Below are 137,290 nucleotides of genomic sequence, written 5' to 3' on the forward strand. Positions count from 1 at the left end.
AGAAAAGCCAGTGGAGAAAACTGGTCAGCGATCACAATGTCACCGTGAATTGCAAATGGGGGCTTGAGGGGGATAGAGGAGACACTATCACCAGCATTTGTTTATGTTACACAAGCCATTCACCCAACTCCCAAACATGCATACAGCCTATTTTCTAGTCCGTTCTTGGCTTATTGCCTCTCGGTTTTCTGCTTCTTGTAGAGACCGCGTTTTTCCCTCCTGCCCTCGGTCCTCCGAAAGAGAGAAAGGTCTAGCACTTCTCAACATGGTCACCTAGGCGACCCGGAGTCACCCAGGAGGAGGCGGGAAAGGGGGAAAAGGAGGAAAATAACTTTAAAGAAAAGAAAAAGTCCGCGACGACCTCTAATGATTAAAGTTCCACCTCCCTATATCCTGCCACGCCGCTCTCCAGCCGCCCTACTCGGGCGCCAGGCCGCCAAGTAGGACGGGAAATGTAGTCCCTCGGGCCTACCAGGGTGGCAGGCTGAAAAACTCGGTTTCCCAACTGGCTCTCCAGGCGCGTGCGCAGATGGCTGCTCTGGCGAGTGGTAAACAGAGACGTCAGGCGGGGGCTGCTGCTCGGAGCAAAACAAAAAGGGAACCCGGGGGTGGGGGGGTTGATAGGGAAATTAGTGCGGGAAACAGAGACGCGGGGGCCACCGGGACGTGGGCCCTAATAAGAGTGGAGGGCAGGGAAGAGGCGGGGGGAGGGGCAGCTAGGGGAGGGGCAAGTGACGCGGGGAGCGGGGCGTGGGGGAGGGCAGTGATCCGGGTGGAGGAAATTTGGGAGGAGTGTCCGGGGGGCAGCAACTTAAAAGGGGGAGGGAACTGCGGCTAAGGAGACGTTCCGTGATGGGAGCGCAATGTATGAGGGGATACCATGCCTCAGGTTTAAAAGAGCAGGAAGCTGAGAGGTTGGAGAAAAAGTGTCTTCGCTAGGCGGAGGTTACAGGTGGTGTCTCAGAGAGAGCTCCGAGGCTGTCCGCTTGCAGTCGAGAAGAGTATCAGAGAACTGTGAAGAAGGGACAGCTTGGGGGCTAGCGTCCTGGGTCTAGGGGGAAGTTCGAGACTTTCTGAGGACTGGCAGGAATGTGCCTCCTGGCCCTCGGTGCTTCCCCCCTGGGGGGAGGCATCGCAAGGGACGGTGGCAGGCTCCTCTGAACGCTGAGCGGCGGCGGTCCAACTCCACGTATGGATCCGAGGAATGAGAATTCAGCCACAGAGGCTGCCGCGATCATAGACCTCGATCCCGACTTCGAACCCCAGAGCCGTCCCCGCTCCTGTACCTGGCCCCTTCCCCGACCAGAGCTCACTACTGAGCCGTCTGAGCCACTCGAGCCGCCCGAGGTGGAGCCAGGTTTGGGGGAGAAGGTACACCCGGAGGGGCGCTCAGAGCCGACCCTGTTGCCCTCCCAGCTCCCAGAGCCGGCAGGGGGCCCCCAGCCCGGGATCCTGGGGGCTGTAACAGGTCCTCGGAAGGGAGGCTCCCGCCGGAATGCCTGGGGAAATCAGTCATATGCAGAACTCATCAGCCAGGCCATTGAAAGCGCCCCAGAGAAGCGGCTGACACTCGCCCAGATCTATGAGTGGATGGTCCGCACTGTGCCCTACTTCAAGGACAAGGGTGACAGCAACAGCTCAGCAGGATGGAAGGTAACTATGACCCCCTTACCTCTGTCCCAATACCTTCTGCCCCCTGGGCCCCCTAGCCTCCTTACTGCCATTCTGGGGGGGCCTTTTCCGCACCCACCCCAGAGATCCACCTTTAATCATCAATTACACAAACATTTACTTAAGACATAGTATATGCCATGCTCAGAGCTTGATGTTGGAGGATTGTAGATGAATAAGACACTGTCCTTGCCTTGGAGAAAATCGAATTCTCTGCTCACTGCTCAACACTCCCAGCACTTTGGCTTGGGCTGCCCCAGACACTTATTCCCACAGAGAAGTCTTTATCCTATGTACAGCAGGAACTGTGTGGATTCCCCACATGAACCTAGCCTTCCCTCCTCCCCCACCTCCCATCCCAACACCTTTTCTCCGATTCCTGTGGGATTACTTGGATTCCCCGCTTGCCTCTCAATACCTCAGCATAGAGGTACTGTTCTAGAATGCCTCTACCCAAGAAAAGAGGGTAAAGTGGCATAGATGAAAAAGGTGATATTCATGGGGTAAGGTAGCTGCTCTTATGGACCAGGAGGGGGAAAAAGGACCAGGAGCTGCTACCTACCTCAGTTTACCCTGTAGTGCTAGGAAACTCTCCTGAGTAAGGGGCTATCTAAGTCTGGGGGGGGAGTTTTCATTTACTGATGAGAAACATTAGTTATGAAAGAAAGATAGGGCTCTGGCTTTATTTTTTTAAGGTTTTATTTATTTGAGAGAGAAAGCAAGAGAGAGCATGAGCTGGGGGAGGAGCTGAGGGAGAGGGAGAAGCAGACTCCCTGCTGAGTGGGGAGCCCGATGTGGGGCTCAAACCCAGCACCCTGGGATCATGACCCAAGGCCAAGCGGAAGGCAGACGCTCAACGTGCTGTGCCACCCAGGCACACCACGGGCTCTGACTCTAGAGCACAAGCTTGGGAGGTCCCTTGGGTTTCCATGAAGAAACTGTGAGGAAAGATTTGCTAGAAATTTATCCTGAGGAATATAGGACTCTACTTATGAAATGGGGAGCTTCAACCCCTGGACACCTTGAACCTCCATAGGTGGTGAGATCAGCATACAAGGAAGTACAGAGGGTTGAAGGAGCAGAGGGTCCCCTCCTAGGTATAGGAGATTGAGGTATCAGATCTGCACTCTCCCTAGGAGTTGGGCAGGACAGAAAAGAGGACAGCTGACTGAGACCCTTGGCACTATTTCTGGGTAGACTGCCATGCCACAGTCTCAGCTCATAAAGAGCTCCCCTCCTTGGACCCAGCCTACACAGCTGTTTTTTTATTTTTCCTTAGGTTCATTTTCCAGGGTAGAAGAAATAATCATGAGCTGTTTGTTATGCTGTGGGAGTATAGTCCCTCCTTATAATTTACACTTATTTGAGGATTTTTAGTTTATGAAGTAGTTTTTTTTTTAATTTTTATTTATTTATGATAGTCTCACAGAGAGAGAGAGAGAGGCAGAGACACAGGCAGAGGGAGAAGCAGGCTCCATGCACTGGGAGCCCGACGTGGGATTTGTTCCCGGGTCTCCAGGATCGAGCCCTGGGCCAAAGGCAGGCGCCAAACCGCTGCGCCACCCAGGGATCCCGAAGTAGTTTTTAAATTTTTTGTTTTATGGCTCTTCACAGCAATCCTGCGACTCCACATTTTACATAGTGGGAAACTAAGTTATCAAAAACTCAGGAAACTCACTTTAAAACAGTAAAGCAAGGACTTGAACTCAGGTCTAAGTATAAGTCATATACGCTTTCTGCTAGTCCATGACACCAAATTTTCTTCATTGGAATGATGACGAAGCCGGATCAGACTGAGCTTGGGGCCTCCTGGCCTCTTCATCCCCCTACTCGCACTCCCACCCCACCCCACCCTTATACCCACCCCACTGCAAGGGGTAAGCCTCAGGGTCTGAACTGGCTCCTCTTGTGAATTACCAAGACTACTCCCACCCCACCAGGGGGTGGCACTCACTTAGAATAAGAAAGCTTTGTTAAGGTTGTTTGGGGGAACAATTAGCAGTCACCCCCCCAATACACACACACACACACACACACACACACACACACACACACACACACACTTCCAACAGGGAAGAGAATTATAGGCTTCTAGGGAACTGACCTCTCCAGGTATAAGGTTGTACTATGTACTAGTTCTGAGGTCTAAAGAAGAGGGGATAAACAAATGGGCCCCATGGGAATTGAGTGTAGAGAAAGGAATGGACCTTTTCAGTAGACCCAGAGCTAAAAGACGGAAAGGGAGGAAGTAAGTCACAGTACCAAAAGTTACTAAGGCCGGACAGTCACTGTCTAGATGGGCATATGTCCTTCCTTGAAGGAACGAGGAGTTCCAATGCAGCCAGGGTTAGTAGCTGTTACTGAAGGGTCCGAGGGAGACAAGGAGTTCTTTGGCTAAAGAGCTCTGGAACAAGAAGCTACTTAAGCATCTTTCCCCAGGCAGAGGGTCTCCTTATCTGGAGCACCAGTCAGAGCCTCAGCCTCCTAGTAGCTCCAAGCCCTTCTGGGCTCCTCCCAAGATTCTAAACACTAAAGAGCTCCTGGGAAGTCAAATGCCCCTAAGGTTGGAGATCTTAGGCATAAATTCCGGAGGAGAAGTAGGGGAAAGGAGGTAGGACAGAGAAGGAGGTGGGGGGGGGGGCACAAAAGGATGATGTAACTATCCTGAGGCAAACCAGTAAAAAGAAGCTGCTCTGGGGGCTCAAGAAGCTGCCAATCTCAGCTCCCTGGGCCCCTGGGCTGGGGGGGAATTTATCTCTAACAGAATATCAGCTGTGAGGGAGAAAGGGAGAATAGAGGGAGGAAAAGAGGGAAGCACAACACAGAGCTTCCAATGCCCAAAGTACTCCACAGCTGATAGAACCTCAGGGGGAGGCTCACTGTTGTCACAAGGGGGCCACCCACCAATAAAACAAGAGGTAATTGATCAAGTACTGGGAGTGTGGCACTCTGAGGGGGCACCATTGGGGGCTGCCTGACTGGACAACACGGTCTGCCACCATGGGCACTTATACTTGATGAGACTAATTGCATGAAATTGTAAAGAATACAATAGAAGTTGGGGGACACCTGGGTGGCTCAGAGGTTGAGCATGAGCATCTGCCTTGGCTCAGGGCATGACCCCCCAGGATCGAGTCCTACATCAGGCTCCTTGCAGGGAGCCTGCTTCTCCCTCTCCCTCTGTCTCTGCCTCTCTCTTTCTGTGTCTCTCATGAATAAATAAATGAAATCTTTTTTTAAAAAAAAAGAATACAATAAAGGTTGGGTAAGATCATGTGGAACAGGTAAAAAAAAAATACCATACAATAAATTTAGCTGCAGAAGTCAAGCAACTGCTCAATAGAAGAACTTAAGAGGGGACTTAACGCTTGGTCTTGAGGAATTAGCAGAATTTACAGAAGGGAGATCCTTCTTAGTACACGGAGGAAAGGATAAGGGAATGTGCCTCTGAGGCCCAGCGAGGAGCCTGGCCTGAACCTAGTTGAGCATTATCTGTCCAAGGACTGGGAGGAATCAGAAAAACGAAGATCTTCAAATCCTCTGGAGAACAGGACCTCCAACGCCCCATGGGGAGCAGGACACCAGCTCTGCTGAGGTTCCAGCCCCTAAGCCTATTCAGAGAACTGGCTCAAGACAGGGTGGATCAGTCTTAGGCTGATGTTACACCACTGTCCTGTAAATTCCACCCAAGCCTACACTCAAGAAACAGATTGGAGCTGTGGAATTCTTTCCTACCTAATCCTAGTTCTTGCTGAATCAGGAGTGTGTCTGGCTCCCCAATGCCCACCAGCGCCAGACAGCACCCCCCTCCAAACATCTGGGAGGAGTACAGTGCTGGGAGTTTTTCCAGAGTGGGGGCCCAGTGCCCTCTGCAGTAGATTGTTACTCAGGCCCTTGTGAGGAGACATCTGGAGCAGAGGCTGAGCATCTTGTCATTGGGAGGGAACAGCATAGGTTCCCCCTCACCCTCCTCCCCAACACCCCGCACCACCTTCCCCCATCCCACCCAGCCCCGCTTGCAAGCTCCAATCCCCACCCCTACCTTGGCCTGTTTCTGGTAGCTCCAGGTCTCTAGAAATGCCCCTGCTGTGTCCCAGCATGCTTTGAGGCTGGACTACTAACCACTGACCTCCCCTGCATGTACCTCATACCCCTTTCCTGCTGCCTCTGACCCCCTCCCCCAGAACTCCATCCGCCACAACCTGTCCCTGCACAGCAAGTTCATCAAGGTTCACAACGAGGCTACTGGCAAGAGCTCTTGGTGGATGCTGAACCCTGAGGGAGGCAAGAGTGGCAAGGCCCCCCGCCGCCGGGCAGCCTCCATGGATAGCAGCAGCAAGCTGCTTCGGGGCCGCAGCAAGGCCCCCAAGAAGAAACCTGCTGTGCTGCCAGCTCCATCTGAAGGCGCCACTCCAACAAGCCCCGTTGGCCACTTTGCCAAGTGGTCAGGCAGCCCTTGCTCTCGAAACCGCGAAGAAGCAGATGTGTGGACCACCTTCCGTCCACGAAGCAGCTCAAACGCTAGCACCATCAGCACTCGGCACTCCCCCAGGAGGCCAGAGTCTGAGGCGCTGGCAGAGGAGGAGGTGCCAGCCTCAGTCAGCAGCTATGCGGGGGGCGTCCCTCCTACCTTAAATGAAGATCTCGAGCTGTTAGATGGGCTCAATCTCACATCTTCCCATTCCCTGCTCTCCAGGAGTAGTCTCTCTGGCTTCTCTTTGCAGCATCCTGGGGTCGCAGGTCCCTTACACACCTACAGCACTTCTCTCTTTGGCACAGCAGAGGGGCCCCTATCAGCAGGAGAAGGGTGCTTCGCAAGCTCCCAGTCTCTGGAGGCCCTGCTCACCTCTGACACACCACCACCCCCTGCTGATGTCCTCATGACCCAGGTAGATCCCATTCTGTCCCAGGCTCCAACACTTCTGTTGCTAGGGGGAATACCTTCCCCCAGTAAGCTGGCTGCAGGAGTTGGCCTCTGCCCCAAGCCCCTAGAGGCCCCGGGCCCCAGCAGTCTGGTTCCCACCCTCTCTATGATAGCACCACCTCCAGTCCTGGCAGGTGCTCCCGTCCCCAAGACCCTGGGGACTCCTGTGCTCACACCTGCTACTGAAGCCGCAAGCCAAGACAGAATGCCTCAGGATCTGGATCTTGACATGTATATGGAGAACCTGGAGTGTGATGTGGATAACATCATCAGTGACCTCATGGATGGGGGCGAGGGACTGGACTTCAACTTCGAGCCAGGTACATATGGCACTTCTTCGCATCTAATAACCTACAGCCACTCCTGGGTGCCTGGCTAGTCCCATGATCTGAGCCAGAGGACACTTTAGAACAGGGGGTGGCTGCAGCTCCTGGGGAATTGGAGGGAGGGTGTCATATTAGAGGGGCACAGTTTCCTGACGGGACCTCCAGGCCCTCAGCGACACCCACCCCTAGCAGCACAGGAGAGATGATAGGGGGGAAGGGCTCTCTCTCTCTCTTTTTTTTTTTTTTTGGCGGGGGGAGGGGTATGGACCTTAAGGGCAGAAAGTTATCACATCCCAGATGAGCCTCTTACCTTGTCTTCCATTTCTTCTTCCCACAGATCCCTGAGCCATGGCTGGAAGCTTTGTCCTCTGCTTTAGAGGTGGAACCAGGCGTGCCCATATCCACTCTTTACCCTTGGCCCCTCTCTGGGAACTTGGGACCCCGATTTAGAGCTAGGGTGGGGTCTGCTCACACCGGTGTTGAGGAAATTATAAAGATAAAGCTGCCCCATTTAGGAACTGTGGGGGGAGGGAGGGAGAGGGGTGGGGGAAAGGGAAAGGGTTTATTCTCACTGTGCCAATTAGAGGGTGAGGCCCCCTCTTGGGAGCCAGCCTTGGTTCCCTCCATTCCCACCCCCTAGGTTTTCTAGCAGGGGTGGGCAATGCTGTTGGAAATGTGAAGTCACCAGTGGCCTTACCCCTGCCTTTGGGAGCAGGATCTTTTGTAGTCTTATCTGAGCTGGTCCAGGCTAGCTTGAGCCTGGGATTTTTACGCAGTGGCCCCCTAGGCCAGTGGGGTGGGGTGGGGTAGGGTGGCAAGGACTTGGAAGGGCCAAGGTCTGAGCACTTGAGGGGCTCACCAGGCCAAATCACCCTTGGAAGGCTGCAGATAACAGAAAGGCTTTTTATAAACTTTTAAAGAAATATAAACACAAATATAGAGATTTTTAACAGTGGTAAGGTGCTAGTGATGGGGAGAATGCTTTTTTCCTTTCTTTCTTTCTGAAGGCTTTGTCATAGTGACATGATGCAAACACTACAGACATAACTTGGGGAAGCATGGGAAGTGGGGGAGAGAGAGCTCCAGGCTGCCAGAGAGCTGAGGGCAGGGGAGCAGCAGCGGAGAGCAATACTGAGCAAGGGGAAGAACTCTAATGTGGAGATGTCTAGAACAAGATCTGCATGTGTGGAACTAGCTTAGAGTTTCCCTAAGGAAAAAGCTAAGCCAGGCCCCCTCTTTCACCTTGTGTCTGGGAGTGTGTGGTGCTGGGGTGCTATGGTGGGAGAGTGCATTGAAGGCCTGGAATTAGTTTGTGGCCTGGAAGGGGGTGGGAGGGGGGAGAAAAGGAGGGAAGGATTTAGGGTGGTAAAGTTAGGCACAGAGACCTCCCTGTTCCAGGCCCCTGACAGCTGTTGCTGCCCTTCTTCCCCTTGCCTGACTACAGGGGTTATGTGGAAGTGTGTGTGGTGGCAGGCAGGGGGAGGGGTGGAACAGGGAAGAGGGAGCTGGGGAGCTTGGCTGAGGGTCTGGGAAATGAGCAGGGATGGAGGGGAATGTGGATCAGGTTTACTGGCACCTGCCAGGGTGGCCATCTGGGGCTCCTTCTCTACCCCAGCCCCAAAGCAGCCCCTCCCCCAGTCCCCTTTGCATTGTCCCCTCCCCCGCCCCTGCTGTGGGTTTCCATCATTTCCTGTGTCAGCGCCTGGCCTACCCAGATTGTATCATGTGCTAGATTGGAGTGGGGAAGTGTGTCAAATCAATAAATGAATAAATTCAATAAATGCCTATAACCAGCTCTAGTTTCAGCTGCCTTGCTGTGCCCCGCCCCTCGGATAAGGGGAAGGGAGGGGGAGAGGCAGAGGACTGGCATAAGGGACTACTCAGAGGTGGAGAAGTAAGGGGTGGGGGAATTTCAGCAAGGGGACTTGGTGGATCTTGGGGGGGAGGGAAGATGCCAATCTGTCACCAAACCCCTCTTGGGGGGGTAGTCTGGCTGGAGAAGACCCCACCCCCTACTCTGTCCCCCAAAGGCTCATTGTGCAAGACTTCACTGTTTCACCTCACCCTCACCCATGTGCTCACCCTAGTCCTCTCCTGCCACTCCTACCCTCCCTGAGAGCCTCCACAGTCCCTGGGGCACACTTAAGCGTTGGTGCAGATATTGGAAGAAGGAGTCTTTCTTGAAGAAGGGACCTCATATTGAATTCCAGTAATTTCACACCTCGTTTTACTGCTCTCACTCGGTCACTTTATTTAGTTAGCGATGTTTATCCCTTCTACTGAAAAAGTCTGCTCTGGTCTTAAAGAGCAGACCTCTTCGAGTGGGCCCCTCTTCATCTGATCTTCCTGTTGATTTGGACTGGAAAAAGGAAGGGGTCCATGAGTAGATGAAGAGGCCCCTCCAGGGAAGTTTTCTACAAACTAGGGCCAGCGGCAGGGCCAAAAGAGGCCAGAGGCAGGTCTTGGGCATGGATGTTGAATTTGGGAAGGAAATTTTTCCCAGGGGGCCAGGGTGCAGGAGCCTTGGGTTGACCAGCAGGAAAGGGGGGTACAGGGCCAGACCACATTTGATGAGTCTTACTGGGAGGTTCACAGAGGATTCAATCGGAACGACTTTCTTGGCTTCTTGGCTTCTGAGCAATTTTATACGGCTCCTCTCCAGGAGGTCACATTGTGTGCGCAAAGCATCTGAGAACCAGGGAAAGGTCCCCCATCTCTGAGGACTAGAGACCTTATGTACCCATCCCATTCCTCCCATCATTCCAGCCATCACTTGGAGTAACTGGGCCTAAAGCTAGGCCAAGGAGTGACCCGAAGGTACCTAAGTTTTGTTCTTTTCAGCAGGAATTGAGACACCAAGACTCCAAAAGAAAAGGATGAAGAGGAAGATGGAAATGATGGGGTGGTGACAGAGAGAGACACTGAGACAGTGCCCAAGGAATTGGGGTGGGGAGTAGGGGTGAGTGACACATGCAACTCCAGCTGGTTTGAACTAAACATCCATCCTAAAGTGGACCTTGGCTATATTCCCCTTTCCCTAGGCTCCTGTGATGCTACATGCTGTATATTACACCATTCCCCCTCTATATAGACAACGTACTCTATCACCCAGCTAGGTACAGTCCTCTCCATGTTTCTCCTTCCTCCATCATGCTCCTTACCAATTAGCTCAGGTTCTGGATTCTTCAGGAGGGGCACAAAAGCTTTGTAGGCATTTTCTAGTCGGGTTCCTGTAAACACAGCAGTATGCTATCCCCAGCCCCTATCATCCCATCTCCACCCTTCCAAAGGCCAAGATTTCAGGAAACTAACACTCAACAGTACTGTGAGCTAATGTACCTTATTCCCCACCATCAGGACCAACTCTAGGATCAGGTGAGGGGGGAGGCACATAATACGAGTAAACCCACCCTATTGCCATAGATGCAGTGCTCTTTCTTAGGCTGACTAGAGATGGTCATTTTGGATCTGGTTGAGGGTGCCCTATGTTAAGGACGAGGTTCACAGTCCATTTTGAGGGCCTTGTCCTAATCTTTCAGGAATGCTCCCAAGCCTCTACCTGGTGCTCCACGTTCCACCTTACAAATGTAGTAGGTGCTTCGAGCAGTAAGGAATTTGCTGGCATAGTCTCCAGGGGTCTTCATCAGGAAAAGCAACTTCATTGTCCCCGTCTCATCACACAAATCGATGGTGTCTGGATGGAGGCCACAGAATGATTGGGGCAGCTAAGAAAGGAGGGTGAGAGCAAAACAGGGCAGCGATCTTCTCCTGAATGGGGTGGAGGAAACTGTTGGATTCAAAGAGCTCTCTTCTTGTCAGTCTGAGGGCTTGGGGGCTAGAAATTATCCTACTTACTCCTACTCTTAGCCCTTAGTCCCCTCCCCCAACTCCTCACCTGTTTTAGGCAACCCTACTCTACTGCGGGTGTAATGCAGCAACAGAAGGACAGAGCAATTGGTATTGACCAGAAACTGCTGATTATCTGAGAAGACATGGGATGGGGCATGTCACCCTTCTCTAGTTATACCATCCCTGTGACCACTGCCCTCAAACTTCCCCAGCCCTAAATAGAGGCTCCAGCTCTGTGATGCCCCTCACCTCCATGTTTGATGAAAATGAACATGCTCTCAAGATCTTCTCACTCTTCAGATGGAGGCCTGATGAGTCATTTGGAAGGAGAGTGTTCTAGAGGTCTGGGAAGGGTGTAGCAAGTGGGCCCATGGGGTTGGGGGGTCTGGAGAGGTCGATGGATCACATAAGCTGAAGAGGCCCAAACTGGGCAGAAAGGAGAGAGCTGGTGGCAGTTGTGGATAACCAACATCCCTAGGGGTGGGGCCTGAGGCTGCAGTTGAGGGATTATGAGGTCAGAAGTGGTATATGTGGCAGAAGGTGGAGTAAGGATAAGGAGAGAAGAACCTGGGTAGGGACACTGAAAGATTTGCCAGGAATGGAGACGACATGGTAACTCTAATTCTTTTTTTTTTTTTTTTTTTTTGGTAACTCTAATTCTAAAATGCATTCTGCAGGGTGCTTGGGTGGTTCAGTTGGTTAAGTGTCTGACCCTTGCTTTTGACTCAGGTCAGGATCTCAGGGTCCTGAGCTTGAGCCCCGCATGGGGTTCTGAACTCAGTGTGGGAGTCTGCTTATCCCTCTCCCTCTGTTCCTCTCTGCCCCTCCCCCGGCCCCTCAAATAAATAAATAAATAAATAAATAAATAAATAACATCTTTTAAAAAAATAATAAAATGTATCCTGGTAGGAGTGCAGGACACCTAGAGAAAAGCCAGTTTTCTCGAATGCTACCCTTCTCTAGTTAATTTGTGGTGCTACTGCTTCCACATCATGAGTCTACTTCTCCTTCCTACTGCCAGTGCCATGCCTCCCACTCTTATTGCACCCCAAATTTCCCTTGCTCCCCACCCCAACAACAGACATTCTTGTTGAGTATCAACAGAAGCTTTATTTCTCATTGTTTGGAGAATGATTGAAGGGTGGATGGAAAGAGGGAGGGAAGGATGGCAGGACTCCTGGAGGAAGAATCCTGCAAGGAGGAGGGGCTGGATTGGGGAAGAGGAGAAGTATGGATGGGGATGGGGGCAGAGGGGCAATTGGATGATAGGAGATATTGAAGGGGGGCGGGGGGGGGGGAGGGAAGTTATAAGGGGCATACAATTCAGAATCAGCCACAGGAGGGCGAGGTGAGCATTGGACCCAGGCTGGTTAGATAAGGGGAAGTTAGTACAATATAGGAGGACAGGACTCTGAGGTTCTGTCAGGGTATCAGGGCTCCAGTTTCAGGTTTCAGGGTATAACATGGGGGAGCCCAGTAGGGGCTATGCTGGCTGCAGGGGGAGCCCCCAGGACCCTCCCCTGGAGCCCCTCCTTTTGGGGGAATCTCACTGACGTGGCAGAGCCATTCACTGTAGTCTGGCTGCAGACTCTCCGCCAGTCCCTTAGACACTCCACTCCAGGCCTAAAGACAGATATCTCCAGGTCAGGGGTCAATCAGGGGCAGGGAGTAAAACACCCAGGCTCTGTGCCAAGGGAACTCTTACAACGTCTGCAACTTCTGTGATTACAGAAGGGACACACAGACTCCTGGGGCCCCTACTACCCCTGTTTCCATCTGCCCCAACCAATCTATATAATCAGTTCTTTTGTGTGTCTCTCTCCATCTAGCCCATCCCCCAACTGGTCGGCCACATCCTGACAGTTAGTGCAGGCCCCTTCCCCTCCCCTCTACCCCCCATACTCTGTCTGACTTGCTGGTGGGGGAATTGAGTAGTTGACAAACTGCAGTCTTGCCTGTGGCAATGTTCTCACCGAAAAATTCCCGTGATATTCAGTAACCAGATCCTCCAGGTTCTTGAGGGTAGGAATTCGGGGGATCGACCTGAAGGAGGGGAGAAAGAGGGAGCAGGAGCCCATAGTTTACACCCTTTTATCACCCTTCTCCCAGTTCTTCCAGATGGAATGAAGGGATTTCTGTGTTCTCTGTACCTGTAGTTTCCTTCCATTACTGTGTCCACTTGAGTGACCCCTTATTCCTTATTGTCCCACTCTTTACTCCTGGAGAGCCTGTGATAATCCTCCTCTACTATTTCTTCCCAGCCACCCCACCTCATTTTCCAAGGATATCTGAAATCTCACCGTTCCAGCCAGTAGTACACACAGATAAGGCTAATAATCAATCCCATGGAGCCAAGGGGGATAAGCACAGCTTCCGATGCAAACAAAGGATTCTCTACAGAAAAAAAGAAGAGAAAGAGGCCTCACATCTGTAGTGCCCCAACTTGGTGCCAGGCATGGTGCTAGACTCTTTCCAGGTACTTAATCTTCACAACTCCTGAGAGTGGGGGGATGATCATTATCTCCATTTTACAGATGAGGAAACAGAATCAAAGAGGTTAGTGATGTGCCAGAGGTCAAAGAGGGAATAAGCAGCAGAGCCAGGTTTAAAAGCCTACATCTGTCTGGTTCCAAAGCCATCTTTACCACTCAGGCTTTCTGCGAATGCTGTAGGGGAATCTTAAACATCTTCTAGCCCCTCTGCCTCCTTCTTGACAACCCCCTCCCCAAACTCTAACAACATACTGACCCAACCTTACACAGAAAAGCCCTGATACCTGGGGGTTGGGGTGAGGGGAGATGGGCCATCAAGTTTAGGGGGCTCAGGGGTAGGCAAGCAGGGCAAAAGACAGTGATGCTAGAAAGGTTGGAGTGCTGGGCTCATGGGTCAGGGTGAAGCCTTTGGCCCATTTTACCCTTGGAGGTATTGCTCCCCCAGTGGATAGGGTGGCTCCATTCACTCCAACGCTGAGCGCTTCCACAGAGTGGGTTATAGCGGCTTCGGACACGGAACGTGTAGAACTTCTGCCCATCCACGCTAGGCAGAGAGAAGCTATTTCGGTGGTCCACTGACTGTTCCTTGGGGAGGAAGAGGGGGAGAGGGAGATGGATGTCTAAAAATGAAAAGAGAATTAAAACTCTGCCCCCTGCCACATCAACTGGTTCTTCCCAGCTCTTCCCTCCTCTCTTGACTACTCAAGCCACACCACTCCCTTCGCTGAGTAGAAACTAATGCCTCCTAGCCAGATCCCCTCGAAGGCTTCCTTTTTGTTTATTTGTCTATCAGGTATTGGAGGAAAAGTATGGGTAGAAACGTTCTTGGAGAGTCCTTGGTGATGCTAGGGAAAAAGAGCTGAATGAGGGTAGAGACAGAGCAGAAGAACTGGGAGGCAGAGACAGGAGCTTGAGATTAGGCCCTCCTATTTGGCTGATTGAATCCTTTTTTAAAAAAGATTTTATTTATTTAAGACAGAGTGATAGTGAGAGAAAACATGAGCAGGGTGGGGGGAGAAGGAGAAGCAGAATCCCAACTGAGCAGGGACCCCCAACGCAGGGCTCTATCCTAGGACCCTGAGATCATGACCTGAGCTGGAAGGCAGGTGCCTAACAGACTAAGCCACCCAGGTGCCCAGCTGATTGAATCCTTTATCCCTATTTGCTTGGCCTTTGCTGCCACCTTCATGACCCAAGTCACTCACAGTCCAGCTGCGGTCCCAGTCACTCCGGTACTGCACAACATGCTCCAAACAGTGGTCCAAGTGTCTGTTGCTCCAGCTCAGTTCTAGCTGGGATTCGCTCAGGTTGTGAAGGGTTAGGTTCTCCGGAGCCCAGGGGATCACTGGAGATATGTGTGTGTGTGTGGTCATTCCCCTGGCCTGAACAAGTTAGGATCCTGAAGGTAGGGCCCCGATCCCTCCTCAGTTCCCTATCCCAATCCCTCACCTCCTCCTTTCTGCCTAAGTATCCTTATGGTAAAAGAACACCACCACTCCATATACTCCAGTGCCCCACAAAAGCTCCCTGGGCTCTCTGGGCACCCTTTCCAAATTACCCAGATTTTGCAGTTTTAGCTTCTGTGTGGACTGCCTCCTGGGTTCCCGTGGGTCCCGGAGCTGGACAACAAATGTTTCGTAGAGATGGATCTCCTCCTTCTGCAACCAACAGCCAGCAGTGACCTCTCTAGAGAATAGGTAGTGGCCACACTCCTGGACTTTATCATCATTGGAGTTCTTATACCTAGAGAAGGAATGGGAGGAAGAAGAAAAGTGGCATACACTTGGGTACTACAGATACCACAGCCTAGCCTCGTCTTTGAACTGACTTGCCTCATGAGAAAATGGTGGGGAGGCTGGGAGACTGGCTACCCTCTTTCTTGGCCCCCATGCCGTCCCTCCCATTCAGACCACCCCCTCATACTCCCTTGTGCTATCCCCTCTTCCCTTCTCATACCAGTAGTGCAGGGTCAGGTTGGTGGGCCGGGGCTCAGAGCTGCTGTTCCAAGTGCAATTCATGTACTCAACATTGAACACAAAACACTGGACCTCTGGGAGGGGCAGGGAGGAAACACTGAGGGTCTCGGAGGGTGTAGCGGTCAGGAAGAAATCTAGATTGTGGAGAAAATGAAGAGGGGGAGGGAAAAACCAGAAATGATGGTCAGAAGAAGCAGCAGCATGAGGCAGTGAACCCCTTCCCCCTTCCTTCTCCACAGCACTCTTAAACTCTGCCCACATCCTTCTAATGCCCCATGGCAGGTTCAAGATTTCTATGCGACCCCTTCCCACAGGCTCCCCTCTCACCAACCCCTTCCAGTCCCATGTTTCCCACCAGGTGTGATGTCTTCATTCCCATTGGGCATGGGGACCGTGGAGTTCAGCCCCACCCCCAGCAGAGACAGCTGCAGGAATAAGAGGGATCTGAGTGGCAATGGTGGCTTCAACATGGCGCTTGCTCTTCGTTCCCTGGGTGTAGACTGTCAGGAACCTGGGCCCCTCACCCATTACCCCTCCCCACCCACACATTTCCTTCTGTCATAGTTTCCGGTGGAAAGAACCTTAGAAACCAGGGCTTTACAGAGGGTGTGGCAAATGTGTGCTATGACACAGGCTAAATCCTCTGGGAGATTAAGTGTTAATCTAATCTGTAGGTGTAACACCACCACTGTAAAGTGGTGTTAAGTAGAGTCCCAGGCTGGGCATACAGTGCCATCACAGTCTCAAGAATCCTCAGACTACCTGGATTCTGGGAAGGATCTGTTCACTGCCATTGCCACCACCACCACCACCACTCCCAACCACCTTCTCATCTAAGTCTTTTTATCCTGTAGAGTGAAGGGTCTGAACCTCCCTCCCCACCCTGTGCTATGCTCCCTCCTTGGCTCAGTCACCCTGAAACCTCTGTTAAAGCCCTACTGTCTTGGGTGGAAAGTACAGTCTTGGCTCTTGTAGGCACATATATAGCTGTTTCTTCTGACCTGATCCAAACCAGAATAACCACCCTTAGCTGCTGTCTGAGCTGGGTCCCTGTTGAGACTGGTGAGGAGGTTGGACTTAGATGTAGATTCTGGAAATGGAGAAACAACAATACTGGCTTCAAACTCCTCATCTTCCCCTAAATCTGCTTCTCTTACTGTGTTCCCTATCTTGGTTAATGTATCATCACCCTCTCACTCACCCAGACGTGAAACCTCAAAATCATCATCAATTACTCCCTCTCTCTCATTCCTGGGAATGCAATCAGCTCTACGTCTGTGGTGTTTCTCTCAGCAATGTCCTCCTTTCCGTGAGCACAGCCACTGTATTAAATCACCCTTTCATTCCCACTAGTCATGATTATTCCTAGAACCTACTAACTGGCGTCCCTTTCCTTTTCTTCCTTCCTTCCTTTTTTTTTTTTTTTTTTTTTTTTTTTTGGAGAAAGAGAGAGAGATTGGGCGATGCAGAGAGAGAATATTAAGCAGGCTCCATGCTCAGTACAGAGCACTCGCCCCCCCCTCAGGGGGGGGGGCTCGATTTCACAACCCTGAGATCATCCATGACCTAAGCTGAAATCAAGTCAGATGCTTTACTGACTGAGCCACCCAGGCACCCCTGGCCTCCCATTCATTCATTCATTTTTTTAAAAAGATTTTATTTACTTGAGAGAGGGCGGGGGTGGGGAAGGATACAGGGAGAAGGAGAAGTGGACTCCTCACTGAGCAGGGAGCCCAATTTTGGACTCAGTCCCAGGACCCTGAGATCATGAACTGAGCTGAAGGCAGATGCTTAACCCATTGAGGCACCCAGGCGTCCCCTGGCCTTCCCTTCTAAAGACCGCTGTTCTCCAACCCATTCTCCATCTTATTGCCAGACTTATCTTCCCCCAAACCAGAGCTGATTGGAGACAGTGTTTGTAGAAATTGTTTATTCAGCAAACATTTATTGAGCCTTAAATATGTGCTAGGCTCTGTGCTTATGTTCTTACCCACCTTAATGTTCTGTGGGTTAAAATTCCTCATGGTTAGCTCAAATGTTACCTCCTCCAATATGTTGTCCTCTACCCTAACAGGATTAATTTGTTTTCCCGTTGTGATTCAATAGCATTTTGTTGGTGTTACTTTGATTTGTTGTTTGCTAGTTTTGTTATTTTTAAATGTGTTGTTATCTCTTACTTTTATTTTTTTTAATTTTTTATTTATTTTATGATAGTCACACGGAGAAAGAGAGAGAGAACAGAGACACAGGCAGAGGGAGAAGCAGGCTCCATGCATCAGGAGCCCGATGTGGGATTCGATCCCGGGTCTCCAGGATCGCGCCCTAGGTCAAAGGCAGGTGCCAAACCGCTGCGCCACCCAGGGATCCCTCTTACTTTTATTATAGCATTCTGTCCTTTCTCTAAAGAGCAATGCCATCACAGAAAGGGTACTGGCCCAAGAGTCAAGGAAAAAATCTTAGCCTCAGCTCTCACAGTACCTGAATGATATCAGGCAAGTGAACTTTCACTCTTTGAAAATCAGCTTCCTCATCCGCAAAATGGAGACCATTATAATCTCTAACTCATGGGGCTGTTTGCAGATTAAAGATGATGGCCGAAAGTATCTGACACTTAGTAGGTGCCTCTTTCTCAACCAGGAGTTCGTGGGCACTTAAGGAATGCATTAATGACCTTTAAGGGCTCTAAGAATGTCCCTGCAAAGTATCTAACATTTTGTACTCCTCTGTAATTTTTCTGGGAAGGGCCAAAGCGTCCATCAGCATCTTTTTTTTTTTAAGGTATTTATTTATTTATTTATGATAGTCACAGAGAGAGAGGCAGAGACACAGGCAGAGGGAGAAGCAGGCTCCATGCACCGGGAGCCCGACGTGGGATTCGATCCCGGGCCTCCAGGATCACGCCCTGGGCCAAAGGCAGGCGCCAAACCGCTGCGCCACCCAGGGATCCCATCCATCAGCATCTTAAAGGGGTTGTGAATTAGACAAGGTTAAGAACCTCGGTGCCAGACTATAAAGACCTTGAGGAATTAGGGCTGGCCTTTCAGGGGTTTAATAGATACTTTCTTATGCAAAAGGTTTCTAATCTTCACAATAGCCCTTTGAGGGAAGCAACAGAACACCCATTTTTCAGATGCAGAAACTCAGAAAGGAAGAAGTGGTTTAGAGTAAAAGACAGAGTCCCTAACTGATGCAAATACACTGGAGCACCGATTCCAGGCCCAAAACCCAGCGAAGCCCCGAGACCCCAGTTTCAGCCAGAGCTCGGCGCCGCGGCTGCCTGCCTCCTCGCGGGGTCGCACCCCCGCCGGCCCACTGGCCCGCCCCAGGCTGTGTCACAGACTTGGGGAGTGAAATTGATTTTCGGCCGCGCGGAGCTCCGCCCCACGCCGGGCTGGGCCCCGCCCCCGCTGCAGTCGGTATTGTCCGACGGTTCCCGGCGTCCCTCGGTTCTCCTCGGTAGTTTCCGGCAACGATCGAGAGTTTCTAACGTCCCCCCTGTTGTCTCTCGGCTGCGGTCCTCGCAACCGCCGCCCCCCTTTTCGGTTCCCTCTCCCCCTCCCCCCTCAGCCGGCCCCGGCAGGCGCCTCTGGCGCTACGGGCTGGGCAAGATGGCGGCCTTCGGGATCTTGAGCTACGAACACCGGCCACTGAAGCGGCCGCGGCTGGGCCCTCCCGATGTGTACCCGCAAGATCCCAAACAGAAGGAGGTGCGTTCAAAAATCGGGGCTCTCGAGGGGCCTGAGGCGGGCGATCGGCAGAGGAGGAAGCATTGATGGTTGGGGGGGGCGGGGCGGTTCGGTGGGAGCCAAAGTCCCAAAACGGGTTAAGAGTAAAGTGGGCTGGTGTAGGAGAGTGGGACCTGGTGGGGGGGAGGAGGCTCTTGGGTGTGAATAGGGAATGATGTAGGGGCCACGCCGGAGGCGCCCCCCTCCACACACACACACACACACACCTCAGAAAGTTGTCTCAGGCAGCTTGGCGAGCTGCGGCTGCTTGCAAGCTTGCAAGGAAGAGTGATACTGAGCGAGCGCTGGGTGGTTGGAAATCTTAGTGACTGTGGGGGTGAGGGTGGGGTCCAAAGGAATATAAGGGCCTAGCTTTAAATAACAATCTGCTCTACTCAGAGTCCTCCTACCTTTTTTCCCCCTCCGTTGTTCTCTTCTCCTGCCCTCCTCTTCCACCACCACCACCCCCAAGGGGGAAAAAATAAAATAAAGGAAAAGCTAAAATGTCTTTTTCCTGCCTCAGGATGAACTGACAGCCTTGAATGTAAAACAAGGTTTCAATAACCAGCCTGCTGTCTCTGGGGATGAACATGGCAGTGCCAAGAACGTCAACTTCAATCCTGCCAAGGTGAGACAACCCTGCCAAGCTGAAGAAAAAGGCTGGAAGAATCTGAGGAGGGGCAAAGGCCCTGGGTTGGGAAGAACCAAAGGGATGACCTGAATGGCTGGCTGAGTGTTCCTTCGTGGCTTCATGCCGCCACATTGGTATTTGCCTGTCAGAGGCGTGAGTGCCTCTCTGCCCCTTCTTCCCACCCTGAAGTATAGTTTTCTTTCCTCAGATCAGTTCCAACTTCAGCAGCATTATTGCAGAGAAGTTACGTTGTAACACTCTCCCTGACACTGGTCGCAGGAAGCCCCAAGTGAACCAGAAGGACAACTTCTGGCTGGTGACTGCACGATCCCAGAGTGCCATTAACACCTGGTTCACTGACCTGGCTGGCACCAAGCCACTCACACAACTAGCCAAAAAGGTGAGGTGCTAGTTCCTGATCTCCAGGCCAAGGTGGGGAGCATGGGTATGAAGTAACTATCCTATTCCCAGATGAAGCTACATGGTTGCCAGCTTGTGGTAGTCATAGAGATCTCACTGTTTACAATGTCTGTCCAGGTCCCCATTTTCAGTAAGAAGGAAGAAGTCTTTGGGTACTTAGCCAAATACACAGTGCCTGTGATGCGGGCCGCCTGGCTCATCAAGATGACCTGTGCCTACTATGCAGCAATTACTGAGACCAAGGTTAAGAAGAGACATGTCATTGACCCCTTCATGGGTGAGTACCTCCTAATACCATGGGTCCCACCACTGATGGCATCAAGGAGTGACAGAGAGACCCTTGGTATTGTTCTCCTTCCTCAATACTAAGGGTCTCTCTGATGTTTCTGCTTGCATCTTACACTCAATTGGTAAATACTGAGTACCTTGAGTATCTACTGGGTACATGTCCCAGGCTGTCAAGGTGATTGGTACCTTATTCCCACCATCAGGGTGCTTCTTATCTGATAGGGATGCTAAGGCATGTGTATGAGTCCCATAATTAAACATAGAAAGTGTGTCTATGTGTATGTATGTGTGCGTGTCTCAAAAGAGCAGGTGAAAGGTTTTTTGAGATTTCAGTGGACAGAAAGATTACTTTCTTTGGAGGACACCTGGGAAGGCTTCAGGAAGGTGGCGTTTGGCCAGAGCCTAGGAGGATGAATAGGATTTAGAAGTATGGCAATTGGGGGGTGGTTGGCGTGGGCATGGGAGAGGGACACAGAAGATGTTCTAAGGAGAGGGATGGTATAAAATAGCCCCTGTTCCCGTCTTTCCCCTAGAATGGACTCAGATCATCACCAAGTACTTATGGGAGCAGCTGCAAAAGATGGCTGAATATTACCGTCCAGGGCCCACAGGCAGTGGGGGCTGTGGTTCCACTATAGGGCCCTTGCCCCATGACATAGAGGTGGCTATCCGGCAGTGGGACTACAATGAGAAGCTGGCAATGTTCATGTTTCAGGTAGGAAGAAGGGCATGTCCCTTGAAGCCATGGTGGAGCCTGGCCTCACATTCTGCTAGTCCAGGACAGAGTCTACCTGTCAGCTTGGCCTAGATGTGGCTCTCTTCCTCCTTTCATTTACTTTGTTTGCCTTATCTCTAATAGTCCCCCCCAGGGAAACTAATACTCTTCCTACCCCTTGGACCATAGGATGGAATGCTGGACAGACACGAGTTCCTGACCTGGGTACTTGAGTGTTTTGAGAAAATCCGTCCTGGAGAGGATGAATTGCTTAAACTGCTGCTGCCCCTGCTGCTCCGAGTAAGGCCTAGGATTTGGGGGCACGGCGGCGGGGGGCGGGGAAGGTGGGGAGCCTAGGGAGGGTTTGAGGAGGAATAAGATGTGAGTTCAATGTCCCTTGTAGAGACCTGGGGGTTTTAATCGGCATGTCTTTACAGTACTCGGGGGAATTCGTTCAGTCTGCATACCTCTCCCGCCGCCTTGCCTACTTCTGTACCCGGAGACTGGCCTTGCAACTGGACGGCATGAGCACTCACTCATCTCACGTTATATCCGCTCAGTCGACAAGCACACTGCCCACCACCCCTGCTCCTCAGCCCCCAACCAGCAGCACACCCTCTACACCCTTTAGTGACCTACTGATGTGCCCTCAGCACCGGCCCCTGGTTTTTGGCCTCAGCTGTATCCTTCAGGTAGGTGCCAGGTGGGCCCAAGGAGGCATTAAGAGGCATCCTGAGAAGAGTGGGATGCCCATCCTGGAGAATGGGGGTGATTCTAAATGGGAGGTAGGAACAAGCACGGAGCACTTGCTTAGAGATTATTGCTTCTCATCCTTGGGGGGTGTTAGTTCCTTTCCAGGACCAGAGTAGGCCCAAAGCCTTTGAGGAAAGTGGATGTGGGGAGGGGCTCAGAGGTGGAGTAGTGATACACCAAGGACCTGGAATAATGTTGGGTCAGAAATATAAGGGTCAGGTCTTCTGGTGGGCTTCTAGAAATGTAGTCATGGTGACTGAGTTTGATTTAGCTATTCTTGTCTGGCAGACCATCCTCCTGTGTTGTCCTAGTGCCCTAGTTTGGCACTACTCGCTGACCGACAGCCGCATTAAGACTGGCTCACCACTTGACCACCTGCCTATTGCCCCCTCCAACCTGCCCATGCCAGAGGGCAACAGTGCCTTTACTCAGCAGGTAAGTCTCACCCGTAGCCTGGTACCCCTGGATTGAGATGGAAAGCTGAATTGCTCTTTCAGAAATGGTGACTTGGAGTCTGGTGCTGTCCTTTTCATCTGGGCCTTGGCCTTCTGTATACTTTGGTGCATTCTGAAAGCCTTCCTTCCCTGTAATACAGGTCCGTGCAAAGTTGCGTGAGATTGAGCAGCAGATCAAGGAGCGAGGACAGGCAGTTGAGGTTCGCTGGTCTTTTGATAAGTGCCAGGAAGCTACTGCAGGTGGGTGCCAGAGGACAAAGAGTAAGAAGAATGTATGAGGAAAGAATGGTAAGGACCTATCACTCTGAGAGTCAGGATGACTGGGCCTCTGGTTAAGTCCCCTTTACTGCTTTTCCTCCTGAGGCTTCACCATTGGACGGGTGCTCCATACTTTGGAAGTGTTGGACAGCCATAGTTTTGAACGCTCTGACTTCAGTAATTCTCTCGACTCCCTTTGTAACCGAATCTTTGGATTGGGGCCTAGCAAGGATGGGCACGAGGTAAGCAAGAAGGGGACTGGAAGGGGCAAAAAACGTTGCAAGGGCAATAGTACACATGAGGGGAAGGCATGGCAAGGCACAGATACTGGAGATGTCTGAGGAGATGTCCTTACTGGGTCTGGGAGGTTTTAGGATGGGACCCAATTTTGTAGGAATTGGGGCATGGTTCCGTATCCTCAACCCTACTTTACTCACCCCCGTCTTCTTTTGGTCTCCAGATCTCCTCGGATGATGACGCCGTAGTATCATTACTGTGTGAATGGGCTGTCAGCTGCAAGCGTTCTGGTCGGCATCGTGCTATGGTGGTAGCCAAGCTGCTAGAGAAGAGACAGGCTGAGATTGAAGCTGAGGTGAGGTAGCAGAGATAAGAGAATAAAGTTGGGGGCACCTGGGTAGTTCAGTCGGTTAGGCACCTTCCTTCCATTCAAGTCATGATCCTGGAGTCCTAGGATCAGGCCCCACGTCGGGCTCCCTACTCAATGGAGAGTCTGCTTTTCCCTCTGCCCCTCACCCCACTTATGCCCTCTCTTGCTTTCAAATAAATAAAATCTTAAAAAGAGAGAGGGAGAGACAGAGAGAGAGAGAGAGAATGCAGTTAGCCAATGGAGTAGTGGCAGCTGGGGTTGGAGACAGAGCTGAGCAGTGGAACTGAAGTTCAGGTGAGAATAAAGAAGGGATAGGGAACGTAAAAGGGAGGCTGAGGACATAAGGGCAAAAGTAGAAAGGAGACCGATGTTGGAGTTAGGGAAGCAGGCAGGGATTCAGTTGGGAGGCGGTAAAGGAAATGGAGGTCAAGGCAGGGATGGAAGCCAAGAGCCTGGGGATGGAAGCAAAATAGATGGCAGTTCAAACATGACCCATAGAAAGGTGAAGAAACAGCAAAACTGATGCTTAGGGTTTATTTTCTCACCTTACAGCGTTGTGGAGAGTCAGAAGCCGCAGATGAGAAGGGTTCCATTGCCTCTGGATCCCTTTCTGCTCCTAGTGCTCCCATCTTCCAGGATGTCCTCCTGCAGTTTCTGGATACCCAGGCTCCCATGCTGAGTATGGACTCCTGCCCCCTTCTGGTTCCCTCCGCCTAGTTACCCACCACTGTCACCAGGAAGCATAATTAAGGGCTTTCTGGTATACATTTCTGTCTTGGGCTTTATGCAGACTGGTTTTCAGACATGATTCTAGCTTCTGATTATCTTGGAGTTTAACAGAATAAAAGGATAAGGAAAAGAGTAAAAACAACAGACAACGGAAGCATTCTCACATATAAATAGCAGCAAGGATGCTGTATTCCTTTCCAAGACGAGGTGCAGGGCAGGAGGAGGGTTAACCAACTATACTTTGTCCCTCAACAGCTTTGGGGTTTTTTTGGGTGGGGGTGGAGGGGTGTCATTCTTCTTCTGGCCTACCTCAGGTACTCTAGGAACACCAGGTCTTAGGTGTGTTTCTCTCCCTTGCTGCCCATTTCTTGTGCCCTCCTGACACCTCTATTCTTGTTCTATCCCTGCAGCGGACCCCCGAAGTGAGAGTGAGCGAGTGGAGTTCTTCAACTTAGTCCTGCTTTTCTGTGAACTGATTCGGCATGATGTTTTCTCACACAACATGTATACTTGCACCCTCATCTCACGGGGGGACTTGGCCTTTGGAGCCCCCGGTCCCCGGCCTCCATCCCCCTTTGATGACCCCGCTGATGACTCGGAGCGCAAGGAGACCGAGGGCAGCAGCAGTAGCAAGCTGGAGGTGAGCACGCTTTGTCCTGCCCCGGCTCCTTTCTTTGGGTGTTCCCAGCTTCCTGGCTCCCACAGTCCTCCGGGAATCCCTTCCCCTAACATAAGGAGGATAGTATTGGCCCAGGGGTGCTTCGGGGCTGGCCAAGCCCTCTTGCACCTGCTGTTGGCATCTGCTCCTCACAGCAGGGTGAGGTGCTCTGATCCCCACTTTTAAGCTGGAGGGAACAGCATGAGGTGGGTAAGTGACCCGTCAGAGAGCTCGACTGCAGAGCCACTGCTTCTCCCCATCGTAGTCTCCTCTCTCCGACTTCGCAGTTGACCCTTCTAGATGGTGGGGAGCCATTCCCCAGGCGAAAGCAACTTGGCTTATGTTCTGTGCCCCCAGGACCCAGGGCTCTCAGAGTCCATGGACATTGACCCTAGTTCCAGTGTGCTTTTCGAGGACATGGAGAAACCTGATTTCTCAGTGAGTTCAACCCTGGTATGGAAGAACCCAGCTCCCGAGGTCCTGCCCTTATGCCTCTTCAGGGGAATCTCTTTGTGCCCTGACCCCCTTTCCTCCCTCTAACTGTTCTGCCCTCTCACCTTCCCTTAGTTGTTCTCCCCTACTATGCCCTGTGAGGGGAAGGGCAGTCCATCCCCCGAGAAACCAGATGTTGAGAAGGAGGTGAAGCCCCCACCCAAGGAGAAGATAGAAGGGACCCTTGGGGTTCTTTATGACCAGCCACGACATGTGCAGTATGCCACCCACTTTCCCATCCCCCAGGTACTGTTCCCCCAGCCCCTGGAGACCGTGGGTTTGGAGCCGAGGTTTCTGTTCAAGGACCGTTCTGAGGGGTTGGAGCCATCGTTGCGGGCATGGTGTGCTGGGAAGGGCTGGGAGGCTGAGGAGCAGGGGGCATGCTTTTAAGAGGAGGGAAGGAGCTCCGTGCTGGAGTCTGATGGTGCTGCCGGGATGCAGGAGGAGTCATGCAGCCATGAGTGCAACCAGCGGTTGGTCGTACTGTTTGGGGTGGGAAAGCAGCGAGATGATGCCCGCCATGCCATCAAGAAAATTACCAAGGATATCCTGAAGGTTCTGAACCGCAAAGGGACAGCAGAAACTGGTGGGTTTGAGGCTCCCGAAACAGAGCTCCCCCAAAGAATGCCCTAGTCAGTCTCCCCTTCCCCAGCACAGGGAACCCCCAGTCATGTCCCAATGTCCTGTCTCTTGGAGTCTCCTGAGAGCTCTAGTCCTTTTGAAACTTCCCCCCTCATTCCCCTCCTCTGCAGACCAGCTTGCTCCTATTGTGCCTCTGAATCCTGGAGACCTGACATTCTTAGGTACCTCACAGTAAGCCCCATACTGCCCGCCCTTCCCCCTCCCCTCCCTCGACCTAGCACCTCCCTGTATGTATTCCTCTAAGGTCCATGTAGTCTGTGGTCCTCCAGACCTCAGCTTCACTGTCCCCTTCCCTTCATCCCCCCCTTCCCCCTCCTCAACCCTCCTTTCCCTTTTCCCTTTCTCCCTCCCACCCTTCCTCCCCGCCTTCCTCCCCCTGGCCCTCCCCCCACCCCCCCATAGCCTTCTCTCCCTACCCCCAGTCAACTAGTTATCTTCCCTCTCCTGACTGGTCCCTCTCCACTGTCCCCTCAGGTGGGGAGGACGGGCAGAAGCGGCGGCGCAACCGGCCTGAAGCCTTCCCCACTGCCGAAGACATCTTTGCTAAGTTCCAGCACCTTTCACATTATGACCAGCACCAGGTCACGGCTCAGGTGAGGGCCTAAGCCCTGCCCCCTTCCCACATTCTGCTGGCCTGCCCTGTTTTCCTTTCCTCCTTCTCCCTCTCCCCACCCCACCACCAGGCACTAGGCTGATTCCCAGTCTCATCCCCTTCCGTCTTCCTTTTCTGGCTTCCCTGGTTCTCCCCACCTCTTTCCACTACTGTCTCACTCCTTCTGCCTTTATCAGGTCTCCCGGAATGTTCTGGAGCAGATCACGAGCTTTGCCCTTGGCATGTCATATCACTTGCCTCTGGTGCAGCATGTGCAGTTCATCTTTGACCTCATGGAATATTCGCTCAGCATCAGTGGCCTCATCGACTTTGCCATCCAGGTGGGGAAGTTAGGGGGATCAGGGGGGAGGAAGGCATTTGTACCATAGAGGGTCACCAGGGTGGGCGGCATAGGGGCTCAAGCCGGTGTCCTGGGCCACTTAGGAGGGGCAAGAAGGCCAGCATGATGGGAGCCAGAGAGTGAAGGGGAACAGGAGCTAAGCAGGCAGGACTAGAGGCTTGCATGCTCTGCATAGAGGCCCGAGAACTAGTTTATAAAGTGTTGGGGGCAGAGCGTCCTCCCACTGTAGAGTTCACAGAATCATATTCTAGAGACCGGTGAGATCGTCCATGTGGTTTGTGGCTTGTGTCGTTAATAGAATAAAGGATAGTGGCATATGGCAACAGGGCTCTCCCAGAATGAGGCACCTCAGGCCTGCCTTGGCCATTCCCTCACAGGCAGGGTGGGTATATATAACACATGGGCCTCTTCTCATTTCTCACCACCCCCCACCACTCTCTCTGCTAGCTACTAAACGAACTGAGCGTGGTTGAGGCCGAGTTGCTCCTCAAGTCCTCGGATCTGGTGGGCAGCTACACCACCAGCCTGTGTCTGTGCATCGTGGCTGTCCTGCGGCACTACCATGCCTGCCTCATCCTCAACCAGGACCAGATGGCACAGGTCTTTGAGGGGTAAGTGGGGCTGCAGGATGATCATGCACGTGACCCCAGTGAATGCTGATGGAAGTGACCCCCAAAAGACTTGGGGAGGCTACCTTGCCATTTGGGCAGACAGGGGAGAGTATCGCCAAGAGTTGTGAGTCTGTGGCCAGGGACCTTTGTGTCTTCACCTGTGCACACCACCCACTGCCCCATCTTGACTTCGCCCTCTTGTGACAGGCTGTGTGGCGTAGTGAAGCATGGGATGAACCGATCAGATGGCTCCTCTGCAGAACGCTGTATCCTTGCTTATCTCTATGATCTGTACACCTCCTGTAGCCATTTAAAGAGCAAATTTGGGGAGCTCTTCAGGTAAGAGAGGTGGGAGGTAAGGGTAGAGAACAGGATCTTGTCCCATCTCCTTCCCGTTACCACTCAACTTAGGAGCAGAGCACAGCTCAGGACCCCTCTGTCTCTGCGGGGCTGTCTGGGAGCTATAGCCATCACATGTTCTTGGTTCCAAAGAATAGGCCTGTCTCCTCCTCTTCCTTTTCAGCCTGGCCTCCGGCCCATCTCAACGGGACCCAAATTCCTTGTCCCTGCCTCCAGAGGCCCCTGTGCCTTAGTCTAACTGGGTCCCTTTCCTGCCCAGTCTGCTTTGGCCCATCTCCCCATCTCCTTTCTTGTCCCAAGGCCCCCAGCCCCTGACTTTTTTCCTTTTCTCCCTTCTCCTGACCACCCCTCTGCCCCACTGGCTCTCCTCCAACACTCCTATGTCCCTTCTGCCACCCCTGCAGCGACTTTTGCTCCAAGGTGAAAAACACTATCTACTGCAACGTGGAGCCCTCAGAATCCAACATGCGCTGGGCACCCGAGTTCATGATCGACACTCTGGAGAACCCTGCAGCTCACACCTTTACCTACACGGGGCTAGGCAAGAGTCTTAGTGAGAACCCCGCTAACCGCTACAGCTTTGTCTGCAATGCCCTTATGCACGTCTGTGTGGGGCACCATGATCCCGATAGGTATGGGGCGTCCTGAGTTGGGAACGGGCACCACGCTCCTGCCTGAGTTTGGGAGGGATGAGATGCCTGGGAGGTACTGCAACCACGGTTACTGCTGGGGTGGAGATGAGAAGTTAATGAGTCTGAGGTTTTATGGAACAAGGTTTTTCCTGAGGGCATTTATCCTTTTCCCCAGGGTGAATGACATCGCAATCCTGTGTGCAGAGCTGACTGGCTATTGCAAGTCACTGAGTGCCGAGTGGCTAGGAGTACTCAAGGCTTTATGCTGCTCCTCTAACAATGGCACTTGTGGTTTCAACGACCTCCTCTGCAATGTAGATGTGAGGCTTGCGCCAGGGTCCTGCCAGGGTGTGGGGTGGTTCCCGGGGCAGGGGGCCGGTCACAGTCATTGCAATAGTCAAGAGACAGAGTCCCACAGAGTGGAGGCCTACTGCTTTGAATTGGCCCCCTCTCTGCAGGCTGAGTCGAGATGTCTTGTCTGCTTTGTCCTCCAGGTCAGTGACCTGTCTTTTCATGACTCTCTGGCTACTTTTGTTGCCATCCTCATCGCTCGGCAATGTCTGCTCCTTGAGGATCTGATTCGCTGTGCTGCCATCCCTTCACTCCTTAATGCCGGTGAACCACCAGTCCGTAACCCTTAGAATTTCTGGATCCCAAGTTTGACTACACACTCCATGGCCACACCCTCACTGTTGAGTGTGGGGCTCCCCGCTATCACCAGAGGCCAGTTGTGTGATGGGCCTCGGGCCCAGAGCGGCCTCTTTCTAACGCTGTGTTGACTGCCCTGATCCTTCCCTGTTGTGACCCTCCTAAGGGACCCCCCCCCATCACACTGCAAGACAGCTGACTGCTCTGTCTCTCCTCCCCCATTATCTTGTTATTTCTCCTTTTGCCTGACTTCGCCTTCCCTTCTAGCCCCTTGCCACCCACAAACCCACGGACAGTCCACTTTTGCCCTGTCCAATTTGCTTTGTTTTCCTTTTTTTTTTTTTTTTGCAGCCTGCAGTGAGCAGGACTCTGAGCCAGGGGCCCGGCTGACCTGCCGCATCCTCCTCCACCTTTTCAAGACGCCTCAACTCAATCCTTGCCAGTCAGATGGAAGTAAGTGACCCTGATCTGGGCCTAGCCAGCAGTAGAAAGTGTGGCTGCTCCCCCCCCCCCCCGCCCCACCCACTGCCTGCACCCCACTGGATCTACTTTTGCTTCTCATGACTTGGGCTCCCTCTCCAGACAAGCCTACAGTAGGAATCCGTTCCTCCTGTGACCGCCACCTGCTGGCTGCCTCCCAGAACCGCATCGTGGATGGAGCTGTGTTTGCTGTTCTCAAGGCAGTATTTGTACTTGGTATGGGGGTAGGAAGGGAGTGGTGCCAGAAGTGTGTGTGGGGTGGAGTGCCAGCTAAACTACAAAGGAAAGTCTTTCTCCCTCCTGAAGGTGGTCTCTCTGACCTTTGGGGAGGAGAGGAGGGAGGGAAGTATATTTCTGTCCCATAGGGCAGGATTTGGGGGAGTTGCTGCTTCTGTGGGTCTGGGGTGGGTCTCTACACCGTGTTCAGATCTCACTCTGCCCTCCCTATCTCCCGCCCGTGAACCACAGGGGATGCGGAACTGAAGGGTTCAGGCTTCACTGTGACAGGAGGAACAGAAGAACTTCCAGAGGAGGAGGGAGGAGGTGGCAGTGGCGGTCGGAGGCAGGGTGGCCGCAACATCTCTGTGGAGACAGCCAGTCTGGATGTCTATGCCAAGTACGTGCTGCGCAGCATCTGCCAACAGGTCAGTCTCACCTTCCCCCCATGCATCCCAAATGCCTTTATATAATAATGTCCTGTTTCCAGCCCTGATCATGCCACCTTCCTACTATACATCACGTCTCTCATCAACCCCCAGCCCATCTCCCCCTTATTCCTTACCCCCACTCACTGTTTGCCCCAGTGCCCTGGTTATCTACTTCCTCAGGAATGGGTAGGAGAGCGTTGCCTTAAATCATTGTGTGAGGATAGCAATGACCTGCAAGACCCAGTGTTGAGTAGTGCCCAGGCCCAGCGCCTCATGCAGCTCATCTGCTACCCACATCGGTTGCTGGACAACGAGGACGGGGAAAACCCCCAGCGGCAGCGCATTAAGCGTATTCTGCAGGTAGGCCAAGGTGGTGAGGGTCTTAGAGGAAGCAGTGGGGCCCAGGCCCTGGGTGAAACAATGGGGACCCTGAGGGAAAAAGAGGGGGTTAGTCAAGTAGGAAGACTGAACAAGGATGTGGGCAAAAGGTGGTCAGAGCAACAGCCCCCATGTGGGTTTTGAAGTCAGGCCAGTGCAGTCCAGACCCTAGAGCCAACTGCTGGATGAGGGCATGGCTATCTGGGACTGTAGCTTATCAGTGAGAGGCGGCACAACATCTGCTAAGCCTTGTTTAAGGCCTTGCTTGTTTGGTGTTTGCTCACAGCTCAGTAACGAACAGCAGTAGTACTTCATAGCTCTTGATTACCAAGTGTCAGCTTCATGCCGAGTATTGTGCTCAGCACTCTATGTCCATCTTCTCATTTAATCTGTCCCAACCCCCAGAAAGTAGGTAGGAGTGGCCAAGTTTGACCAAGGAGGAAACCAAGGCTTGAAGAGTTTATTAAGTAATTAGCCCAAGGTCACACAGCTAGTTTAGAGTCAGGGTGCGAGCCCAGGTGGGCCTGTGCCCCTTCCACTTTGCCATGCTGCTTCAGGCATTCAGGTAACTGAAGGGTGGAGAAATAAAGCTGTTAAAAGAGCTACAGGAATGAGTCTCTTCAGCCCAGAGGAGATAATGTTAAAGAGAGATTAACTCACATTAGCCCTTGGGTCTGTAAAGGACTTTGAACAGCTGGTTTAAAACAGCCTGCAACTTTAACATCAAAGATTTAGGGTAAGTGCTAAGCAGAACTTACCCATGTGGAGGAATGTGAAGCTCTGGAATAGGAGACAGGGGAAAGATGGGAAATCTTTCCAGAACCGTTTTTAAAATAGGCTAGATTTTTCAACGATTTTGGATCATTTTGGTGTAGTCTTTCCTAAAGATGGGGACGTGGAAGTTCCTTTCAGACCTGTAGGCATATGTGTTTCAAGGTTGTGAGAGATCAGGAGGTGGCTTAGTCAGGGTGGGGGGTAAGTGGCTGGAAATGGAGAGGGGGGACAGGATGATGATGAGCTTAGGGGTGGCGTCTCCATCACAGAACTTGGACCAGTGGACCATGCGCCAGTCTTCCTTGGAGCTGCAGCTCATGATCAAGCAGACCCCTAACAATGTGAGTTGGCACCTGGCCCTCTCTGTCCCATGCTCACTTCCAGCTCCATGTGTCAGGGGTGTGGGCTACCATAGAAGAACCTGTGTCCTATGGAACTTCAGGTTCTTGAGCTGAGAAAGAGAGGGTGGGAAGATGGCAAACGCATGGGGCTGATGAGTAGGGGGAAATGGGTCAGGAATGTTGGGGCTCGGTGGTGTGGGGGAAGATTGGCGATGGTGGTGGTGGGAGGCAGTTTCTCTGGTCACAACTGTAAGGAGGCATGTGAGGAGAAGACAGTGGGGGAATTGGAGAAATAGGGAGGCTCTGGAGGGCAGGCTCTCAGCAGAGTTGTGTCTTTCCCTCTCATTACCTTCCAGATGCCTTTCTCCGCCCTCATCTCCCATCTTTCCTGCCGTCTGTTTTCCTTCCTATCACAGTTACCTATTGAGCACCTCTGTGCCTTTCATCCTCCCCAGGAGATGAACTCCCTCTTAGAGAACATCGCCAAGGCCACAATCGAGGTTTTCCAACAGTCAGCAGAGACAGGGTCATCTTCTGGAAGCACCACAAGCAACATGCCCAGCAGCAGCAAAACAAAGCCAGTGCTCAGGTTGGGTAGAAATGCATTCAGACCCCTCCCCTTATGACTTGTTCTCTCATAGTGTAAATGATTTCAGTCTCACAGAGATACTAGGCCTGTCCATTGGGCAGGGAGAGCATGGCTTGTTCTACCCTTGCCTGGCTCCTCTGGAACTCTGTCTACTCCCATCTGTCCTCCAGCTCTCTGGAGCGCTCTGGTGTGTGGCTGGTCGCTCCCCTCATCGCTAAGCTGCCCACCTCAGTCCAGGGGCATGTGTTAAAGGCAGCCGGAGAGGAGTTGGAGAAAGGCCAGCACCTGGGTTCCTCTTCCCGCAAAGAACGTGACCGACAAAAGCAGAAGAGGTAAAGCTGCTGTGGGGTGGAGGGGGGCAAGGATCAGGATTGAGGGTTAGAAAGGAGAGGAGGTGGGGCTGGGGAAAAAGAAAAGTTTAGATAAGTTGGGACAGAGGGGTGGGGATAAAAAAATCACAGAAAAGTGGAAAATTGGAGGGGAAGAGTGGGCACGGTTGGGCTAGAGGCTAGATCTTGAGAGAATAGGGCTGGGGCTTCTGGAATAATGAGGTTGGAAGCTACCTTTTATCCCATGGTCCTGTTCTTTCTCTTTTCCTTTTCCTTCCCTCTCTTCTCTAGCATGTCCCTGTTGAGCCAGCAGCCATTCTTATCTTTGGTGCTGACATGTCTGAAAGGGCAGGATGAGCAGCGTGAGGGCCTTCTCACCTCCCTCTATAGCCAGGTGCACCAGGTATGGGTCTCTGGGCTGCTGAGCCAGGCCAGAGGGCAGGGATGGGCACACCTGAGGCCACCGTGTACCCAGAACCTTCTGTACTTTCGGATCAACGCCTTGGGTGTTCGGGAATGGAAACGAGAAGATCCCTGAGCCGTGCGTTATGCTTGTTTCTGTCTCAGATTGTGAATAATTGGCGGGATGACCAGTACTTAGATGACTGCAAACCAAAGCAGCTAATGCACGAGGCTCTCAAGCTGCGGCTCAATCTGGTGAGAGGGCAGCTGGGGAGACGAAAGACAAGGGTGAGATAGAACTGCACTGCAGAGCCCCCCTCTTGCCTGTCAAGGGCAGGTGGGCGCAAAGATGGAGGGCCTAGTTGCTTCTGAGTCTTCAAAATATTAACCTGGAGCTCCTAAAGACACTGGACCTAAAAGTGGTTGAGGGCCTGGATCCTTGCAGAGACCTGGGCCCTAGGAGCCCTAGAAACCCATTGTGGAATGTTGAGTGGGATCCTGGACATCCCTTAGTCCAGCCCCCATCATTTCATAATTAAGGAAATGGAGGCCCTGAGGTGCCAAGAATTAAGTCATTGGCCCAAAATCATGTAGCAGATCACACGTACAACTGAAACATGCCCTGTGGTGTGCTAAGCCACAGCCAGGCCAGGTTATGGTCTAAGCTTTCCCTAAATGCTACACTTTACCCCTGAACCATCTGACTGACTTCTTGTGGCCCTGGCAGGTGGGGGGTATGTTTGACACGGTGCAGCGCAGTACCCAGCAGACTACGGAGTGGGCTGTGCTCCTCCTGGAGATCATCATCAGCGGCACTGTCGACATGCAGTCCAACAAGTAAAGCATCCCCACCCCCTTCAGTTTTGTGCCCAAGAGGAACTCCCTTCCCCCACACCGGGTGCACGACCCACTATAACTGGTGTGGCCCTCTCTGCTTGCATCCTACCCTGAGGCCTTTGTCTGTCTTAGCCTCTTTCCTCTATGGTTTTTTCCTGGGCCTCTCCTCACAGCGAGCTCTTCACCACGGTGCTGGACATGCTGAGCGTGCTCATCAACGGGACTCTGGCCGCGGACATGTCTAGCATCTCTCAAGGCAGCATGGAGGAGAACAAACGTGCCTACATGAACCTGGTCAAGAAGCTGCGGGTGAGCAGGGGAGGCAAGGCCGGGCGGCTCCATTCCCTTTCCCCTTGACCTTGGGTATGCCACCCAGCCTCAGGGACTTCGTTCTGGTCCAGATCTGGCCATCTCCCCTCCCTGTTTGCGTCTCCTTTCTGTTTGTTCTTTGTACTGGGAGGGTTTACTGAATGTCATCTTCATGCCTATTTCTCTGCTGTCCCCTGAGACTCCTCATCCCTCTTTATCTGTGTCCTTGAACTCTCGCCCCATCTTCCTATGCCCACAGAAAGAGCTGGGGGAGCGCCAGTCAGACAGTCTGGAAAAAGTTCGCCAGCTGCTGCCACTGCCCAAGCAGACCCGAGACGTCATCACGTGTGAGCCACAGGGCTCCCTCATTGATACCAAGGGCAACAAGATTGCCGGCTTCGATTCCATCTTCAAGAAGGAGGCACGTCGCCTTTTCTTCCCATCCCTGTTCCTACCCCAGCATTATCCCCCCACGCACAGCTCTTTCCCTGCCTTTGGGCAAGAGCTTTCCCTATGTCAACCTTGTAGCTACGGCAGGCTCAGCAGGCCAGGGAATCCATCAGGCTCTGCTGGTGAGCACCGTCTCTGGGATGTGGAGTTGATCACTAATTTTTTTTTAGGTTTCTCTCCCCATCTTGGAAGCTTCATCCTCTTTCCTGGGTCTGTCCCTCCAGCTCTCCCTACCTTCCCCATCCACACCCACCTTTGAACTTACCACCCGTTTCTCGGCCCCCTGTCCTCCTCCATCCAGCCTATACCCCACCCATCTGTCTGGCTGCCTGCTGGATCTGTTATCCCTTCATTCCTCTGCCCCAACCCAGCCATCTCTGCACAAATTTCTCTGTCCCTTCTGTCTGTCAGTTGTGATATTTTTTGAGTAACCAGAATCTTTGTGGAAAGCAGAGAGGGGGAAGGAAAAGAAGATGCAGGGTCTAACATCCAAAGTCTGACCCGGTCATACATACAGTGTCTTCATGTCTTTTCCTGGCCCGCCTATCTATCTGTCTGGGTGGCTCTCTGTGTATCTCTCTCTGGTTCTCATTTGTCCTTTCTTGGTGTCTCTCCACTCACCTCTTTGTCTCTCCCTCCCCGTTCCCATCTCTGTCTTCCTCTGAACCTCAGTGCCTGTGTCCATCTCTGCTCCGCTGGCCCTTCGCCCTCTCCCCCTCTTAACTCTCTGTCTGCTCTGTGTGTGCATGTGTGTATGTGTTGCTATATATCCATGTTCGTGTCCATCTGCTTCCTCTCACTGTCTCCCCTGACCCTACCCACACCCTTGTCATCTCCTCTTATTGCCTGCAGATACTTCCACCTCTCCTGCAGACCCTCAAGGTCTGTCTCCCACTTTCCAAATCTTAGCAGCTCACTGTTTCTCATTTTCTGGAGCAGGGTCTACAGGTTTCCACCAAACAAAAGATCTCTCCCTGGGATCTTTTTGAGGGCTTGAAGCCATCAGCACCACTCTCTTGGGGATGGTTTGGAACGGTTCGAGTCGACCGGCGAGTGGCCCGAGGAGAGGAACAGCAGCGGTTGCTGCTCTACCACACACACCTGAGGCCCCGGCCCCGTGCCTATTACCTGGAGCCACTTCCACTGCCACCAGAAGATGAGGAGCCCCCTGCTCCCACCCTGCTAGAGCCTGAGAAAAAGGCTCCAGAGCCCCCCAAAACTGACAAACCTGGGGCTGCCCCACCCAGTACAGAGGAACGCAAGAAGAAGTCCACCAAGGGCAAGAAACGCAGCCAGCCAGCCCCCAAGACAGAGGTTAGTGCTGCCCCGCCTGGCCCCCCACTTATGCTTCTTCTACAGAAAAGCCTTCTCCCTCTCTCTCCATGATTCTGTGCCGTTTCTGGTTCCTGGGGGCAATGGGGAAGAGGTGCCATTAGCATTACAAAAGTGAGCCATGTAGGTCTAGCTCATCTTCACTCCTGGTACCGCACCTCACCCCACCCCACTGAGCTATGGCCCACTCACCTTCCTCCTCTGCTGTTCACACAGGATTATGGAATGGGCCCAGGGAGGAGTGGCCCCTATGGCGTGACGGTGCCTCCGGACCTCCTACACCATGCTAACCCCAGTTCCATATCCCATCTCAGCTACAGGCAGGGCTCCATAGGCCTGTACACCCAGAATCAGCCACTACCTGCAGGTAAGTGCCAGCCCCTAGGAAGGAGAGTTATCTGAACATTCCCCGCACCAGGGGGACAAGGACACATCCCTGAGGATCTGTGGGTGACCAGGACACTGAGCAGGGACTGAGGGGACAAGGAGCCTGGAGAGATCAGCCCATTCCTCTTTCTAGGTGGCCCTCGCGTGGACCCATACCGCCCTGTGCGGTTGCCAATGCAGAAGCTGCCGACCCGACCACCTTACACTGGAGTGCTGCCCACAACCATGACTGGAGTCATGGGGATAGAACCCTCCTACAAGACCTCTGTATACCGACAGCAGCAGCCCACCGTGCCCCAAGGACAGCGCCTTCGCCAACAGCTCCAGGCAAAGATAGTGAGAGGGGCAGTAGGGAGGGTCGTTAGGGAGAGGGGCTCTGGAGGGTCACAGGACTGAGGAGACACTTGGGATCTTCACAAGGCCTTGCAGAGCAGGAGATACAAGAAACAAGATGGCTAAAAGCATTTCCCGAGTTTGAGTTTGTCTCTTTTTTCCCTTTAGCAGAGTCAGGGGATGTTGGGACAGTCAACTGTCCATCAGATGACTCCCAGCTCTTCCTACGGTTTGCAGACCTCCCAGGTGAGGGCATAAGAGGATGTCAGTGGGGAAGGTGGGGGGCTTGAGGCTAGCTGCTCTGCACAGTCTTGGCCTTGACCCCCCTCTCTCTCCTCCTCTTCTCCAGGGCTATACTCCTTATGTTTCTCATGTGGGATTGCAGCAACACACAGGCCCTGCAGGTACCATGGTGCCCCCCAGCTACTCCAGCCAGCCTTATCAGAGCACCCACCCTTCTACCAATCCTACTCTTGTAGATCCTACTCGCCACCTGCAACAGCGGCCCAGTGGCTATGTGCACCAGCAGGCCCCAACCTACGGACATGGGTTGACCTCCACCCAAAGGTACCCGAGGCATCTGGGGGGCTATGAAGACACACTGGGCTGGGAAGGCACATCTGGCTGGGGAGAACTTGTGCCAGGAAGTGATGGAACTAGTCAGAACTCTTGCAGATATGAAGAACACTTATCTGGCCACAAAATGCCAGAGCTGGAAGGGAACCTGGCGACCAGTAGTCTTCTGTCCGCTTGCCTGATATTTCTTCGAGGCCCAGAGAGAGAAATATCCTTCCTACAGCTATGATAAGGAGAGATAAGGGATTCTTAGATGTGGTGTGTGGTAAGGACTCATCCAGCCGGTAGTAGAGTGGTTCCACACTGGAACAGATGAGCCAGCAAGCCCTCCCACCATGCTGAATGCCAGTCAGGCCTTTTAGTTAAGATGTGGGAGTCACATCTTGGGGCTCTGCAGCTTAGGTTTTAGAATACCAGGGAGTGGACCAGAGGAAAGCCCTTTACTTTGAAATATCAGTTGGCCGTCCACCATGTGGCCCACACTATGCCAGGATGGGGTAGGGTGAGAAGAGATCTTTAGAAAATACAAGGTCCCTTACCACAGAGAACCTTTCATCTGGTTGGGCTGGTGAGACTTAACAGAAGAACATCTAAAGACTATGGTGAGGAGAGGTATGATCAGGTGTGTGGCTGTACACCATGAAGTAAATGGGAATTCAGAAAAAGGTATGGGATGTCTTCATGGGCCTGAGTCATTGAAGAGTTTCATAAAGGAGGTGCGATTGGAGTTGGCCTTCGAAGGATAGCTGTAATTTGGATTTGCGGAGTGAAGGATGAGAAAGGGGAGTCTGGGTAGACGACACAACATGAACAAAGATGTAGGGGCCAGAGTGAGGGGGGTGACTGGGAGGGGATGGGAAGAAGAGTGTGGATAGAGTGTAAAATTGTTGCTGGGGCAGTAGCAGGAGCTAGGCCAGGGAGGGGCAGGGCAAGTGAGACAGTCCCTGAAAGAGTTCTTTTGATTGGGAGAGCCATATAGTGAGTTGATGTGTTGACAGATGAATATGGGATGCAGGGATAGGATGCATGGGGAAGGAGACGGAAGAATGAAGATAGAGAGCCTGGCCAGCCAGCCAGAAGGTAGCCTGTTGCTGTGCTATACGTGGGAGGGCGAAAGAGCAGTAGAAGTCAGTAGTTTTTCAGATTCTGAAATGTCATTGGGTACCACCACTACCACCAATAGCAGAAAGCACCTCAGTGGGTGCCTCTCCTATCCTAAGACCAGTTTTTGTTCTCGTAAGAGCAAAACAGCAAAAGCAGGATTGGAAGATGCCTCACTGTGAAGGATATGAACCACTAAATCGGGGTGATGTCTTTGCCCCTTACTCCCCAACCTAGAAGTGTGTCAGAACCCAGAAGGGCCCTTCTGGTTAGTGCTGGGAGGGATGAGTAGAACGACTTATTTAGGTTTTCTTCAGGTCAGGGACCTGAGACATCTACTCCTCCCCTACCCCTCAACCCCCTCATCCCTCTATCCCCTCACCCCCCCAGCCATGCCTTGAGCTTCGGACCACTGGTCTTCGCAGGTTTTCACACCAGACCCTGCAGCAGGCACCCATGATAGGTACCATGACTCCTCTGGGTGCGCAGGGCGTCCAGGCCGGCGTGCGATCGGCGTCCATCCTGCCTGAGCAGCAGCAGCAGCAGCAACAGCAGCAACAGCAGCAGCAGCAGCAGCAACAGCAGCAACAGCAGCAGCAGCAGCAGCAGCAGCAGCAGCAGCAACAACAGCAGTATCACATCCGACAGCAGCAACAGCAGCAGATTTTGCGGGTGAGGCCCCAGGCCTTCAAGTGGGACCTGGGCACCCCCGGAGGGGGAGAGGCAGGTGCTCTTCCAGGGTTTGACATGATGGTGAACCGAGTGAAGCCGGCACCCACTCCCTGGAGCACCCCAAGCACGCAGTAGGGGCCTGAGAAGTTCCTACCCTCCCCCCTGTGTCCCCCCCCACCCCCGCCACTGGCTTCTGGGGTGGTCAGTGGGATCTCCCTGGGAGTCTTGCGCTATTAAGGGGGACAGTGGACCAGTTCCCCTCCCCAGAGCCACCACCATGTCTGAGGCTCACTGCCCTTGTTTGTAGCAGCAGCAGCAGCAGCAACAGCAGCAGCAGCAGCAGCAGCAACAACAACAGCAGGCACACCAGCAGCAGCAGCAGGCAGCTCCTCCCCAGCCCCAGCCCCAGTCCCAGCCCCAGGTAGCTGCTGGGCCATAGCCCCTGGCTCAGGGACAGTTGCCCAGGTTGGGCACAGCATTTTGGGGGCAGTGGGGGGGTGAGTAGAGGTGGGAGGCAAGGTGGGGCACTCCAAAAAGGGAGTCAGGAGATGAGGATGAAAAAGGAAGCGGAAAGTTCGAGATCAGTCTTCCACTTCCGGTTTCCACCTCAGTTCCAGCGCCAGGGGCTTCAGCAGACACAGCAACAGCAACAGACAGCAGCTTTGGTCCGGCAGCTCCAACAACAGCTTTCTAGTAAGCCTGCTTTCCTCTCTAGGGAGAGCCCCAGGGACTACATGGTGGTGGGGGGGCGGGGAGGGCAGGTGACCGCTTCAGGCCCAGGTTGGGGTGGGGTGATGGGTGTGAAGCATGGCATCCTGTCCCTTACTTTGGTACTCAAATAGCCTTTCTCCTACATACCTATATCCTTGCCTGGTCTCCCAGCCCTGATGACCTCTGGTTTTCCACAGATACCCAGCCACAGCCCAGTACCAACATATTTGGACGCTACTGAGCCATCTGGAAGAACTGCCTGGATGTAGCCCCACCCCTTCCTATTAATTCCCAGTCCCCTTCTTGGGCTAGCACCAGTAGTGGTTGGGGCTCTTCCCTCAGGCTCCATTTTTAATAAGTTTTTAGTATTTTTGTTAATGTGAGGCATTGAGCTGTTGGGTTTTGTATATTATTTATATAGAGACCCCAGAGCTGTTGCACCCAATACACAGAGCTTCTTTGCAAAGGGAGTGTGTGAGTTCTGCATGGTGGGGAAGGGCAGGCTCTGAGGAGAGTGCTGGGGGCTGGACCAACCAGTCAGAGCCTTTGTTCTGTTCTGTTCCAATCAGCTCTCCTGTTTACCTTCCATCCCACCAATTTCTAGATTCCAATTGGATTGCTACTCTCTTCTCCCTTCTTCAACCTGACAACATATTATATACGTTGGGGCCCTTAGTTTCTTAAGAAGGGCAGCTTACCTTCTCAGCTAGATGTTGGGGGTTCTTTGTAGCTTCTCTCCATGAGGGATAGACCACTAGGGTGGGGGAGGGGCTGATAGGCCAGAGGGGAAAAAATCAGTGGAACCTGATTTTTCTGCCCCCCACTCCCTGTGCTGCTGGGTTTTGAACAAGCTTCCAGGGTGGAGGGTGTGACTGGCACTGCCTACCCTTTTGGCCAACCTCTGCGCTCCCTGTCATATACCAAGCAGCATCCTAGAGAACTTCTCCCAAGAGTCACATTTCTGGGATGAACTGGGATGAAAAATTGCCCTCCATTGGCATGTGTCACCATTGAATTGGTGGTGGAAGGAAGGTATGGTTCTGAGAGGAAGAGAGACCCAGGAAAAGGAAGGACCCTTTTCTCTCTTTGCTCTGTTGCTGGAAACTGTTTTCACCTGACCCACCTTGGCAGTTACCCAGGATGACTGTTGATCCCTCCCATTTTACAGTAGAGAAAACTCAAAACTGTTGCTCCAGAGTCACATTTGGAACTGTGGCGGGGTCATTTGCAGCCCCTTTGCCTTCAGGTTTGAGGCAGTACATAAAGGCTATTCAGGAGAGTCAACTGGTGTACTACAAAGGAGTCTTCTGGTATGTCCAGCTGGGGCTTGAAGAGGACCAACCTCAGCCTTGTTGGTGGGTGGTACCGGATGATTTGACAACTTCAGGGTAACATCCAAGCCATAGTCACACTGGGTCACTGGCAAGTGTCACATGTGCTGGTAAAACCGAGGATCAGCCATCAATACCCAAACACCAGAAAATAAAAAATAAAAATAAATAAAATCCCCCTTTGAGGTCCAGAACGCCCTTGCTCATATGGGACTTACCAAGTTTCAGAGTTGTGTTCACAAGGAACAGATCTCCCCGGACAGGGTCAAGGCAGATGTGACCAAAGCTTGCTTCTGATCTGTTCTATCCAGACAAAAACATTCTGATGAGCTACAGGGTTAGGGGCTCAGCTGAGATAAGGGACACTCAGGGGGACTTACAGTGGTGGTGGTGGGGGCTAAATGAATGGGACAGGTGCACCATATACAGAAACATGAGACATAAAGCTGGATCTGGAGGGGAGAGCCTGAAATGGTGGGACAACTGGCGTGCTGTCTGACATGCCCCAACAGAAGCAGCAGAAAGGAACAACCGTTGACTTTTGGGAGAGTGACAGGACGAGAGCAAAGTACCCCTACCCCTCCACTGGTTGCTGCTTGCCTTGTGCGGGTGCTGAGGAGGGGAGAAGCAAGGGATGCTGAGCAAGGTGGAGGCTTGTCTTCTGTAGAGTATGACTGCGGGCTCTTGCAGACAGCAGTGCCTCAGTTTCTCCCTTTGTTTCAAGGTTTTGAGCTTTGCAGGTAAAGTTTGAGTTAAGCTGCCCTGGAAGATCGCCTGTCTTCATTTGAGCAGGGTGTGTGTGAAAGGGAGAGAGGGGGTGAGCCGAGTGTGCTTGAGCATGGGAGGAATTGGGCCATGCCCCAGGACTTGAGCCATCTCTGGCACAAAAGGAGTTAATGGCAGGGACCGCGCCCCCCCGTGTCCGGGCACGCGCAGCGCGCCCCCTCGGTGCGCGGGCACAGCAGCCAGGCTGCCGGAGAGCAGATCTCGGGGATTCAGGTGCGGAGCCCTTGGCCTGGAGGCGATATGGGTGGTCCGCGGCCCGGTTCAGTCGCTCGCAACAGCCCGGGGAACAGGTGAGGCCGCCTGCCCCGGTCTCTCATCCTCCAGCTGCTCATACCTTGCTCCGATCCTATCCCCTCCCAATCCCGGGCTCCTCCACTCCCCAGCCAATGCTCCCCATCCTTCTCAACCCCCATGTTCTCCATCGGCACCCCTGACCCTCCAATCCTCCTCCGCTTTGCTTCTCTCCTCCGCCTCCTCCCTGAATCCCGCATCCCTACCATCGTCCCACCCGTGGTCCCTCTATTTCCACAGCCTGGCCGCATGCTCATCAAAATACCCCTACTAAGTGCCCCCAGCCCTATTCCTGTATTGCACATTGCCAGTCCCCCCTCCCCCGCAGTGCAGCCCCATCCTTTTTCCATCATAGCATCTCACAGCCAGGCTCCCTCCCCCACTCTCTGCAGCCCCCTCCCCCCAGGCCTTTATCCTATCCTCCCCCATTCCAATGCAGCTTTGTCCCCCAATACCATTCCGAACCCGTGTAGCCCCCAATACTGCAGTTCTCCATACCAGCCCATTCCTGCACAATTCCCCTTGCCCAATACTGCTCCAGCCCCCAAAGTACCCCAGATGCCACTCTAATCCCCAGCATTGCCGCCTCCCCTTGTCTTCTCCCAAATTGCAAGTTGGACCAGGATGGAGATCTCGGCCTTGGGGACTCACAGTGGGTCCTAGGGTACAGAGGGCGTTTGGGGGTCGGTGGATTTGTCTAGGTGTTCACGGGGGAGGGGCTGCAGGGAATTGACTCAGAGGGGACCAGTATTTGGCACTGAAGGGTTACTGGAGAGGGAGGCATCCCGAAGGGGTTAATGGAATTTGTGGGGAGGGGCAGCACCGAGGGGGTTAATGGTATGGGGGGGGTGCTGGCGGGGAAGCCGTGTGAATGAGCGGTCTGTGCCCCAGAGTTGCCATGGAGACGGTGAATGGGGGGATTGTGTGAACTCAGCTGCGGACTATCCCCCCCCATACACACACACACACACACACACACACACACACACACACGCTCCCTTCTGCCCCACCTCCCTACTCCTACCCCTTCCTTCCCTTTCCCCTCCTCCCACCCCCCCACCCAGGTGCATTCTGGGCAATGTCTGGGATCTAACCCCCGCCCCCCTACTTTGCTCCCCATTTCCTCTGAGCCCCCATCCCTTTAGTGGTTTTGCCCGCCTTCCCTCCTCCTCCTCCTTCCCTCCCTCCTTTTCTTTCTCCTTCTCTCTCTCTAGCTCTCTTCCTCTCCCTCTACCTCTCTTGCCCTCCCTCTCCCTCCCTCCCTCCCTCTCTCTTCCTCTCTCTGTTTCTCCCTTTCTTGCTCTCTCTCTTACACACACACATTCTCATTCCCCTCTCGTTGTGGCCTAAGGCCGGGCGTTCCCAATCTCCCTCCCCCACCCCTTCAGCCAGTTCTTAAAGGAGCAGGCCGGCAATCTTGGAAGGCGGGAGAAATAGGGAAAACTAAATTGTATCTGTGTGCGTCTGTGTGTGTGTGTGTGTGTGCGCGCGTGCACGCACGCAGTCTTGCACGCGTGTATGTCTCCATGCAGCAGTGTCTGTGTGCACCCATATGTATGTGCTGGCTGTATAACTGTATGTTAGAAAGCCCGTGTGTCTTGAGTGGCTATTTCTGTCTCTGTCTCCACCTATGTGTCACCATTATGCTGTAGTGTCTCTGGATATTTACCTATGTAGTATGTGTGTGATTATATTTCAGTGAGTCCCTGTGTGTGTCTCTGAATGTATTTCTCTGTGATTCTCTGGCTCTGTGAGGCTCTCTGTCTCAGGATATGCGACGATATGAGGGATCACTGTGGGTTTGGAATATATGTCTGTGGGAGTGAATCACAGTGTCTGTGATCCTGGCTTGGTCTCTCGCACTCCCTTTTGAGTCTTTATGACTTTATTTCCATAGGTCTCTGGGTGTGTGTCCCCCACACCCCGTTGTTTATTTTACACTGGCTGAGTATTAACAATGCCTAGGGTGCTAGGCGGAAGGAGGACTGAAGGAGGACTACGGTCTCTGCCTCAGTTCTGGCACTCGGTGTGAATTAGAGATATCCCACAGAAAGGACCAAGGCTTAAGAATTTGGGAGCAGGGCTGAGGAGCAATGTACAGGGGCACAGGAGGGTCTAGGGACTCTGGTGAGTGGCCATCCTGCTACCCCTCCACCCCACTGCCTGCCCTGGTTGCTGGTGAGGGGGTCTCTATGTGGGATGCTATGCCTATCTGCCAGTTTTTCCTATTTCTGACTTAGAACCCCTGAACGAGGTTAACAATCCTACCCTTTTCTGGTGTGGGAGGTCCCCGTGTGGAGTAACTGGGGCCAGGGGTCTAGAGAGTTTGCTCCGGAACCTGAGCCCCCCTTCCAGTGTTCCCCGCCTCCTGCTTCCACAGGCTACTCTGGGTCTGGCTGACCCCAATGAGCTCCACTGGCTGAGGAGTTGGAGCTGGGGACTGGAAACTTGCAGTGGCAGCAACTGTCACTGTGTCAATCCCCTAGGATCTTCTGGGCCGTAGCAAGGCACACAGACTGCTTTTGATGGGCAATAGAGATCATCTGTGGGCCCCTGGAACGCCAGGCCGGGCATGGGAAAACTCTCCTCACTGTGGGAGGACAGCCCAAGCCCAGCGGAGGGGGGGGACAAGGAAGCAACTCCCCTTAGCCCTCCTCCCAGACCATGTCAGGTGACGCATGCTTCCCTCTCTCCACAGGCCTGTCTGGCCCTGAGGGAGTCCCTTTCTGAAGCTGTGGTGCTTGGACAACCTCTCTGCATTGCTGGGGCACCTGTAGGTGTCCCCCGAGAGCTCAGTCTTGAGGTTCAAGTCAGTGTGGCCATGAAGGGGCTGCCTGTTGGGCTGATGCTGTGACCCCGGAGTCTGCCTTTCCTGCCGGTCCCCCTGCCCGGAACATGTGGCTGCGGCTTGGCCTGCCCTCGCTGTTCCTGAGCCCCGAATCCACGGTTGGCCGGAGCCTGTACCTCACCCTGTGGTTCCTCAGCTTGGTGCTGAGGGCCAGTACCCAGGCCCCAGCGCCCACAGTCAACACCCACTTTGGGAAGCTGAGGGGTGCCCGGGTACCCTTGCCCAGTGAGATCCTGGGGCCTGTGGATCAGTACCTGGGGGTGCCCTACGCAGCTCCCCCCATCGGCGAGAAACGTTTCCTGCCCCCTGAGCCACCCCCCTCCTGGTCGGGCATCCGGAACGCCACACACTTTCCCCCAGTGTGCCCCCAGAACATCCACACGGCTGTGCCCGAAGTCATGCTGCCTGTCTGGTTCACTGCCAACTTGGATATTGTCGCTACTTACATCCAGGAGCCCAATGAAGACTGCCTCTACCTGAATGTCTATGTGCCCACAGAGGATGGTGAGTGCTGCGGCCAGGCACTGTGCCTTCCCTGCTTCCCGCCCGCCCTGTTGTGTTTGTGGCTCGCATGTGGTTGTGTGTGTCCTGCAGCATGCGTCTGTCCGTTGTCTATGAAGATGCTTCTAACCATCACTCAGCTTGGCCTCCCCATTCTTCCCTCCCCCAGCATTGTCTGAGCTCCCGTGTGTGAGTGACACTGTTACCAGGAGGAGCCTGGCCAGGCCTGAGAGCTTTGATGGATCTAGGGCCTGAGTGCTGGATGGGGGTTCCCTGGGGGAGTATGGGTCACTGCTGGCAGCTGCCCAGGATGCTGGCTCCACCAGGCCCCCCTGTTGCCATTCCACCTGCTTTGAAAGGTGGTAGGTCCCTGTGGCCAAGGGAGCCGGGTGTGGGGGGGGGCGAGGGGGGGGTCGGCCTGGTGGGCATCACTTAGATACCTCCTCTTTGGCTAGCTGATGCCTCCTCCCGCGGGGGTCACACTCAGGTAAGTGACAGAAACAAGGAGATGGTGGGACAGGCTCTCTGCCATGTGCCGCCTGCAGAGCAGCTCTTGGGGCCTGGGGGGATGGGGGTGCATGCCCCTGAGCAGAGGCCTCCTGTTATTTTTTAGTTTTTTATTCATTTTACAGTAAAGCGGATTTCCAAGGAATGCGCCCGAAAGCCCAACAAGAAAATTTGTAGGAAAGGAGGTAGGTAGCGAGCCGGCGGGGAGGGAGAGAGAGAGAGAGGGAGGGCTGCCTGCCCACCTGCCCTTGCCCCTGAGGACCCAGCCTTCCTTCAAGTAGCCCAGGCTCAGGGGGCGGTCGGTGAGCAGGCCTGAGCTCCACCATAGCCAAGGGCCTTGGCTGCTTTGCAGGGAGGATTTGGTGGCCTAAGGCAGGTTCAGAGCAGAAGCCGCAACCCCGTTTCTTCCAAATTCCACACTAACGCATGTGCACAGAGCCAGTGGTTTTCTCTGAGCCACCTCAGTGGAGGGGGTGGAGGTGGGGGACTCTAGACAGCCAAGTTGGAGCCAAAGGCCTCTGCCCTTTTCCCAACAGGGAGCCACTGCTTCATCCCTATGTACTCTTTCCTGAGTGCAAAGTCTAGACTCAACTTTCCAGCCTTGAAGTTTAGACCAAAGTCACCCTTGACTCCACCTCTGGCCACAGCATAGCTGAGTGCCCCAGGCTAGTCTGGTGGCTAGACCTTGGGGGTCTCTGGGAACTATGGACTCTAAAGGAGGCACGAGATCCTGTATTTTACATTTACCCTCTTGCTGGGAGGTGTCTGTTCTCCTTGCAGAAATAATTCTTCCTGTTCAAATACCACATCATGTTTTCTGCAAAGCACTTTTCATACTTAGCTGTAAAATCCTCCCCATGTCTCTGGAAGCTTGTAAAGCAGGAATCAGTTTCCCAATTTTACGGATGAGGAAACAGGCCCAGGGGAGTGACTTGCTGCTGCTCAAGGCCCTGTGTTGGTCGGTGGCAGAACTGGGGCCAAAACCCGGGTCTCTTGACCCTCAGGGCGGTGTTCTTTCCACTGTAGCACGCAAGGCTCCCATCTGGTCATTCCCACCTCCCCAACTCTGCAAACAATGGTGAAATGTGGATGGGCTGGGCCAAATTGGAAATAGTACCAGCTTAAGGAATAGGTGAAAAGTCACAGCCTGATCCCTACAACCTTTTGGCAAGATTGGGGTTTGTTTTCCTTTGTAATCGTAGGGCAGGCTTTCCCTGAGTTGGGGTTGTCAGGATTTCCTGCCCGCATGGATGCTCCCTGCTGAGCAGGAATCTCTAGGGGACACATTCCCAAAATCCACATGGAGTGTGTGTGTGTGTGTGTGTGTGTGTGTGTGTGCGCGCGCGTGCGCGCGCTGAGTGTTGTTGATGCACCCGGAAGCACCCAGGGGGGCCTGCAGCTCTAGGGACAGTGTGAGGTCCCACACTCAGCCTAGGACCTCACATGCTGTAGGCGATCAGCAAACACTTGTCCCACAAGAGTGGCATTGCAGAAAGAGTATGGGTCTGGGAACCCCAAAGCCTGACAGTCCCACCTCTCTTCCGCTCACAGTGAGACAGACTTTAGGCAAGCCCCCCCGAGACACACACACACACACACACACACACACACACACACAAAAGGACTTCCACTTTGGCCTCTGAAGATGGTAGGGGGACCATTCCAGCCTTGACATTCCATTAGCCTGTGAATGAATTCAGGAAGAAAGTCTCTTAAGCCTGCTCCTGTGGGTTACTTGCTTGAAGGGTGTGGGGGTGTGCTGCTGGGAGAGAGGATGACTAGACAGTAACTATTCCTAGGAGGAATCATCTCCCCAGGGTGCCAGTGAGAGCCCAGGGGAGTCCAGTCCTCAGAGTTTGGCTAGAGAGCTGACTGGAAGCTCCCCTCAACTGCAAACATTTGCCTATCAGGATCAGTGACTGTGGGCAAGGCCATGTGCTAGGCACTGTGTGCTAGGCAGGGCTGTTGGAGGGGTATGAGGTAAAGGCACAATTCAGGAATAATGGATAAAGTCTTCATCGCTACTCTGACGAAGCTCCTGTCCTAGGATTGAAACTAAGCTGGTTCAGCTGAGCCCCACAGGCCAAGTTGGGAAGTGAGTTCCAGACAGCTTGCAGGGAGGGTATTTGGTAATTTCGAGGCATGGCTCAAATTAGTTCCCTATCCAGGGCCGGTTGGCCATTCAGAATGGAATTTCTGACCCCACTTCTGGGGCGAGAGATATCCTATCTGCAGCGGTTGTTAGGATTGTGGTGTGCATAGGGTAGGCCTGGTCCAGATGGACCCTGCAGCAGCACAGTGTGGGGACCAGGGATGGTGGTTGCGCTGGAAGGAGCAAAGGCATCTGCGCAGAAGAAGTCACAGATGAGGCCGGGACAACGCAGCAACCCAGGGATGCTCCTGGCGGGGCAGCAGGGGAACAGAGGGTGTGTGTGCAATAGGGACCCACTTTCTAAGTCAGTGCCCTTGGGAAGTGAGGGATTTCCGGGGGAGGATCTGCCCCCTCTCCCCACTTCCACTCCATCAAGTTGGAGGGAATGCATGTTTTGGATGAGTACTTGCCTTCCGCCGGGCGGGGGGGGGGCTGTCCATTGTGCCAGCCATGATGCCACAGGCCCCACGGCATTTCCAAGGGCAGTACTGGCAGGTGTTAAGACGGTAGGTGCCACTGGCGGTTCGGGAAGCTAGAGGCCATTCCTGCACCTCGGGCCCAGCTCTTGGCCTACTTGAAAAGCCATTTTGTAATATGAGGGAGGCTCCTGTTTTGATTAATAGCTGTAAGGGAATTTAGTCACCAGTGACCAGACCAGCTGGGAAAGGGGGCTATTTGCTGCCTCCAGGCTGAGAGTATCTGGTGTCACAGAGCAGAGGGTAAGCCCTGGGGTACTGGTGGAATGACCTCTGTCTCCCCACTCTGCCCAGCGTCCAGGCAGCAAGTCCTCTTTCTCCACAGCCATACCCAAGATGCACCTATCATCTCCTTAGAACAGGAAAGAGAATTGGTGCCAGCTTACCCACAGGTCCTCAATGTCTCTCTTCTCTCCTCTGGGTCCCTTCTTTTCTCTCCTTCCCCCCCTTCCTCTCTCCCTCCACCCCACGCTCCACCTTTTTTCTCGCTGATTCTTTCCTTCCCTTTCCCCCATCCTAGAAAGGTGGTATGGTGCAGTGGAAAGACCATGGGCTTTGCAGTTGAGCAGACCTGGGTTTGAATCTTACCTCTAGTGCTTCCTGGCTGTGTGATCTTGGGCAAGTCACTTTACCTCTCTGAACCTCAGTTTCCCCATCGGTGAAACAGGAATAGAGACAGTACTTACCTCATTGGGGTGTAAGGATCAAACAATATGGCAGCAGTAGAGTGTCTGGCACATGGTAAATATTCGGTATATGGTAGGAGCTGTTATTATTATTTCTCTGTCTACCCCCCTCTCTCTGTCTCTGTCTCTCTCTCTCCATCTCTCTCACGTCCCTCTTTCCTCCTCCCCTTCCTCTTTTCCCTCCCTCCCTCTCTATCTCTCTCTAGATCTCCGGGCAGTGCTTGCTGCTCTTAGGCCTGGTTCCTGGGAGCAAGAACCCCATTTGCCATTAGCCAGAGCAGGGGGCCCCAACGAGGAAGACCAGAGGCAAAGCTTTATCTCTTATTTTCTCCTCTGGGAATCAGGGTCAGCTGAGGCCCCACATTAGCCTTCCTACTGGGCCCAGGTAGCTCAGGGCTGGGGGCCCCAATCCCCGTCTCTGCCCTAATAGCTCACTTCCATATCCAACATTCTGGCAGTGCCACCTGTCACCCTCGGTGGCTGCCCCTGCTCTCCAGCTCAGCCTACCAGTGTCCACATTTGCAGCCCCCTTCCACCTGGGAGCAATCCTGTCCTTGCGTGGGCCTCTGGCTCTGCCCTGGCCCGTATGCTGCTCCCTCCGGGAAGGTAGCTGATTGAGACGGGCTGTTGGGGACAGGGAGGCAGGGCAGGGAGGTGCAGGGAAGCCAGCACAGCAGGGGCCTGCAACACCATCATCCTGATGAAGGTCTGGGCCTCAGCCCACCCATTCCCTTGGTTCTTGCCATCCCTCCTGCCTGTCCTGGGCCCAAGCCCAGAGCTGGCTTGCTGGGCCACACTGCAGTCATGCTGTTTTTGAATTCTCTCTCTGTTTTGTTCTCTGTTCTGTGCTGTTGTGTCTCCCCGTGTCTGGTCCCCAGGATCCGGCGCTAAGAAACAGGGCGAGGACTTAGCGGATAATGACGGGGATGAAGATGAAGGTATTTGGGGGCTGCAGGGCGCGGCGGCTGGTGCATGGCACAGAGCCCCTCCCCCTCTCGATGGGGAGAAGCCCCGTCTGTCTGTCTGTCCGTCCGTTGGTGTGTTTCTGTTCCTATACGAGGCTGTTGGGCTGTTCATCCATCTTTGGCCTGGTTGGCCACTGGGCGTTCCGGGGTGATGGACACAGCTGGCGGGAGCAAGAGACCACGAGCAGAGCCAGGGGGCAGGCCTCCTCCTCGCCCCAGTCCCCTACCCCCATCCTCTGCCCTCCAGTAGCAGCAGGCACTGACAGAGACAGCTTCCTCCCCCGTCTTCTGTGGTTCACGGGCACCTGCCCCTACTGATCAGCAGGGAGAATGGAGAGAAGGCAGAGCAGAGGGAAGGCTGGGAGAGGCATGAAGGGAACTGGATGATGAGGACATACCTGTGTTTCACTGGCAGAGGAGACACTTGTGTTTTGCGGGGAGACTGGCTCCTGCGAGAGGGGCCCGGCAGGATATTGAACGAAGGAGTGAGGCAGTGACAACCCAAGGGGCTGGAGATTAGCACCACTTAGAACCTCCCCAGCCCCCTCCCAGAAAGAGAGACCTGTCCTCGGGGTCAGGGGCCACAATAGGCTCAGGACAGGGCCAGAAAGGCTGTGGGCTAAAATGCTGAGGCCAGAACGCCACGGCCCAGTCCATAGATGGTATAAGATCCTCGTGTGATGCTTGAACCAGTCTTCCTTCCTCCTTGGGAAAACAGGTTGTGTTTGCTTGGCAACAGAAAGCATTCCCTTTTACCTCCTTGCCCTGGCCCTGGCCCTGCCCCTCCACCCCTGGAGGTGCCAAACAGCTCAGGGGGGCCCCCTCTCCCCCCTACCCACCCCTTGCTGGTGGCTGGTAGGGCTGTGCTGGTGAGGCAGAGTGGTGGTCCAGCTCACACACTGAGAGGCTGCAGGTAGAGGTGGTCAGGCCGGGAGCCTTCTCTTGACTGCCCAGCTCCAACGCCACTGTACTGCCTGGGCTTGGGAGCAGCCGCTTGGAGGTCTCTCAATGAATGGCCTTTGGGAAGGCTCCATCTTCATCTTAATGCTGACTGGGGTGGGGGTGGGGGATGGCGAGGCAGGGGTCTCTCTCATTCTTAGTTCGGCCTCCTCCTCTCCTCTTCCCCATCCCCAGTGCTTCCAGTTAAGTCTGCTTGATGCCCAGGGAGAATGGGGTAATTGGGCACATGGCTGAGAAACCATGTCACTTAAGGTCCCCCACACCCCGTCTCTGCCATTCACTCCCTTTTATCCACAACCTTCCTTGTTCTCTCCCGTGCCACCCCTTACTCCCACCCTTCTTGTCTCTGTCTGCACTGGGGGGGCCAGCTGCTGCCAGTGGCCGTATTTCCATGTAACTGGTCTAGTCTTGGGGGTTTCAGGGCTCCCCAGCCTCTGCTCTCTGAAGCCATGTCAGGTCCCAGGACTCCTGGGTGCCCCGGGGCAGGGACTCACTTGATCCAGCTAAGGAGACCAGGCCTTCCTCTTCCTCCCGCTCCCTGCCCAACAGGTGTGGCTGACTGCCTTCAGCTGGGAGGCTGAAACCAGAGTCTTTAAAAACGGCGCTGAAGTCCTCTGGCCAAGTCTCTGGCCCACACTTGAGTCCAGGCTGAGCAGCCCCATGAGTCCTGCCCTCAGAGCTGGTGGTGGTGTCCTGGCACCTGGGATAGCTTTGCTGCCCACAACCCGTCCCCCGCCCCGGCCAGGGCTGGTGGGGGTGGGGGAGGAAGGGCATCCTACCCAGCCTGTTTCTCACCCCTTCTCCTTGCAGACATCCGGGACAGTGGTGCTAAGCCCGTCATGGTCTACATCCATGGAGGCTCTTACATGGAAGGGACGGGCAACATGATTGATGGCAGTGTCCTGGCCAGTTACGGCAACGTCATCGTCATCACCCTCAACTATCGGGTTGGGGTACTAGGTATGGTTCCCTACTAGGTGCCTAGAAGGAAGACTGAGTCCTTATGGAAGGAGGAAAAAATGCTGGGGATTTAATGCTGGCCTTGGTTCTCAGCGGATGCCAATGACCTAGTCAAATGCCATTTGTTATCACACAGTCCCTACCCAAGTGCTGGGAGCTTCCCCGTGTCCCCAGGCCCTTTCCTGGAATGTTTAGCTGCAACTGGAAACTCAGTTCAACCTCCACACCTTCTGTTAAGTTTCAAGCCAAGTCACTGCTTTCAGATTTTCGCTTAGCTGAGTTTTGCAGGGTCCATTAATTTTCTAGTGTCATTCCCCTATCACTACCCTCCCAGGCCCACATCCCTAAAAACCCCACACATACACAGATACTCCTTCTAACCTGTCACATATCCATATGCTCACATACCCTCACATGGCCACACATCCATGCTGCCCATGCATACGATTATTTCTCACCCCACAAATACACACATATACCCATACACATATAGAACCCCCCAAAATCCACATCTACAAACTGCCTCTCACATACGCACATTCCCCACCACTCCATAAACACTCCACACAGTTTTCCCCCCACACATATCCACATACTATATACCTCTGTACACTCAACATCTGTACCCCATATGTACACAGATTTCTCGCACTGCCCCCATTCCCATATATCTCGCCCCTCTACATCTCTATAGGCACGGCTACACCCATACACATTACACATACCCACATATCCCCCTGCACACCTCACTTCCTCATTCACTCCAACACCCACATACACACATATGTCCCTCAACTTCCCCATGTAAACACAAGCCAATATTCCCCCACCCTATGCATATGTATCCATATTCGCATGTCCACATCTCCCCACCCAATGCATATACAAATACTATAACACACCCCTCATATCCCTGCTTCCACGTCTACAATATGTGTCCCATGCACCACACTTACATATCTCTCCACTGTATGCACATACCCATGGACCTCCTACATGTATACCCACAATCCCACATATATGTGCACACATGGACACTCCTCCCAATCAGAGCTTGCATATATACATGCAGAATGCATATGTACATAGCCCCCCAGCCAACAAACACATACACATCCATATATCCCTGCTTGACCTCCAGATCCATCCATGCACATACCCCCACATTTGTACATAGCCCACACTTACCCCATATATATATACATGTACAAATGTCCACTACTCTCTCTGTGCCTGTATCCCCATATCCTCCCACCTCATTACACGAATGCACTCCCACATATACATGCTTACTTCTCAAATGCTTCATCATATATACCTAGCTGCCCTTCCCTACACATCCTCTCTCATCTGCCCACTTATTTTTGTGATGTAGGCTGCCCCTCTGTGTTGTCTCTTCCTGGATGACTAGGACTGCCTATCTGTGGCCAGGGTCCTGAGGTAAACAAGTACCTCAGAGAGGGTGACTCAACATACAGGGTCTTACTCCCTTTCAGACACTCACCCAGGCCTCCGAGGGCACATGCAGCCATATGGCCCCATAAGGACATGAAGAAGATAACTTGTCCAAAGAGCTTGTGTCTTCTAAGTTCCAGTGGGCGGGGAGAGGGTGGCTATGCCATGCATCAGGGCTGGAGGCCTAGATGCTGGACCAGCAGCCACTTGGCCACTTGGCTGACAGGACCTTATTTTAATTTGCTTTTGAGTGTATTGTTTTTGCCAGCTCTACTTCCAAAGACCCTGGTACTGCATGTCACTTCTAGTGCCAATTATGAACACAGAAAGGCAATCTTTTCTTGACTTACCGTTATTACTCGGTGGGCCAGCAAGACATGTCTTGGGGGTTCAGGCTGGAGAAATGATATTCCGTGAAAACAGCGGAGCCCATGTCCCTTCAATGGCATCTGGATCTCAGGGATGAAGTGCGCAAGACATCTGGTGGGCTTGGGTCTCATGGTTTGGCCACTGTTCCTCTATCTTTCCAAGTTGCCCCAGACCTCCCAGCGAGGCTCTCTTGAGGGTTCTGTCCTGTTGAGGAAGTGGACCTGAGTCTCTGACAGTGAAGGGGAGGTGAAGGGGGCCTTAAATCCATAAGCTAGCTGCACAGTTCCTGGAGAGTCAGGAATATCCACAAGTAAGCTCACACAGACACCCAGCCACACATACACAGTAGTTAAAGGCCAGAAGGAATTTTGCGACCTTATTTTGTTAGTGAGAGTGACATGGCTGCTTTAAAAAGTGAGACATACCAAGCTCCATTCTGTTGGTTTTATTGGAAAGCACTAGAGAGTACTAAGAATGCACTTTGGTTTTCAATGATTGGACCAGCTAGGGATGCAGGAAAAGAAAGAGAGGAGGAGCTGGGGCGGGGGGAAGAGGGGAGAAAGTGAGAAGAGAAGAGGAGATGGGATGGAGAGAGTCAGGATGAGAAGCATCACTGTGAGAGCTGTGGGTTCCGTAGAGGCTCTTGCCAGGGAGTGCTCACTATGGCATCCTGGTTTGCTGAGTACTTGATAACCTTCCACTTCTCTAATCTTTAAGTTTCTCCATCAGAAGTTTCTGACCTTTGGGAGAGTCTTGGACCCCTTTGAGATTCTAATAAAAGCTATGGACTCTCCCCCAGTAAAATGGACACACACACTCAAGAAGTTATAGAAATGGTTCCGTGGTCACCACCAAAAGTCATTCAGGGAGCTCAGGTTAGGAACTGCCCCCATCCCCCTCCTTTTATAGCCTCCTCTCATTTGGATAACCAGCACAGAACATCTAGGAGCAGGAATATTATTATTTGGGCCTCAGGTGTTAATGATCGACATATTGCCCAAACCTCAGAAGGAGTCATAACCTGAGATTTGGTCAGAAGTTCCCCCACCACTTCCTATGTCTCCTTCACTGCCTGCTCTACAACACAAATGTAACCAATAAGCCGCTGATTAGATTCTGGGTCCATGCAAGATGTTTTTGTCTCTTGGTGCCAGATGTAGAACATAGATCTGTCCCTGACACTTGGGGCTTTTGCCGTGTTGCTGACACTTTGTTGTTTTGTGTCTTCAAGCATCCCAGATCAGGCGGCCAGTTTGGGGTCCCAGTTGCATGCACATTCACCCTCCCTTCAGCTTCTCTGGAAGCACTGAGCCCAGAAAGATGATCTACTCTGAGGTGCTTCTTTGGACATCTTGGGTGATTCATTTATTTGGAGAATGTCACAGGCCAGTCCATGGATCCCATCTTATTATTTGAGGAGCATCCCCACAAAACACACTGAGCTGGAGACCATCCAAAGAAAGGGACCACAGCAGGATCCCAGATGTAGATATCCCTGGGGCTGAGGAAGTAGGGGCTTGCCAGATTTTTATTCTGGGTTCCAGAATCTAATCCTACGTCTTTGCTCTGGTACCCTTCAGGCAAACCAAAAACCTGGTAAATGTTAAGCCTTGAGTGAGAGATCTGTGGTTTGGGGACAGTGTGCCAAACTCCCTCATCTTCTGTCGATGGGCACCTTATGTAGATGGCAGTATAGACCTGGGTTCAGGGAGACTGTCTCAGATTTCTTCTGACAGTTTAAGGAGTTAGGCAGTTCAGCTCTCAGTGTCATGTGGTTTCTGTGGATGGCTGAGTTACTGGGGAACTAGCAGCAAATGACTGCTCTACTGCACTGCCAGGTTTCTGTGTGCTCACGGTCGATCACATTTGCTGGATCATGTGCCCGAGCCTGTTGAATATGGCACTTCACACAGGACTCTTGTAGTAGGGGATGGTTGACAGGGCATCATCCGCATGCTTCAGCGCCTCTCATCCCAAGATCGGTGGGAGCTCGGGGAGCTACAAGTGACAGTTGACTCCTCCAACCAGCCCTTTCAGGCCTTTGCTCCTAACCGGGGGAATCCAGACACATTGGAGAAATCTCCCCTACTACATCTGGGCACAGGCTCCTCCCGCTGATGGGACAGACACACTGATACATTTCCCCTGCTGCTACCTTGGCTCGAGGCTGAAGCCCCGGCCACTCTGGCTTCCATAAGAGAAAAGGGAAAGAAAATATGGAGGAGGGAGAAAGGAAGAGAGAGGGGACAGGAGGGCTGGGGGAAGCACATAGTGGTTTTTGCCGGAAGGTCTCGGGCTTGGACAGCTGGGTTGGATCTTGGTCAGCAGACTTTTGAAGACTTGCAGCAGCGGCTTCAATGTGTGAATGGGCCCGGCAGAGGAGAAGCTGGTTCCCTTGTCTGGAGGAACAAGGGCTCCTCCGTTCATCCTCATTCAGGCTTTCTCTAATTCCTTCACATTTCCTCGCCTGAAGAGGGCTTGTGATTGAGTCCTGAGAGGAATAACTAAGTACTTTACATACTTAACTGCACCAAATGTAAATTAATAACACCCTTGAAGAGGGTGAAACCCTTTTCTTTCATGGAAGCTAGAAGCAGGAGGACCTGAGAAAGACAGGGATGAGGTCTTGGGCCTGCTGGAGTCTGTTCGAATCCAGCCTCTGCCCATGGGCTGCCAGGACTGCCTGAGAGCTCTCCGTGAGCTCAGGGTGCCCAGACATGGCCTTGCAAAAACTTGATCCCAGGTGCTGTGAACGAGCTCGTAAACATGGAGTCAAAATAGACCGATCTAGGTGTGGGTTTCCAAGGTGTAGGAGCGCCATGACTCCCACCTGGAAAGGACCCTTCCAAAAGCCTAGGGCAGGACAAGATAGAGCCCTTCCATGGAGCCTAGAGATCAAGGACGAGAGATGAAACGAGGCAGCGTGATCAGTCTGAAATGGAAGCAGGGTGTGTGTGTGGTGGGGGAGGAATATAGGACATCTCTGTGGGATAGCCAGCAGGTGGGCGGGAAGGTAGTCTCCATGGTAGCAAGTCTCCACAGCAGCAAATCCCAGCAGGTGGGCGGGAAGGTAGTCTCCATGGTGACATGTCTCCTCAGCAGCAAATCCCAGTGGGTGGGCGGGCAGACCTGTTTCTCTGGTAACACACTGCACTGACTTTCCCATTTCTCCACCAGATGAAAAAGATGGTCTAACCCAGTGGTTTTCTAACTTTAGCAAGCACCACATCACCTGAAGAGCTTGTTAAACACACAGATTGCGGGGCCTCCTCCCCAGAGTTTCTGATTCATTAGGTCTTGGAGGAAGGGAAATGAGAACCGGCCCTGAGAATGAGAGGTAGGGGCCACTCGAGGCCCTGGAATGAGGTGTAGATGGGCTCATTTGCAGGAGAAGGGCAAGCAGAGCCTAGGGATTGTTGCCTCTTGGGATCCTCACTTCCCTCAGAGAGAGGAGGAAGGGGAGAGAGAAGTAATTATAGACTTAGAGAGTGCGGTGCATATTAGAGATGCTTATGTTCGTTTTACCCTGACTACAGCCCTTTGAAGTATTTTTATATTCATTTTACAGAAGAGGAAACTATAGCCCAGATATTTTAAATAACTGGCCCAAGGCTATGTGACTAGTAAGAGGTAGAGTCAGGACTCGAACCAAGGACCATCTGACTCCAGAGTCCCTGCCTATTCCACTCTGTCTTGCCAGGGGCTAGGGTAATGTCCCGGATAGCACATCCGGGGCCTGGCCATTTGCAGTTCCTGCAGCTTAAGTCTCCTAGCTGGAGGGTCCCCCTTGAATAGTCTGGAGACCCCTTCCTCCAAACTGGAGAATGGGTGGGTGGCAAGGAATTGATCCTTCCTATATTGATGGTGCTGGAGCTTGCAGAAAGGAGCTATGGTAGAGGGTAGCCAGGTGGAAAGAACCACACTGCATGCCCATCCTCTGTCCTCATGCCCTCCGCCCCCACCCCCGCCGCCATCCCCAGTCTCCTGCCTGCCATTATAACCCAAATCCCCCATCCCTCTACCTTCACTGTCCTCATGCCCTTTGTTGAATCCAGGTTTCCTGAGCACCGGTGATCAGGCTGCCAAGGGCAACTATGGGCTCCTTGACCAAATCCAGGCCCTCCGCTGGGTGAGCGAGAACATTGCCTTCTTTGGTGGTGATCCCCGCCGTATCACTGTCTTTGGCTCAGGCATCGGTGCATCCTGTGTGAGCCTCCTCACTCTGTCGCATCACTCGGAGGGTGAGTAGCATTTGGGGCAAAACGTGAGCTAGCAAAGTGTCAGCTGCCCACCCTGAGCCTCAGGTCCCCCGTCTCCCCACCCCAAGCTCCAGAGTGTCCAGGAGAACCAGCTAGCCCTCTTCTAACAGCTTGGCATCCCTTTGGGGAGAAGTGGAATAGGAATGTTCCCCTAGGAGAAGAAGTAATTCTCCCCTTGTGAGAGAGGGAAAAAGAGAATCCCGTTTATATCTTGAGAAAGCAAGATGCTCCTTCTGTCATGATGGAAGTTGGATTTGGTTGAGTGGGAGTAGAATGTGTCTCTGAAGGGACAGTGGAGGGTTTTTGGGGGCAGGGCAACTCTTTCAGTTTGGGAAGGACATGTGACTTCAGGGTAGAGATCTAGGGTGGGAATTAGTTTTTAGGTGTAAGAAACACTCATTCTTTGCCTTTCTCCCTGAAGAACAAGTCTGTACAGGAGAGAAACTGTCCTTAAGTGGGGAGATGGGTCGGAACAGTGAGGATCACTAACCTGTGGGGTGGGCTTTTTTTCTGAGGGGCAGCCATCTGATAGCCCACACCAGACTTCCTCCCTATACAACCCCTAAGGGAAGACTCTCATTTTTAGCCCAGACGAAAGCCTCTCTCCTTGCCATGGGTCCCTCTGCCAGTGACTCTTCAAGGGAGCTGAACAGGCCCCTTTTTTGGCACAGCAGGCAAAGTTCTCTTCACCTCTGGGCTCTAGAGCACATTCTTCTCCGAAGTAAGGAAATCTGTGAGAGAGGACAAGGTAGTTTTGCTGGAATCAACCCTGTGAGTGAGTGATATTCTCACAGGAAGACTTCCAGTCCCTCTTTGAAGAAGGCCCGTCTCTCTGAGAGAGACAAATCACCCCTATCTGACCTAGACATTCTGCCTCTGTCCCTCCAGGGACTACCCTAGTGAGGGAAGACCAGGGTGAAATCTGCATCACACTTTAGAATGTGTTTCTAGGTGACAGGAATACTTTTCTCCACAAAGGGGAGGGTGAGGTGACCGTCTGTGAGGGCGCCCCTGTCTGAAAAGAGGAATAGCACCTCCTCTGGTAGAGAACTATTTCCTTGAGAGGAGAAGGCCTTTCTTGGAGTGCTGCCGTATTCTGTCTCCCGAGGGGCCTGGCTGCTGTAAAAAGTTGTTCCCTCTGTCTTTCTGCAATTGATTCATGGAGAATAATTTTTTGAAAAGCAAGGCTTTCTCTTAAGTAGTAATCTATATTTCTCTCCCTCTTTTTCTACCCTTGCAAACTGCCTTCCTTTTAGAGGAAAGGAATTGTATACTTGAGGGCCAGATTATCCCTTACTTGGGAATGTTGGGGCCAGGGAGAGCATGATACCATTTTTTTTTCCCCTCAGGGGAGGTAGGGAAGAAGAATAATCCACTTTTTGAGTTTGGGGGACTGGCTCCCTCTTGGCTTAGGAAAAAACTGGATCTGAGGCATCAGTAGTTTCTGGAAAAGGAAAGTCTCTATAGAGACTACACCCTGGAAGAGCGCGTTCCCCGAAGACTTTGAGATCCCAAGGCCTTTGCCCTCAGGAATCTTTCCCCCAAACTCCCAGAATGTGAGGCTCTCTCCTGCCTGCATTTCTCATCTCTCATGAAAAAGACCCCTTTGTGGTGGAAGCGCCAGCTCCCTGGTGGTATGCTGGCACAGAGCTGGGCCCAGCTGGGCAGGAAGCAAGAAGGGAAGACAAGGAGAGATAAAGAGAGAGAGCAGAAGGAAGCTGATGTCTGGGACCCAAGGGGTTAATTCTTTCTGGCACTTCCTTAACCCCCAAGTTACCAACCATCATCCCAGAACAAGGAAGCAAGAAACAGGCAGGGGATAAGTCAGTGCAGGGGCCCAGCAACCCCTCCTCTGGTCCTGATCCATCATCCCAGATAAAAGGTTTCTTCTTCCTTCATAGCTTCTTTCACCCATAGGGCAGCCTCAGTGACAAAGGAATGAGGAGGAAGTATTTGATTTGCCCCTCAGAGACAGGTAAGAGAGGCCTAGGCTGTGGGTGACATGATGGATCTGATCCGGGGATGCCTATCTTCTGTAGGGCTTTTCCAGAGGGCCATCATCCAAAGTGGTTCTGCTCTGTCCAGCTGGGCTGTGAACTACCAACCAGTGAAGTATACCAGCCTGCTGGCAGACAAGGTAGGCTGTAACGTGCTAGACACAGTGGACATGGTGGACTGTCTTCGTCAAAAGAGTGCCAAGGAGCTAGTAGAGCAGGACATCCAGCCAGCCCGCTACCATGTGGCCTTTGGCCCTGTGATCGATGGGGACGTCATTCCTGATGACCCCGAGATTCTCATGGAGCAGGGCGAGTTCCTCAACTATGACATTATGCTAGGGGTCAACCAGGGCGAGGGACTCAAGTTCGTGGAAGGGGTGGTTGACCCTGAGGACGGCGTCTCTGGCACCGACTTTGACTACTCAGTCTCCAACTTTGTGGACAATCTATATGGCTATCCTGAGGGTAAGGACACCCTGCGGGAGACCATCAAGTTCATGTACACAGACTGGGCAGACCGTGACAATCCGGAGACCCGCCGCAAAACACTGGTGGCACTCTTCACTGACCACCAGTGGGTGGAGCCCTCGGTGGTGACCGCTGATCTGCACGCCCGCTATGGCTCACCCACCTACTTCTATGCCTTCTACCATCACTGCCAGAGCCTCATGAAGCCTGCTTGGTCAGATGCAGCTCATGGGGACGAAGTACCCTATGTTTTTGGTGTCCCTATGGTAGGCCCCACTGACCTCTTCCCCTGTAATTTCTCCAAGAATGACGTTATGCTCAGCGCTGTCGTCATGACCTACTGGACCAACTTTGCCAAGACCGGGTAAGGAGAAAGTGGGGGTTGTGCTTCTTTGGGACCCCAGCATGTCCTCTCTTCTGTTCCTCTCTCTAAACATCTTCTGTCATCTTTTTAAGAGATATTCCCCAAATCCTGCCTGGTAACCTCCTCACCCCCTTCCTACTTCCTCCTTTTGAGTCTTTCGTGCCATTTCTTCCCTCAAAAATTTTGTGGAGGCTCAGAATTAGCTAGCATTAGGACCAAGCAGCCCTGGGAGTTACTGGCAAAACTATAGGATTCAAAGTTAGATGGTCAGAGGCCGAGTGAAATGGAAATAAAGTACATTCATAAAGAGCCTTTCAAGGGTTCTTGGAAAAATTGGGCTGAAAAGTTTGATGGATGCTTGATAGCATGTGAGAAGAAAAAGCATCTATAGCATGACCTTACAGGTTGGGCACAGGGAAGGATGAGACCATTTCCATGATGCCATAGCAACAGGCAAAGCGGAGGGGCATGGACAGAGGAAAGGGCCCTGAATAATGATGGAAATGTGGGAATTTATGGGCTGGGGAAGAGGTTTAGAAGTGGGTGTGAGAGGAAGAATTCTGGGCCTTTTGCTCATCCAGGTAGAGTGGTGACCCCAGATTTCCATGTGGTATTTCAGGGATCCGAACAAGCCGGTCCCCCAGGATACCAAGTTCATTCACACCAAGGCCAACCGCTTTGAGGAAGTGGCCTGGTCCAAATACAATCCCCGAGACCAACTCTACCTTCACATCGGGCTGAAACCAAGGGTCCGCGATCATTACCGGGCCACTAAGGTGGCCTTCTGGAAACATCTGGTGCCCCACCTATACAACCTGCATGACATGTTCCACTATACGTCCACAACCACCAAAGTGCCGCCCCCGGATACCACCCACAGCTCCCACATCACCCGCAGGCCCAACGGCAAGACCTGGAGCACCAAGCGTCCAGCCATCTCCCCTGCCTACAGCAATGAGAATGCCCAAGGGTCCTGGAATGGGGACCAGGATGCAGGGCCACTCCTGGTGGAGAACCCTCGTGACTACTCCACTGAATTAAGTGTCACCATCGCTGTGGGGGCCTCCCTCCTGTTCCTGAACGTTCTGGCCTTTGCTGCCCTCTACTACCGCAAGGACAAACGGCGTCAGGAGCCCCTGCGGCAGCCTAGCCCTCAGAGGGGAGCCGGGGCCCCTGAATTGGGAGCTGCTCCTGAGGAGGAGCTGGCAGCATTACAGCTGGGCCCCACCCACCATGAATGTGAGGCTGCCCCCCCCCATGACACACTGCGCCTCACTGCACTGCCTGACTACACGCTGACCCTGCGTCGCTCCCCTGATGACATCCCACTCATGACACCCAACACCATCACTATGATTCCCAACTCCTTAGTGGGGCTGCAGACATTGCACCCCTATAACACCTTTGCCGCAGGGTTCAATAGTACTGGGCTGCCCCACTCACACTCCACCACCCGGGTATAGCTCCAGCCCAGAGCACAGCCTATCTCCCGGCTCCTTCCCTCCCACACCCACGGACACATGCACACACAGACACACACACAGAGACACGTATGGACATATATGTATACGCACGCACCCACGCCCGACAGCAGACCCACCTGCACAAACATAGACAGATGTGGACATGCACCCTCATGTACAAAAACACAAATAAGGAAGTAAACCTGAACAAACCCTTCAAATAGGGACGCAAATGAGTCTTTGGGAAACCGAGGACCTGTGGAACAGCAGCTGAAGCCAGCTCCTTGAGCCTGATCACAGACACTTCTGGGGGCCTGAAAGCACCAGCTGGACACCCCCTTGGTGCTCGCCTTCCGCCTCTCTTGGAACTGCACCACCGACCAACTCCAGACTTGGGAGCTTTAAAGAGCAGAGTAGCTCTTTCTCCCCCAGACTTGGTCTTTTTTCTGGGTCTTGTTTTTGTTGATTTTAAAAATAATTTTGGAACAAATGCCTCTCCAACCCATGAGCGCAAAGAGGCTCCAGAAGGGAGGCTCCAGGCCTATGTCTGTCTGGGTGTGGAACCCCCAGTGCTCACACAATCCAGTCAAGGAACATGACCCCCGCCCCCAGGAAAGAAACGGATTCAAGCAAGACCATGGGGTAGAAGGAGGAAGGGGCTACTGCTGGATGGGATTGGAGGGCCATAGGGGAGAACTCTCCAGCCATCTCTGTGTCCCTGTGGAGGGCTGCAGAGACTGCAGGGTGACCTGCTTTCCCCAAAGGCCAGGAGTACTGGCCTGGCTAGACCAGGGGACCCTATATTTGGTGAATGAGGTTCTGGTGGAGACCATGTCATTATTGGGCCCCTGAGTGTAATCTGGGTTCTGCCTCTGCCCTTGGGGTCATGGTATCAGAAATTCGCCCCATTTTCTTTACAGAGTCTCTTTTGTGTCTGTCATTTCTCTTTCAAAAAGGCAGTGTTTTTTGTTGTTGTTGGCTTTTTTTTTTTTTTAAAGAAAAGTTCTTAAAACACTAACGGAAACCCATGGAGTTTGTCCTTTGTAAAAATTTTAAACACAGTGTCTTGATATAAAAATAAAAAATCCAGTTAGCACTCCCAACCTGCCTCCCTTGCACAGGCCTTGCCCCAACAGACCTCCCAGCAGGGCGCCCCTGCCGGCTAGGAATTCAGCCTGCTTCTGCATCTTGTGCCTTTAAGCTGAGTCAAGCCCGGGCTATACCCTGCTGGGCCCCACACACAGGTCTGTCCAATCTTAAGCAGGTTGCTGTCCCCATAACCCTCTGCCCCACCCCCCAAAGCTCTGCTCTGGATTCCTGCGGCTCAAGCCTTCTCTCAGTACCCTGGGCCTCCTAATGAAATGGCAAAAAATAACACTTCCTCCTCCTCCTTGCCACTTCAGCCTGTGCAGCCTCACACCACCACTGTGGCCACCCGCAGCTGCCACTGCCACCATCAGCACCATCTTGCCCCCATCCTGGACTGGGGGCTGGGAGGAGGTGTGACCTCTAACAGGTTGAAATTCTTTCTCATATCTGAATCCAGTGTGGCATCAGATATGTGGACCCCCTGGCCTTGGGGGACTGACAGAGCAGGGGCCTCTTCCTCCCCAGGGATATTTGTTTCCTGTTCTGTGAATTACAATTGGAGAAGTCACTGGAGCCCTGGGAGGGATTTCTTTCCAGGATTGAGGTCTGTGGCTCCTCATCAACATAGGGGGTGCTGCTGATTCAATGTGGCTCCACAGGGTTAGCGTTATGGTAGTTTGCATTGTTCCCAGGGCCAAACCAGGAGTCTGCTCATCAAGTGTGACAGTTGGGCAGGGTTATTGCTGACACCTCAGAAACCAGGAATAGAATCCTTCAGAGTGACCCTGGCAAAGGGAGGGAGATGAACCAACACAACAGGATGATGTTCAGATGAGATGAGCACAAGATAGCACAAGGACCAAAACTGAGAACTAATAGACTACTAGGGTACATGGGAACAAGAGAGTTGCGCAGTGACTGACTTGACACGGTTTGGTTAAAAAAGAAAAAAAAAAAGAAGTAGGGGGAGGGTGACGGGGTGGGTCACAATTTGAATGAGTCCATAGTGTAGAACTGGTGTTCTCTCTTCCTCCTCCCTCCCTCCTCCTTCCCTCTCTCCCTAGCTCTCTCCCTGTCTTCTTTCCAAAACTAATGTGAACCCTAGCATATGATAACAAAAATATAGCATGCAGTTGCTGGGAAGTGATCTGAGTTTTCAAATTAGAAGTGACCTCAGGGGCATGTCGTCCAACCCACTTATTTTATAACTGGGGAAATGGGCCCAGGAAAGGCTGACATCACAGTTAGTGTTAGAAGCAGACCCAGGATTCCATCCAATCATATATGACCTTTCCCATGGTCCTTTTCTTTTTATTTTTTTAAAATATTTTATTTATTTATTTGAAAGAGAGAGAGAGAGCATGAGTGGGGGAGGTGCAGAAGGAAAGGGAAAAGCAGACTCCTCACTGAGCAGGGAGGGATGTGGGGCTCCATACCAGGACCAGGGGATCATGATCTGAGCCGAACAGAGAGACTCAACCACTGAGCCACCCAGTTGCCCTGGTCCTTTTCTTTTTAAGCCTTTTAAAGCATTCATGGGTCTACCCTTGGCCAACACATTTTCAGCATACATGGAAAAGCTGGAGAGGGTCTGGAGCGGAGCAAAATCAATGTGCCAAAGGACCAGGTCTTTTAAAATTGTTATTATTTAGAAAGGAAGAAGCTGATGAGATAACATTCAATCATTGTGTGCCAAGTGTGCTATATCATCCTCAAAAATGTACCTCTTAAGTAAGGGCAGAGCTGATGATCTAGTCTCCATTTCTTCCGAGAATGAGAGAGGGGGAAAGAGTAAATTAGACACAAGAAAAGACTTTACTACACACTCAGTAAGTCCTCAGTAATAGTTGCCAAATTGAATAACTGGCTACTCAGGAAAGCCCTGGTGTTCATCCTTCTGAAAGCAGAGCACTGGATTACATGAACTTTTCAGGTCAATTCAGAGTCTCTGTTGTTATGATCCTGTGATTGTTCCATCACAGATATTACCAAACTGGACCTCATCTTCTGGTGTGTGTGTGTGTGTGTGTGTGTGTGTGTGTGTGCGCCCCTGAATTAGGAGGCTCTCTGTGTGAAAAGGCTTTAGATATTCTAGAGTTCTCCTCTAAGAGCTCAAGGTTCTGCAGCAAACACAGGTCCAATCCTGTTTGGGCCCATCAATGGGAGATTACAGTTGGCCTTTCACACCTTTGGAAGGCCTAGGTGGAAGAGGTAGCCTGCAAGACAGGCAAAGTTTCAACCTAACTGACAGTCGGTCCTGTGACCAGCTAGCCTGAATATTCTCAGCCCCATTACTGACCACCAGCCCTGAGCCCCAGCTGCAAAGCCCAGCTCCTTGTTTGAAGAGATGTGGAAGCTATCCTTGTATTTTATTTCACATTGCAAAAATCATTCCTGCCTAGACTGGGTCCAGCCTGCATCCTTAGATTTATCTGGTTTCTATATTAGTCCTTTGGGGAGCTAGACACAGCTATCTTGGGATCTTGTGGTGTGTGTGAAGGGCCAGAGGTTGATCAATATGGAAATCTCCATAGGAAGTGAGTATGATGATCAGGACTGGAGGCCAGGCCCTATGTTAGTTTATATCCTATGAGGGATAGAAGACAGCCCCTTTGGGATGCATACTGTCAGGAATACAAGACTGAACTATGATAAAACGAACAAAGTGCAGAATCTAGCATGTGACTTCAATTGCATGGTAAAGGTTAAAGGAACTAGAGAAAGGCTACAGAGGGATTTGAATGTCCTGCTGGAAGAGTGGGCATTTCAAATTAGGAGACAAGCCTCAGGCCAAGCATGGAGACGAGAAGGTCTAGGTATGCTCCAGATGCAGTGAGGGCAGAGGGTTCAAGTTAAAGGGCAGAACATCAGATGCAAAAGCCAGGTGGTCTTCATACCAGCAGAAGACTTGGAGTGTTGCTGCATGTGATAGGACACCTTGCTTTTGTCTTCTGCTAATGGCTTGAGGGAGAGAAAACAGCCCCCTCCCAGCTTCTCTTTTGTTTCTTCTCTTCTGTAAGGAGAAGGGTTTTCAGAGTAGAAAGGACAAAGTGAGCACCACGGAGAGACTCCTAAAAGGGAGTTCAGGCGAAGAGAGCTTTCAGCTGCTCTTACCTGAGTAACTCTGTCTCAGAGTCTGGGTCGATAAACAGCCCAGGGCATTGCAAGGACTTGCAGCTCAAGTTTGAAAACCCTATGGAGAGCGGAGAAGATGCACACTGAAGCTTAGAGACTGGCAGACGTGACACCACACTCTAAAAAATGGGAAGACATGAATCCCACAAGGTACAGATCAATACGTTTGATATTGATTGAGGGCAGGATTCTAGAACAAATGATTAAGAGGGTGGCTGGTGAGCACTTACAAAAGGAAGCGACACTCTCTCAGCCCCTGTGTAGAGTCACGACAAACAAGTAACTCCCCGCTCAGCTCATTTCCTTTGCTAGGGTGTCTGGATGGATAGATGAGGAGAATGCTAGACCTATGATGTATCTGGAGTTCAACAGAACATCCTCTCATGATACTTGGGACACCATGGAGAAATGTGGGGTGGGTAAAGATAAACCTAGGCTGGTTATTAGCTTGTTGAACGACTGCATACCACAGGGTTCTGTTTTACTGTCATCAGATCAAACCTGAAAATTACATACAGCTGGGAGAGAGAGCCAAAAGGTGAGATGACAGAATCAGGTTTCACAGAGATGTCAAGAGGCTGGTGTAATGGACTCACTACAAGATAATACAAGTTCATAGGGACAAAGATAAGGTCATATATTTGAAGTCCCCCCAAAAATTTTTAAAGATTTTATTTATTTTTTCACGAGAAACACAGAGAAAGAGGCAGAAACATAGAGGGAGAAGCAGGCTCCCTGCGGAGAGCCTGATGCAGGACTCAATCCCAGGACCCCAAGATCACAACCTGAGCCAAAGGCAGATGCTCAACCCCTGAGCCCCCCACAGGTGCCCTGCCTTGAAGTCCCAAATTTAACATTGCAAATGTAGGATGTGAGAGATGCGCTTAAAGGAGTTTTGGGGTAAATGAAAGCTCATTGTGAGTATGGGTAAGAAGCATGGTTTGGTTGCTACAGAAAGTATTGTGACCTTGGGCTGTATTAGTAAGGGTATAATGTCCAGAATGAAGGAGGTGATCATCCTGTGCTACTCTGCACTGGTCAGACCATACTTGAGGACCTGTCTGTTCAGTGCAGGCATCACACTTCAAGGGAGATGTCAATGAAAGTATGTGCAGAGAAAAGGTGGTGAGAATAGTGTGGGAACTGGCAAATCCCAAGAGATGTGTCCATTGTCAGCAAATCATGACTGGGCTCATGGGGAAGAGGAAGCTGCGGATTTGTCCTGTGTATGACTCCAAGGGCTCTGAGAGCTAATGGATGAAAGTGAAAGAAAAGCAGATTTTGGTTTGACATCAGAAAGGTGCTTCTCCCCCTCTTTTTTTAAAAATGAAAAAGTGACAATAAAAGTTTCAGCTTATGACGCCAGCCTCGTTGAAGTCCTTGTAGAATTTATTACCAACAATTTTAAAAACAGAGGAGAAAAAAGATTCTAAGCTCATTGCTTAGTCTAATATAAGCACACTGCTGTTTTTAGCAAGAACTTTTTAATGACTGGTAGTACTGGTAGTACTCTCTGGAATTGGAATGGGCTCTCCCAAAAGGTAGGCTGCTCCAGAGATAATCAAGCAACCACTGGACAACCACTCCATATGGATGATGTAAAAGCAATGGAAGCATCTGATAAAGGTTCAAACCAGATGACCAGGGTTACTGAGATTTTATGATACTTGAGCTGGTAGGTCTCATGGTAAAGTATTCAGGAAAATATTTCTGGAGCCTAGATGCAGGGCAGGCTGGAGGAGGAGAGACTAGAAACAGAGATAAGAACAGGTTAAGAGGTACCTACTCTGAAAGCTAAGACTATTTTCACCTCCAGCAACCCCCCCATCTCAAAATTACAGTGTCAAAAGCAGCCTTAATGGTTGCCTAATTCCCCACCCTTATGATCTGATGCTTGATTCCTTTCTGTAACCTCCTTCCCAAATAGTTATCTTGTCTCTGCTTAAATACCTCCAGTGATGCGAAAATCTTGTTCTTTCAAAGGAGATCATTGCACAATATTTGGGCATCTCAAACCATTATAAAGTTCTTCCTTGGGGTGAGTCAAAATATCTTTTTCCATAACACTCACCCTTTTGCTCCTAATGGCACCCTCTTACAAAGCAAAATAAGGCGAATCCCTCTTCTATATTACAAACTTTCCAATATTTGAAAACTCGTTCCTGAACCACCACCATCATCCTGGTGATCCCTTCTCCAGGTTAAAGAGCTCCGGTAGTTCATACATGGCGGTTTTAAATCCTCCCACCCTCCTGGTGTCTGTCTCTCATGGTGCATGCTCCAGGATGCTAATGCCCCTGTTCATATGTGGTGTCTGAGACTGAAGACAATCTTCCACTGTGGTCTAATGAGCAGTGAAGAAAGCCCAACTGTGGGTTCCTGCATCCTGGCCTCCAATGCATTAGCATTTGGGGCAGCTAGTGTCAAAAATAATGAGCTTACAGGCACCTCAAACTCCTGAAACCTTTTCACACTGATTGTTATTAAGTCATGTCTCTCCTACCTTGCACTGAAGCATTTGGTTGTGACAAACTGTGAAACATTACATTTCATTTTCCTGGTTCATTATGGCCTCCTGGGATCTTCCTGAATCCAGCTTCATGTCATTTACAAATTTGATCAGCACGCCATCAATGTCCCCATCCAAATTGTTAATTAAATTATCAGAGAGACCAGGGACCTCCCTCCAGGCTGACAAAGATCCATTAGTCACTGGCTGTGAATACACCTTACTGTCCTGTCTTCACCCCACATTTTCCACAAGGACATCTCACTCCAGCACATTCTTAAACAAAATAAGATCGCATTCTGAAATCCTCTTTGGAAATGAGGGAGGGAGGAGAGAAGGGAGCAGAAATGAAACAGGAGGAGTCTGACCTTTCGATCTCCCATTTCCCAGTCCCCATGATGAGCCCCATGGCTTCAGTCTCCATGAAGCGATTTCCAGCCAACAGCTTGGCCACAGAAGGATGAGAACTGAATTTAGGGCCAGAAAACGTGCATTCAGGCCCATCTCTGCCTCTTCCTAGCTGTATGACCTTGGCAAAGTTGTTTGGCTTCTCTGAGTCTGTTGGCTTATCTGCAAAATGGGGACAGTAACACCTACCTCACAGGGCCGTTGTGAGGATTAAATGGGAAAATGGATGTAAATATGCTTTGTAAACAGTAAGCACTATACGAATGTAAGACACTATTATTATTTATTGAGTGCCTACCGTGTTCGTCAGTACAGGATTTAAAAGAAAAAAAAAGGATGCCAGGGTGGCTCAGCGGTTGAGTCTCTGCCTTCAGGTCAGGGCCTGATCCCAGGATCCAGAATCGAGTCCCACATCGGGCTCCTTGCAGGAAGCCTGCTTCTCCCTCTGCCTGGGTCTCTGCCTCTCTCTCTCTCTCTCTCTTATGAATATATTCATAAAATCTTTATTAAAAAAAAAGAAAGAAATACAATCTATAGCCCTTGCCTTTGGGTAGCTCACAATTTTGTAGGGGAGATATGTTCACAGAGATCTACAATATAAAGTATAAGAATAAGGCAAACGGCACAAGTTGTTATAGCAATTTAGCAGAGCGGGAGGCCCCTTCAGACTGGAGGGAATCAAGGAAGGCTTCTTGGAGGTCTCTCTGCACCTCGATAAGTGGGATAGATTGGACAAACAGAAATGGCTGAGAGAGGACAGCTTTTTAGGTGGAGGAGCCTAGGAGTGGGAATTTATGGAGTGGGTCAGAGGTGCTGGAAGCAGTCCCATTTGCCTGCAAGAGGTGATGAGGCCGGTCCGGTCGGCCACATCGCAACTTGGAGACACATGGTCATTCCCAGCATACCCATGAAAGAGTATGTAGTATGTAGTCCTTCCGAACGGAGATCAGCATGGCGGGGGGGGGGGGGGGGGGGGGGGGGGGGGGGGGATGAGCATAGCCTTTGTAGGTCTCATGCCTGTAATTCTTCGCTAACCTCCTTGCAGAAAAGCAACTCTTCTACAGGATGGAGGCATCTGGAAAGATTCCAGGAAAGTCACCTTGTTTCTGACTGAGACATAGGTCTCCAGGAAGAGCAGAGACCAAGGCCACATATAAATCCTAGGGATCTTTACCTGGAAGTGGCTCTAGCTTAAGCTAGACTAGAGTGTTTTCACTGAGGCAGAGCTATCCACCATATCATAAAGGGTTCTTCCTCTTCAATCTGTGTGGGGAGCAGGGAGGGAGAGGAAGATAGTTCAAGGGCTCTCAAGGTCCATTTCCTGCCTGTTTCTTCAGTTATGATTATAATTTGGTGCCACCTGGTGTCAGAAAAAGACTATAGCACAATGGTGTAGCAGTCTCCTTCCTAAGTTTAGGGCACCAGACTGCCTCCAGGCATCTAGGGATAGGGCTAGCTTCCTTCCCTTAGGGTAGAACATTTTCCTTAGGGTAGACACTGGTGGAGGGGGGTAGTTTGGGTGAGGGAAAAGAAGAGGGAGAAAGGGAAAGTGCCACCCCAGGCCTCATGGATGTCCTTCCCTTTGCCTCCAAAGTTGCTCTTGTCCTCAGAGTACCCCTGGGGACATGTATTTTCCTTAGAATTATAGGACCGTATTTGCCAAGTCCCCACTCCTCCCACCCACCGCCCACTCACACACACTCTCAAGATTGCTTGAATATCCTCAACAGATGATAGAAGCTCTCTTTGACACCTGAGCACAAGAAATTGTCACGTGTCCCTAGGGTGGCCAAGGAAGTCATGGTAAAAGGGTCTGGTTCCTCCATGCACTCAGGTTTAACTGTTGTTTCCTCCCAAGTGGGCTATACTGTTCTAGAATGACTGAGCCCAAGCTCCTCCAAAAGAAATCCGCTCTGTGAGGCTACACTTAGGCTTTCTACAGCCCTTCTGAAAGATTAGGGGAAGGAGAACCAGGGCCTCAGACAACAGAATAAATGGTGGCAAACTTTCCCCATCAAACCCCATTCTTGAATACATTCAAAGCCATCAATAAAAGTGAAACCAGATTGGTCTGATGGTGCCTCACGATGGGGCAATGTTAGAGGGTAGATTGAGGAGGTGGCTTGAATTGGGGTGGCCCCAACTGGGCAAGGACAAGACTGAACCAGTAAAAAAGCCAATCCCCCCTATGCTGCCTCCATTTTCAGGCCCTCTTAGAGTCCGATTCTCTGCTGTGTGCTACCCTCTAGAGGCATTACCTTTTCAGGCTCTTCTGAGTGCTAATGAATCCTGGGCTAGCTCTTAGTCTGGCCTTTGGATTGTGAGCAGGAGCGTGGAGATGGCCTAAGTGAAAAGGCAAGGAATCAGTTCGATTGAAAGGATTCCATTCTCAGATCCCTACTTTTATATGCCCTGCTTTTCCAGGGTCTCTACACTACAGGGCGACAGAAGTGGAAGCCCCCTCCCTAGATAGGTGAAGAAGTTAACAAATCCCGTTTTATCCTGTAGTTTAGCTTCAACAGGCTTGCAATTTTTAAACACATTTTATCTGTTTATTCATGAGAGACACAGAGAGGCAGAGACATAGGCAGAGGGAGTCCTGCAGGACTCGATCCCAGGACCCCGAGATCACTACCTGAGCAAAAGCAGAGGCTCAACCATTGAGGCACCCAATGCCCCCAGGCTTGAAATTTTTTTTAAAGATTTATTTATTTATTTATTCATGATAGACACAGGGAGAGAGGCAGAGACACAGGCAGAGGGAGAAGCAGGCTCCATGCCGGGAGCCTGACGTGGGACTTGATCCCGTCTCCAGGATCACATCCTAGGGCTGAAGGCGGCTCTAAACCGCTGAGCCACCCACAGATCCCCTAGGCTTGAAATTTTTAAAAAGTAACAGCTGCTAGGAGAGTCAGCAAGAATATGAACAAAAGAACATACAAGCAGATGAATTTATGGGTAAACTCACATTTCTTATCCAATCAAGTAAAGCCTAAATGTAGGTGAACTTCTCTGGTTCAATGTACAAGGCAACCTTTCAAAACAGGTGAGAAGTCAGAGGTTAGACCAAGCTGCTCAGTCTTTAGCCTAACATAGATCTGGTGAGATGGCAGACCCAGTGGGGAGCATCGGTGCTGCCTTGGGACTCTGCTGTCACCCTGGCCCCTGGGTTCCCTCAAGATCTCCTGCTCCTAGAGAGAGGAGAGCCCTGGTGAAACTCCACCCCTCCACATATTGTTTTGATGTTGTAGTTTAGGACATGTGTTCTGACAAATGAGTCTACTGGAGAGGGGGGTGGATTTTGATTTGAGACTGCTTCTGAAAATCCGGATCCCACAGAGGGCCGTTCCTATTATTCCCAGTTAGTATTTCCGTTAGTCCCGTAAGGTGGCCATGTGACCTTGATGGCAAACGCCATCTTTCCAAGAAGCCTGCCGGTGCCGAAACGCACTCCTCTGAAGGCGGCTCCGCTCGGTCTTTTCCGATTTCAAGGCCGTTAGACCCGCCCACCGAGACCCTTCTTCCGGTCTGGGAGGCCCCGAAGGCTCTCAGGGCATTTGCGGAGCGGATGTGATTGACATCACGCCCGTCTAATGAATGCTCGGCTCCTTCCCGGCTTCGGTGACTAGTTCCGCTCTCTTGCCTCGCTTCTTTTTGATGACTCATCCCTCCGATGCTTCGCTCGGTTGCCTCCTCCCCGCCCCGCTCCGTCCTCTCTCCCTTGGCTCCTAGTTGGCCCCCACGCCCGGGGGAATGGTTTGGGTGAAGCCTGTCCGGCGTCGTCTTTGCCGCGTACTTTAAAACATAGAGGAGCGCAAAACGATTGCTGTACAGGAAAGAGGAGGCTCGCTTCCTTATAAGGAGCTTAACCCATCGCTGTCCTTTAAAGCTTTTCCCTTCACTTCCCTGATGGAAGGGGAAGTGGTGAGGGAGAGACGCCAGCGGGGCTTCTGCCTCGGTTTCCCTTCAGTTCTAGACCTCCGGCAGCTCTGAGTTCCTAGCAAAGGTCAAGCTGTCCCGGCTCCAATGGCCGACCTCGCTGAGGCAGCGGTCCAAGAAGGCACAATTAGATGGGGAGTTTTCAGGCATTTCTGTGGGGTCTTGGGGCGTCTGTACTGGGCACCTATGGCACCTTTGCTGGAGACCACAGTCCTAGAGAGGAAATGGACCATGAGTCGTTAATGAGTGGGGAGAGGGAAGGGGGACTGAGACTGAACTAAGAATCTGTCCCAGACCCAGTCCATTTAAATAGGTGAATGAATGGACTTTCACCTGGGCAAGGGGCCCTACCCATGCTGTGCCCACGCCCCTCTTCACAGCGTGCTTTCCTGGGTAAGGTCAAATGAAACCGGTAGATCTATAGCAGGAAGTTAGCAAAGAACTGCCTAAATTTGTCCCCTTTCGGCGCTGGTAGGCTCAATTGCTCTTTCATGCTCACACAATCATCACCATTTCTCTGCTGTGCCTCTTATGCCACAGCTAGAGCCTGTGATTGAAAGCTTCCAGTTCCGCCTGGGATTTACACTGCCTTGTATGGGGCTTTGTGCATAGAGAGTGCACAACAACTTCCCGGGAGTCTGAGTATCCCCAGAGACTTGGGGACCACCCAGTCTGCAAAATGCTCTGAGACTCAGGCATCTGTTGGGAGGGAGCTTTTGCACTTTGATATTGTGTCTTTAGGAGAAAAGAGTAGTTTGCCACTGGGGGAAACAAAGAAGGTGCTGAAAAATATGTAGGGCACCTTCCCTTTCTAATACCTCCCAGCCAGCCCTTTGGGGACCCCTTGGCTAAGTCCCATCCACAGCTCATTTGCATTGTCCAAGCTTGCCGGCTTTGGCCTCTGAGAGGAATGTAGCCAAAGAACAGAAAAGAAGAGGCATGCTTTCTGCTCCTGCTGGGGTGAAAAGTAAGTGAATACACAAATCCTATCCCCTCCCCAGCTTCTGCTTCCGCCTTCTCTCCATCATGAAACAATTCTCTTTTTTTTATCTTTTTTTTTAGAGTGGTTATTTTTTTAATAAGATTTATTTATTTATTCATTCAGAGAGAGCGAAGAGAGAGGCAGAGACACAGGGAGAGGGAGAAGCAGGCTCCCCGCAGGAAGCCCGATGTGGGACTCGATCCTGGGTCTCCAGGATCACACCCCGGGCTGCAGGCGGCGCTAAACCGCTGCGCCACCGGGGCTGCCCATGAAACAATTCTCAAGCATTTCTCTGTTCGAGGCTCTGGCTGTTCTCATTAGTTTACATGCAGTCCTTGCCCTGACGATCAGAGGCAACAAGGGCTAATGCCGAAAATGCAGAAAGCACATACCCGTGGTGGAGGGAGAAGTGGCTAAGATTCAGTGTAATGTATAGCCCGGAGATGCCAGCGATGCATCTTGGGGTCAGTGCAACCAGGGTGGGGCGGGGGTGGGGGTGGCAGCGGCTAAGGAATCAGGATAAATGCATGTAATTGCAGTGAAAAGTGCAAGTGGGCAATTGTGAGAGTTTTACAAGTCAGGTGGGGATGATTGAAGCTATTGGCTCTCAACTACAAAGGGTTCCTGGAGAAGGTGGAACTAAAGAAATAGGTGAGTGGCAGAAACAAATGGCCATAATGTATTTACATCGTGAGGTGGGAGTGGAATTAGCAGGTGGAGTAGACTTTGATCAGGAAACCTTAAGTAGCCAGTGATTGTTATTCTTTCTCCTCCTTCCCTCTCAACACATACGGTTGGTTGAGTGCCAGCTCTGTTCTAGATACTGGAAACATACAAATAATAATGATAGCAAATAGTTATTGAGTAATATGTGCCAAGTATTGTGTTAAGCCCATTATCCTATTTAAATGTCACGTTGATTGACCTGGGGCGACTGGATAGCACATTCCGTTAAAGGGTCCCACTCTTGGTTTTGGCTCAGGTCATGCTCTTGTGGTCAGTCGTGAGATGGAGCCCCACATTAGGCTCTGCGCTGAGTGCAAGTCTGCTTCAGATTCTCTCTCCCTCTCCTTCCTCTGCTCTATTTCTCTCTCACTCAAATAAATAAAATCTTTGAAAAAAATCTCACATTGACCTTATAATGTAGCTATCATTATCATGCCCCTTTTGCAGGTGAGCCAACTGTGCTTCAAGGAGATGAAGTGACTTGCCCCGAGATTGCACAACTGGCTGTAAGTGGAAGAGGTGAGATTTGAATCTAGACAGTTAAAGTCTGGAGTCCATGAATTTAATCAGTTTGCTCTACCTAATCTTCTGGTTGGATAGTGATAAAAATGAGACTCCCTTGGTAGCAGTGGAAGCAAGAATGGAGATGGCCAAAACTTTGAGGGCAGACTGGGGGAAAGCAGAAGATCCCAGGAGCAGCAACAGAAACCCCAGCCAGCTGTTTCAACAGACAGAGCAAACATCTGGAATGCATCAGACACTAGAAGGAAGCCCAGGCAGGCAGGTGGTTGGCAGCCAGTGAAAGAGGCTCTGCCATGTGGCCCAGGCTTCCAGAGCAGGATGCCAGATGTCAAAAGGTTTGGCAAGAGCTGGATAAAGCACTACTCTTGTGAAGACTAAGGTGTCACACAGGGCACCAAGGTAGGAATAAGAAGCTGGGGGCACCAGAGTGGGGGCTTAAGGCTGGGGCTTTTACGCAATAAACAGGGAAACAATCCAGTTATTAAAGCTAGGAATCAATTCCATTCATTCTCCTTCTCATCTATTCTTTCAACATTTTTGGCATCCTCACTATGTTGCAAGTGCTGTGCGAATCTCTGGGGTAAGACACGGTATGGTGAGGGGGCCAGACCTTTAAAACATAGCAACAACACTGTGTGATTAGTTCCCTATTAGAGGCACAAGCAGACTGCGTGTGTGGTGGGGGGAGGAGACTGTCTTTTCTTGGGAGAATTCACCAAGGATATTAACTCTGAGCTGGATCTTTTTTTTTTAAAGATTGTATTTATTTATTAGAGATACACACACACACACACACACACACACGCACAGGCACAAGCAGGCTCCATGCAGGGAGCCCGACGTGGGACTCGATCCCAGGTCTCCAGGATCACGCCCTGGGCTGAAGGCGGCGCTAAACCGCTGAGCCACCAGGGCTGCCCTGAGCTGGATCTTTTTAAAAAAGATTTTATTTATTTATATGAAAGAGAAAAAAAGAGCAGAAGCAGGGGGAGCAGTAGAGGGAGAGGGGGAAGCAGGCTCCCCACCAAGCAGGGAGCCCAATGTGGGACTCGATCCCAGGACCTTGGGATCATGAGCTGAGCCAAAGGCAGATGCCCAACCAGCTGAGCCACACAGGTGTCCTCTGAGCTAGGTCTTTAAAGAAGAGGAGAAATTTTCCAGGCTCTGAGTGGTTTAGAGGATTTTAGACAGAAGGAATGACATAGGCCAAAGCATAAAGTTTTGAAAGTGTAGGCCACACTGAGGGAACGATAAGCAATTCATACTGGACAATGGGTGTATCATAGGAAGGAGTGGGAATATGTGTCTGAGGAAGACTCATGGCCACAATATGCAGGCTTTTGTGGGGGCTGCTGAAGGTCCTGGACATTCTTCCACAGGTGAAGGAAAGCTTCCTATAGTCTATATGATGGCAAGTGACTGGACTGCACTGAGGGTTTTTAGGAGGATTACGTGGGAAATAATGTCCAGATGTAGTAGGGGTAAGCAAATCACTCAAGAGGCTACTGCAATCTTGAAGGCAAGAGATGATTGGAGTGTGAACTAAGATATTGACAGAGAGGATCAGTTCAGGAAAATACTCCTGAGGAAGAGTTGACAAAATTCAGTGATTGATAACGCTGAGTGATGGGGAGAAAGAGCCATGGACAGCTCCAGAGATTTCTTGTTTGATAGCTGGGTCTATGGGAACATAATTCACATAGAGATTGAGAATTTAGGATGAGAAGCAGGTGTTATGGGAGGAGATAGGGAGCTCAGTTTAGGACAAATTGAGTTGGAAGTGCCCAGTGGTGTTCTGGTAAGTGTTCACTAACCAGATATGGGTGGGTGGTGGAGGGAGACTTTATTTGATGATTCCTATGGTGTAAATATGCCCACACTGGCCAATTTCAGATTTACCAATGTGATGGCCACCCACTCACAAAAATCCTGAAAATTTAATAGTCTCAGCGAGCCCTGGAAAGGACTGTGCCATGTAGTCTGGGACACAGGCTTCTGATGGCATTGCTTAAATGATTTTGAGACCACACCACTGAACTGAGTCCAGATTTTCAGAACTCTGGGCACCTGGTTGGGTCAGTTGGTGGAGCTGTGACTCTTAGTCCTAGGGTTGTAGGTTCAAGCCCCGTATTGGGTGTAGAAATTACTTTTTTTTTAAGATTTATTTATTTGTTCATTCAGAGAGAGCAAAGAGAGAGGCAGAGACACAGGCAGAGGGAGAAGCAGGCTCCATGCAGAAAGCCCGATGCGGGACCCGATCCTGGATCTCCAGGATCACACCCCAGGCTGCAGGCAGCGTTAAACCGCTGCGCTACCAGGGCTGCCCTAGAAATTACTTTTTTAAAAAAAATATTTTTCAGAACTCCAGTGGGTTCATAAAACTGCCAACCCAAGATCAAGCAGAGCAAGGATGAATTCCATGGGACTGAGTGAACTGATGAAGGATAATTATGGCTTTTGTTTGGAATATTGATGCTGGATTTAATAAACACTTTTTTCTGTCAAGTTATCTATACTTGTAACAACTAGTAAATTATTCTTTTGTAAACAGAAATGAAACATTTATCTTTTCTCCCAAACTAATCTCTCCAGAATTTGAAAACTCTTACTGAGCATTTTTATTTCTGTGGCAATATAATTATTTGCACAAATTCAATAAGAATCTATCTTCTTTGTAATAGGGTATAATTGGAAACATTGCCTATATAACCAAAGCTTTGATCGGAATGTCATATTTAAGAATGATGTGCACAGAATCAGATATGACCAGTTTTAAGGAACAAGGTTGACTTTTATGGAACCAATGCCTGCAAAGCCCTCTTGAGAAAACTGCCTGGTACCTGACTTACAGGGTTCCCAGCCTTACAGATGAATAAGGAGGGTCACTTCTGAGCAGGTTGTTTGTGTGTGTGTGGGGGGGGGAATCTCGAGAAGAGAGAAATTCACCCAAATCTATAGGTATTACAGGCGAAATCTGGTGGCAAGTTCTTGGCTTGGCTCCAGAAGGCTTTTGAAGGTCTAATGTGAGATTACTTATGAAAAGTTCCAGCAGGCGTGGTCGGGTGGCTCAGTTGGTTTAGCATCTGACTCTGGATTTCGGCTCAGGTCATGATCACAAGGTCTTGAGATAGAGCCCTGTGTTGGGCTCTGCACTGTGCGAGGTGGAGCCTGCTTAAGATTCTCTCTCTCCCTCTCCCTTTGCTCCCCCCCCCACACCACCCCATCTCAAAAAAAAGTTTCAGCAAGGCAGACTTAAAAAAGGCCTATGTGGTCACTTACCACTCTTCCCACATTTATGTTAGTAATCAGGCCAAATTTAATGAGATCAGTCTTATTTTGTAAGCAAGAATCAAAAAGGTGGGGGTGACTAAGAGAAATTTTATGTCTCAATCAAAAACCATAGCATGTCTTTGTGGCTTATTAGATGCTATTCCCATTCATTGTCTTTGAGCTATTTTTCAACTCTTGTTAAACTCATTTTACTTACCACTTTGTTATCTATCTATAAATTGGACTGGGTCTTGTCATCCTACACATTATGTCAGTCCTTACCAATTCTTAATTCTTTTCATTTCCTTCAGTGTCTGGCTACAACTCTCCAACTTTGTATTTCCAATTTTTCTCCCTCTCTCCTGATTTGGTACCATGAATGCCCAGAACTTATTGGGACTGCAGGTTGTCTTGTAGCTGACCTTTCCCCCAGAATCCAAAGAAGCCCTATATACTGAAGCTGGACAACTTGATATGAATTCAAAAGAGTCATCACCACAGCAGATCATATATGGGTGATCTTTGTGCCTGCTGCTCTGTGGGCCCTGTAGGACACTCACTGGGATATGTGCATCTTCCATGGTCTCCTCTAAGAAATAACCATGCAAACTTCAAACCAAAAAAATCTGTCAGATTTCCACTGTTGTCTTCATTCCACCATTGAAAGATGCTCTGAGCCCAGTATATAGACATTTTCTGACTAGCTCTAGGCTCAGGAACTGGATTTATAACCTTCTCTAACATTAATCTTTGTTTTACTTTTTTTTTCATGGAAGTTCCCATTACTGAGTGCCTGATGGCTCACACCATCCAACAAATACCTTCTACTACCAAGTCTCAAAAACTGGTCCTTAATGAACAAAAGGGTGATCAGATGATAAATGGACCTAAATCTTTAGAGGAAAGAAGAAGGTCTCTTCTTTCTTTGAACAGGAGGAGAAATTGACAAAGACCCTCCCCTTAACCACACTTTAGGTTCCTGTAAGTCCTGTTTTCACTAGGCCTCAACTGTGGCCCTCTCTGTCTTTGGCCTGTCCAGCCCAGTTTTAGCAAAGACTCCTGCTACGTCATCCTCCTACCTTTGATATCTGATCAAGTTCTCCAGTTCCTATATTTGATTTCTAAGTCTTTGGCCCGTCTCTAACAAGACTGTGAGGTAAATTTAGCAAGAATCCTCCATCCTTAACATCTCCTCTTTGTAACTTTCCATCCAATGACCCTCTCCTTCTTCTCCTTGGCTCTAAATCCCCATTTGTCTGTTTTTTGTTTGTTTGTTTGTTTGTTTGTTTTTTGTATTCAGAGTTAAGCCTGATCTCTCTCCCCTATCTTGAAAAAGTCTTCCTTATCTTTATGTGATGCAAAATTTGATAGAACTTCAAGGAGATGAAGCCACTAGTACAGCTGGAAACTTCAACACCCCTCTGTCAGAAGTGGACAGATCCATAGGTAGAAAATCAGCAAGAACATAGTTGAACTCACCAGCACCATCAATCAACTGGATACAATTGACATCCATAGACTATTTTGCCCAACAACAGCAGAATACACATTCTTCTCAAACTCATATGGAACATTCACCAGGAGAGATCACATTCTGTGACAAAAAAATCCTCACATTTTAATAAATTCAAAAAATAGAAATCATACAATGTCTGCCCTCAGACCACAAAGGAATGACAAACTCAAAGCTTTCCCATTAAGATCAGGAACAAGCCAACATGTCCCCTTCACACCACTCCTTTCAACATGGTAGTGGAAGATCTAGCTAATGCAAATGACACAAGAAAAGGAAAAAAAGTTGTTATACAGATTGAGGAGTAATAAATAAAACTGCCTTTGTTTGCAAATGACATAATTGTCCATAAAATCTGAAAGAATTGACCAAAAGACTCCTGGAACTAATAAGCAATTATAGCAAGGTTGCAGAATATAAGGTTAATATACAAAGGTCAATCACTTTCCTAAATGCCAGTAATGAACAATTGCAATTTGAGATTAAAAACACAATATTAGGGATCCCTGGGTGGCGCAGTGGTTTGGCGCCTGCCTTTGGCCCAGGGCGCGATCCTGGAGATCCGGGATCGAATCCCACGTCAGGCTCCCGGTACATGGAGCCTGCTTCTCCCTCTGCCTGTGACTCTGCCTCTCTCTCTCTCTCTCTCTCTCTCTCTCTCTCTCTCTCTCTCTGTGACTATCATAAATAAATAAAAATGTAAAAAAAACCCACAATATTACATTACAATATTACATTTTACATTAGCATTCCTCTAAAATGAAATACTTGGGTATAAATCTAACAAAATATGTGTAAGATCTATAGGAAGATAACAAAACCATAGAAGAATTAAATATATAGATACTCCATATTCTTGGACTGGAAGATTCAATTTTGTCAAGGTGTAAGCTCTTCCCCACTTGATCCAGAGATTCAAAGCAACCCCACTCAAAATCCCTGCAAGTTATTTTGTGGATATCAGCAAACTGATTTTATGGAGTTTAAATGGAGAGGCAAAAGACCCAGAATAACTAACATAATACTGAAGGAGAAGAACAAATTCAGAGGATTGACAAAACTCAATGTCAAAACTTACTATAAAGCTACAGTAATCAAGACTTGTGGCATTGGCAAAAGAATAGAGGAAAGGATCAGTGGAACAGAATAGGAAGCCCAGAAATAGACCCACATAAATATAGTCAGCTGACCTTTGACACAGGAACAAAGGCAATACAATGGAGCAAAGATAGTGTTTTCAACAAATGGTTCTGGAACAAGTGAACATCTATATGCAAAAAGAAAGAAAGAAAGAAAGAAAGAAAGAAAGAAAGAAAGAAAGAAAGAAAGAAAGAAAGAAAGAAAGAAGAAAAGAAAGAGAGAAAGAAAGAAAGAAAGAAAGAAGAAAGAAAATCTAGAAAGAGACCTTACACTCTTCACAAAAATTAATTCATAATGGATCTAGAACTAAATGTACAACACCAAACTAAAACTCCTAGGAGATAACATAGAAGAAAACCTAGATGACCTTGGGTAAAGCAATGACTTTTTAGATACAACAGCAAAGGCATAATGCATGAAAGAAAGAGTTGATAAGCTTAAATTTTAAATTAAAAACTTCTCGGTGAAAGACAATGACAAGAGAATAAGAACACAAATGACAGACTGGGAGAAAATATTTGCAAAAGACATATCTGATAAAGAACTATTACCCAAAGTATACAAAGAACTCTTAAAACTCAGTAATTAGAAAACAATCTGATTGAAAAACGGGCCAAAGACCTTAACAGACACCTCATCGAACAACATATACAAATGGCAAATGAGCACATGAAAATATGCTTCACATCAAGTGCCATTAGGGAAATGCAAATTAAAACAGCAACAAGATACCACCACACACTTATTAGAGTGCCCCAAATCCAGAGTACTAACAATATCAAATGGTGGGAAGAATATGGAGCACCAGGAACAGTCGTTTATTGCTGACAGGATTGTAAAATGGAAGACACCTTGAAAAATGGTCTGAAAAAAAAAAAAGAAAAGAAAAATGGTCTGGTGATTGCATATAAAACTAAACATGTTCAGAGAAGTCAATCTGAAAAGGTACCTACTGTATGATTTCAACTATATAACATTCTGGAAAAGGCAAAAACTATGGTGACAGTAAAAAGATCAGTGGTTGCCAGGGGCTGGGGGTTGGGGGAGAGATGAATAGATAGAGTACAGAGGATTTGGAGGATGGTGGAAACACTAAGTGTGATACTATAACAGTGGATATATGTCATTATGCATTTGTCTAAACCCATAGAATGTACAACGGCAAGAGTAAATCCTAAGGTGAACTCTGGATTTTGGGTGATTATGATGTGTCAATGTATGTTCATCAGTTACAACAAATGTACTACTCTGATGGGGGATATTGATAATGGAGTAAGCCATTGTGAATGGGGGCAGGGGTACATAGGAAATCCCTGTACCTCCCTCTCAATTTTTACTGTGAATCTAAAACTTCTCTAAAAAAATTAAGTCCTTAAAAAATTAATAATCCATTGCCAGTACCAGCTGACTCCAGCATACTAAGAGAGGTGCCTGAGGAACATCCACGAAATAGTTAGAAGGCCATTGGAAACACAGGTTTAGAGCTATCAAGGTTGGGGTTGCTCTGCCCTTGTCTCAGTCTTTGCCTTGACCCAGCCTCTCCTGATGGGCCTGCCCATGCACCTGCCCTCTCAGAATAGGCTTCCTCAGCCCTCTATTAGAGACCAGCAAGTCAGGACCAGGAATCCACCTCCACAAACCCACTAGACTGTAATGTAATCCTCTCTGCAAGTCAGTGTAAGAGTATCTTGCTGGACTCTCCAAGGATACAATTTAGCCCAGTTCTCCCAGTCACCACAGGAGTGGCAATATTTCCCAAACTTTAGTCATCCAAGAATGACCTTCACAATTTTTGCCAGATCCATGTGACCACTTGTGCTATTATTTAATCAACATTTTTCTTTTAATTGTCTTTCAATCAACTCCTCTTCCTTTTGCACTTTTGCTTCCTCCCAAGAAACTATAGTTTACTTCACCCCCCCAAAAAAAATAACCTATGAGAAAGATGTCATGCTGGAGACCAACATACTTTCTCTCAAGAAATTCTACATAATCAGGTCGTGACAGATTGCTATTTCATGAGTTGAGTCCTTGAGGAATCATGGAAATGCAGTTAGGACCCATGTTGTTGAAAAATTCATAAATTCGAGCCCCATTTGGTGTCATGAGAGGCCCATGCGGCTAGAGAAAACATTAGATCCATTTTTTCTATGTACCTCACTATAGGGCGCATTTTTAAAAAAATTGTTTTAGGGATCCCTGGGTGGCGCAGCGGTTTAGCGCCTGCCTTTGGCCCAGGGCGCGATCCTGGAGACCCAGGATCGAATCCCACGTCGGGCTCCCGGTGCATGGAGCCTGCTTCTCCCTCTGCCTGTGTCTCTGCCTCTCTCTCTCACTGTGTGCCTATCATAAATAAATAATAAAAAAAAATTGTTTTAAGTAATCTCTTCACCCAATGTGGGACTCAAACTCACAACCTTAAGATCAAGCATCAGATGCTCTACGGACTGAGCCAGCCAGGTGCCCAGAATGTTTATTAATTGGGAATTGTTAGGGGGTATGTATATATATATATTTTTCTATATATATAACTCTTTAAATGATTCATTCACCTCAGTTTAATGTGCTTCTGATAGACACCATTATATCCACAAATGGTCACTGTCAGGGAGCACAGAGGAGGGAACATAAATTCTATCAGAAGAAAGAGTTGGGAATCCGAGAAGTCTTGACAGGCAGAGGAAATGACAATAGAGCTGAGATTTGAAAGACTAGTGGAAGTTCTGGTGAAGGGTGGTGAAGGCATTCCAGGCAGAGGGCCATATAAGTGAAGGCTTGCAGATATAAATGTTTCTGTCATGTTTGTTGATGCCTAGGTGTTCAGTGCAGATAAAGTGCAGGGCTGGATTGTAAAGGGGATCTTTTGGCCATACTAATAAGTCTGGGCTTTAACGTAGATAAAGGGAAGTCTTCCGAATTTCATAAAGCTAGTCACATGTCCAGAATTGGGAGGGGGAAAACTGCAGAAAGTTTCATAGCTATCTGAGTATAAGGGGATGAGAACCCGTTCTAAAAGACAGGCAAGATGTTGGAGGAGAAAGAGGCAGAAATAGGGAAGTAAGGCAGTTGAGCTAATTTAGGAAATAATGATGATGACTTGATTTTAGAATGATCATAGTGAAATTATTAAGCTCTTGAGCTCTGGAATCAGGAAGAATCATGGCTCTGCAACATCCCAGTTGTGTGACATCTATTTAACATCTCTGAGCCTCGGCTTCTTCAACTGCAAAATAAGCTAAGAAAGTATCTACTCATAGGACTAAACAGAGTAAGTTATACACATTAGCTATTGTTTTGAATATTCAATAAATGTTAGCTATTATGTTTCATATTCTTATGTTTACAGCAAGCCAAATTTCAGTAACTGATGGAAATATCCAACAGGCAGTTGGAAATGTGAATCAAAGGGCAAAAGAGAAATTAAACCAGAGGTTTCTAATTCACCTTGTAGAGATAACTGTCAATCTCAGAGAGTGACTGAACCTCTGTGGAGGGCAGAGAACAGAATTTTGCGGAATGTTCACATATAGAAGTGGTAGAAGAAAGGGTTCAGAAAATTAGTGGCACAAGATGGACAGAGAGGTCCTTACCGTGGAGAGGATCTTCAAATTGCCAATTGCAGTGGCTTCGCCTAAGTCCTCATTCCCTGATTCATCTGCAGCATTGGATGCAAGTGACCCCTTCTTTTGGAAACTCTCTTCTTCAGTTTCCATTGCATTCTGTTCTCTTCTACCTTTTCTGATTATGCATAGAACATCTCACCTGAAAGCCTTGTAGCTTACTGGCTCCAACCCCTTCGTTTTACAAATGAAGAGATGAAAGAGCCAGCAAATGGAAGTAGCTAATTCGAGGTGCACACTCAATTGTTTCTTTCTTGGCTTTTTCTCCCCCTCTTCTCACTTCCGACAGTTCTTTGCTCTTCACTCTCCTATACTCACTTCCTCTTTCTATAAACTTGTCTGTTTCCATAACTTTCAGTATCGCCTTTAAGTCTTCGATTGCCAAATTGAAATCTCCTCCCTGTCTCTCTCTAGAGCTGCTCTACCATCCTTCCAACAGTTAGCTAGATGTTCCGTTAACCCCTGACACTCAGCATGTCTGAAACATAATTGTTCCCCATGAGGCTAGCTTCCTTCTTTGACTCCACCATCCTATCAATGGCACCTACATTCTCCTAGTCAGCTAACCCCTTACCAAATCTGATCGGTGAGTCCTGTATAAACATCCATGTAGGGCCGTGGCAAAGCACACTGCCATTAGGAACACAACTGCCTGGGACCAAATCCTGGCTCTGTGATCTTGGGTAAGTGACTTAGAAGCCGTCAGAGCCAGATGAGACCTTAAAGGTACATATTTATTGGGGCGCCTGGATGGCTCTGTTGTTTAGGCATCCAACTCTTGACTTTGGCTCAGGTCATGATCTCAGGAGGGTGAGATTGAGCCCCATGCTGGGCTCTGTGCTTGGCACAGAGTCTGCCTGGGATTCTGTTTCTCCCTCTCCCCCTGCTCACTCTCTCTCTCATAAAAAATAAATAAAATATTTTTTTAAAAAGATACATTTTTCTGCAAACTTCACCTTTTTCAGAAAAGAAATGTGAACCCCTAAAGCGTAAATCCCCATAGTCTGCAAAAAGGAATTAGGACTAGAATCAAGGGCTATTGAAGCTTCAGGGCAATGCATTTTGTACTACACCATATTGCCTCTTATAACCCTGTTGGATCTGTCACCACTGCTACCTCTCTAAATAAGATACTTATTGGGGCAGCCTGGGTGGCTCAGCAGTTTAGCGCTGCCTTCAGCCCAGGACCTGATCCTGGATACCCGGGATCAAGTCCCATGTCGGGCTCCCTGCATGGAGCCTGCTTCTCCCTCTGCCTGTGTCTCTGCCTCTCTCTCTCATGAATAAATAAATAAAATCCTTTTTAAAAAAGATACTTATTACCTGTGCCTGGATTATTGACAGTCACCTCTAACTACTCTTGCAATCTCTCATCTACCCCATCCCCAGTTCATCCTGCCAAGTTAATTGGCATCATTTCCATCTTGTTGTTCCCCTCATTAAAAAGGTTTCAGTGGTTCCTCATTGCCTACTAAATAAAACCCAAATGTCCAAGCTAGGCATCAAAACTCTTCCAAAATCTATTGTCAGCCCACCTTTTCATTTTTTTATTACCCACACTATCTTTTATACTCCATGGCCCAGCCATGTCCAATACTCTGTGTTCCTTGAGCAGCTCATGTACCTTCATGCCCTGTTGACTTTTTACATACTGTTCTCTGACTTTTGAGTGCCCTCACTTTGATTTTCCTTCTGTCTAATTCTTACTCAAGGCCCAACTCAAATGTCTAGGGCACGAAGACTTTTCAGATTGCCCAAGTCAGAATTAATCTCTATGATAATATATGTGACAGGAGTTTCCATCATAGCTAGGCATGTAGAAAATGTGGGTTTCCATCCCCCCTTTCTTTTTCACCTGTGTTCCCACAATATATTGCTTATACCTCTGTTTAACACTTATGTCACCCACCTTATATTAGAGCTGGTTATTTTTTAAAGATTACTTATTTATTTATTCACAAGAGACACACAGAGAGGCAGAGACATAGGCAGAGGGAGAAGCAGGCTCCCCACGGGGAGCCCAATGTGGGACTCCATCCCAGGACCCCAGGATCATGACTCAAGCCAAAGGCAGACCCTCAACCACTGAGCTACCTAGGCCTCCCTAGAGCTGGTTATTTAAACAACTAGTGAAATTCATCTCATTCACCTTTGCATCCTCCATGGCCCCTCACAGAGTTCCTGGTACACAATAGGTACTTAACAAATATTTAACAAAATGAAACAAAAACAGCAGAGCCAAGTCTCAAGCTGCCCTCTCATTAGTAATTCAGCAAGATCAATTCCTGTTGCTCGACAAGGAGTGACATGTTGAGAGAAGAAAAATCTGGGAACCCTTATTGGTAAATCTCCAACAATGTGCTTCAAAACAGCCTTAGAAACTTTCAACCTGACAGGTAAAGCTCTTATCCCCACATTCTTTTCAGTAAACTGAAATTTATGCAGGCCCATCACCCCCAGCCAGTGAGTGGGTTACCAGTAAGTGAAAAGCAGTGACTGGGGCTGAAGAGGTGGAAGCAGGAGCTCTTTGGAGCCATTTGTAAAAGGAGGCTACCATGATCCAGAAATTAATGTTTCCTGGAAAGGGAATCTTGACTGAGGTCCTTGGATCGTTTCCCTTGGAAGAGTGGGTAACTGTGATGAGTGATGCAGGCCAAGTAGCTTGGCATGTGTGACATGCCTTTATGGTTTCTCAGTGGCTGGATCTTTTCCAGGCCATTCTGGACACAGCTTTTAGCTAAGGCTGCTGTGAGGCTCATTCCAATTCTGGAAGTGAGGCCTGGGGTATGGCCAAGATGAAAGATGACTGCATTCTCATGATGACAGCTTAAAGACAGGCCTCAATTTCACTTCCTTTTTAAATTTAATTTTATTTATTTTTTATATTTTTAAAGATTTTATTTATTCATGAAAGACACACAGAGAGAGGCAGAGACACAGGCAGAGGGAGAAGCAGGCTCCCCAAAAGGGAGCCTGATGTGGGACTCAGTCCTGGATCCTGGGATCATGCCCTGAGCCAAAGGCAAATGCTCAACTGCTGGGCCACTCAGGTGCCCCACAATTTCACTTCCTTGTTGGCCACCTCCATTCATTCATTCAATTGTCATTTAGTAGACACCCATTGTGCACCAGGAACATAGGTTCTGATACAGAGATGAATGGCCCATGCCCTTGAAAAGTACTGTTCTAATGGAGGAGACACACAGGTAAACAGACAATATGGTGAACTATCATAAGTGCCATCACGGATAAATACAGTACAGGGGAGAAACAGAGGGATAGAGAAAGTGGAGAGAATAAAACCTAAAGTCTTAAATGTAGCACAAAAGGCTGCTGGCTACCTCTCACCACTCCTCAGCCTTTGCATGTGAAGAGTAGACTATCTGAGCTAAATTTCAGAGAATGAAGAAGAGTTTTTTTTTTTTTTTTTTGAAGAAGAGTTTGTAAACAGGGAAAAGCTGTTGTGGGCAGATTTTATTCCAAAGACAGTGAGGAGCCAATGGAGGATTTTAAGCAGGGGAGTGACATGATTAGATAGATATACATTCCAGAAAGACCACTCTAAAGAATGTTTAGAGAATGGATTGGAAGAGATCATGAATGAAGGTAGGGAGACAGGGAACTGTCTCCAATTGTAAAAGTATCAGAATCTATACTAGGGCAGTAGAAGTGGGATAAAAAGGAAGAGAAGGAGTCAAAAGATATGAAGAAGTAAAACCTACAGGGTTTAGTTATTTATTGGATATGGAATGTAGGAGAGTGATCAGGAAGGGGAAACTCATGCCAATTTCCCAGATTCTTGGCTTGGGCAATAGGTGGATATAATACGGTTCAATGGGATAAGGGACAACTAGAGGAGCTACAAGTTTGAGAGCAGGAGAGATGAGATCGACATGTAATATATCTGTATTTGGAAACCAGGAAGGAAATATGAAGATACAGGTTTGCAACTGTCGGTAACTGAAGCCATGGGAATGGAGTGGATGAGACTGCTCAGGAAGAATTTCAAGAGTGATGAGAAGAGAGAGAACAGAACCATGAGGATTGACGTTTAAGGGGTAGAGTCAGGGGTGCCTGGCAGGCTCAGTGGGTAGAACGTGCAGCTCTTGATCTTGGGGTTGTGAGTTCGAGCCCCACACTGGATGTAGAGTCTACTTAATAAAAAATATTTGGGGGCACCTGGGTGGCTCAGTTGGTTAAGCAGCTGCCTTTGGCTCAGGTCATGATCTTGGGATCCTGGGATTGAGCCCCGTATTGGGCTCCCTGCTCAACAGGGAGTCTGCTTCTCCCTCTCCCTCTGCCCTTCCCCCTGGCTTGTTCTCTCTCTCTCTCTTTCTCTCTCAAATAAATAAAATATAATTTTTTTAATTTTAAGGGGTGGAGTAAGAGTAAAGCATGGAGCAAAGATAAGAGAGAGACCAATAGAGAAAAGTGTAACAAAAGTCAAAGGAGATTATATAGTCATAAACCAAGTTCTAGAGAAATATTAATGCCTTTTTTTAAGATTTTATTTTATGTATTTATTTATTCATGAGAGGCACAGAGAGAGAGAGAGAGAAAGAGAGGCTGACGTGGGACTCAATCCCGGGTCTCCAGGATCATGCCCTGGGCCAAAGGCAGGCGCTAAACCGCTGGGCCACCGGGGCTGCCCATATTAATGCCTTTTTACCTTTATTTTATAAGATTTTATTTTTAAGTTATCTCTATACCTAACATGGGGCTCAAACTCACAATTCCAATATCAGGAGTCACATGCTCCATTGACTGAGCCAGCCAGGCATCCCTTCAATGGCATTTTTATTTTATTTTATTTTATTTATTTTATTTTTAAGGTGTTTCTATTAAAGCATGGAGATTGGATCCATGGACAGAAAGGGCTGCTTTTGATGACATTTTAAAAAAGATTTTATTTATTTATTCATGAGAGACAGAGAAAGAGAGAGAGGCAGAGACTTAGGCAGAGGGAGAAGCAGCCTCCATGCAGGAAGCCCAATGTGGAACTCTATGCCAGGACCTGGAGATCACACCCTGAGCCAAAGGCAGATGCTCAACCACTGAGCCACCCAGGCATCCCTAATGACATTTTTAAATGGTCATGATATAATGGCAAGTGAAAGAGGATATAAGATAATATGTTGCAGACAACAGATTGGTGGTTGTCAGAGATGGGAGATGGAGGGTGGTTGAAATGGGTGGAGAGGATTAAAAGGTACAAAGTTTCAGTTATAAAAGAAATAAGTCATGGAAGTGCAGTGTACAGCATAGTAACTATAGTCAATTACATATATGAAAGTTGCTACAAGAGTAGATGTTAAAGTTCTCATCACAAGAAAAAAATTTCTTTTTTTTTTAAATTTTTATTTATTTATGATAGTCACACAGAGAGAGAGAGAGGCAGAGACACAGGCAGAGGGAGAAGCAGGCTCCATGAACCGGGAGCCCGACGTGGGATTCGATCCCGGGTCTCCAGGATCGCGCCCTGGGCCAAAGGCAGACGCCAAACCACTGCGCCACCCAGGGATCCCAAGAAAAAATTTCTAACTGTATATGGCGACAGATTTTAACTAGACTTATCATGGTGACCATTTCTCAGTATATACAAATATAAAATCATTATCTTGTACACCTTAAACTAATGTAATGTTATATGTCAATTAGGCTTCAATAAAAAAATAGATATCATATGATGACAATTGTATTTTAAGAGTACATGTAAGTGGGCACCTGGGTGGCTCAGTGGTTGAGCATCTACCTTTGGCTCAGGTCGTGATCCCAGGGCCCTGGGATCGAGTCCCGCATCAGGCTCCCTGCAGAGAGCCTGCTTCTCCCTCTGCCTATGTCTCTGCCTCTCTCTCTGTCTCTCATGAATAAATAAATAAAATCTTAAAAAAAAAAGAGTACGTGCAGGTGGGGCACCTGGATGGTTCAGTTGGTTATGTGGCTGCCTTCGGCTCAGGTCATGATCTCCTGAGATTGAGTCCTGTAGTGGGCTCTCTGCTCAATGAGGAGCCTGCTTCTCCCTCTGCCTCTGCTGCTCCCCCTGCTTGTGTTCTCTCTCTGTGTCTCTCTCTCTCTCTCAAAAAAAATCTTTAAAAGAAAAGATACATATAGGGGCTCCTGGGTGGCTCAGTTGGTTAAGCATCGGACTCTTGATCTCAGGTCAGGTCTTGATCTCATGATCATGGGTTCAAGCCTTGCATTGGGCTTAAACCAAAAAGAATATATGTATGTATTTTCATTGAAAAATAACTATAAGGTTTCTTTTTTTTTTAATTTTTTTAATTTTTATTTATTTATGATAGTCACAGAGAGAGAGAGAGAGAGAGAGAGAGAGGCAGAGACATAGGCAGAGGGAGAAGCAGGCTCCAACACTGGGAGCCTGATGTGGGATTCGATCCCAGGTCTCCAGGATCATGCCCTGGGCCAAAGGCAGGCGCCAAACCGCTGCGCCACCCAGGGATCCTGAAAAATAACTCTAAGGTTTCACACCTGTTGATGTTAATCTCTGGGTGGTGGTGTTACAGACTATTGTAATTTTTATCCTTATGATTATGGGGGGATTTTCCAATTTTTCCATAAAGAATATGTGTTACTTGTGTAATTGACAAACATAAAAAATTAATATAAAAAGAGAAAAATATCAAATGGGGAAGAAGATTTCAAGGTAGGAGTGGTCAACTGAATCAAACACGTCAGAGTTAGTAAGACTTGTTCTGAGGGCTATCCATTAGATTTAGCAGCAAAGTGACTGTGGTGAAGACTATTTCAATGAAGTAGTTTGTAGGGGCAGAAGCCAGATGGGAATGGAACTGAACAGTGAATGGGAGATGAAGTGCAGACAGCAAGTACAGAAGTGTCTTTTTAAAAACTTGGTTAAAGGGTGCCTGGGTGGCTCAGTGGTTGACCATCTGCCTTCGGCTCAGTGTGATCCTGGAGTCCTGGAATCAAGTCCCGCATTGGGCTCCCTGCAGGGAGCCTGCTTCTCCCTCTGCCTATGTCTCTGCCTCTCTCTCTCTCTCTGTCTCCCATGAATAAATAAATAAAATCTTTAAAAAAATTGGTTAAGAAGGAAAAGAGATAGGGCAAAAGCCCAGTTGAAGATACCATCCAGTTTGAGAAAGCCACACCATTTGGTGGCGTAGAGATGTCCTGGGATCCAGACGTAGGTTGCGAAGATCTTCTGACATTCAGATTTCCAGTGTGAGGGGTACAGCAGAGTGTGGAATTGGAAACAGCAGTCAGCTCAGGGAATTGACATCACAAATTGCTCTTCATGGCTCAGAGGAAAACTCATTGTCACCCAAACTGAGCAGAACACTCCAGTGCAATGTATATGGCTACATAATTTAGAATACAGATTAATTCTTGGAAAAGAGCTTGTGATGAGTGTGAAATAATCATAGATTGGAAGTTCTTATGACTCATGTGATAACAGGGCTTCTTTATCAAGGTGTGTAACTTGGTTCTATAGACAATATCGTTCTCTAGGAATAATGCCAAAACTCAGTGCATTCTACAGCTCAGCCCAGCCCCAGATCTATGAGGTGAGACATCAACAGCAAGAATGAGAGGTTTGTGTTTATTGTAAAGCATGAGCTCAGATTCAGAAATCAATAACTGCTTGACATTCTGAAAAGCACCCTCATGCTGGCAAATCCAATGCCACCAAGCACCAATTTCCTAGGAGACAATGAAGTAGCTCAATCATCCTTGTCTTTTGTTGGATGAAAATGGCCAAAATGGAGGCTTAATCAGAGGATCTGAAGTGGATGCCCCACAAATTATAGAATCCCTCATCTGGATGTGTCTGCATCTGAAGTGAGGCGGGGGGAAATCCTAGGGGCCCCCAACCAGAAGAGGGTTTACTTGAGGAGGCCCGGGGTGGCAAAGCCTTGGAGGTGAACCATAATCTGCAAACCAAAGGCAAGATGGGGATGGAAATAGAAGTGAGACAAAATCTTTGCTTGGGAGGCTTGGGAGCAAGATTGTCCTGTTCGGGTGCAAGGAACAGATAAAGGAAAGTAGGTTACTTAGAATGGAGGCTGTTCAAGATGAAGACGTATTAGAGCTTACCATTTTATCTGGGGCTCAGAGCCTATTTCGGGGACTGATTTGGCAGTTTAAAGAATGTACACAGGACTAGGTCCCAATCTTCCCCTTCACAACACACATACACACACACATACACACACACACACACACACACACACTGAATTGGCTGAGGCTGGAGCTGAGTTGGTTTCATAGAAGGCACAAAGCATTATGGATGGGAATTAGCACTGGACTAAGTTCTTTTTTAAAAAAAGATTTTATTTATTTATTCATGAGAGACACAGAGAGAGAGGCAGAGACATAGGCAGAGGGTGGAGAAGCAGGCTCCCTGCAGGGAGCCTGGTTGGGACTCGATTCCAGAACTCCGGGATCATGCCCTGAGTCGAAGGCAGATGCTCAACCGCTGAACCACCCAGGCGTCAGCTCTTATGGGTGCATCTCGGGCCCACAGTTTTCTCCCCTGACCAGGTGCTAGAATCCACACTGGTGGAGAGCTGTCCAGGAATCCCTGTAACACATATTCTGGCTCCCTATCCACCACAGGATGGGTGGATGTTCGTGGACAGGGAGATGAGGGGCTTCAGGCAGAAGACAAGGGATTCCAGAGATCTGAATTGGCCAAGGAATCAGCCCTATAATTTGTAGCAGGGTTGGCGGGGGCATGTGGAGTAGAAACAAAAACATCTGAGTTTTCCAACCTGGCCAGCCCACCACTGCTCCTATGAGCAGCGCTTCTCAGCAGAAGCTTGGACCTTCAGGGTGTCATTGGCAGCCGGCATTTCCCTAGGTTTTGACTTGGTAGTGCTGGGTGGTTTGGGGACATAGCAGGGATAGTGGTTGTGATGGCTGAGGCAGGGGGATTCTAGATGAAGCATTCATGGTGCTACCGTTGGCAAACTTGGCTGAGGCCCAAGGAGGGAAGGGCGGAGGAGTCCAAAGAGTAAACAGAGACGGTGAACACCAGGGCTTCTATTTGGGGCCAGGTTTACATGTTTTATTGGCTCATCAGTTTGAGGGGGTGGATGAGAGATCAGAAGATTCCTGTTTGGAAGACCTGGGAATGGTTCCTACGAAAAAACAAGATCTCTTGTATATACAATATGATTTCAATGATGGACATGTGTATATAAGGAAAGAAAACTGGAAGGAAAGGACTAAACCACTAGCCACTTAATGGACAGGGCATCAGTTCATCAGGTTGACTGCCCAAACTTGGACAATTAGCAGAAGGAGCTAAATTCTTCTGGGTCCTTTTCACTTCTCCCTTCAAACTCGACACTTGGCCCCATTTTTCCGGCTGTGACCTGGACTTCTCTCTGATTCTTCACCCCACCACGCTACCTCTAGTCTCCTTGGGTAAAAATCCAGGACTGAATTCAACCTGGGAACATTCTATCCCTGTAGGACTCCCTAGGTCTTACACTGCACCCCCTCCCCCCACACACACACATACCCGCAAGAACAGAAGGATCAGGAAATGGACGTCAGGCTGTATTGGCTGAAACAAGCAACATTAGGACAGGAGACCCCAAATTCCTACTTTCCACTTCATTTTCTTCACTTTGCTACTTGGTCTAGTGAAAAGATGCAGAACTTTCTGGAATCATTTGCAAGCATACCTTCTGTTTGTGCACCGATCAGACATCAGTGAACCATAGTACCATTCCTCGAACCCCAGGAATTAGGGTCTTCCTAAAACACAGAAACAGCGGCAAAGTGAATTCCAAATTGCAGGGAGTGCATATGGTGTTGGTTAAGGCTCTATTTCCAGGAAATCTATGCAAGTAACACCACCTCACCTTTAGGCTTTACTATTGGTCGAATGAGTGTGCCATCCTATGTGGAGCTGGTTGTAGGATATTTCATACAATTAGGGGTTTTTTTGGGTGGGAGGGGTTGAAACAACTTTGCTTTTGTTCCCCACTCCAAACTGTTCTTAGAGCAAAAGGTATATGTCTACTTGTCAAGTGAATTGGTGTACTATCTGGGTAAGTTCTTCAGAAACCCCTTTGAAAAAATATGGATAACTCCCTCGAGTTGGCCTCTTTTATTATTTTTTAAAATATTTTTATTTATTTCTTTGAGAAAGAGAGAAGGATCAGGGAGGAGGGCAGAGGAAGAGGGAGAAGCAGACTCCTCGCTGAGTAGGGAGCCCAATGCGACTCTGAACCTGGGGACTCAATTCCAGGGCCCCAGGATCGTGACCTAAGCCAAAGGCAGATGCTTAATCAAAGGCAGATGCTTAATCGACTGAGCAACCCAGGTGCCCCAAGTTGACCTCTTTTAAAAAATGAATCCCTGGGGGGCACAGACTCATCCATGTAATTATGTGTCTTTTTGTAAAGGATTTGTGAAAACCAACACCAATTATGAATACAGGACCACTTCTATCTTTCCCTAGCAGCCCTTCCTGGAAATAGTTCGCACAAACCTTCCACAGCCTGAGCTATGGGGTGGAGAATTTTGAAAATGTTCTGCAAATTTTCGGGGTTTGCAATTTCCTTATCCTATGGACCCATTTGGGAAGAATTTTTGCCTGTGTGTCTTAAGCAACATTTATATTGAAAGCTGTCTCCTTTGATTTCTGAGCCGTGCATTAATGCTGTCTCATTGATCAAAGCCATACAAAATGCCATATTTTGTTTGGTAATGAAGCCCAGGGACAGGCTGGATGATGGATTCCACATGCGAGGCAGTGCTGCTGCATGCCATCTGAGGAAGCCTCAGGATTGCTGTGTGGAGACAAGTGGCATTGCTCTGTAATGTAATGATCAGAGCTCCCACCAGCCTGCTGATTCTGCTGATGAGGTCCGACGCTCTGGACTCAGATGATGTGGCTGGTGAGCTGTGCTCTTAATAATGGGACTGGTTTCCTCCACCAACTGTTCTGGTCCTGGGTGGAATAGGACTGGGGAAAGCTCTCTTTTAGGCTGATGTTTGAGCCATGCCGGAGACAGCAGGCTTATGTTTAAGGCCTCTTTTGCATGTTTCAAGACCTAAAGAAGCTCTCCCTGAGTGAATCTGAGGAAATAAGCCGGCGGATGTAAAATTTTAAAATATTCTCCCCCATGGGACGCCTGGGTGGCTCAGCGGTTGAGCATCTGCCTCCAGCTCAGGGCGTGATCCTGGGGTCCCGGGATTGAGTCCCGCATTGGGCTCCCTGCATGGAGCCTGCTTCTCCCTCTGCCTATGTCTCTACCTCTCTCTGTGTGTGTCTCTCATGAATAAATAAATAAAATCTTTAAAAAAATATTCTCCCCGAACACCCATTGTAAGCAGAAAGCGTGCTTAGGATTCCAGGCAGAAGCTGATTTTAGCTGCTTCCCAGGAGCAAATGGATTTTCATTGCTCACTGTAGTACAGTTTCTCCTCATGTCTCCCCCCACCCCACCATGCCCACTTTTCTCGCTCCTCGCTCGTCCTCTTTCTTTTTCTCTCTTGCAGTGGCAGGACCCCATCCAGAAGACATGTGCAAGTTGCAGTAAATAGGAAGAGGACAAGTTGATACTAGCGACTATTTTTTTATACAGCTAGAAACTATTCAAATAGATTTCCTGTAGCCCAGAACTACACACACAGCTAGACTCACCCTAAAGAGATCCTGCCAGAACTCCAAGGAACAGTGAGTACATAGTGATATTGACCTGTAGTTTCCCTTCCTAGGAGCTCTGCTAAAGGAGCTCTCTCTTCTGGTCAAACAGGTCTGCCTACCATTCCCTAAACACATCTCACTGCTTGCTGTCACTTGGAACGCTTGGACTCTCCATCTCCTTTGTGATCCAATTTCAACTCTGCCTCTTCCACTAAACCTACCCTCTTCATACTTCTAAATGCCTTCTGGCACCTCATAGCTACATATACATTACATATATATAGCCACATATACCTCCATTATTGTAGGTACCCACCTCTCCTGCTAGCCAAGAACTTTCTAGAGTCAGGAACCAGTCCTTACTCTGATTCTCAGTGGGACCCATAGAGCTCATCAAGCTATGGTGTAGTGGTTAAAAGAACCCATTCTGGAGCCAGACTGCTAACAACGAAGCTGGGTGATCTCAGTTATGTCATTTAACATCTGTGTGCCTCAATGCCCTGTAACATGGGAATATTAATAATGCCCAGTGCATGGGGTTACTCTGAGGATCAACCAAAGTAACACTTGCAAAGTGCCTGGAATATTGCCTTTCAGACATGGTGCACTCAGAAAGTGCCACTCCTCTTTATCTATTCGGCACCACCGTACATTAAAGCGGGAATCACCAGGTACCAAAGGATCACCCCCAGTCAGCCTCACCCCCATGGTATCTGGCTCAATTTTGCCTTATACCAAGTTTACCAGACACTCACTAAAGAACTTTCCTACCTGGCTTTAAGGGTCCTTCATACTCTGATCCCTTTAGCAGATGGATGGTATCTTCCACAGCCACCCCACCACAGCCCTGCCTCCCGTCTGTCCTCAAACATGCCCTGCTCCTTCCTACCACTGGGCCTTTACTCACACCTTTTCTCCTCCCTGCAATGCTGGCCCTGCCCTTCCCCTTTCAAACTCCTACCCATCCTTGATTTCTCCACTCAAGCCTCACCTCCCCTAGGAAGCCTTCCCCGATCGCTTCAGCTAACACCCACTTTCCCTCCTTCAACTTTCTCAGCAGTGTAAGTCAGAACCACATAACTAAACAGTTTTCATTGTGACTTCCTGAGTCTTGGTCCTGTCTCTTTGGGAAGTTGATAACTTCCTTAAAAACAGCTGGGAGGTTTCCCCCTCTTCTGCTACCTACCCCTTCCTTACTTTTCTCAGCCTGGGTGCCCAGCTGGTGTCCAGTAAGACTTATTGGTTCATGTGTCCACATACCTGTGTCTGGTCAAGGGAAGCCAAGGCTCTGACACTCTGGCAGTGAGCTTGGGCTATGGGGAAGAGCAGAAGCCAGGGGATTGGTTTCTGTTGACTTCACTTCTTCACAGCTGCTCAGGCCACAGAATTAGCAGGGTCTTCAGGCAAAGGCAAACTCTCCTTCAAACTGGATGACCCTTCATTAATGGTTGACACTCCCTGTTTACCTTAATGATTGCCAAGATCTGTTGCTGCACACGATATGCTTTGCGGTTCAACTGCCTTGGCCCTGAGGGTAGAAGGCAAGCTTTGAAGAGGTTTCAGGGTTCTGGGATGGGATTGGAAATACTTTGGTCCATGTCCAGCCACTCGGGACACAGACAATAAGCAGAAGGCCAAAGAACATCGTGGTCCTGCTGTATGGAGGGAGCACTGCCATCCCCCGCCTTGATGTCAGTAGGTACAAGTAGGCACTGCCCATGTCTTTTTTTTCTCCCCATAGTCATATCATTTTAGGGGCTGGGACCTATAAGGGATGAGAGGGATGGCACCCAGTGCAAGAGCCCTCTCTGCAACTCGCCCCACACACCAGATCCACCTATGGCCCAGGGATGGGGGAAGCCTGAGGGCTGTTAATGAGCCCAGGTCCAGTGCAGCCTCCCAGATGGGCTAAACATGGGCACATGGGTGACAATGGAGCCTCTCTCCCTCTGGGACAGGGCAGTAACTGCAGGCTATGTGATTTGTCTTGCCAAACCCATTGGGAGCTCAGGGGATCAATCTTATTTAATGACTGTGGGAGGAGGCGGGGCTGGTTAATGTTTGTCTGGTTCCTCTTGGGCTGTGGGCCATATCTGGCTCCGGCCCTGGGCTCTTTGTCCCTCCCCTGGCCTGGGCTGACAGCACCTAGTGGCATAGTGCAGACACACCTGCAGACATTCCCTGGGAAAGGGCAGCAGCAACCAGGTGAGGAGGCTGGGGAGGGGGAACTGGTGTGGCACAGGGGGAAAGAGATGGGGGCTGGAGAGAGGCCTGGGCTTTGCCTTCTCTGGGCCTCAGCATTAAGCCACTGAGATCCCTTCTGTGCTTCCCTCTGGGTAGAGCAAGGCCCCTCCTGCCAGGGGCCAGGGTTGCTTAGCCTCTCTCTGGAGCCTTCAACTCTTATCCTCTCTTCAGGCTCAGAGTTGCTTCTTCTCTCCCTCGTTTACTCCCAGCCATGGATTCCCTTCATCCTCACAGGGCTCAATTCCCAGGAAGACTTGAGCCCCCCACCGCCAACCCCACCCCCAAGGCACAGGGTGGCCAAGTTCCTCTCTTTCAGACATTTCCTGCCAAATAGGATTAAGGTTTGGTGGTACTGTTGGGCACTTCCAGGTGCTGTTTTCTTCCCCCCACCCATTAGAAGGTAAAGCAGGCATGCAACAACCCAGGGCTGCCAATGGACAGACAGACGGATGAATGCAGGGCACTCAGCAGTGGAGAGGGACAGCCAATGGGGCCGGGATTTAGGAGCATGGCTCTCCTCTCTCCTGAGGGAGTTTAGGCAGACTCAAGCTGAGCCTGGAGCAACTTTGATGATTTTAGTGATGGAAAGGAGGGGTAGCCCCCCAGCTGTTTGAAAGCTGTTGCAGCTGTTGGGGATGGCCCCAGCAGAGGGCACAGACTAAGTAAAGGAGACACGGGAGAGGATATAGACCAGAGAGGTTTGGAGAGAGAGACTGAGATACGAGAATGCAGCAAGAGCAATAGGGAGGGACACCTCCCCCCCACTGCCGGCTCTGGTGAGGGATCAACGTGAGTCCGTGAGTCCGAAGTTAACTATCAGCACCTTTGCTTAGCAGCTGCCTAGTAAGTTACTCAGTGTCTTTGAGCCCCCGTAGCTCCACCTGTGACTTGAAGACAATAGTCCACAGCTCACAGGCTTGTTGTGAGGACAGGAGTTAATGAACATACAGCCTCTAGAACACTATAGGCATTCCACAGGTGGTGGCTGTCATAATAAGCCCAAGTAGAGAGCAACAGGAAGTCTGATCATTGAAGGAGGACTAAGAGGGTATAGTCCAGAGTGAGGAAGGGAGCTGACATTAACAGTTCCTAGGAAAAGACCGTGGCCGAGGGAGGGAAGGAGAAAACCGGAATGAGCTGAAGTGACCCTGACCCCAGCCTGGCCACAATACATATATGGTAGGGTGGAGAGGACAAGCCAAGTGCCCTGGGTGCAGTGAGGCCACAAGGGTGGAGGCAGGGAAGGGCAGCGGGGGAAGGAAGGAGGGGGCCAGGGAAGCTTGGCCTTGGCCACACCAAACAGATGAAGGTGGCCTGGAATTCAGGAAGAAATCTCAAAGGAAGCCCCTGGTTCTTTCCTGGCCGGGGACTGCTCATGAAATGGGGGAGCAAGTGTGAGTCTGAGACTGAATATAACCTCATCCAGTCCAGTCAGGGCCCTCCTCTTGAACCAAAAAACACCAGGATTTCCTATAGTTGGAAAGAGGGACAGGGAAGAGGTGGGGGCAGAAAGAGAGAGACTTGATGAGCATGTATGATATGCATGTGCGTGTGTGTGCCCAGACCTGCACAGGTGAGTGCACATGGGAAGGAGTAGAAGTTCTGAGCTGTGGGCCTGGTCTCTGTTAGAACGCAGAGTAAGAGAGGCTGTTAAAGGCAGTGCGATGTAAAGGCTCTGAGAGCAGAAAGAAAACAGAAACCTGACTCTACCCTTTTGCAGAGTTGCCATTGAGGCAAGTTATTTAACCTCTCTGAGCCTCAACTTCCTTGTCCAAAAAATGGGGATAGTATTACAGGACTGTTGTATGGACTAAGTGCGATCTCCTGATGTTGAACTGTGCTGGAGTGCCCGGGCACATGTGAATCCGAAGCCAAGACCAGGGCCTGACACAGCCAGAGAAGTCTTGTCTAATGAAACACCAGGGTAAAAACAGGTCTGGAGCAACACAGAGCATATCAGTGCATGGACTTTAACCCAAAGTCACAAAAACAGTTTGGATTTCAAAATCAGGTCATTCCCCTGGATGTTTTTAGAATGAGACCCTTGAGGTACTGATGTTGACATAGGGATAAGCTCTCCATCCAAAGGAGAGAGCAAAAATCGAGATCTCAGTGCCCACACAAGGGTGCTTAGGGGCCCCAAAGGGAGCTGCTGGCTATGTCCCAGAAGGCGCAAAATGAGAGGTGGAGTGCTCACAACCTAAAAATTCAGGAGTGGCCAGGCTGACTGAGAGGCACCATTGAGGAGCACAGAGAATAGCTGACGTTTGCTTCAGAGTCTGAGGAAGCAGTCTGAGAAAGGTAAGGCAGGGAAAATAGAACAGATACAGAGGCAGTGAGCCGCAAGCCCCAGGAAGGAAGAGGGATGAGTTAGCAGTCAATAGGAAAGGGGAGAAGGGGCTAGAGGAAGATATAAGCCAGACCAGTTTTGGATCTCCCTTTTTCTAAAAACACTCATAGACGGGCATCTGCAAGGCTCAGTTGGTTGAGTGTCCGACTCTTGGTTTCAGTTCAGATCGGGGTCTTGGGGTTGTGAGATCGAGCCTTGCATCTGGCTCTGTGCTGGGGACGGAGTCTGCTTGATATTCTCTCCCTCTGCCCCCCCTTCTCGCCCCCAGCTCTCTCTCTCAAAAGACAAATACAAAATAAAAACACTCATAGAAAGAAAAATTAGAATTCTAGCCAAGGTGGTAGAGCTTATGGGAAAAAGTATGGGCTCTGGAGTAAGCTTGGCCTGGCTGCAATCCCATTCCCATCACATACTAACTGCACTAACTCCATGTGACCCTTGGACAAGTCCCTTCAGCTTTCTTTACCTCAGTTTCCTTTTTTGTGACATGAAGATGAAAAGGGACACCTACCTCCTGGGGTTGTTCTGAGGTTTACATGAGTTTCTGAAGTTTACACAAGGCCTGGCCTCACAGGTGCTCAGAAAATGGTTGTTCTTTTTTTTTTTTTTTAAGATTTTATTTATTTATTTGACAGAGAGAGTGAGCAGCAGGCAGAGGGAGAGGGAGAAGCAGGTTCCCCACTGAGTAGGGAGCCTGATGTGGGGCTCCATCCCAGGATCCTGGGATCAAGACCTGAGCCAAAGACAGACACTTAACCAAGAGCCACCCAGGCACCCCATAAATGATTATTCTTAATAATGTTCCTCAACCACCTGTTTGTGAACTAACGTGTGTCACCAGATGAAGCATTACTTTACCATTAACCATTATACCTCCTGTGGCAGCTCTGCCTTTGGAACCAGGGGCTTAGGAAAAAGGGCACCCCTGTTCCTATGCTGGTCACTCAGGCTTTTTTTTTTTTTGAAAAAATAAAACCTTGTTCAGAGAAGTAATCTATGTCCCGTGGACCATCCCTCCGTCCTCTAGTTTCTTGCATCCCATTCCCCAAGTTTTCTGTGGTTGATATATTCCCCCTCCCCACTACAACAGAGAAGAACCCCCCTCCCACTGACCTGAATACAGGGCTTCTGCCACCAGCACTGCCCCTGCACTGGGGGCAGGAAATGCCCTACATTTCCTAGGGGTGCAGGCCTGTGTATTCTCCTCACATCCAGTTTCCTGCTGTGGAATAAGTGGTGGGAGGTAAGAGGAGGCCTTCTTTGCCTGCCTAAAGCACAGAAGGGGAATTTCTTCCCTAGAGCAATAGCCAAGCTCAGGAAACCAGGAGATTACAATGTACATTTGATGTTGGGGGCAGGGCAGCCACAGAACAGTCTGTTCTATCTCAGGACAGACACCATAGGTCAATGGGCAGCATTGGGCAGCAAAAAGAGGGGTGTTGGGTTTGGCAGACCACCCAGTCCCTGGAGCAACATGTTTTTTCTTCCTGATAAGGTGCTTACCTCCCTTAATCATCAGCTATGAAACTGGAGCTGAGAACTTTTGCAGGTTGCTTCACTGAAGCTCATGATAACCCTGGGTACTAACCCCATTTGTAGATGAGCAAGTTGGCTCAGAGAAGGTCGGGATCTAGCCCATGGTCATATCAAGCGAAGAACCAGGATTCGAACCCAAAGGTGTATGACTCTTACCTATTCCATCTTTTAACCTTCTGTTTGCCTGCTAATTTTTGCTTTCTCCCTCTGGTTTGTACTCCCTGTGTGCCCACCTGTCCACTGGGGGTTCTCTGTCCTGAAGCTCAAGGAGGGATGGTCAGGCCTTGCTCCGTGACACTGGAGTCGGAAAGTATTTACAGGTCCTCTGCTCCCATGTTTCTTGTGTCCTAATGGGTAGCATTAACCCTTGCTTTCATTGTCGTTCTGAATGGCTGGCTTTTGCTTTTGCCAACACCAGCAGCAAAAGTCCAAAGAGCATATGGTGGAAAGAGCTGAAACTTCTGCTTCAGATACTTTTGTGTTTCGTTCTACTGTAACATTTCTTAGCTGTGTAACCTTGAGTAAGTTACTTAACTTCTCTGAGCTTCAGCCTCCTCATCTGGAAAGACTGGGGTAAAGTCCCTGGAGGCTTGCTGAGAGGGTCCAAGGAGAGAATGTATGGGAAAAAGCTTAACAGAATTCCTGGCTTGGGACAGATGAGTGAACTCACCCATCCCCTGTAGGGGATCTCAATTTAGGTAAAATCCTGCTGACCCTAAGTTTCTAGTAGAGTCATGGGGGACGGCCTCAGCCCAGAGTCTCCTGGTCCCCTTGGGTCCCCTTGTACATGCACCTGTATTGTTCCATCTCCCCCCACCCCCCACTGCCATGGCCATTCTTCTGGTGGGGCTGTGGGGCGGGTGCGGCGATGGACCGGGCGGGCACAGAACAGGTGGGTGCAGGCTGGGTGTCCGGCGCTGGGACACAAGTGCTCTGTGTGTAGGGTGGGCGGAAGTCAGGGCGTTTGATCTGAATTCTAAAGGGCGTTGTTCAGAGCTCCACAAAGGTCCCATTGTGCAGACACTGGGTATAAAGCAGCATATGACTCCCCAGCACCGGGCGGCGATGAATTGGAACGCAGGCGTGGACCCAGGGACCACTCCCCTTGCACAGACATGAGACCATAGGGGACCTGTCTGGGTGGCCTCAGGGATAGGCGCTCCCCAAGGTAACGGGATTTGTTGGGTTCGCCCTAGGTCCAGAGCTAAGGAGCTGGGGGATGGGGAGCTAAAAAGAATGGCTGATGGCAGAACAAAATGGGCCTGGTGAAGAAAGGGGCTAGAGAGGAAAGAACGTTGCATGAAAGCAAAGAAGGCAGATGGGGCTCAGGGAAGTCAAGTCAAGTGAGGAGGAGGAGGAGGAGGAGGAGGAAGAGGTGGAGGAGGAGGAGGAGAGGCTGGCAGTGGACATGGGGTGATGAGGAAAGCGATGACTATCCTTCTTCCCTTCCTGTCACTGGCTCTCGGAAAGGGTGACGGGGGCAGGAGGGGGTGTGTCAGGCAATGTTACGGCACCCACTTTTCTGCCCCAGCTTTCTGCCAGCTTGCCCTGTGGCTCCTGTTTTGCAGGTGTGAATGAGGCAGGATGAACTGGACAGGTTTGTACACCTTGCTCAGTGGCGTGAACCGGCACTCTACCGCCATTGGCCGGGTATGGCTCTCCGTCATCTTCATATTCAGGATCATGGTGTTGGTGGTGGCCGCGGAGAGTGTGTGGGGTGACGAGAAGTCGTCCTTCATCTGCAACACCCTTCAGCCTGGCTGCAACAGCGTCTGCTACGACCACTTTTTCCCCATCTCCCACGTGCGGCTGTGGTCTCTACAGCTCATCTTGGTTTCCACCCCAGCGCTCCTCGTGGCCATGCACGTGGCTCACCAGCAGCACATAGAAAAGAAAATGCTGCGACTCGAGGGCCATGGGGACCCGCTGCACCTGGAGGAGGTGAAGAGGCACAAGGTCCACATCTCAGGGACGCTGTGGTGGACCTACGTCATCAGTGTGGTCTTCCGGCTACTGTTTGAGGCCGCCTTCATGTACGTCTTTTATCTGCTCTACCCTGGCTACGCCATGGTGCGGCTAGTCAAGTGTGAGGCCTACCCCTGCCCCAACACAGTGGACTGCTTCGTGTCCCGCCCCACGGAGAAAACCGTCTTCACTGTCTTCATGCTGGCCGCCTCTGGCATCTGCATCATCCTCAACGTGGCCGAGGTCGTGTACCTCATCATCCGGGCCTGCGCCCGCCGGGCCCAGCGCCGCTCCAATCCGCCCTCCCGCAAGGGCTCGGGCTTCGGCCACCGCCTCTCACCTGAATACAAACAGAATGAGATCAACAAGCTGCTGAGCGAGCAGGACGGCTCTCTGAAGGACATACTGCGCCGAAGCCCCGGCACTGGGGCCGGGCTGGCTGAGAAGAGCGACCGCTGCTCGGCCTGCTGATGCCACACACCAGGCAACCTCCCATCCCGCCTCCCCCCACCCCCTCTACCACCTTGCCTCAGGCCTGCCCCTCCTTCCCCTCTGCCAGGGTGCAGGCCTCTGCCTGCTAGGGACTGCTGGATCAAAATTGTCCTTCTCTCCCTCGTTCCCTTCCTTCCCCTCACCCCAGGGCTTTCTGTCTGGGGGGCCCCAGGAGTGGGGAACCAGAGGCCACCCACATGAGTGCTCAAGGTTGTTGGGGGTGTGGGCAGCTCTTCTCATCTGTACCCCCTTTCTCTTCCCTCTCCCTCTCCCTGCGGCCACTGGGGACAGGAGATAGGATGCTCTGACAGCATCCAATTGTGAAACTAATCTTAACCCCATGTTGTCAGATACCCTATTTCTGGAGTCACATCAGTGGGGAGGGAAGTGGGCAAGTGGAATGGAAGGAGGGTGGTGTGGATGTGTGGGTGGAGAAGGGAGGGTAGGAGAGGCAAGAAAAGGAAGAATAGGGCTTTGCGTGCCGGTCTTGAGGAAAAGGAGGACAGGTCTGGGGAGGAGGAATTAGGGAGGGAGGGAGGAGCAGGCAGATAAGTTCAAGTGGGAGTTGGTCAGGGCCACCCTTGCCTCTAGTTCCCAAGGCCTCTCTCTGCCTGGAATGTTACACATTAAACAGGATTTTACAGTAAACGAAGAGGTGGCTTGTGTGTTTGTCAAGTTCTTTCTCCTGCAACCTCTGACCTCCCCCTGGATGAGCTGGCCTTGGTTTTTTGCTGATCTAGAAAGCAATGGGCAACAGACATAGGGACACCGTGAGCCACACTTGTCTGGTTTTTTTGTGTGTCTTGTTTTGTTTTGTTTTTGAGGGGGGACTTAACATTTTTTTTTAAATAACAGCTTTATGAGAACAAATACCTTAAATTCCTTCTTTCATTTTATTTTTATCATCTAGTCTAAGTATAGTTTATCAAGTTTTTCATAATTGCGTGCAGTCTTGTAAACATGACCACCATATATTAGAAAACATTTATATTACCTCAATAAGCTTCCTTGGGCACCTTCCTCTGATTTGAAAAACATCAAAATGACAACTCCATCTGGAGAGACAGGAAATGATAGATTTCACAAGTCTCAGAAAGGGTAGCACACATTCCCTGGATGAGGGCCCCTCCCCCACACCCCTGGGAGAACTGTCCCCCCTCTTCCCTTGAAACTGGGTGCTCACCGCAAACTGATGCTCCCCCTGCCAGCTACCCACTGGACTGCACTGTGACCCTGACCCCTCTCCTGGATTGGACAGAGCCTCTAATTCCACCCTTGTCCCCAGTTTTCTTCTGTCAGGAATCAACCTCCCATCCCAGAGATGTCTCCAAATGCAGGTCAGACATTTCACAGCCAGGTCTCCTCCCTGTCATCAGGGCATCAGGCATCACATCACTCCCAAGCAGCAGGTAACCTCCCCACCCTCTGGCAGCTGTGATGGTAAAAGCCCCAGGCTGGGTTCAAGTCCTACCTCTGTCCCTTAGGTGTCAGACACTCCCTGCGCCAAGCCTTAGTTTCCTTGCGAGCAAATGAAGGCTGGCCTCACCCATGTCTAAGCTCCTTTTGGCACTCTAGGCTTCTGGGATTCCTAAAAGGCTTCCCCAGAGTCACAGGGTTTTCCCCATCTTAGAGTCGCTGCCCTCACCAGGGAGCCTTCCAGAGTAAAAGTCTCCCCACCTCCTCCCTAGCAAGTTCCTCTACCTCTTACTAGAAAAAATGATTTGCCACTCCCTGTCAGAGTATGGTGACTGTGACAGGTACGTCAGAAAGGAAGAACAAATAGGGCATAATCTCATCAGAACTGTTCTCCTCTAGGGCAGCCCAGGTGGCTCAGTGGTTTGGCACTGCCTTCGGCCCAGGGTGTGATCCTGGAGACCCGGGATCCAGTCCCACATTGAGCTCCCTGCATGGAGCCTGCTTCTCTCTCTCTCTCTCTCTCTCTCTCTCTCTCTCCCTCTCCCTCTCCCTCTCCCTCTCCCTCTCCCTCTCCCTGTCATGAATAAATAAATAAATAAATCTAAAAAAAAAAAAAAAAGAACTGGGATCCCTGGGTGGCTCAGCGGTTTGGTGCCTGCCTTTGGCCCAGGGCGCGATCCTGGAGTCCCAGGATCGAGTCCCACGTCAGGCTCCCGGCATGGAGCCTTTTTCTCTCTCTGCCTTTCTCTCTCTATCATAAGTAAATAAATAAATCTTTAAAAAAATTTTTAAAAAAGAACTGTTCTCCTCTAGAAACAGTCTTTTCCCTTCAGACAGAAAGCATGGAAGGTTTCCTCATTCGAGGAGGTTTCTCCTTTAGAGAAGAAAGAGTAAGCCTCCCCTGCCTGTGCTGCCCCCCACCCTCCCATACTCAGCAGTCCCTGAGAGACAGCTTCCCCCTTCCTTAAAAGAGAGAGGTTACTTTTCTGCAAGAGATTTCCTTTCTCTTTAGAAAATGCCACCATATCCTGCGACAAAAGAGGTCCCCACCCCCAGGTCTCCCAAGGTGGGAGAGATTCCTTTTCTTTTTTCTTTTCATTTAGATTTTATTTATTTATTCATGAGAGACACACAGAGAGAGGCAGAGACGTAGGCAGAGGGAGAAGCAGGATCCCTATAGGAAGCTCAATGCGGTACTCGATCCCAGGACCCCGGGACCATGACCTGAGCCAAAGGCAGAAGGTCAACCACTGAGCCACCCAGGTGCCAGAAATTCCTTTTCTTATCAAAATCCTCCCCCTGCCCCTGGAGCCCAACAGAGCACAAGGAACACAGAGCATCTCTCCTCTCTGTCCAAAAGGCCATCAAGAAAATGATTTTCTTTAAAAACGTCCTCCTGGTTCCACGCAAGAACCTCCTGCCCTCCCCACATTTGAAAAGCTCCATACCTCCCATCACTTCAGATTATCTAGTTTTCTCTTCAAAAGATCCTACAAATCTCCTTCGGCAGAGAAGCTCCAACTCCAGATGAAGGCTTTCCTCTCCAGGGGGCAGTGGTGGGACAGTAAAGCCACAAACTGGCAATGCAGCCAAAGGGAGGACACTTACCCTTGTGTCCTGTGACCCAGATGGGAGCGGGCCAGAGGACTCTGAGGAGGGCTGGAGCACATGATGTTGCAGGGAGGGAGGAGGGTCGGTCAGGGCTAACCCAGGACTGACTTTTTGATCTGAGGCTTGTCCCAAGAGTGTGTGTAAAGGCCAAATGGGAGGCAAGTGGGTATAGCACCTGCTGCGTAGACAATCAAACTACGAAGTGTGACCACAGTGGCGAAGAGGGCTTGTCAATAAAGAGACCAGGCTGGCCATCTTATTAGCTCTGTCCCCCTGGACACCTGATACTCACCCTGAGTTCTCTGTTTCTTCGTCTGCTATAGAAGGTGGATAATCACCTCTCTACCTCTCCTTCCACAGACCTTTTGTGAGAATCAAAGAAGATGTGTGCAAAAACTGGTTAGAAACTGTAAAGTAAGGTAAGATACTATCAGAAATGCAGATACCACAGCCTTAAGGCATGCTAGGACTTGTAGTGAGCTAGAAAGGAGGGAGGCTGGATCAGTGGGACTGGGGCTAGCGGAAGGAACTTGGTGATAATAAGGTTGGATCCCCTGGGGAGTGGACAACAATCCAAACAGCAAAGTTCAAGAGATATTGCATATTCAAGGGATCTGATCTGGGGGCAGAAAAAGCTGAGTAACAGGAACTTCTTACTTACTCTTTCTCCTGGTACTGGTACTTTTAGGGACATTTATGGGGTTTTAGAGGCATCCGTGTGCAGAGATACTAGGAGCTGGGGACAAGGAAAAGAGTCAGCTTCTGGATGAGGGGAGTGGCTACACTAGGAGCATAGTCAAGCCCCACCTCCCAACTGGGTTGGAATTTCAAAGCAGGCTGCAGTATCCACAGAGAATTGGCATGGCAACCATGAACTGATTCAGATGCCCAATCAGATAGCCTGGGTGCACACGGTGGTGGCTAGAGGAGAATGCTTGCTCCATTTCCTGATTCCACAATATGAAAATGCCAGATGTGACCTATGGGAGAGTGGGAGCCATAAAGGCCCCCTGAGCTGGGGTCCCTTTGATTCCTGGATTAGGCCGGGCCACTGAACTGTCAGGCAGGGAAAGGATTGTTGCATTCTAGGGAGAGGGATAAGGTGGGCAAAGGACAGACAGGTTATCTGAAAGGGTGTGATGCTATCTTGAGTGAGACAAATAATCCACTGTGGAGGATTGGAGGGTGGAATGGCTAGAGAGGAGACAGGAAAGGGAAATTATGACCAGCTTGTGATGGGCCTGGTGTGTCACTGTAAGAGGACAGTCTTAACTGTCCTACCGGTGGTGGAAACCACTAAGGGTTTTTTTTAAAGATTTTATTTATTTATTCATGAGAGATACACACAGAGAGGAACATAGGCAGAGGGAGAAGCAGGCTCCCTGTGGGAATTCTGATGTGGGACTCCATCCCAGGACCTCAGGACAACGCCCTGAACTGCAGGCAGACACTCAACCACTGAGCAACCCAGGTGCCCCAAAACCACTAAGGGTTTTGAGTAGAGGAGTGCCACCTTCAGATTTGTGGTCTGGGAGCCGACTCTGGCAGCCACACGGAGAGTGGACTGGGGACAGGAAGGATGAGAGGCAGAATGACCAGTTACAGACCTGTTGCAATGGCCCATGTGGAGCCTGTGATGATTTGGAGGTTTCCTTCTCCTTCCTTGACTGGCAGACTCCTAACCATTCATGACTCAGCTCAAATGTCATCTCCCGTATGAAGGCTTCACCTCTCTTCTCTCCTCCCAGTCCCCCGCCAGGTACCTCAGAGAGAATGAGTCCTCCCCTCATTCTGAATTCCTGCAGTACATTGTAGTGTCTATTCATTAGAGTGCTTATCCAATTGTATGGAAATTGCTTGCATAACCTCAACACACAGTAGGTGCTTAGCCTGTTGAATTAAGGGCAGTAGGGAAGTAGAGAGAGGCATGCACAAAGGTTCAGAGTCTACAAAGAGTAGGGTGTGTTCAGAGTGACTAGAACATAGAATGCATGGGATGGGGTGGGTGTCATAGTAGGAGGTGAGACTGGCAAAGTAGGTTGGGGCCAGTCCATGAGGGGTTTCATATACCATACCTAGAAGTGTGCACAGGAGCTTAGACTCTACACTATCCTAGACTTACAGGCAATTTGGTACTCATATAGACTGTGAAGATCTCAAGGAGATCCAGGTCAGGGCAGCCCTTGGCACAAACAGAAGCATTAAGAGTGATGATGACCTATGGAAGAATGAGCAGAGTGATCTGACTGTGGACCTCACGGAGAAAGGATAGTTTACACAGGATGGTTCTCCATTTCTTTTTTTTTTTAAAGTTTATTTATTTTAAGTAATATCTACACCCAATGTGGGGCTTGAACACATGATCCCGAGATCAAGAGTCATGTGCTCCTCCAACTGAGCAGCCAGATGCCCCAAGATGGCTTGACATTTCAATTGGAACCTCTCTGGAAAGTCAGTATAGCATAGTGATTAAGAGCATGCTCCACTTCCTACCTGTATGACTTTAACCAAGTTACTTGGCCTCTCTGTAGCTCAGTTTCCTCACCGGTAAAACAGTGATAGCAATCATACTATATCAAAGGGCTATAGCGGAGATTAGATGTAATAATTATATGTAGAGAACCTAGAACAGTGCCTAGTCAATGGTAAGTTCTTTTCTTTTTATAAAAAGAGACTTTATTTATATGAGAGAGAGAGAAAGAAAGGAGAGTGTGAGCAGGAACAGAGGGAGAGGGACAAGCAAACTCCACATTAAGCATGGAGCATGGGATCCCTGGGTGGCGCAGCGGTTTAGCACCTGCCTTTGGCCCAGGGCGTGATCCTGGAGACCAGGGATCGAGTCCCACGTCAGGCTCCCGGTGCATGGCGCCTGCTTCTCCCTCTGCCTGTGTCTCTGCCTCTCTTCCTCTCTGTGTGTGACTATCATAAATAAATAAAAATTTTTAAAAAAAGCATGGAGCACTATGTGGGGCTCCATCCCACAACCCTGAGATGATGAACCGAGCTGAAATCAAGAGTTGGATACTTAACTGACTGGTGCCCTGATAGTAAGTTCTATATAAGTATGTGATGTATGGGAGCACCTAGGTGACTCAGTCAGTTAGGCATCTGTCTTTGGCTCAGGTCGTGATTCCGAGGTCCTGGGATCAAGCCCTGCGTGGGGCCCCCTTTTCAGTGGTGAGTCTGCTTCTCCTTCTCTATGCTCTCTTTCACTATCTCTCTCAAATAAATAAATAAATAAAAACTTTATTTAAAAAAACAAGTATGTGGGCAGCCCCGGGTGGCTCAGCGGGTTAGTGCCGCCTTCGGCCCAGGGCATGATCCTGGAGACCTGGAGACCCAAGATTGAGTCCCACGTCAGGCTCCCTGCATGGAGCCTGCTTCTCCCCCTGCCTGTGTCTCTGCCTCTCTCTCTCTCTGTGTCTCTCATTAATTAATAAATAAATAAAATCTTTAATAAAAAAAAACAAGTATGTGATATGATGATTTCATCTCACTACCTGTGCCATCCTTCAACTACAGTGACCCTTGAACAATGTGGGGGTAGGGCGCTGAACGCTTGTGCAGTCGAAAATCCTTGTATGAATTTTGACTCCTTCAAAACTTAATTACTAATAGTTTACCATTAACTGGAGGCCTTATCTATAACATAGTGGATTAACGCATGGATTAATGCATATTTTTGGTGTTATATGTATTATATGCCGTATTCTTGTAATAAAGTAAGCTGGAAAAAAGAGAATTTTATTAAGAAAATCATAACGAGGGATGCCTGGGTGGCTCAGTCCATTAAGCATCTGCCTTTAGCTCAGGTCATGATCCCAGGGTCCTGGGATTGAGCTCACATCTGGCTCCCAGCTCAGTAGGAAGTCCGCTTCTCCTTCTCCCTCTGCTGCTCCCCCACACTCATGTTCTCTCTCTCTCTCTCTCTCTCTCTCTCTCTCAAATAAATAAAATATTTTTAAAAAGAACATTGTAAGGAAGGGAAAATATATTACAGTACTGTGCTGTATTTATCGAAAAATATCCACATATAAGCAGACCTATGTATGCAGTTCAATACACAGTCCAAACTCATGTTGTTCAAGGGTCAGCTGTATTCACTCTCTCAGCTATTGAGCTAACCTCTGTCTCACCAAAGTAACATGCTGTATTTTTTAAAAATTTCACATTCAACTTTATTCTTTTTTCCCCTGGGATTTTAATTATATATATATATATATATATATATATATATATATATATATAATTAAAATACTGTGTTATATTAGTTTCAGGTGTACAACATAGTGATTCAACAGTTCAATACATTTCTCAGTGCTCATCAAGATAAATGTACTCTTAATCCCTTTCATCTGTTTCTCCACACACCCTCCTCCATGCACCTCCTCCCCGGCAACCATCAGTTTTTTTTTTGTTTGTTTGTTTGTTTTTTTTTTCATCAGTTTGTTCTCTATATTTGAGAGTCTATTTTTCTGTTTGTCTTTTTTGTCTTTGTTCATTTGTTTTCTTTCTTAAATTCTATGTGCAAGTGAAATCATAAGGTACCTGTCTTTCCCTAACTTTTATCAGTTAGCATTATACCTTCTAGGTCTGTCCCTGCTGTTGCCAATGACAAGATCTCAGTCTTTTTGTTTTTTTTTTTTTTTTGGCTTTGTAATATCTGTGTGTGTATGTGTGTCTAGGACATCTTCTTTATCCATTCATTTTTTTTAGATTTTCTTTATTTATTCATGAGAGACAGAAAGAGACAGAGAGACATAGGCAGAGAGAGAAACAGGCTCCCTGAGGGGCCTTGGGCCTTGATCCCGGAACCTGGGATCATGACCTGAGCCGAAGGCAGATGCTTAACCTCTAAGCCACCCAGGTGCCTTATCCATTCATCTTTTGTTGGACACTTGGGTTGCTTCCATGTACTGACTATTACGAATAATGTTGCAATAAACATAGGAGTGCATTTATCTTTTTGAAATGATACATCCAATAAGGGGTTAATACCCAAAATACATAAAGAACTTATAAAATTCAACACCAGGAAAACCCCAAATAATCTGAGTAAAAATGGGCAGAAGACCCAAGGAGTTATTTTTCCAAAGAAGACACACAGATGGCCAACAGACACGTGAAAAGATACTCAACATCACTAATCCTCAGGGAAATGCAAATCAAAACCACAATGAGATATCGCCTTACATCTGTCAGAATTGCCAAAATAAAGAACACAAGAAATAATGCAGCTTGGGTGAGGATGTAGACAAAAAGGAACTCTTATGCACTGTTGATGGTTAATAGAAATTGGTTGCAGCCACTGTGGAAAAAAATACAGAGTTTCCTCAAAAAAAAGACACACACACACACACACGCACAAAAACACACAGAAACAGAATTGCTATATGATCCAGTAATTCCACTACGGAGTATTTACCCAAAGAAAACAATAACATGCTTTCCTGATTGCCCAGTTGTCAATTGCCATGTGTGTGTGTTTCAGTAAGGAAATCTGTATGTTTTCATACATATGTCACAGTCTGCATGACCATATTTACATATACATAGGAGGATGGCTGTGAGGGGTGTGTCTCAATTCTTAATGTCACTTTAAGAAAAGGATGTGTCTCAATCATAGTCTGAAACTTTAAACTTTATTACCAGACTTAGAAATAACGTAAGTGGGGTCATCTGGCTGGCTCAGTTGGTAGAGCATGAGACTCTGGATCTCAGGGTCATGAGTTCAAGCTCCACATTGGGCATGGAACCTACTTGAAAAAAAAAGAAAGAAAGAATGTAAGTGGATCAAAGGAAAGGAGGCTGTGTTTATGGAACACCCAGTGTGGACCAGATTTGGTACTACATTAAGCACTTACATACATAATCTCAATAATGGCCAGGTAGCTCTACCTGTCCTTGTAGATAGCAAATGGAGGCTCAGAGAGGTTAAGTAATATGTCTAAAGGTTGCACACGCTAAAATTGCAAAACTAGAATCAAAATTTAGACCTATTCTAATCCAAAATCTGTTCTGTCTCCTCTATACCAAAATATAGAGGGCTACACTGCCTTAGGAAGTGTTTCAGGATACAGCAGTGGATGGGAGGACCTCAGTGTGATATATCAAAGTATCCCTCAATGTGAACCTGCTGGCAAATGAAATATGCATTTGGGGATCCCTAAGGTTAAGAGAGAGAAATGATGGACGTTGAGGAAGAGGCTGTCCTGTGCTCAGACAGAAGGGCAGTCTGGAGGGAGAGGGCTTCTCCAGGGAGCTCCGCCTGGAGCAGGATTCAGAAACTGTCCATACGCAAGATACTTTGGAGAGTGCAGGAAAGACAGTGAGAAGCGAGAAATGGTTATTCAGAACTTCTACCTGAACAAAATAGAATACAAATTTCAAAAGGGGGCTCCTGGCTGGCTCAGTGGGTAGAGCACGTGACTCTTGATCTTGGAGTTGTGAGTTTGAGCCCCACACTGGATGGAGAGATTGCTTAAAAACAAAAATGAAAAAAAAAACCCCACGCTCCTGACCTGTTAAAACTTTTTTTTAAAGATTTTATTTATTGATTCATGAGACACACACACACACACACACACAGAGAGAGAGAGAGAGAGAGAGGCAGAGACACAGGCAGAGAGAGAAGCAGGCTCCACACAGGGAGCCTAACGTGGGTTCGATCCTGGGTCCCCAGGATCAGGACCTGGGCTGAAGGCAGCGCTAAACTGCTGAGCCACCCAGGCTGCCCTGACCTGTTAAATCAATGTCAACTTTTGAATCTGGAGGTAGAGATTGCTTAAAACAAAACCCCTACTTCCTCCCCACCCCCGCCGACCCCCCCCCCCCCCCCCCCCCGCCTGTAAAATCAAGATCAACCTTGAAACTGCCATGGTTTCTCTGCCTTCACCTGAGGGATCTCAAAGCCACACTTTGTTTTCCAGCGGTGTCCCCTTGCCCCTTTCTCTTTCCCTCCAGCTTCCTTTCCAAGAGACAAAGCCTTTCATAATGCAGTCTAAAGATGCAGATCCCCCCGAGAATTCCCACCAATTAAAAATCATTCAAAAAAAAATCATTCAAGTGAAAATATAGTTTGCCAACATACAAAGTCTTGGAAATTCTGTGTCCCACATCTTTCTCCAGCTCCTCTCCCCCTTAGCATTAGCATTGTGCTCCTGCCTTCCTTGGGACCTGGCGATGATGATCTCCTAACTGCTCATTTGGATGAGAGAAGCTGACATTTATTAATTGCTTACTGTGTGCTGGGCTATGCACTCAATGGTATCTCCTGCCCTCCTCAACCCTCGCAGAGGTAACTAGCATTGTTGTCCCCATTTTACAGATTAGGAAACTGAGGCCTACATTAGGTTAAGTTACTTGCCCAGGCCCCACAGCTCAGAAAGAGGGGGCTGAGGGGCACCTGAGTGGCTCAGTGGTTGAGCGTCGACCTTTGGCTCAGGTCGTGATCCCAGAGTCCTGGGATCGAGTCCCACATCAGGCTCCCTGTGGGGAGCCTGCTTCTCCCTCTGCCTGTGTCTCTGCCTCTCTCTGTGTGTCTCTCACGAATAAATAAATTTTTTGAAAAAGGGAGCTGAGCGGGAAACTGGAACTCACGTCTGCCAGATGCCAAAGGTGAAGCATGTAACCATTTTTGTAGCACTGCCTTCCTGTAACTGGCCGGTCAGTTACAGATCCAATCCTCCTCATCTAGACATGAAAGGGTCCCCTTGAAGCATGAATCTTGCATTTCTGTGCAAACATCCGTTAACGGCTTTCCACTACTTTGAGGATACAATATGATTGGCCTGCTTTGCCAGGACCGAGGGGTTTCCCAGGATGTTGGCTTTTCATTACCCAACTGGGAAAGTCCTGGGGCATCTGGCTGGCTCAGTGGGTTAGAGCATGTGAGTCTCAATCTCAGGTTCATGAGCTCGAACCCCATGTTGAGCTTAGATTCCCTCTAAAAAAATAAAAAAATAAAAAAAGGAAAAAATGGGAAAGTCCCAGACCAAGTAAGATTGGTTGGTCACAATAGCAGGGCATAGCACGGCATTCAGTGCCTTTCACACCCTGGTCCCCATTTTCTCAGCAACATCTCCCGTGACTTCTTACCCTTTTTTATCATACCCTCTACCTTTTCTGAAGCCCAACCACCCACCCCTAAAGACACTGTGTTCTCTTCTACCTCCATGCCTTTTGTGCATATTGATCCCCACCTCTCTACTCTGCCTGACAAACTATGCTCATTCCCATGGAAACTCAGCACCCAGGTCACCTCTGTGGGCTTTTTGATTTCCTGGGAAACAATGAGTAACAATTGCATTGTATCCAGGTTATTTTATTGATGTGTGAGTCTTCTCCAGGGTCACGACTAGGATAAGCCAATTGAGGCACCCAGAGTGCAAAGTTTAAGGAGGCACTCCCTCTCAGGGTTGTGGGAATGCCTACCCTGTACTTGCATAATCCTGACAGCGAGGGCCTTGTGCTTTTGATCAAGTGGTTCTACCTGGCGGATTGGGGCTCCACCTATTTCTCTGATTTTTCCCTCTTGGTGCCTTTGTCTGGTTAATTGGAGATACTTTCCCAGGTACCATTTTTTTGGTCCCCTTCTCTCTTAATTCTCCCTTAGTGATCTTTTCCAATCCCAGAGTTTAGGCTAGCTAGCTCTTTACAGATGACCTATAAATTGACATCTCATGCATTATGTGAAGTAAAAGAGGTTAAAGACAAACACTGTATGATCTCACTCAGATGTGGAACCTAAAAAAAGATGAAGTCATAGAAATGGAGAGTAAAATGGTGTAGTAAAATGGTTTCCAGGGGCTAGGGGTGGGGGAAATGAGGAAGCATTTGGTCAAAGGCTCTACATTTCCAATTATAAGATGAATAAGTTCTGGGGAATCTAATGTACAGCATGGTGACTATAGTCAACAATATTATACACTTGAAAGTCACTAAAAGAGTAGATCTTAAATGTTCCCACCCCCAAAACAAAGAGATGGTAATTTGCGACGGGCTGGAGGTGTTAGCTAACACTATGGTGGTAACCATTTTGTGATATATTAAATATATCAAATCAGCATAGCCATAACCCTTAAACCTATACTCGGTTACATGCCATGTGTACTTCCAATAAAGCCCATCCAAAAAATAAACACCTTATCTCTTTTCTAAGCCTCAGACCCACATTTCCAACTGCCTAGTGTGTACGGTAGCATCTAGCGTCCATACTGCTCTTTCTCTTTTTTTAGGGGGTGAAGAGCAGAGGGAGAGGGAGAGAATCTTAAGCAGGCTCCACACCCATTGCAGGGCTCAATCCCATGACCTGAGCCCTAATCAAGAGTCAGATGCTTAACCGACTGAGCCACCCAGATGCCCTGATACTGCTCTTTCATGTCCGTTTTTCCATCTGGACTTTACAACAGTTCTGTGAGAAAGAGCAGAATATGAATGCACTTTTAAGGTGAGGCTCAAAAAGGTAGGCCTGTCCAGGTTTTAGTGGCAGAGCCACGAGTAGAAAGTCAAATTTGGGTGTTCCTTTCACCATATTGCACAGCCAGAACCGAGGTATTTCAGGAGAGTCTCATAATCCAACATAACCAAAACCTCAACTTACCAACCCCATTCTTCTCCTACTCCCCAGCAAAACAAAAACAAAATAGCACCACCCTGCCCTTATTTCTAAACTTGGTTAAAGGCATCTCACTCCCCTAATTGTCAAGGCTAGAAATATGGGATTCACGCTCACTTTTTTCCTCTCCTTCAGATCCTGCAGACTTCAAAATATCTGAATCCAGGCACCTGGGTGGCTCAGTTGGTTAGGCATCTGCCTTTGGCTCAGATCATGATCCCAGGATCCTGGGATCGAGTTCTGTGTCAGGTTCCCTGCTCAGCGAGGAATCTGCTTCTCTTTCTCCCTCTGCCTGCCACTCCCTCTACTTGTGTTCTGTTTCTCAAATAAATAAAACCTTTAAAAAATATATCTGAATCCATCCTCTTTCTTCTTTATCCCCACAGCCCTTATCAAGGCCCACAGAACCTATCAGCCCCAGTTCCTACCTGCCTCCACCCCCCATCCTTTATACTGCTGTGGGGATCTCCTCCCTAAAGCAACAGATTGGATCCAGTCATTCCCCTGGCTGGAAAACCTCAAACCTCAGCCTCACACTTCCCTTCCCTGTGGCTTTGACTGTGTGGGTCCCCCAACCCCTCCCACTTACTGAGGCCCAGGTCAAATGCCATCGCCCTCAGGGAGCTCAGTGCACACACCTCCTCATAAGCTGGAAATGAGTTCCTTATTCCTCTATTCTCCCATAGCACTAGATAGATTTATTTCAGGGTGCCTGTGTGGCTCAGTTGGTTAGGTTGCTGCCTTCAGCTCAGGTCATGATCCCAGGGTCCTGGGATTGAGCTCCTTGGCGGGCTCCCTGCTCAGTGAGTAATCTGCTTCCCCCTCTCCCTCTGCCCCTCCTCCCTGCTTGTATTCTCTCACTCTGTCTCTCTGAAATGAATGAAATCTAAAAAAAAAAAAGATTTATTTCATTCTGCTTGTCTTTCAACTGTGTATCCTGGGAGCCTGCTGGGATAGGACTCTGGTCTAATTAAACTTTGTCTTCTCTGAAGCTCGTCATCTTAGGTCTTTAATATAGTAGGTCCTTAACAGGTAGCTGTTGAATTTTTTCCCTTCAAGTACTTGGAAACTTAAAGAGGACCATCTTCCTAGTGGATTCATTCAGTGAGGCAGGTACAAATGATTCTTAAACTGGGGCAGGACACCTCACTTCTTCACCCCTCGAGAGCTTTGAGGCTGTCTGGCCTTGGTCCTCCATATCCCTCATGCCTCCAAACACTGCTCTCCCTCGCCCAGAGAAGGCAAAAGACAATTTTAATTCTTTATTTGAAACAAACAATTCCAGAGACAGAAGGTTAGTCATGACAACAGCTTCTCACTACAACACAAGGGTGGGCATGGCTCACTGAAGGGATAGGCCAGACGCCTCAGAACAATATATACAATTTAAACAGTGGCTAAACTGGTGACAGTTATAAAAACACAAAAAGGAGGCAGGGGAACAGCAAAGCCACAGGGAAAGAACTGGGTATCCCCTTTGCTGGACACTAACAGTTTTCTGGAGCTACAAAGGCAAGATGGAGAAGAGAGATGGAGGCAGTGGGGGCAGGACCCCTGCCCACGGCTCCTCACCCATCCTTTGACCACAGATCCCATCCTGCATGACCTGGGGCCCCCACAGGCTTGGCCTGGCTCTTAACGATGGGGGAGGAACAAGGGTGGGGCACCCAGCCCCAGTCCAGGTCAGAAGGTAGTTTTTGCCTTGGGAAACTCTGTCCATTGAACTAAAGGGAGGCAGTTACAGAAGGGGGGCTAAGCATGTTGACATCATGGCTCATGCCAACCTAAGATGGCAGAGAGAGACAAACACATAAACCAAGGGGACAGGAGTCAGCTCTCCGTACTTAGAGTCATTTTCTGCCTTTAAGGAAAAGAAAGCATTCAGAAGTTTTTTTTTTTTAACTTGCAGCACCAAGGCTTGGTGCTTGCAGGGGTGGAGAGGGGGTTCCAACCACCAGTTATCTTATGGGAGGGGAAGATGATCTAATAAGCTCTGTGTTTTAGGTAGATGGTCCCCTCATCACTTTCAGAGTTTCTTTCAGATCATTCATAAAAGACCCTTCAGCATGGTACCAGAGAAGAGTAGAGAAAGCAGTGGACACAGGCAGAAAAGGCAGCTGGGCTCTTCCCTTGGCCGCACCTAGGAACTGGGGAGCTTTACCTATGTGGGATTGGTCAGGAAACCCAAAGCCAACAGGATCACCAGAGCTAGTAACTCCCTATCCAGGGTCTGGCCCCAGGAGAAGGGGTTTGCTCTGAAGCATAAAGAAAATGGCCTCGCCGCGTTTTGCCCATCACTGGGAGCCCAGCCCCAGAGTACAGAGGACTGGGGCCCTGTGGTTGTCAAGTGGCATGGACGAAGGTAAAAGCCAGGGGTTCCTAGGGAGGGCAGGGAATGGATGAGGGCAGTCGAGGCCCCTCAGAATGAGTAGCATTGGTTCCTGGGCCAGTCGCCCTGTGGGACGCGTCCCAGGACAGATATTGGTGTGAGAGACGGACATGGATAGCACACGGGCTCAGTCCAGGTCTTCCTCCCCAGGACGACCCAGCTCCTCATAAATCTCACGCACAGCCAGAATGCGGTTGAGCATACTCTCCAACATGCTGCGGTCCATGGGGATGACAGAATACCAGAGAGGTGACTCAGCGATGCAGGACCGCTCAGGTTGCAGGTAGAAGACATCGTTGCGAGTCCGGAGGCTTTCAGGACTGCAATGGTAAGGACAGTGGGGGTGGGGGAGGGGTGGTAGGATAGAGATCAATACCAGGGCAAGGCGGACCCCTGGAGTCCCCATAGTCCCCATGCTGATGCCGTTCCTGCAAACCCTCCAACTCACCATTTCGAGAGATAGAATTCATAGAACTTGACAGGGCAGCGGAGGGGATTCATGCGGTTCTCACGCTGCTCTAAGATAGGGGCTTCATCTTCTCTCTTCCGTTTCCCAGGACCCGTGTCTATAGAGGAGGCAAATGACCCAGAGTCATCAAAAGTGTGGTGGCAAAAACCACCTCCAAGAGCATGGTTCAGGACACAGAAGGCCTGAGGACACCAAATACAGCCTCAAAGAGAAATAAAGGCAGAAGTAGTCGGTCAGTCTCCCCACACCAAGCAGATATTCTGTAGGGGTGAGGGGTTTGCTCTGCAGGCCTCCCTGGTTCTCGCCACCAAAGCCTCTCTTTATAATCTCTCCCAAATTGATTTCCTAAAGAAGTCACCTCAGAAGTTATGCACACATGCTCATAAGACAGGCCCTGCCAGCAAGGCCAGGCTGACCTTCCAGGATAGAGAAGTAGCAACAGTGCCAGCCCCAGCACATGAGTCCCAGTGGAACCCCGGTGGAGGCTCGGGTCCAAAGCAGGGACCTTGGAAACTGCTCTCAGATGGCATGGCACTCCAGGGCCAGAATGGAAATCAAGGTGCAGTCTCTACCATGCCCAAAGAACACTGGAGAGCCTCTTCTGCACACTGGCAGCTCTCCCCCACAGCCAAACACACCCAACAGCTTTCCTACCTAGCTTCCCTTGGCCACACCACCTGCCCCCAGAGAAAGTAAATGACCTTGAACTGAGGAAAGCCAGGAAACAGGCAGCTGAGCCACCTCCTATTTATGCAAGAGCCACTGCTGGGGCAGGTGGCAGGGCCAGCTGTTCATAATGGCTCTGTGAACATGGGGACCAGGGACGGAAGGGTAGGGAAGCAAAGGAGTGGGCCAAGCTGGTGGGGATGGTGTAGCATGGGCGCAGAGAGCAGGCAGGGATAAGGGGGTGGGCACAGCCTCATACCTCGCCCTTTTCTCTGGCGGACCGGGGCGTAGTAGCGGATGCTCACCACCTTGGTGGTACCCCGGGGGGTGGTACACTTGCGGGACTGGCGGACCACATTGGTGAAAGACAGCTGCATGTGTTCCTCCGCTGTCTGCAGCCCAAAAAACTTAGTGTTGAAGAACATGAGGGTGTTGAGGAGGACAAAGGGCGAGTAGACCCCCAGTTGCTTGCACTCCCAGAGGTGCTCTTCCTCCACCCGGGAGAACACAGTATCTGCAACAGTCAAGGGGAAAGGGCCAGTGAGAAGTGATAGTGACTGGACCACCACCCACACCCAGCCACTTCTGACCCTGGATAACCCGCTCACGAGCATTTCCCATGCCGTACCCTTTAGGTAAGTGGCCACTGCATGTAAGAGCCCCTCCCCCATACTCTGCTAGAGTAGAGACAGAACTGGATTTTTTTTCTTTATAAGTAGGCTGTACGTCCAGCATGGAGGTGGAGTCCAACGCCGGGCTTGAATTCACGACCCTGAGATCAAGACCTGAGCTGAGATCAAGAGTTGGACATCTAACTGAATGAACTACCTAGGCAACCCAAACTGGATTTTTTCATGGTTTCCACCTGCATTTGGGGCCTCTCGCATCACCCTCGTTATAGGCAGGTAGATGTAAATCTCGAGTGGTCCCACAATGCCTTCTTTTCTTTCCTCACTTACCAACCAAACCTAGGCCACCTTTTTCAGACCCAGAGATAGGCTCTTTAGACCTAAGTCACATCCAAGGATGGGGACTCTGGCTCCTTTAGCTCTAAACCCTGAGGCCTCTGGTATATAACTCCTCCCCTCTGACCCTTTGTAAAGAGTGGCAGACCAAGGAACTCAGGAACCCTTGGAATGGCATATTGAAAAACTGTGAAGGAAAGGGCATAGGGGTTGCTATGTCTCTGTCCCTTACTGTTGGGGAGGAGTGTGGGCTGCCAAGTGCTCAGAGACTTGTTGAGTTCTTGAACGAAAGTCAGGTAGTAAAGGTCCGTGAAAATATTCACCATTCGGTTATTTTCCAGCAAGTACTGAAGAAAGAAAACCAGACATACATACAAAAGCTAGACTCTAGGTTCTAGAGGAAAGACATGATGCTGAAGGCCCCAAGCATGGCGCCCTTGGTGATGAGGAGGCAGTGGGAGAAATAGCTGCTTGGTTATGGGACCCAGAATGTTCTTTCCTGAGGACACCCACCACTCTGAGGTATTGGGGCCTTGCTAGAAGAGGAGGGAGTTTGGAGGAGATGTGTCAGAGCTGGTTCTTCACCAGGCCAGCGCCCCCTCCGTCACACAATGCACAGCCCACCTCTCTCAGTGGGAACTAACCATCACCACCACCACCTGACTCAAGAAACCTGGCTCTACCCATCCTTCCCTTTGTAGGATGGGTCTGAGGATTACCGAGGGGACCTGCTCAGGGTAAGAGACAGTGTGAGGAACACGGAGTGGGACAGAATCATTTCTGGTGGGACCCTGCCTCCTCTGTGGAGAATGATGGCAAGTTAGGCGGTGTGGAAGGAGTACCTGTTGGATGCCAAGACACAGATAGTAGATACTATCAGGTTCATATCGTTCACCATTGGGTCGAGTGATCTCTCTCACAAACTGGGCCAGACCATAGTTGAGTTCAGCAGCTGAGCAGGCCAGAATATCCTCTTTGATACGCATAGGTTTGGCTGCAGTGATATGCAATAGAGGTGGATGGGATTAAGAAAATTGCACATGGAGAATTGCACTTAGCTCCATTGTTAATCCTTTCATCCCTTAGTCACATCCAGCTCCAGAACAAACCCACCGATCTCAAAGAAAAATAAAAAGAAAGAGAAAAAAAAAGCCCTCAGCCTTGAAACCTAGATGGCCTCTCCCCTTATTCTATAACTCCAGCTTTTCCCCATCTTCACAGGATATCCTTGGGTGGCCACAGCCTTATCCTCTAGACACTCTCATGTCCTCACAGCACTGGCCCTCCTCTTCCTCTCCCCACTCTCCTCCCCATAGGGTACCTTCCTCCACTTCCACCCTCTCTGCCCCGGTACTTACGGCCAAAACGCAGCTCATCCCCCTTGCTTGTTTCTCCATTGGCATACTTTGACTGCACCCAGCACTTCCAAGCATTGACACCATATGAGTAGTTGAGTCCGGTACAGCTAGGCTGGCTGCTCATGGAGTCCCGGGAACAGCTCTCTGAAAGCACCAGCCGCTTTTGACCCTGGACGGGGAGAGAGAAGAGAGGCGTGACTGAGGCAAGGCCCAGGCACCATGGAAGCTAGTTAGGATAGCGTGGACCACCAGGGAAGCTGGGGATTGGTGTAAGAGCACAGCCAGCCTCCAGAGCACAGAGCCCCAGAAACAGCCCTGGTGACCTCGTGAACTGGGGAAAGAGAAAGTTTGGCTATTTTTTGGTTCTCATGATGGTAGAGAACAGAGGCCAGGGCAGTCAAACTAAGGCTGCTGGCTTGGCTATGGGATCCTCTCCCAAGCTCTTTGAGCCTCCTCCCCTCTTTGGTGGATCCAGCACCCCAACCCTCACCTTCCTCATGGTGCGGGGAAGATCTTGTTCAGCAGACACATCCTCGGGCCCTACAAGGCCACAATCAAACAGGAAGTCTACACTAGGGTTAATGTCCAAAGGATCTGTGAAGAGAGGAAAGGAAGAAGAAATTCAATTTTTAAGACCTCAACCCAGAGGTGAGCCTCCCACTTGCTCACCTGGAGGTGAGCCTCCTACACAGCTTCACGGTCTGCAAGAAGAACCAGCAAAGTCATCCCAAGAACATGCTCAGGGGCACACAAATACCAAAACTCATGACGATGGGAGTGTTCATTACACTACTGAGCTGCACACTTAAACATAGGTAAGATGGTAAGTTTTAGGTTCTGTGCCTTACCATGACTGAAGAGAAGTGCAAGACCCAGCTGTAAAATGGCATACCTGTCAGTACCTGTTGCAGTATCTCTGGCACTAAGTGCCCAGGAGAGCCTTTCGGCCCCAGGTCACAAGGAGCACTGTTTAAGGTCATGCTCAGGTCGCCTGATGGCACAGAATGCTACTGTATTCACTGGACACACTTTGCATCCTACTCACTCTTGGGGAAGTCCGCCTCCAAATCTTGCCCAGGCTCATCCAAGACATTGGCCATCTTGACAGCCATGGCTAGGACATCATCTCGAGCTGGCCCAAACAGGTCACAGTCTTCCAGAAGCCCCTCTGCACTCTGGTTGCTCACAAGATCTGGGAGGCGGAGAAGGTGGCTTAATCACCGCAACTCCTACCCAGTGATGTCACAGGCCTTCAGGGGCTGCTCCCAACTACTCCCTAGTCCCGGGAAGGCACCATGATCACCACGCTCCACCCCCTGAGGCTGAGAAAGACTGGTAGCACCTTGTGTCCCTCATTACCACCATCCATGGCATACCACAAAGGTCAGATGAGGCCTTGTCTAACTCCTCAGCCTCTGCAATCATTTCTGCCATAGCCAGGATGTCGGCCTCCAAGGGGTTGGAAGGGATCTTCACCTTCAGCTCCTCGATGGTCTCCACAATCTTGTCTGTGCTCTCCAAGGTAGTGGGTAGGAACATGGGCACAGGTACCTGGAGGCACACATTCCAACTAGCCACCAATAACCGGCAGCGGCAGGTGGTGGGTGGGGGCAGCTGGCAGAGTGTGGAGGAGGGTAGGTCTTGGTCCTGAAGTGAGTAGAAAAAACCGCGGCCGAAGGGCAGGGAGAATTACCGGGATGGGCATTGAGAAAGGCACCGGGACTTTCTGGCAGTACAGATGCATAGGCACTGGCACGAAGATGGGCACTGGGATGGGCAGCACAATCACCTGGGGCTTCCACTCTTCTGCTGACAAGAGAGGGGGTCTGCTCAGAGCCTCTGCCAGATCTATCACAGCTGGCCTGGGACCTGATGCTTGCTCGTTGCCCCAAAAAGCTCTAATACCCACTCAGCATGACAAACCTGCCCTCGCACCAAAGGTTGAGAGATAACTCTATGGATCTAGGACAACTATATGCACCATACCTCAGCCACCTTAAAAAAAAAAAAAACCTTTATCTGGTTCCTGAGCACAGGACTAGAGACCTAGGACTACAGAATGCACAGCCCACGATGTCTAGGTACCCCAGCTCACCTGTTTGACTCCCTTTGGACTTCATCTCCACCTTGCAGGAAACCCCCCGATTCTGCATCAGTGGCTTACACATGGCAGCTTTGTTTTTGCGGGGTGTTGCTGGGGGCGGTGGGGGTGGAGGAGGGGTGGAAGCAGTAGGAGACGTTCGGGTCTTTGCAGGGATCTGCAGAGACAGGAATGTCAGTGCTGCCAACTCACCAAACTTTCTTCTGAGGCCATCCAACCCCTCGGCTTTGGCCCTGACCTTGCCCAGATTCCCATTTTCCTCTGGGGTCTTCACTGTATTGCTGTTCTCCACTTTGGTTTGAGACGGTGTCTGGGGCTTTGACTCAGAAGAATGACCTATAGATCAAAACAGATAGGGGCGCCTGGATGGCTCAGTCAATTGATCGTCTGCCTTTGGCTCAGGTCAAGGCTCAGGTCATGATCCCGGGCCCTGGGATCGAGCCCCTCAGTAGGCTCCCTGCTCAGTGGGGAGTCTGCTTCTCCCTCTCCCTCTGCCCCTCCCCCTGCTGGTACTTTTCTCTTTCTCTCTCTCTCTCTCTCAAATAAATAAATAAAATCTTTAAAAAACAACAACAACAGATGAATGCTTTCATCTGGGGACCTTGCTCTCAGTTCTCCTCCCCTGTTCCAGGAGAGCTCCATTAAGAGCTGCACTAAATGCAAATGGATACCTAGAAAGTCTCCTCCTTGCCAGCCCAGATCTAGTCTTCTCTGGGCCCCAGCAATGGGGGCCAAGAAGATTCTTTGCTCCTGGCTGCCAAGAAGACCAAAAAATAGTTTCCCCAAGAACTCACAATTTAAGACCTTCCACGCAGATGACCCTCAGAAGCTTAATCCCCCCGAAACAGTGGAGGGGCTGAGGTAACCTTCTAGAAACAATGGTCTTCAGTCTCTCTAAAGGTAGAGCTTATGCTGATGCTCCCTTCTCTCGGAAAACTAACTACGGTGCCCACATCCCCCATTCCACCTGGGTGGGTTCATTCCCTAAAACACATCCTTGATAGAGACATAGTAGACTCAAACTCTAAGAACCTTCAAACAAGGCTCCCCCTAGTAGCTGCACCATCCAGAAGCTACAAGAGACCACAGTACCAGGAGCTCTGGCCAAGGATGAGATGTAATCATGAGTGGAAGAAAAGAGGGGCCAGGCCCAGGGTCAGAAGGGTCCAGGCCGGTTCTAACAGAGTGTGCCGCCCCCACCCGCTGCCTAGGACTCACTGTTCAGAAGGCTCTCAGGCCCACTCTGGGTATCCAGATTGGGTTGGTTCTGCTGGCTGTAAAAGCGCAGCAGACACTGTTGGTTGCAGAAATGACGGATCTGTCCGCGCCAGTGGATGGTCTCCAGCAGCTTCCCCTGGCGCTTACAGGCATGGCACCGGGCAGCCTGGGGGTGTCGATGGGACACGGTCAGATCTGCCTGCTTAAAATGTTCTGGGCCCTTGGCCCCAAGGAGAAGCCATGCTGCTCCCCTTGGGAGATGGGCCAGCTGGAGCCCCCTCCCTGAAGATGGGCCCACTCACCTCCCCCATGTCAGTGCTACAGCCCCTGCTTCCTGCTGCCCCTGTCCCCCCTCTCTGACGCACCACACCCCTCACCTTGCAGTACCACAGCAGGTACTTGCTCTTGCAGTCCTCGCTGCAGAAGTCCCAGGTGCTGCCATCCAGTTGCTCGGTAACCCCCCGTTGGCAGGTCTGGGAGCAGTAAGTACAAGTGATACAGCATAGCCCCAGCTTCTTAGTGAAGTCCTGTTTGTACAGCAGCACACAGCCTGGAAAGAGGGCAAGAGGGAGGAGTCCTGAGACACAGAGATCACCTAGGGCCCCCTGAGACCCCACCTTCTCAAGGTGGTCCACGTAAAAGTTCCCACAGCCTCTTGAGCCCAAAGCCTCTGGATGGACACGGAGGGGAGGGGAGCAGGAGATGGGAGGGGAAGAGGAGTGCATTCTGAGCAGAATGTGCCCAGAATGTGCCCCACAGGCCACACTTCCAGCCCTCCCTTCCCTGCCCAGTCCGTGGGAGAGGGGTGAGGTTACAGGGCTCTCTGCCCCTTCCCCACCTCCTTACCTTCACTGCAGAAGCTCTTCTCCACTCCACTGAATCGGAGTTTCTCATGCAGGAGTTTCTCCTGCCGGCAGTGCTCACACTGGGACACCACACCCCGAAGCCGCTTGAAGTCCTCACAGCAATCCCGGCAGCAGAACTGGAACACCTGGTCCTGAGATGAGGGCACAGGGGCAGGGAGGATAGAGCTGTGACATCTGGGTCTGGTGATAGCCAAGTGGAAAGAGCCCTTCAGACAGATGTCTGGTGGTGTGGCCAGGCCAGAAGTCATTGTTGCGGGGCGGGGGATGGGCGGGGGTCTTACCTGCCAGTCCAAGACCTCAGGCTTGCCACTGAAGAGGCTGTGGCAGTAGTGACAGCTCAGATGAATGCCCCCCTCGGGGCTTGTGCGCTGGAGGGAAGGAAGACAAGTAAGGGAGGTGTGTGGTGGTGGTGGTGGTGGCGGGGAAGGGTGAGGGGAGGGGGTCGGGCTTGTTCTTTGCTCTGCCCAGGGCTACCTACCCCAATTCTCTCATCCCCATTCTCTGTCACCACACCCTTCTTTAATCCCTGGTCCAGGGTTTGGAGTACCTGGAACTTGGTCCAGCAGCTGGGGCTGCAGAATTGGTAGACTGTGCGATCAACCTTGTTGTAGTAACAGGGGTCAGAGAGGCTGCGGCGGCAGAAGCTGCAGGGTCGGGGAGGGCCTGGGGCACAGAGAGAAAGGGGGAGAGAGAGAGACAGAGAGAGAGACAGAGAGAGAGAGACAGAAAGAGAGAGACAGAGAGAGAAAGAGAGAGCACACAGAAGGTGTAAGGCAGGGCAGAGGTGGAACAGGAAACCCATGGGAAGATGTGGCCCGGGGCTGAGGTCGGGCAGCAGGGATTACTTTAGAAGAAGGGAGTATGGGAGGTAGAAGGAAGGCCAGCAGGGGTCTCAGAGAAGAGGGCTTTGCACCTACCAGTGAGCCCTGCCTGCTTCACTTTGTAAGAGGTGGTACAGCACAGGGAACAGAACAAGCTGGTCTTGCCATTACGATCCACATGTGATAGCATCTCAAAGTTCTTACAGAGGGTCTTGCACCAGACACATGGGTACACACGTGTGTTTTTCTGTGAGGATGGGGAAGGAGAGGCTGAGGCTGGATTTGTCCCTTCACTTTTATTTGTGAAATTTGGTAAAACATGAAAGATTTCAGGCATACAAAAAAAAGTATAGGTGATGATATAACAAAGACCTGTGTGTCCACCAGCCAGCTTCAAAAATAAAACATAACAGATACAATCGAAGCCCCCTTTATTTGTTTTATTCCTCCCAGCCCTCGACCCTATCAGGCACCTTTATTCGTCACCCGGGAACCGCACCCCCTTCCACAGCCCTCTAACAAACTACTCCCTCGGCCCCACCTTCTTGTACGCCCCCAAGCAGGTTGTGTTGCAGAACCGCTTTTGTTGGCCCTCGTGGAAGAGGAGCTCAGGGCCAGGGCTCCCGGTCTTGGTATAGATGTAAGCCCCGCACTGGTCACAACAGTTGGTTTTCAGTCCCTTGTTGGCGCGGAATTTGGAGAAGCAAGAGTCGCTGCAGAGCCGGTGTACCACGCTGCCATTGCTGACCTCGTGCAGGACCTGCCATACACATACATGCACACCTTGAGCTAGGGCCTGGGCACCACCACCCACCCCGAAGCAAGGATGGCCCACCCCGCCTCACCCTACACCTTCACAGCAGACAGTGGGCCCAGGGACCCCCCAACCTGCACATCAGGCTGCCGACTTGATGGTGAGGTCCCAGGAGGCAAGGAAGGCCGGCTGCATACATCCTGGAGAAGCTCTATCCTCGAATATGCTCCCTCACGATGGCTGCCTCTCCTCCCCACTCCCCTCTTCCACAGGGCCTGGCCCCTGCAGCCCCAGGAGTGCAGGGGCAGGTCAGGGCTAGCCAGGCTCTGCAAATCAGCCCCCATCGAGCTTCCTCACCTCTCCAGTCTTCTGGCATATGCTGCAGCGAGTGGCATCAGCTGGATCCCCAGACTGGGGGATTGGGCGCTGCTGCTGGGCCTCGTACAGGGAGAGACAGACAGATGTACAGAACTCATGGAAGGAGCCTCCTGAACCAGTCTGTGCCACAACGGAGTCCTTGGTGTTCCAGATCTCCCTGGAGGTGGGAACAGGTTTCAGTATTCATTCACTAGGCACCACCCTCTCCTTTCATCAACTCCCATCCCTCCTGGGGGCTGGGGATCGGGTGTTGGGAGACCAATGACCACAATGGGGCCCCAAATATTCTCTACTCTGGTGGGGGGGCTCCCTCCACTGCCTCTCTCTCAGTTCTGCTCTGCTAGGCTCTTGCCAACATGGTCTCTGCCTCACCCAATATTCTTAGCCTGCTCCCTCGCCCTCCCCACACCTGGGGCCTTCACATACTTCTTGCAGAAGGTACAGGTCTTTTTGCCCGAAGGCTTCTTAGAGAAAGTGGTGAGACAGGATGAAGAGCAGAAAAGCTGAGGCAGCCCCTTGCGCTGGTAGGCAGTCTGGCCCTTCTGCAGTGGCGTCCGGCAATGCGCACAGGTCATCTTGGCGCCTACCGCAGAGCGCCCGGCCCTCTGTGCCACGCTTGAGCGTAGGGACATGCGAGGGGAACGCCGGGGCCGGAATGGCACAAAGTCCTCATCGTTGGGGTCATCTACCATGGCATCAGAATCCTCATCTGACACTGGAACTGAGGAGGTGGGGAGAGGGGGCAGGGAGCAAAGGCTGCTGGACCAGGTCTCTGGCCGTCCCCCAGCCAACAGGTAGCTCAGCTGATACCGGGTCCCCAAGTGATTCCCCATCCCCCAGGTCCTGCCTTTCCACCCCCACGCCCATTACACTGGTATCTCAAGCCACTGGTGTCACTCTCCCTCAGTTAACTCCAGGATCTCCTGAGAAGGGCATGGGAGGGCTCTGAGTGAGAAGACTCTGAGACAGGGATGGCTCAGCTGAAACAGGAAACTCCATTCTCGCTGCTGTTGTTTTCAATTTACCCTACTGCCCCTGGTTCTCGTGCCAACCCACGGCAGAGACAGGCACTTCACACTCTGCAGGGCGCAGCACCACAGGAACCAGGGGATCTGTGGCCCGCCACATCCCACATAGTCACACTTCCTCAAGTCCTACTCACTGCTCTCAGTGGAATCCACAACCTCAGGTTTTGGAGGCTCTACTCTTCTAACGCGCTCGCTTCTCTTCTGTACCTTAGAAACACGGGAGGGAGGAAAGCTGACACCAGGGGCAGGCTAAATGGCCTGCTGCACTAGTGCAGGGTGGGGGGGGTACAGAGATGGGAGGAGGAAAGGAGAATAGGGACCCTTGGCCCAGCCCTTAGGAGGAGGGAAGAAAAGGAGGCTGGACTTTCTCCTTAAGAAGCAGGAGACATAAGAGCTCCCTCCCTCCTCCTAACTCTCCTCACACACACCCTCCATAGAACAACATCTGGGAGGGAAAATGAAGGGTCTGTCCTTCCCAGAGCTATAGGGGGAACCAGACTCCTTCCAATCCCCTCCCCCCTCACCCTTTCAGGCGGCTTCTCACTCGCCTTCCCAGTCAGGCCGTCTCCTGCAAAGGAAGCAGAAAACAGCCTAAATCTTGAGCTTGCCTTCACTACTCCCTCCCTGGCCCAACCTCTGCCTCCATTCCTGGGGAAAGACTTGCTCAGAACTGAAAGGGAAAACTCAAGTGCCTGTGGCTTCTTGGGGCCCCTCTCAGGGTTACCTCGAGCTCTGCACTAAGGGGAGGGGGGTGGCTATTCTCCAAGAAAAAAAAATAATCCTAGCCTCCCCACCAGCCTGTCCCAATCATTGGGAGTTAAGTAAAATCAGGTAATGCACATCTTTCATCAGAAAATTTGTAGTTCACTAACAAAAACAAATGCAACCACCCAAATGTAGGGAGGGGGAAGACAGATTAAGGTATGGATAGGTTCCCCTGGACTCAGGTGGTTATATAAGCCCTAAGACCCTGGTCACAACCTGGGAGAGGAAGAACAGGGGGAAAATGAGAGCCTCTCAAGTTCAGACTGTCCCTCTGAATTGTATCAGAGACACAATTCTAGGCTCTGCATTTCTCCCATTCCCCTGAAATCACTATACTGTTGGTGGCTCCAGAACCCAGTTTCATTCATCAAACCCAGAAACCCTGCTATCCTCTAGAACAAAATAGCTGCAAAGATCTTAGCACCAAGAAGCAGGGTGTCCTCTCCAAATTCTGAAGGACCCTGGCACCAACAGCTCACTGGGGTAAGAAAAAGGGAATGTCTCCCAACAAATCCACTCTTCCCAATGCACCCCCTGAAACCTCACCCCTATTCCTCTCCTACAGCCACTGAGCTGCCTCCCTACCCCTACTTTCCTTAATCTTTGCCACACACCCCCTTCCAAACTCCCAACTCCTCTATACTCTCTATATCTCCCTACTCTCATCCCTCCACCCTCCTCCTCCTCCTCCAAACATACAACCATGGCCTCCTTATCCATACCCTCTCACCATCCTGTATTCTCCAGCTGATTAGGCAACCTACCTGGCAAGGAAGGGTGTGCAGGAGGGCTAGGGCCCCCAGGTTTGGTCTGAGAACTGTTGATTCCATCCCCCAGAGTCTCTCCCATTGAAGGGCTGGGGGGACCATTTGGGCTCTGTGGCTGCCCTTGGGGAAGCTCCTCCTCCTGCCCAGGGGAACCCCTTCTCCCTGTAGCTATGTTGGTGGTCTCCTCATCTTCAATATGGGGGGACTGCAGTGTTATTGGCAAATCTGGAGCCAAAGGCTCTAGTAGCCCCTCAGGTGAAGAGGGATTTGCCCCAGCCCCTGGCTCAGGTGGTACCACCTCGGGGGTCTGGCCCCCTGGTCCAGGCTCTAGGGTCTGGTCTCCTGCATCCCATGCAAGGGTCCCCTCAGGACCGTGGTCCACCTCTGGGGGGGAGGGGGCTTTATAAAGCAGCCCCCCCAGCCCCAGCAGCTCAGTGGCTCCATCCAGGACTCCAGGGTCTTTTTCCAGGCCAGCAGGGGTGTCAAGCAGGTCCAGGGCTCCTGAGGATGGAGAAGGGCCAGGGGGTGCCCATCCTCGAGTTGGGGCAGTCTGGGATTCCAGTAGGTCCTCTCCAAATTCCATGTCTACTGGGAGGTCTCCAGCCAAGGGCTTCTCTGGTAGGGTCAATGGGTCAAACGGACTGGGGAAATCACTGGGGTCCATGAGGATGACTCGATATGGGCTGTAGATTAGGAGTAGAAGAGGGGGCAGAAGAGGTGGTCTTCGCCAGAATTCCTTCTTATACAGGTTCTGGGACACACCCCATCATCCACTTGATTTCTCATGAACAGCCCCAACCACAACCGACAAGCATTTCCATCGGCTTTGGTCCGAATGACCACTCCCCCCACCCCATACAGCGCCCCCTGTGGGGAGAGGCGTTCCCCGCCCTGGCCGGGTGCCCACACTCGCCAGGCAGTCCGTCGTTCCACCCTCCCGCCTGTCCCCACCACCCCACTGCAACTCCCAGTTCCCCTCCCCCCTTACCTTTCACTCCCCCCCAACTCGGGCTGAACGCCCCCTTAGAGTCTCCTAGGGCCTTTGCCACCAAGAGCTTTTCCCACCCCCGCGGTCTCAGTTCCTATCCCCTCCCCTCTCCCCTGGAGCCCCCCCAGCTCCCCTGTCTTTACCCACCCTGTCTGGCCCCACCCCCCCTCCCCGCGTTGCAAGGTCTTCCCTCAGCCCTTCCTTCGCCCCCACAAACTACCCTTCCTAACCCCTCCCCCCCAGTTACCTTTCAGGGTCGCCCACTTCCTCAGCCCCGTCCCCCCTTCCTATTGCTCCCCTAGTCCTCCTTCTCCTGTTGCCCACCCCCCATCTCAGGCATTTACAGGAAGACATTTTGGAGCTACGATCTCTTCTTAGACACCCCCCCCCCCCAGCTACTGCGAGATCCCGCCAGCAGGTTCGGTTCGGCTTGATCAGGCCCGACCCCTACCTGCGGCAGGGTTAGTGTAACGGCTACAAGCCTAGAACTGCAGACAGCGACGGCCCCGCGCTCCTTCTCCACCTCCCTCCCTAGCAGCCGGGACAGGGGTCGCGGCCCCTTTAAATGGCAGCGCCGCTCACAGCGCCCAGCGCTCTGCACCAGGCGGGCGGGCGGCGCCAGCAACCAACCCCATTGGCTGGCTCATGGAGGGGGCTCGCGAGACAGCGCCGGCCCCCGGCGCGAGACTCCCAGCCCAGTGGCCGCCTGGAAATTGCGGAGTGGAGCGTAGTCGTTGGAGATGGAGCTTGAGCCCCCGCCCGGGGCCCCGTTACTTGAGGAGGAAAAGATAGCCTCCGGAGCTTTGAAGCCCGCCCTCGGGAAAGGCAGCACCTCCTCTCCACAGAATGGCCAAGTACACTAACCCACAAAAAATAGATCTACGCACCTGCTTCTCTCACCTGGTTCAAGAGTCTTCTCCCCCTTGCCACCACCAACCGCCCCCCCCCGTCACACCCGTGCCCGCCCTGCCTCCTAGAGCCCACTCTACCCGTGATCCCCTCCTCTCATTCAAATGGTTCCCGGCCCCCTCCCCCTCCCCGTGTCTCTTCGCTTCCCACTCGTGTTCAACCCCCCAGCGTCCGCACCCCCTCAACAGTGCCTACCTACGCCATGCAGCAGGCGCCTGCCAAGATTACCCTCCCCCCAACCCCACCTCTCCCGGGCCCGCCCCCTGGGCGACTGTTGGGGTAATGAGTGACAGCGGAGTTGGAAGGGGAGGCAGGGACCCAACCCTCACGTGCCCCTCCTTCCCTTGTCTGCAGCCTTAAGCTCCCCTAACCATTCTGAATGTCATAGTTGTGGGGTGTCTAAAGCTTGGTCTCCAGCCACCCAGGGCGGGTTAAATGGCTCTGGCTCAGTGACAATGCCTATGCAGTAACCGTTACAGCCTGATGACCCCAAAACCAGGCCCAGCAAAGATACTCCCCCACTCCCTCAACGGTCTTGGGGTAAGTTCTGGGATGTTCTCCCCGAGTCTTCCTGCAGGAGCTCCCTGCGTTATCTCTTCAGTAGTTTTCCTCACCGAAGCCGATAGCTCCGTTTCCTCCTTTCTCTCAGTGCCTCTCCCTCCCTCCCTCCCTCCCTCCCTCTTTCTGTCCCTGTCTTTTTCCTCCTCCTTCTCTCTCTCTCTCTCTCTCTCTCTCTCTCTCTCTCTGCGGGTCTCTTTTTGTCTCATTCTGTCTCTGCCTCTCGTAGGCACAAGCACGCACGCGCGCGCACACACGCTTTCCCCCCTCTCCCTCCCTCCTCCTCCCGGATGGTCCTTAGCATGTGGGTGTGGCTGAGGGTGAAGCTTGAGAAGTGGGGTAGGGGGAGGGGGCACTAGCTTTAGGCCTACTGGTTTTTAAAAAAAATATGTGTGCCAGGATCCTTTCTCAGTCCCCATTATAGTTAGAGCACTTTGCAGTCCCCGCCCCCTACTTTCCTCTTCCAACCCCTAAGGGCTGGAGAGCTTTTAGTATCTGAGATACTGGAGGAGGCTCAGGCCAGAGGAGAGTCGTGTCACGGATTTAGGAACGCATAGGTTTGCTGTCCGGTGCCTGCTCTAGCTTATCTCTTTGCTCTGGGCCTTCCTTCCCACATTAAGCCTCCCTAGCCTTATAGTCCTAGGGAGTTTTATCCTCCCTTGTCTCATGCACCTTCCCAGACACCTTAATACTTCCGGGCTCCCCACATGGCCTTGAGATTCTCTTTGCTGTCTCCTGTATACAGAGATAAAAGCAAGAGTTTTCCCCTTCAGGTTTCTGAAACCCAGCTTCCTTTAGATTTTAAGGGGTATTCTGTGTACCCATTTCCCACCTTCTGCTTATTTCTATGTCTTTGTACCTCCCCATTTGTTCGACCTCAGTTAATCCACCTCATTCTTTTATATTGCCTGCCCTTCCAACACATGCTTGGATCCTTGGCTGGTCTGGTTGTGGAGAACGCCTGGTTTCAAGTTGAAGGGGCACAGACTGAGGAAGGATAAATTGTGTATTACTAATTCAGAGGCACTGTGGTTGCATAGAAGTATGTGGGCCCGGGGATCCCTGGGTGGCTCAGCAGTTTCGCGCCTGCCTTTGGCCCAGGGTGCGGTCCTGGAGTCCTGGGATGGAGTCCCGGGATAGAGTCCCGCGTCGTACTCCCGGCATGGAGCCTGCTTCTCCTTCTGCCTGTCTGTCTCTTTCTCTATCATAAAATATAAATAAATCTTTTTTTTTTAAAAAGTATGTGGGCCCTGAGACAGACGAGGATTCTGATCTCAATTCTCACTTTTTAGCTGGTTGACTTAGGACAAGTCACTTGTCAAGTCACTAGGTCTTAGTTTTCTCACCTTTAAAACAGAGATAAGAAAGCAATAGAAATGTCCAGTAACGGGATTGGTTAAATCAGTTTTTGTCTCTATTCAGGCAACAGACATACTCATTAAGATGTGGTTACATTAAAAAAAAAAAAAAAGAACCAATGGCGGCACAGCACAGACCATCTTTAGGGCAGTGAGACTATTTTGTATGGTACTATAATGATGAATGCATGTCATGCATTATCAAAACTCATAGAATGTACAACACCAAAAGTAAACTCTATGTAAACTATGGGCTTTGCATGATAATGGTGTGTCACCCATTGTAACAAATGTACCATTCTGGTAAGGGCTGTTTAAGGAGGGAGGCTGTGCCAGGAGGGTGGGCATGGGGTGCAAAAGGAATATATGAGAACTCTCTGTACTTCAGCTCACTTGTGCTGTAAAACTAAAACTGTTCTAAAAATAGACTTTAGTCTATTAAAAGAACTGACACACAAAAATGTTCCTGATATGTTACATTTTTTACTTTTGTTTTTGAGAAATCTCCACACCCAATGTGGAGCTTGAACTTACAACCCTGAGATCAAGAGGCCTGTGCTCTACTGACTGAGCCAGCCAGATGTCCCCATGTTACATTGTCTAAAAAGGAGTTAAAATATGATGCTAACTTTGTACAGAAATCCTATATACAGTTGACCTATGAACAACATGGGTTTCAACTGCATGGGCCCACTTGTACATGAATTTTTTCCAATACTGTATAGTACTGTAAGTGTATTGTCCTTTCCTTATGATTTTCCTAATATTTTCTTTTATCTAGCTTACCTTATTGTAAGTGTACAGTATATAATACATATACAAAATATGTGTTTATCAACTATTTATGTTATTGGTAAGGCTTCCTGGTCAACCATAGTAGTTAAGTTTTGGGGGAGTCAAAACT

At 50.2% G+C, this 137,290-nt stretch overlaps 7 protein-coding genes and 2 long non-coding RNA genes across 29 annotated transcripts; 4 read left to right on the top strand and 5 right to left on the bottom strand.

Annotated features, from left to right (window-relative positions):
- The first annotated feature begins 753 nt into the window (after nucleotides 1–753).
- On the top strand, nucleotides 754–8,720 carry FOXO4 (forkhead box O4). Its single transcript, XM_038587653.1, has 3 exons — nucleotides 754–1,653; nucleotides 5,856–6,915; nucleotides 7,259–8,720. Exons 1-3 carry the CDS (start codon nucleotides 1,192–1,194, stop codon nucleotides 7,264–7,266), a joined length of 1,530 nt encoding a protein of 509 aa, XP_038443581.1. The 5' UTR covers nucleotides 754–1,191; the 3' UTR covers nucleotides 7,267–8,720.
- A 403-nt stretch (nucleotides 8,721–9,123) lies between these two features.
- Nucleotides 9,124–11,248, bottom strand: CXHXorf65 (chromosome X CXorf65 homolog). Of its 3 annotated transcripts, XM_038587654.1 has the most exons (6): nucleotides 11,020–11,248; nucleotides 10,817–10,903; nucleotides 10,481–10,615; nucleotides 10,083–10,151; nucleotides 9,503–9,609; nucleotides 9,124–9,280 (listed from the first exon to the last, which is right to left on the bottom strand). In XM_038587654.1, exons 1-6 carry the CDS (start codon nucleotides 11,042–11,044, stop codon nucleotides 9,179–9,181), a joined length of 525 nt encoding a protein of 174 aa, XP_038443582.1. In that variant the 5' UTR covers nucleotides 11,045–11,248; the 3' UTR covers nucleotides 9,124–9,178. The 3 variants fall into 3 exon arrangements, with proteins under 3 accessions (XP_038443582.1, XP_038443584.1, XP_038443583.1); XM_038587656.1 differs by lacking the exon at nucleotides 10,817–10,903 and having other exon boundaries at nucleotides 9,125–9,280; XM_038587655.1 differs by lacking the exon at nucleotides 10,817–10,903 and having other exon boundaries at nucleotides 9,125–9,280; nucleotides 10,481–10,646; nucleotides 11,020–11,247.
- Nucleotides 11,249–12,109: 861 nt separating this feature from the next.
- On the bottom strand, nucleotides 12,110–15,708 carry IL2RG (interleukin 2 receptor subunit gamma). The gene is given in 8 exon segments (NM_001003201.1): nucleotides 12,110–12,393; nucleotides 12,744–12,813; nucleotides 13,071–13,164; nucleotides 13,685–13,847; nucleotides 14,468–14,607; nucleotides 14,821–15,005; nucleotides 15,219–15,372; nucleotides 15,594–15,708. Coding segments are annotated over 8 exon segments (1,122 nt in total). The 3' UTR covers nucleotides 12,110–12,192.
- A 2,931-nt stretch (nucleotides 15,709–18,639) lies between these two features.
- Nucleotides 18,640–40,972, top strand: MED12 (mediator complex subunit 12). 7 transcript variants are annotated; one of them, XM_038587663.1, is made up of 45 exons: nucleotides 18,642–18,945; nucleotides 19,487–19,591; nucleotides 19,803–19,994; nucleotides 20,132–20,291; nucleotides 20,836–21,017; nucleotides 21,207–21,317; nucleotides 21,455–21,709; nucleotides 22,059–22,205; nucleotides 22,366–22,465; nucleotides 22,589–22,725; nucleotides 22,944–23,075; nucleotides 23,643–23,769; nucleotides 24,230–24,459; nucleotides 24,835–24,915; nucleotides 25,045–25,215; nucleotides 25,411–25,555; nucleotides 25,722–25,772; nucleotides 26,086–26,204; nucleotides 26,401–26,544; nucleotides 27,012–27,175; nucleotides 27,383–27,514; nucleotides 27,940–28,167; nucleotides 28,343–28,487; nucleotides 28,662–28,782; nucleotides 29,167–29,268; nucleotides 29,398–29,511; nucleotides 29,764–29,939; nucleotides 30,123–30,302; nucleotides 31,364–31,435; nucleotides 31,891–32,024; nucleotides 32,195–32,356; nucleotides 32,645–32,756; nucleotides 32,921–33,010; nucleotides 33,483–33,592; nucleotides 33,766–33,901; nucleotides 34,161–34,322; nucleotides 35,291–35,665; nucleotides 35,900–36,050; nucleotides 36,204–36,397; nucleotides 36,572–36,649; nucleotides 36,753–36,970; nucleotides 38,506–38,752; nucleotides 39,060–39,173; nucleotides 39,364–39,445; nucleotides 39,661–40,972. In XM_038587663.1, exons 1-45 carry the CDS (start codon nucleotides 18,847–18,849, stop codon nucleotides 39,702–39,704), a joined length of 6,531 nt encoding a protein of 2,176 aa, XP_038443591.1. In that variant the 5' UTR covers nucleotides 18,642–18,846; the 3' UTR covers nucleotides 39,705–40,972. The 7 variants fall into 7 exon arrangements, with proteins under 7 accessions (XP_038443589.1, XP_038443588.1, XP_038443586.1 ...); XM_038587661.1 differs by lacking the exons at nucleotides 39,060–39,173; nucleotides 39,364–39,445; nucleotides 39,661–40,972 and having other exon boundaries at nucleotides 18,640–18,945; nucleotides 36,204–36,406; nucleotides 36,575–36,649; ... (1 more) ...; nucleotides 36,883–36,970; nucleotides 38,506–38,909; XM_038587660.1 differs by lacking the exons at nucleotides 39,060–39,173; nucleotides 39,364–39,445; nucleotides 39,661–40,972 and having other exon boundaries at nucleotides 18,641–18,945; nucleotides 36,204–36,406; nucleotides 36,753–36,807; nucleotides 36,883–36,970; nucleotides 38,506–38,908.
- Nucleotides 40,973–41,714: 742 nt separating this feature from the next.
- On the top strand, nucleotides 41,715–63,404 carry NLGN3 (neuroligin 3). Of its 3 annotated transcripts, XM_038587664.1 has the most exons (8): nucleotides 41,715–41,870; nucleotides 44,570–45,223; nucleotides 45,853–45,912; nucleotides 49,920–49,979; nucleotides 51,777–51,926; nucleotides 57,806–57,991; nucleotides 60,049–60,838; nucleotides 61,458–63,404. In XM_038587664.1, exons 2-8 carry the CDS (start codon nucleotides 44,767–44,769, stop codon nucleotides 62,299–62,301), a joined length of 2,547 nt encoding a protein of 848 aa, XP_038443592.1. In that variant the 5' UTR covers nucleotides 41,715–41,870; nucleotides 44,570–44,766; the 3' UTR covers nucleotides 62,302–63,404. The 3 variants fall into 3 exon arrangements, with proteins under 3 accessions (XP_038443592.1, XP_038443593.1, XP_038443594.1); XM_038587665.1 differs by lacking the exon at nucleotides 45,853–45,912; XM_038587666.1 differs by lacking the exons at nucleotides 45,853–45,912; nucleotides 49,920–49,979.
- An 8,836-nt stretch (nucleotides 63,405–72,240) lies between these two features.
- LOC119868454 lies at nucleotides 72,241–85,921 on the bottom strand. The gene is made up of 3 exons (XR_005386324.1): nucleotides 85,125–85,921; nucleotides 80,361–80,475; nucleotides 72,241–73,594 (listed from the first exon to the last, which is right to left on the bottom strand). It is a non-coding gene; the product is annotated as an uncharacterized LOC119868454 (long non-coding RNA).
- Nucleotides 85,922–93,588: 7,667 nt separating this feature from the next.
- LOC106558461 lies at nucleotides 93,589–100,012 on the bottom strand. Of its 2 annotated transcripts, none has more exons than XR_005386323.1 (4): nucleotides 99,866–100,012; nucleotides 98,059–98,326; nucleotides 94,826–94,898; nucleotides 93,589–94,273 (listed from the first exon to the last, which is right to left on the bottom strand). It is a non-coding gene; the product is annotated as an uncharacterized LOC106558461 (long non-coding RNA). The 2 variants fall into 2 exon arrangements; XR_005386322.1 differs by having other exon boundaries at nucleotides 94,660–94,898.
- Nucleotides 96,706–106,037, top strand: GJB1 (gap junction protein beta 1). Of its 6 annotated transcripts, none has more exons than XM_038587672.1 (2): nucleotides 96,706–96,828; nucleotides 104,497–106,037. In XM_038587672.1, the coding sequence occupies exon 2, from the start codon at nucleotides 104,513–104,515 to the stop codon at nucleotides 105,362–105,364; it is 852 nt and encodes a 283-aa protein (XP_038443600.1). In that variant the 5' UTR covers nucleotides 96,706–96,828; nucleotides 104,497–104,512; the 3' UTR covers nucleotides 105,365–106,037. The 6 variants fall into 6 exon arrangements, with proteins under 6 accessions (XP_038443600.1, XP_038443595.1, XP_038443599.1 ...); XM_038587667.1 differs by lacking the exon at nucleotides 96,706–96,828 and adding an exon at nucleotides 98,849–99,003; XM_038587671.1 differs by lacking the exon at nucleotides 96,706–96,828 and adding an exon at nucleotides 100,071–100,221.
- Nucleotides 106,038–119,276: 13,239 nt separating this feature from the next.
- ZMYM3 (zinc finger MYM-type containing 3) lies at nucleotides 119,277–134,725 on the bottom strand. Of its 5 annotated transcripts, none has more exons than XM_038587674.1 (25): nucleotides 134,666–134,725; nucleotides 132,571–133,256; nucleotides 131,566–131,609; nucleotides 131,176–131,248; nucleotides 130,440–130,734; nucleotides 129,993–130,170; nucleotides 129,423–129,641; nucleotides 128,978–129,128; nucleotides 128,608–128,723; nucleotides 128,342–128,428; nucleotides 128,041–128,191; nucleotides 127,572–127,744; nucleotides 127,195–127,360; nucleotides 126,215–126,312; nucleotides 125,971–126,133; nucleotides 125,569–125,684; nucleotides 125,252–125,426; nucleotides 124,921–125,067; nucleotides 124,366–124,469; nucleotides 123,876–124,044; nucleotides 123,360–123,511; nucleotides 122,750–122,864; nucleotides 121,812–122,066; nucleotides 120,866–120,983; nucleotides 119,277–120,737 (listed from the first exon to the last, which is right to left on the bottom strand). In XM_038587674.1, the coding sequence occupies exons 2-25, from the start codon at nucleotides 133,235–133,237 to the stop codon at nucleotides 120,545–120,547; spliced, it is 4,125 nt and encodes a 1,374-aa protein (XP_038443602.1). In that variant the 5' UTR covers nucleotides 133,238–133,256; nucleotides 134,666–134,725; the 3' UTR covers nucleotides 119,277–120,544. The 5 variants fall into 5 exon arrangements, with proteins under 5 accessions (XP_038443602.1, XP_038443605.1, XP_038443604.1 ...); XM_038587677.1 differs by lacking the exon at nucleotides 134,666–134,725 and adding an exon at nucleotides 134,013–134,188 and having other exon boundaries at nucleotides 125,569–125,681; nucleotides 131,176–131,242; XM_038587676.1 differs by lacking the exon at nucleotides 134,666–134,725 and adding an exon at nucleotides 134,013–134,188 and having other exon boundaries at nucleotides 131,176–131,242.
- Between the last annotated feature and the right edge of the window lie 2,565 nt (nucleotides 134,726–137,290).

This window comes from Canis lupus, chromosome X (assembly GCF_011100685.1).
Source record: "Canis lupus familiaris isolate Mischka breed German Shepherd chromosome X, alternate assembly UU_Cfam_GSD_1.0, whole genome shotgun sequence".
NCBI lineage: Eukaryota > Metazoa > Chordata > Mammalia > Carnivora > Canidae > Canis > Canis lupus.

Bases quoted from the DNA above. Each gene is read 5' to 3' on its own strand.
- FOXO4 (XM_038587653.1), top strand. From the start codon at position 1,192: ATGGATCCGAGGAATGAGAATTCAGCCACAGAGGCTGCCGCGATCATA. The intron at 1,654-5,855 runs GTAACTATGACC...CCCCTCCCCCAG, and splicing joins ACAGCTCAGCAGGATGGAAG to AACTCCATCCGCCACAACCT.
- CXHXorf65 (XM_038587654.1), bottom strand. From the start codon at position 11,044: ATGTTCATTTTCATCAAACATGGAG. The intron at 9,610-10,082 runs GTAAGGAGCATG...CCTGGTTCTCAG, and splicing joins TCCAGAACCTGAGCTAATTG to ATGCTTTGCGCACACAATGT. The intron at 9,281-9,502 runs GTAAGACTCATC...TCCTTTTTCCAG, and splicing joins AATCCTCTGTGAACCTCCCA to TCCAAATCAACAGGAAGATC.
- MED12 (XM_038587663.1), top strand. From the start codon at position 18,847: ATGGCGGCCTTCGGGATCTTGAGCTACGAACACCGGCCACTGAAGCGG. The intron at 33,902-34,160 runs GTGAGCAGGGGA...CTATGCCCACAG, and splicing joins ACCTGGTCAAGAAGCTGCGG to AAAGAGCTGGGGGAGCGCCA. The intron at 36,650-36,752 runs GTGAGGGCATAA...CCTCTTCTCCAG, and splicing joins ACGGTTTGCAGACCTCCCAG to GGCTATACTCCTTATGTTTC.
- NLGN3 (XM_038587664.1), top strand. From the start codon at position 44,767: ATGTGGCTGCGGCTTGGCCTGCCCTCGCTGTTCCTGAGCCCCGAATCC. The intron at 49,980-51,776 runs GTATTTGGGGGC...TTCTCCTTGCAG, and splicing joins TGACGGGGATGAAGATGAAG to ACATCCGGGACAGTGGTGCT. The intron at 51,927-57,805 runs GTATGGTTCCCT...TGTTGAATCCAG, and splicing joins CTATCGGGTTGGGGTACTAG to GTTTCCTGAGCACCGGTGAT.
- GJB1 (XM_038587672.1), top strand. From the start codon at position 104,513: ATGAACTGGACAGGTTTGTACACCTTGCTCAGTGGCGTGAACCGGCAC.
- ZMYM3 (XM_038587674.1), bottom strand. From the start codon at position 133,237: ATGGACCCCAGTGATTTCCCCAGTCCGTTTGACCCATTGACCCTACCA. The intron at 128,192-128,341 runs GTAAGACCCCCG...CCCTCATCTCAG, and splicing joins CTGAGGTCTTGGACTGGCAG to GACCAGGTGTTCCAGTTCTG. The intron at 122,067-122,749 runs GTAAGGGACAGA...TGACTGTTGCAG, and splicing joins GCCCACACTCCTCCCCAACA to ATACTGTGTTCTCCCGGGTG.